Below are 144,179 nucleotides of genomic sequence, written 5' to 3'. Positions count from 1 at the left end.
CAAACCCACCCCCTCCCCCCACCAGAAACTATTCATCCTCCACGGGATGATGACACAACTCCACCGCAGGATTCCATTTTGACCCATTTGGGTTAGTTGATTGATGTTTTTCGGTGTGCATATTACTGCAGTTTGAAGCCAGTGTTACATTTTATATATTCACCCAGTTGTTATTCAGATGTGATTTTACTGTTAATCACAGATTTCTACATTGTTACTATATAAAAAATTTAATTTACTACTATAAAATGTATTGTCTCCACATCATTGCAAATACTGAATGCACGTAAACATTTGAAAAGTTTTATTGAAATACAAAATCCAGAAAACAGGAATGGTAAACAAAAATCAATGCAGCAAAGCGTCAATATTTGCAACTATGGCTGTCCTCATCTGCTCAGCTGTGGCTGAACGTTCACCGTTGTAAGAGTCACAGTCAGGTACGGGATAGGACGACATGTCCACATTGGCCCACTCAGGAAGGAATTCCTCCCTCTTGAACTCACACAAATTGTGTAGGATACAGCAGGCCGCAACGATTTGTGGGATATTTTCAAGGGTAACATCATTACGCTTCATGAGACAGCGCCATCGTCCTTTCAGCCGTCCAAACGCATTCTCCACTACCATTTGCGCTGAGCTCAGGGTGTGAGAATACTCAATTTGGGTTTGGGTCAATGTAGCATGTTGGGTGTAGCCCTTCATGAGCCATCGTCTTAAGGGGTAGGCTGCATCTCCAATTATATGCACTGGAATTTCGATCCCATCGACAAATTTTGACTTCTAAAGGAAAGAAAAAAAGGGACATTATAGGTAATTTGGAAAATGCACAGCATCACACTTTTCCGTAAGGGACAGTGGCATGGTATGTATATACACTGTCCGTTACGGCAATTGCTGTTGCCTTCCGGGTTGGTGTGTGATGTTGAGTTTCTAGCACAGGTCACAGTTGCATTTCATTGCTCATATACAGACAAGACTGTGCTAGATCCAATACAGCAAACAGCGAGCCTTAACATAGGCAAGTGCTTGGACACGTTAAGATGACTTATGTGATAAGGAACATTAATGATTGCCATCACCTGTTTTGAAACTCATTTCAATTCAATGCGCAGGTCGTGAAAAATGTATGTCAACCTAATTACTGGCAACCAAGTAGCTGTTGACTAAGCCCCGCCCCCTCATGCCCTACATTATTGTCATTAGCTGTGTGTAAAACTACGAACAAAGAAGAACAAACACACGGCTGAGGACAATAATACTGCGGCGCACTTTGAACCTGAAACTCTATATATATATATATATATATATATATATATATTCATGGTATTCCCCTTCACAGAGAAACGACATCTGCACACCAATAAGAAAGGTTCGAAAATATATTTCAAAAGTCCAATTTTTAGACAGTTCTTAAAACACATGGCAACATATTTGCAAGAGAATAGTATAAAGCAGTGGGTCACTTATCCTTAGCGGGACATCAGCATGCTGCCCGTGGACCTCCACGCTGGTCTCATGACCAATCGGCTCGACAGCCTGTTTCGGTGTGTTACCACCTTCTTCAAGAGCACTTGTGCTCTTGAAGAAGGTGGTAACACACCGAAACAGGCTGTCGAGCCGATTGGTCATGAGACCAGCGTGGAGGTCCACGGGCAGCATGCTGATGTCCCGCTAAGGATAAGTGACCCACTGCTTTATACTATTCTCTTGCAAATATGTTGCCATGTGTTTTAAGAACTGTCTAAAAATTGGACTTTTGAAATATATTTTCGAACCTTTCTTATTGGTGTGCAGATGTCGTTTCTCTGTGAAGGGGAATACCATGAATATCTACTTATTATGAGATCTGGCACCCAGCCTATCTGTTTGAAAGTGGAGTGCGGTTTCTCTCTGTGCATCTGTATATATATATATATATATATATATATATATATATATTCCGGAACAGCCTTTGCCTTTCTTCTTTGCAGTGTACAAGTTTACTTACCTCTCTAGGAAAAAGCCATCCGCCTTGTTTCTCCTCAGCAACACAATATATGTCCGAGTTGGCTAGAACACGGGCATCATGTGATCGTCCGGGCCACCCAATGAATACATCAGTGAAGCTATAAAGAAACAACGATTTATTGTAAATTTAAACATGTTTGGAATGCTTGGCGAACTACACTCTCCTTCCAGATGAATATTCACATTTGCGTCACTTCCCTGGTAATGGATAATTGCCATCACCTGTGTGGAAACATTATGAAATACTTTGCTCCACACAGGTGAGTGCAATCAAGCATTACCAGTGACCTCCACCAACAGAGCAAATTCATCCCGAAGGAGAGGATCCATAGGCAAGTCAGACAGTCAGCAGAGGCCAAAAACATTTCACCCCTTCCACAACCACCGAAACACCCAAAAACATTCTTACCAATACTTATGATCAACGACTGCCTGTAATATTATGGAATGCCAGCCCTTGCGATTATGGTAATCCGCCGCACTATCATGAGGCGCAATTATCGGGATGTGGGTCCCATCTATAGCTCCGGCACATTGGGGATATCCACGAGAGACAAAGCCATTAATGGTCTCATCCAACCGTTCACCTTGAGGTAGGTGAATAAACCTAGCATACAGGATGTCCAGCAATGCACGGGTGACTTCATGGACAATATTGCACACTGTAGAGAGGCCTACTCCAAATAAACACGATATTGATCGATATTCGCCAGGAGTGGCGTACCACCACAGTGCTATTGCAAGCCTCCTGCTTGGCTCTATCGGTCGCCGAAAATTGGTTGCAGATCGACGTAGGGATGGTGTCAGCAGGTCCAGAAGATATATGAATGTGTCACACGACATTCTGAAGTGCGCCTTCCACTGCACATCTTCAAAGTTCATCACACTTCGCATAAAGACTTCACCGCTTGGACGTTGATGCGACCATAAACTTCGATTGGTCGACACACTGACCCGTATGATGGTCTGCATCATCGCAGCTAAATAAGACCGCCTCCTGCGGTGGTGTTCTCGCTGCGATAGGTTTGTATCGTGCAAATAATTCTGCAAGTTCCTCTGACTCTCTGTCAAGTAATGCAGTCTCCTCCTCCTCCTCAATCTGCGGTTAAGCAAGCAGCACAATGTCAGGAGCTGCAACAGCCTCTCACAGGCTGAATCAAGCAGCAGTACAGCAGATGTTATCACAAATACAGCAGAGACATGTGCTCTGTCCACCATGATTGCTGCACTGATCAGAGCAGCCCCCACCCCCTCCTTTTTATGCTGTTAAAACGTCATAGGTGTGGGCCAGTATGCACTGAACAAAAGGGCCATTTTTAATGACAGGCAATGGTCACAGTCTGCCTTGAAACGTGTTCTGAATGAAACGTTTCAACTGCAATGTGAATGACACTTAACCGGTATTTAAAACGGTAATCTGAGGCACTATTAAGGCTCTGACCCGTTTTAATTACCGTTTTAAAATACCGGTTTTTAAAATGTGTCTGCGATGTGAAAGTGGTATAATTTGCAGCATTCAATATCATGTTGATTTTAAATTTTGTCAATGGAAACATTTATTGTACTTCTGCTAAAAAAGGTGTGTGTGTGTATATATACATTTTTGAAAATAAATAGTTTTAAAGTAAATTTTGTCACTTACGTCATTAATACTTCAAAAAATATTATTGGGAACATTACTTTTCAGGGTCTTGGATATATAATTATTAGTCTACTTGTGCTGCTTTCCCACAGCAGAGCCGGTTAAAGTACCGGTATTTTTAAACAGTTTTTAAAACGGAATTAGCATTCACATTGCACTAGATTACCGTTTTAAATACTGTTTAAGTGCTATTCCCACTGCAGTGTACCGTTTAAAAAAGAGTGCCTGTCTTTCCTGCCCTGCACCCCCCCTCCCCTGGTACCTGCCCTGCACCCCCCTCCCTCCCCTGGTACCTGGCCTACAAACTACAAACCCCGTACCTGTCTTGAACCCCCCCCCCCTGGTACTTGCCAGTGCGTCAGATCGTACTCCGTTCATTGAATTCCGGTGGGTGACAGCTCCTGACTCTTGCAGTGCCGGCTGGTGACAGCTCCTGACTCCGCAGCACACTCTGCTTTGGATGATGTGGAGGCTCCGGCTGTATCACCCCCCATGCTTGCACCATCGTGTATGCTGGCAGCAGGATCTGATAGTTGGTGGGGGGGGGGCTCCACACAGAGGGGGGGGGGCTCCACACAGCAGGGGGTGCCGGGTATTGCGGCGGCTACGGCCAGCCCTTATCCCCGCTACTGCGGGAGGTCATACATGGCAGGGGGTCACTGGGTCACGGGGGGCGGGTTGCCCAAGACAGCCCTGACTGCAAGCAGAGATCAGTCAGGAGCTGTCACCCACAGGGATTCAATGAACGGACCCCGCTGCATGATCCGGCGAGCTGGCAAGTACCAGGGGAGGGGGGGTGCAGGATGGACAGGTACGGGGGTTGTAAGCCAGGTACCAGGGGAGGGGGTTGACTGGTGTTGGGGTCCTAAATACCGTTTCAGACTCGTTCCCACTGCCAAAAACACAGGTCTGAAACGTGTAGGACTCTGCTTTTTAAACGTGTTGAAATAACGGTTATCTTTAACCGGTAAATAAACTCTGGCACTTTCCCACTGCAGCCTTAAACGGTAAATAGTGGGGAAAAAACAGCAATTTACCGTTTAAGACATGCAGTGGGAAAGGGGCATAAGAAATTCCTATGTACTGTGTGTGTATATGTTTTAAAAAAAAGGTGTAAAAGGTCACTTTGGCCCTTATTCTGATCGGTGCGGATGTTTTGTGTCTGCGCATGTGCAGAGGCATCTCTGCGCATGTGCGAGCGGGGCGTACGGCCAAATCCCGCATGATATGTGAACACTCCGAACAGGGGGTGGAGAGGGGCGTGAAGGGCTATTTGGGCTCATTACCATATGCATACGCCCCGCGTTTCATGGGCGTTCCCATGAAAACGCTGGGCGTACGTATGGTAATGCGGCCGTGACGCACGTGTAGGGGGCGGATATATGACATCGCCGGATGTCAGCTGCCCGCCCAGATCCCTGCTTTTGCACGGAAAAATGTCCGTGTGGTCTGAGGTTGCGGGTGCTGGTGGAGCACTCGGTCCTGCATTCGATGGTCTGCGACCATCGAATGATGGGGGAGGTTCCCTTAGATGGAGGAGGCGTATTCCGTGAAAAATACACGTGCGGTCCGTTCGGCCAGCTTCTTACCGCATACGGACGGAGTTGGCGATCCGTATGGAAGGCGGGGTTTCGCACGCACGGTCCTGGCCGCACCGATCAGAATAAGGGCCTTTATCATTTCCCTCTCCAGCAGTGTACATCAACCACAAACACACCTATTATTCAGCTCAATTGACCACACCCCCTAACATATTTGGACTCCACCCCCTCCTCTCCCCCAAACATTTATGGTGCCCCCCCTGTCATTTTGGTCTGGATCCGCCCCTGAATACATTAGTTAAGAAATTGAAGGGTCAAGTTGTTTATCTTCCTATTCCATTGCAAGAAACATTTAGTACAGTTACACAAAATAGTAATTTCTGTGATAACCTGTTTATTCTGGTAAATGGAGTAGCAACCAAAAAGAAAGTTATCTGGCAAGAGTTAGTAGATTTTGGTAAAATTCTTTGTGCACTCCGGTATTTGAAGAACAACAATCCATTATATTGTGATGCTGATGTGGATTTAGAAACCCAATTTAACAACAGTTAATCTTATCTAGACAAATCTATTTTAAGAAAGGTAGATTTTGCACAAGATGATATTTATGAACAGTACACAATTCAACCTTTGCATAGTAAAGATCCTGTAGAAGATGCACTTGATTAATATCATATGAAACCTATTGTAGAAAAACCAGTTAGCGTGCAGGAAAAAACGTTGGAGATGAAATGTTTTCCAGATGTTTCCTTGTGGAGTTGGTGGTTTCTATGATAAACGTTACAAATGTTTTTCTAAAAATGAATATCGAAAGGCGAGGATGAGTAGTGCTGATTCTCGTTTTAGACTAAACCATCAATATTTATTTCAGATGTTTTGGGAAAGTGAATTGAGTGCTTTGTCTTATAGTATTGCTCACACTTTGAATGTAGTAGATGAATTTGGAGATATTAATGCTGAAAAAATGCTTGAGCTTATAAGGACTAAAGATACAGTGTTACAAGCAAACTTACAATGCATTTTATCAAATATGCATGGTACAAAAGATTACTGGTGCCGTAGACAGGGTGAGCTCTATTGTATGCTGCGTAATTTAGGCCCACCAACTTGGTTTGTAACTCTTAGTTGTGTAGAGTATGCTTGGGAAGAACTTGCTGAAATGGGTTAATAGTGGTGATTCGAAAGTGGATTCAAAATCAATTGGAGAGTTATATTCTTCTGATCCTGTTTCTGTATTTAGACACTCATCATCATTTCAAATTACTGTTGAAATTCATCTTGGCAAAAAAAAATTCCATTGGGCTTAGTGAAGCATTATTTTTGGCGAGTAGAATATCAGAGTTGTGGTGCACCGCATATCCATATGGTGCTCTGGGTTGAAGGTGCGCCTGTTCTTGGAAAGAATACTAATGATGAAGTTAAGGAATTCATTGCTCGTTTTGCGACATCTGCGGTTCCTAATAAAGTTTCCAGTCTTTTGTTGTTCAACCTTGTTGATGAGTTTCAAAGACATAACTGCAGAAAGAGTTGTCATAGAATTTTGAAGTCCAAAAATGTAAAATGTTATAGATGCTGCCGCTATGGATTTCCAAGAAAAGTGTGTGAAAAAACTGAAATTAATGATGTTTTTCTAGCATTCGACACCGTTTAAAAGGCAAATCTAGTAAGAGAACTTTACCACTGAACTCCTTGCTTTAGGACCAAGCCGTTAATAATCTTGTCATCACTAAGGAAGAATTTAAATGTTTGTTTAACCCTCACCCCACGGCACCTATTTATTGCCACCTCCCCAAAATTCACAAGAATCTCACTTCTCCACCGGGTCGCCCTATTATTTCTGGTGCCCACTCCCCACTTCCAACCTTTCACAATTCGTTGATTTTTATTTACAACCACTTCCACTTTATGTACTCACATTAAAGACACTACTCACTTCCTCAATTTACTCAAGAGAATCGAAAGGAAGGAGTCATATTCATTTCTTACTCTGGACGTGGAATATCCTCAAACATTCCACATGAGTTGGGCATCCAGAGTATCCAAAAAAGATTAACATCTGATGATGATCTTTCTGTGGAAATGTGTCACTTCCTCACGGACTCTATCACTTTTATTTTAAAGCACGATTATTTTCTTTTTTTGGACACTTTTTATTTACAGGTGATGGGTATGGCCATGGGGACCAGATTCGCGCCTAGTTATGCCAACCTATATATGGGTGAGGTGGAAGACCAACTAATTGGGGATCCCCTAACAGTGCAAATCTGTTCCTCTATGGCCGTTACATTGATGATTTGTTTATTATTTGGGATGGGGACATCACTTCCAGTCACTCTTGTTTAACACCTTAATTCCAATTCCTTTAATTTATCCTTCACTTCCACATTTCACACGCACATTATTAACTTTCTAGATATCACAGTGGAAGTTATTGATGGCAAGATTCAAACCTCTAATTATCAGAAATGGGTTAATACCAATTCATATCTCAACTTTGACAGTGCCCACCACCCTACGTGGATCAAAAACATCAGGGTCAGCTTCTCTGTCTTAGGGGGAACTGCTCTAACCTGGACACATTTGATTCAAAGGCTAAAAAATGATAGGGGCCTTTCAGAGCTGTGGATACCCAGAGGGACTTATTAGGGGGGGCTCTCAATAAGTGAATTAGACAGAGAAACTCTCTTGTGCAATAAAAATACCAACAGAAACAATGGACACAAGAGACACCACAGTTAGCCTTTATTTCCACATTCAATAGCCAATACCGGGAGATACAAAAAATTATTTAAAACAATTTTTGTATTCTAAAACAGGACAAACTACTCAAAGATTTATTACCTATAGTTCCACGGTTTATTTTTCGCAAAAACAAATCTTTAAAAAATATGTTGGCCCCCAGCTTTTTGAAAGCTGCTCACAAAGCTGGATCTATTTCTGAAACCATGGTGGGATGGCTCTCTAAAAAACCAGAGAGCTGTTTCAAATGTGGTAAAAGCAAATGTCTTACATGTAGCCACATATCTAATAGACTCACTATTATACAAATGGAGAATCAATTTGTTAATGTTTGTGGGTTTATCAATTGTGACACCCCGTATGTAATATATATGCTCTCTTGCAGTTGTATTCTTAGATACGTGGGCAGGAGAACCACACCACTAAGAACACGGTTTTTAGAACACAGAAGAAATGTTTTAAAAGGCTTCCAACTGCACAGTGTTTTAAGGCACTTTGAGGAGTGCCATAATAGTGATCCTAAACATCTACATCTGACTGGTCTAGAATCAATACCTCCCACAAAACATGGTGGTGATAGATTTCGGACCCTGTGCAGACAGGAAATATATTGGACTTTTAAATTTGATTGTCTATTCCATGGGTCTTCAAACTGCGGCCCACCAGATGTTGTGAAACTACAAATCGCAGCATGCCTTGCCACAGTTTTAAGACTCCCTTACAGCAAAACTGTGGCAAGGCATGCTGGGATTTGTAGTTTCACAACATCTGGAGGGCCGCAGTTTGAACGACCATGGTCTATTCCCTAAAGGTCTAAATGAGGCCATGGAACTCAACATAGTACTTTGATATATTTTTTAGTTACAAAAGCCCCTTAAAAGTTTCACAAATAATCTGTTAATATTATATACTGGAGATTATAGTGGCCAGATATGTATAACTTCATTCTAAATTATTAGTGTATTATTACCATCAATTGTTTGTTATAATAATCTTCGTCCACCAGAGGGCGTTGATTTAGATACCAACCCCATCAATTGAATATTTATGTTTATTAGATGAAAATGACACTCTCATATATATTTGTTTTTTTGTAATAAATGAAATAAGATTTAAGGTGCCCATAGACGGTCCGTTCCCGGACTGTCCGTTCTGTACTATGAGATGCGCGCTCCCGCGCATCTCATCGTACGGTACAAAAAGTATGTGCTGCACATACTTTTTGTACTAGGTACACATCGGATCGGATCACAGTGCATGCACACTGCATGCACTAGGGATCCGATCCGATGTGTGCTAATTAAGTCCCAAACGGATCCGTTAAACGGACCGTGTATGGGCACCTTAAGGGGGAAATTTACTAAAGGAAATTTGTAAAAAATAGGTGTATTTGTATCCAGAAATACACTTATGTTTGACATTTACTATCCCGATAATACGGCAATTCGTATTTGTATTGATGTGCTATGAATACGAATTGCCGTATTTTCGGGATAGTAAATGTCAAAAATAAGTGTATTTCTGGATACAAATACACCTATTTTTTTTTACAAATTTCCTTTAGTAAATTTCCCCCTAAATGTCTACTTAAATTAATCTCTACCATCTATAAAACTGACATGTATATTCTTGTTCATCCCAATGTTTCCATCTGCTTAGGTAGGAACCTATATTGCATATCGCTGTTTCCCCCATGCTATAGGAATCCTTAATTGGTGACCTGTCCCCTTCAAATGTTACCCCCGCCGGCTCAAAGGGCTCCAATAAATCTTGTGGAACCGGGATCTATGTGCGCAAACTTAGAAGGGAACACTTTTCCCTGCGAACAAAAAGTCTGCAACGTCACTTCCGCTAGGCCATGTCCGGCGGGAGAGTCACAAAGTAATTATAGGCAATGGCGGATTCAGGGGGGGGGGGGGGGCACCCGGGCCCGTCATTTATTTTGTAGCTGAGGACCAGGGCTTTCCAACGAGCCCAGCCCCGTGTCTCTAGCCCCCCGGGAACCGGAGATATCGCATGGCAAACCTGTAACGGTTTTTCCCCATAGAATAATATGGGACCCGTCAATTCCAACCCCCACCCGGTTCCGACGACTGCCAGTTCCCGCCCTGGCATCACAGAAGCTTGAGGTTGATTTCATTCAATTTCAAATCGCTGGGCCTTCAATATGATATCAGGCTGGTCCAAATCGGTCAATCGGTTCCAGAGATATTGCGTGTAAACCGATTTTTTATTTTTGAAATGTAATTTCATAGCTGTTCATGTTCTTTGAGGGCAGATTACTCTGGAACCAAGCGTTCCAGTTTCACTGGACCAAAATCATTCAAAGCCCGATCAAAAGTTCTTCAATATAATACTTGTCTCATGTAAATGGGTCAGTTGGTTCCGAAGATATAGCCGGTTAAATGAGATAACTGGTTAAAGGGGGGAGGGGTGGTTTTCTCTCCCCCCTCACACCAGAAAATGCAGGGACTAGGCTGGTGTAAAAGGGGCCAACCTGGGAATGCATTTTCTGGTGTGAAAGGGGTATTATTTCAAATAGCCAGGACCTGCAGTGCTCTGAATACAGCCAGGCTCTGCCACTGTCAGTGGCTATCACTTCTGCCTGGCGGCGGCTGTCCCCCATTTACCACGAGCATGTATTCCACCTTGGCACTGAGCATGTAATCCCACATGGAAACGAGCATGGAACCTCTGGCAATGAGCATGTAGAGAAGCAGCACTTATGTAGCATAATTTTTAATAGGCATTATAGTGTTTGGCATAACACATAATGGACATAATGGCGTGTAACTTAACTTGTAATGGACATTATGGTGTAAATGTTTAATGCGAGCCTTTGGTGGACAATGTCCCTGTTTATGAAGTGTATTGTGAATTATGGCTTAATCTGTGTGGCATTATGTGAATTCTGGCTCAATCCATGTGGCATTATGTGAATTTTGTCTCAATCCGTGTGGCATTATGTGAATTTTGGCTCAATCCATGTGGCATTATGTGAATTTTTTCCCATTCCGTGTGGCATTATGTGAATTTTGGCTCAATCCGTGTGGCATTATGTGATTTTTGGCTCAATCCATGTGGCATTATGTGAATTTTGGCTCAATCTGTATGGCATTTTATGCATTTGGCTCAATCCGTGTGGCATTATGTGAATTTTGACACAATCCATTTGGCATTATGTGAATTTTGGCTCAATCCGTGTGTGTTATTATGTAAATTTTGGCTCAATCCATGTGGCATTATGTCAATTTTGGCTCATTCCATTTGGCATCATGTGTAAGGGGCAAGTATAATGGGGTCTAGTATTTTGTTGCATAATGTGTAGAAGTTGTATATGGTGTTGACACGCCCCCTGTTGAGTGGCCACACACTCTTTTCCGGAGCGCGCCTTTGGCGCGCGCACAACTACATCCTTCACTTTTGTCGCCATGGTGGGCCTGCGTACTTTAAATGCCAGGGCCTATTTTTAATTCCATTCCCACCCTCTGCTGCCGCTCTCTTAGCATGTACACTGGCACCACTAACACCGCACCTCCCCCACCCAAACCCTTTTTTATCATGGTGCCCCCCTGTCATTTTATCCTGGATCCGCCCCTGATTATAGGACGTGTATAACACTACTCCCGGCGGACACAAGCCCGTTATGTCACTTCCGGCGGACAAAACCTACTGGGGATGCAACTGTGAGCCCGCCTATCATCATAGGCGGAAGTAGAGGAGTTTACAGTGTGTATTAAGCAGACCACCATATGTGAGCATCCCCAGTTAATACTGATATATAGTCCTCTCATCATACCTATGTATAAATTGGTCTGCTTATTTCTCTTGCCATTTGTTATATAAATTCGGTAATGTGATCCCGGCCGATCATGTGATCCGGACCCGGAAGTAATATCATTGTCTATGCTCATTATACTGTGTTTTTCCTTTTTCCTTTATAAAAATTGTAAATAAACCTTATGTAAATAATAGTTATTATATGTTTGTCTCCCAACCGCTACAACCATGCTGTTTTGTATAATAATATTGTTTATTGTATCTCTGATTGATTGCCCAGCCCAGAAATTGAGTGCTCATTGATAGGAGTATATATACACCATCAGTCCCCAGACTTCCCATCACCTTTGATAAAGTTACAGCCAGTAGTGAAACGCGTTAGTCCTGGATAGGACTGTTTGTTTCACTTTGGACTGTCCACACCATCTGGGTCACTTCAACTATTACCTCATGTGAGGGAACCAACCACAGGACTTGCAGTGCCCCTGACCTTCCCTTTGCCAATTGGATACTCCCGGGTCACCCCCCATTTGTACCATCGGAAATTATCCCACTTGGATTACCACCTTCCATTGTGCTGTCCCATTGCGTTTCCTCCAGCGGCCTGAGGGGGGCGTCGTACCACCAGAGAGGACCTTGGGACATTAGGGAGCTATAATTTGGACCCTGTGAATAGAGAGGATCTGTGTCTTATTCTTTCATCCCAAACACCCATGGACAGTGACCCAACATCAGTCCCTTTCATTTTACCCTAAAAGTCTTGAAATTTGCACTTTAATTCATTCCAGGATTGAGCAATTCAATCAGCCCATACTCTCAGGCGCCTTTGTCTCTGTCTCTAGCAGGACAAGACCTTTGACTTTTTAAATCTAGTAAGAGAGTTTATAATTTGCAAAAGAACAAGTTATATTAACCCCTTCCCGCCCGCGGACGTACCTGTACGTCACGGCAGCGGGGTAGTTCGCGCACCTTGCCGTACAGGTACGTCCCCGCTGTGTCATGTCGCCTTGTCAAGTGACAAGGCGACATAGTATAGATGGCTGCTGTCATCAACAGCAGCCGATCGTGTCAGTGCGCCCGCGGACCAATCAGAGTGGTCCCGCCCCGCCGATCGCTGTGATTGGTCAGTCAGTCCTGACTACACCAATCACAGCCTTTCTATTGTAAAAGGGGTGTTTTGCTTCTCTTCCCGGGCTCTAACCCTCTCACTGTGTTAGAGCCTTGGAAGGAGAAGCTGTGTCAGAGCTGTGGCAGAGTTTAGGCTGTGTTTAGGCTGTGTAAAATTGCGCTGATCACCACAATACCCCTGCCTATATCACCCTCCCTGTGGTCATCTGTGCAGGGATCACCCTCCCTGTGGTCACCCCTGCCTATATCACCCTCCCTGTGGTCATCTGTGCAGGGATCACCCTCCCTGTGGTCACCCCTGCCTATATCACCCTCCCTGTGGTCATCTGTGCAGGGATCACCCTCCCTGTGGTAACCCCTGCCTATATCACCCTCCCTGTGGTCATCTGTGCAGGGATCACCCTCCCTGTGGTCACCCCTGCCTATATCACCCTCCCTGTGGTCATCTGTGCTGGGATCACCCTCCCTGTGGTCACCCCTGCCTATATCACCCTCCCTGTGGTCATCTGTGCAGGGATCACCCTCCCTGTGGTCACCCCTGCCTATATCACCCTCCCTGTGGTCATCTGTGCAGGGATCACCCTCCCTGTGGTCACCCCTGCCTATATCACCCTCCCTGTGGTCATCTGTGCTGGGATCACCCTCCCTGTGGTCATCTGTGCTGTGATCACCCTCCCTGTAGTCACCACCTAATTTTGTGTGTTGTGATCCGTATAATTTTTCTGTACCTTATCCGTACCCCATAATTTTTCGGTGCATTTGTACCCCATAATTTTTTATGTGCGTTACTCGTACCCCATAATTTTTCTGTGCATTTGTACCCCATAATTTTTTCTGTGCGTTATTCGTACCCCATAATTTTTCGGTGCATTTGTACCCCATAATTTTTTCTGTGCGTTACTCGTACCCCATAATTTTTCGGTGCATTTGTACCCCATAATTTTTTCTGTGCGTTATTCGTACCCCATAATTTTTCGGTGCATTTGTACCCCATAATTTTTTCTGTGCGTTACTTGTACACCATAATTTTTCAGTGCATTTGTACCCCATAATTTTTCAGTGCATTCGCACACCATAATTTTTGCAGTGCATTTGCACATTGTCAGTGCTACAAAACCCCACACGTGTTGAAGCACCTCATAAATACATACACCAATAAAACTATGGCCCAACGAACATATACTGCCGAGGAGGCATACGCGTTTCTGGCCTCTGAAACTGAGTCTGCTAGCGAGGATGAGACAAATTTCCGTTTGTCATCCTCTTCATCATCTAGTGACTCTGATGAACCCCCGAGGAGGCAACGCAGGACTCCCACTGCAGTAGTCGAGTCCTCTGACCCCACATGGACAACCCCTGAAAACTACGTACCCCAGGTCCCTGAGTTCACAGGGAATCCAGGAATACAATTTAATTCAGCAGGGTTCAGAGAGCTGGACTTTTTTAAATTTTTTTTTAGTGATGATTTAGTTGATCTAATGGTCACCCAGACTAATGTTTATGCCCAACAATTTATTGAGCAAAACCCCACCTCTAATTATGCCCAGCCCCGCAAGTGGACCCCTGTACATAAAAATGAAATGGTTATATTTTGGGGCCTTGTACTGTGCATGGGGCTAGTGAAGAAGCCCACGATTAGGTCCTACTGGAGCACAGACATCTTATACAATACACCAATGTTCCGTGTGGCTATGTCAAGGACCCGCTTCGAAGCGATCCTTAGGTTTCTCCATTATAGGGATAATGCACAGTGCCCACCCCGGGATGACCCCAATTATGACCGGTTATATAAACTTAGACCCCTAATAGACCATTTTAGTACCAAGTTTGCCCAGGCATACATCCCCGAGAAGCACATTTCAATAGATGAGTCCCTGGTACATTTCAAAGGGAGGCTCCAATTCCGCCAGTACCTGCCAAGTAAGAGGGCAAGGTATGGCGTGAAGATGTACAAGCTGTGTGAGAGAACATCAGGGTACACACACAAATTTAGGATATATGAAGGTAGAGACACAAAAATAGACCCCCCACAATGCCCCCCCTTACTCGGAATTAGTGGGAAGATAGTGTGGGATTTGGTGCACCCACTGCTGGACCAGGGATACCACCTGTACCTGGATAATTTCTATACCAGCGTCCCACTATTCAAAAGCCTCGCTTCCAGAAGTACTGTGGCATGCGGCACTGCACGTAAAAATAATAGAAGCCTCCCTAGGTCGCTGCTTGGGCAAACACTTAGAAGGGGCGAGAGCAGGGCATTATGCAGCGACAATGTACTGTGTGTCAAGTATAGGGACAAGAGAGATGTCCTTATCTTGACAACAGTGCATGGCCATAGCAGCACCCCTGTCCCAGTGCGGGGCACAAGTACCGAAACTACAAAACACAACTGCATTTTGGATTATAATAGGTACATGGGGGGGGTCGACCTGTCAGATCAAGTGCTGAAGCCTTACAGTGCTATGAGAAAAACAAGGTTCTGGTATAAAAAATTAGCTGTACACATAGTACAAATGGCACTGTACAACGCATTTGTACTACATCGATGTGCAGGCCAAAGGGGGACATTCCTGGAGTACCAAGAGGCAGTAATAAAGGCCCTTATTTTTGGCAACCAGGAACAGGGGGGCCCTAGTACTTCTGGAAGCGAGGCCTCGCGAATTGTACCAGGGCAACATTTTCCGAGTGAAGTCCCCCACACTGGAAAGAAAGGAAGGTCCCAGAAACGATGTAGAGTATGCTACAAAAAGGGGATAAGAAAGGACACAACTTACCATTGTAAAACCTGCCCCACACAACCAGGCTTGTGTATCAAAGATTGTTTTAAGATATATCACACTTCCCTTGAATTTTAATGTACTCCACACAGCTTGTACAAAGAGCCGCATGCCATTACCTTCCCTTCTGAGTCTTGCCATGTGTCCAAACAGAAATTTACAAACACATATATGCTATTGCCATACTCAGGAGAAAAAGCACCCCATAATATGTTACACAATTTCTCCTATTAACCCTTGTGAAAATGGCACATTTTGATCTAAAGTTACATATTAATGGAAATTTTTTTTTTTTTTTTTTTATTTTCACAGCCCATAACAATTTGACAAAACACCAGTGGGGTCAAAATGCTCACTACGGCCGTAAGTGAGTTCCATGAGGGGGGCTAGTAACAAAAAGGTATCACTTGCTTGGGATTTCCACTGCACAGGTACAATATGGGCTCTGCAAATGCAAGATGGCGCCTGAAAACCATTCCAGCAAACTCTGTGATAAAATGGCACTCCTTCCCTTCTGAAGCCTGCTGTCTGCCCAAATAGCGTTTTACAACCATATATGGGGTATTGCCATACTCAGGAGAAATTGTGTAACAAATTTTGGGGTGCTTTTTCTACTATTGCCCTTTGTGGAAGTATAAAATTATGGGGTGAATCTACAAATTAATGGAAAAAATGACATTTTTCATTTTCAAGTATCGATGCCTAACAATTTGACAAAACACCAGTGGGGTCAAAGTACTCACTATACCCATAGATGAGTTCCTTGAGGGGTGTAGTTTACAAAATGGTATCACTTGTTGGGGTTTTTGACTGCTCTGATACAACAGGGGTTCTGCAAATGCAACATGGCGCATGAAAACCATTCCAGCAAAATCTGCGCCAAAAACGCCAAATGGTGCACCTTCCCTTCTGAAGCCTGCTGTCTGCCCAAATAGCATTTTACAACCATATATGGGGTATTGTCATACTCAGGAGAAATTGTGTAACAAATTTTGGGGTGCTTTTTCTACTATTGCCCTTTGTGGAAGTATAAAATTATGGGGTGAATCTACAAATTAATGGAAAAAATGACATTTTTCATTTTCAAGTATCGATGCCTAACAATTTGACAAAACACCAGTGGGGTCAAAGTACTCACTATACCCATAGATGAGTTCCTTGAGGGGTGTAGTTTACAAAATGGTATCACTTGTTGGGGTTTTTGACTGCTCTGATACAACAGGGGTTCTGCAAATGCAACATGGCGCATGAAAACCATTCCAGCAAAATCTGCGCCAAAAACACCAAATGGTGCACCTTCCCTTCTGAAGCCTGCTGTCTGCCCAAATAGCATTTTACAACCATATATGGGGTATTGCCATACTCAGGAGAAATTGTGTAACAAATTTTGGGGTGCTTTTTCTACTATTGCCCTTTGTGGAAGTATAAAATTATGGGGTGAATCTACAAATTAATGGAAAAAATTACATTTTTCATTTTCACGTATCGATGCCTAACAATTTGACAAAACACCAGTGGGGTCAAAGTACTCACTATACCCATAGATGAGTTCCTTGAGGGGTGTAGTTTACAAAATGGTATCACTTGTTGGGGTTTTTGACTGCTCTGATACAACAGGGGTTCTGCAAATGCAACATGGCGCATGAAAACCATTCCAGCAAAATCTGCGCCAAAAACGCCAAATGGTGCACCTTCCCTTCTGAAGCCTGCTGTCTGCCCAAATAGCGTTTTACAACCATATATGGGGTATTGCCATACTCAGGAGAAATTGTGTAACAAATTTTGGGGTGCTTTTTCTACTATTGCCCTTTGTGGAAGTATAAAATTATGGGGTGAATCTACAAATTAATGGAAAAAATGACATTTTTCATTTTCACGTATCGATGCCTAACAATTTGACAAAACACCAGTGGGGTCAAAGTACTCACTATACCCATAGATGAATTCCCTGAGGGGTGTAGTTTGCAAAATGGGGTCACTTGTGGGGGGGTTCCACTGTATTGGTGCTTCGGGGGTCTTGGTAATGCGACATAGCACCCACCAACATTCCACCAGAATCTGAGCTGCAAAATCCAAAAATCACTCCTTCCCTTCTGAGTCCTGCCATGCACCCAACTGGTATTTTTTGGTCACATGTGAGGCATTGCCGTACTCGGGAGAAATTGGGCCACAGATTTTGGGGTGCTTTTTCTCCTTCATTCCTTGTTAAAATGACACATTTTGAGCCAGAACTGCATTTTTGTGTAAAAAAATGTAATTTTTCATTTTCACTGCCCAGTTGTATCAAAATTGGTGAAACCCCTGGGGGTTTGAAATGTACACTATACCCCTAGATGAATTCCCTGAGGGGTGTAGTTTGCAAAATGGGGTCACTTGTGGGGGGGTTCCACTGTATTGGTGCTTTGGGGGTCTTGCTAATGCGACATAGCACCCACCAACATTCCACCACCAAAAATCACTCCTTCCCTTCTGAGTCCTGCCATGCACCCAACTGGTATTTTTTGGTCACATATGAGGCATTGCCATACTCTGGAGAAATTGGGGCACAGATTTTGGGGTGCTTTTTCTCCTTCATACCTTATGAAAATGAAACATTTTGAGCCAGAACTGCATTTTTGTGTAAAGAAATGTAATTTTTCATTTTCACTGCCCAGTTGTATCAAAATTGGTGAAACCCCTGGGGGTTTGAAATGTACACTATACCCCTAGTTGAATTCCCTGAGGGGTGTAGTTTGCAAAATGGGGTCACTTGTGGGGGGGTTCCACTGTATTGGTGCTTGGGGGGTCTTGGTAATGCGACATAGCACCCACCAAAATTCCACCAGAATCTGAGCTGCAAAATCCAAAAATCACTCCTTCCCTTCTGAGTCCTGCCATGCACCCAACTGGTATTTTTTGGTCACATGTGAGGCATTGCCGTACTCGGGAGAAGATGGGGCACAGATTTTGGGGTGCTTTTTCTCCTTCATACCTTCTGAAAATGAAAAATTTTGAGCCAGAACTGCATTTTTGTGTAAAAAATTTAATTTTTAATTTTCACTGCCCAGTTGTACCACAATTGGTGAAACCCCTGGGGGTTTGAAATGTACACTATACCCCTAGATGAATTCCCTGAGGGGTGTAGTTTGTAAAATGGGGTCACTTGTGGGGGGGTTCCTAAATTTTAGCATCTTATGGTGCCTAGAAACCTACATGGTGCCTAAAAAATAATCTCATAAAAAGGAGGCTCCAAAATCAAGTAGGTGCTCCTTCTATTATGAAGCCTGTGGTTTGGTCAACGTGCACACCAGGGCCACATATAGGATATTTATGAAAACAAAAGAATTGGGGGAATCAATTTTTAGTCACATTTCTCTAGTAAAATGTACTGTGTTCCTTAGAAAAATGTATTAAAATTGCAAATCTGCAAAAAAAATGAAATTTTGAAATTTCACCTACACTTTGTTTTAATTCCTGTGAAACACCTAAAGGGTTAACAAACTTCCAAAATGCTGTTTTGAATACTGTGAGGGGTGCAGTTTTTGAAATGGTATCATTTATGGGGGTGTCTCACATACAAGTCCCTCAAAGTCACATCAGAACTGAACTGGTCCCTAAAAAAATCAGTGTTTGAAATTTTCTTGAAAATTTGAGAATTTGCTATTCATATTGTAAGCCTCCTAGTGTCCAAAAATATTAAAAGGAAGTTGAAATAATGATGGAAACATAAAGTAGACATATGGTCTATGTTAGTTATTAACTATTTTGAGTGGTATGATTATTTGTCTCACAAGCAGAAAATTTAACATTTTGCAAATTGCTAAATTTTCCATTTTTTTCCGACATTTTGGTATTTTTCACAAAAAAACACAGACTGTATCGACCCAAATTTACCACTAATTTGAAGTACAATGTGTCACGAAAAAACAATCTCAAAATCACTGGGATAAGTAAAAGCAAAAAAAAGTTATCCCCACTTAAGTGATACATGTCAGATTTGAAAAAAAGGGCTCTGTCAGGAACGCAAAAACTGGCTCTGTCAGGAAGGGGTTAATGACTTGAATTCTGTGATTCTGTTGATGTGGAAAGCAAATATTGATGTGCAGTTTGTGACTGATAACTGTAATGCACTAGCTAGGTATGTCACAGCCTACATAACAAAACATGAAAAATCTGCCTTAGAGAGTATGGGATATTTCACACTGTCCGGGTGCTGTTGGACGGGGAAATACCGCACGGCTTAAAAGCCGTGCCATCCCTGCAGTGTGTAATGGACAGCTCTGTGTCCATTCACACAGGACGGTCACGGCATGGCTGCCGGGTAGCAGCCGGATCTTACCTCTGCAGTGTCCGGCTGCCGTGGCCATCCTGGCTGTTCAGTGTGGTGTGGAAAGCAATGGGCGCCTTCACACTCCACGGTAATACCCGGATAATTAAGCCCGCCCCCATGTGATGAGAGGGGCGGGCGTACAGCACGTCAGACTGGACATGCCAGTCAAACTGTTTTGACCTTCCCCCATTTGATGAGAGGGGCGGGGCAACAGGAAGTCTGGCTGCACATGCCAGTCAAACTGGTTTACCCGCCCCAATGTGATGAGAGGGGCGGGGCTACAGTAACGCAGGCTAGCGACACAGAAAAGTCACTTGTTTGCTTGACTGTACACAAGAGTGCCAACTTCTGTGACCAAAATGTGTGACATTTATGTGGATGTTGAGAAAATTATTTCTCTAGTTGGAGGCAGACCAGTGCTATGGGATAAATCCATTGAAATCTACAAGGATAGAAATGCCACTAGAAAAGCCTGGCAAGAAGTCTGCGTGAATTTAAAAAAAGATTTCAATGAGCTTGCAGACATAGATAAAGATGTGTTTGGTTAGTAAAACATTTTCTATATCTAGGATTTTGTGGCCCATAATGGTGGCAGCATTTGGTTCGCAACAAGGGCAGGGGGGTGGTATTCAACTCCTCACCCCCTCCTCTGCACTCGCCATTTACACCTTGCTTCGTTTTCCTAGCAAGGTGGTAATGGCGATTGCGGCTGTGAAAATGGCGAGGCTACCACTATTTGCAGTGGCTGCACTGCATTTTGGGCGAGCTTTGACGTTCTGGGGATTCCTAGCTGCACCAATGAGGGCGAGGATCCCCCCAAAACATAGTTTAGGAGAAGGGGGCAGGATGACGAGGCTATCTTTTCCACGCTATAAACAAGCCAAGCTCACCATCCTTGCCGGCCACACGACCCCGCATTGAATAACGAATGTTGAAGAATATACCCTGTGACCTATGTACACATTTGCCTATGGTTGCAGGCCTCTAAGTTATATTGCACATAATGGTGCCCATTTTTTAATTTGTGGCTAAATCTTCGGGGTTTACCCACAAACACACTAAGTATGTGCTGAAGGTATCTGGTGGGCCCACAGCAGGAATCTATGATCCCTCCTGCCCTGGAATACGCTCATTGCGTCACCAACAAGTAGGTCGACACCACTAGGTTGATATGAAGACATGTTGGCACGAGTTTAGGTTGACATGACTTCAGGTTGACAAGACTTTAGGTCAACATGGGTTAGGTAGACAGGGTGATTAGATTGACATTGGTTAGGTCGACATGGGTCATTAGGTGGACAGGGTCATTAGGTGGAAATGTGAATTTTTTACCGTTTCCTTGAGCCACACGTTGCGACAGGTGGTATTTCATGCCCTACCATCCTCTATGGTTTTGTGGTAGAATAGTGTGCCGAGCATGGCAAGCGAACAGAGCAATGCGAGGGGATGTCATGCTACATTTTGGTGTCTATGGCGACACAACATGTGCGACAAGTGTAATTTCATGCACTACCATCCACTAGGTCTTAACGTATAAAAACTATGTTGACTTATCACTGTTGACCTTACCCCTGTCAACCTTATGACCCTGTTGACCTAACACATGTGTTGACTTACACTTATGTTGACCTTCCTGCATGTCCACCTAGACATATGTCGAATATTGTAAACCTAATGACTGTTTAAAAATTGCTGGTGACCAAATGATCCGCAGCCCCTGCACCGCTGCCAGCCGCATTCACCATTGGTTAATATTGTGAGATGGTGGCACCGCAATCGGGGGGTGGGCAGTTGATAGGCTGATATGACCAGCAGCGGCTTGTACCTTATTGGGGACCGCCACTGCCTCCTCTCCCGTCCCGGCGCCTGTGATGAGTGTCATGCGCAGGAACTGGTGCATGTGCATCTGCCATTTTTGCACAGCAGCCCGCACAAGGAATCCCGGATGGGCCTGCCTATGTGACTGGCAGGTCGGACTTCCAATAGGAAGTTACTGCCAGTCACAGTGAAGCCAGAGCAGTCTCACAGACTGCATCTGGCTTCACTACAGTGGTGGGTTTTAACTGGGGGGCTGCAGGCCTGCAGCCCATAGGTAAAAACCGCCACTGGACATGACTGAAGAGACTGACATGTATGAAGGTCAAGATGGGGTTAGGTCGACAGGGTGTTAATGTCATCACCTCATTAAGTCGGCATGGGAAGGTTGACAGTCAAAAGATCTACATGTTTTTTTTTGGCTAGTTTAGATCGTAGACATAGTCGGTGTGGGCACCGAAAGGTAGTACTGCTCCCCCTCATATGGTTCGCCATGCTTTGAAGATGGAAACTTGCTACGCTTGGCACACTTTTACATTTTCCCACCAACCCCTACTGAATAATAGGGCATAAAAAAACGCCTGGCGACACATGTCCGCTCCAAACAAAAAGGGAAACACCCCATGTCAACATTTTGACTTTCCCCATGGTGACCTAATGCAGTGACGACCGTATGACAAGTTGAAATCCCAAAACGCAACGTATAGTGTAGATCAGTAAAAGAGCAACCACTTGCTAAATATCTGAAGGTAAAAATGCTAAAATTAGACTTTTATTAATTAGGTATTTCCTAAACCTTACAAAATGATAACTTTTCTAAATTTATTGTCACATTGTTTCAGGTAAAGAGGTAATACGACGATGGACAAACATCCGTGATTTTTCCCCGAAAAAAAGTCTAAAAAAATTAGAACAAAAAGATCTGGAGCAGGGGCATCTAAACCCAAAAAATGTGTTCCATGAGCAAATGCAATTCCTTAAAAAATTGTTCATTAATAGGGGCACAGCAGAAAATTTCCCACAGGGAGAAATTGAGGATCAACCAGGTGGAGAAGGTATACCAGACAACACCATTCCCGATAATCAGCAAGGAGATACAGACCAAAATCCCCCAACAACATCAGGGTGTACAACACCAACTCCAGCAACGCCATCAAGGAGTGCCAGAAATATTGGTTTCCGGCAAGCAGCAAGGCGTCGAGAGGCAGATGATGTGGAAGTTCACATTTTGAAAGGACTGCAAGCTGAGGCGCCAAACCGCCATTTCTCCTTTTTCAAGGGGATCCTGCCTGCTTTGGAGAGGTTTGATGAGGAGGAAATTCCAAATGGGGGTAATTCCAAATTGTGGCAAATATCAATCACCAAAGCCACCAACGGTTCAATACCAATATTATCCTGCGCAACAAACTGTAGGCCAAGGTTTGCCACTGGTCCCTGGGATTCCAATGGTACAAGGGATGCCAATGGTCCAAGGCATGCCCCAACAACAAAACTTTTCCCAAATTTCGAATCCTCAATCCCAACCTGTTTGTACCTCTCAATTATATCCTAGTTTTACAACCCAAAGCTCTTCCCTAGCACTAGCGGCTTCCCAGTACAGTACAGTTGATTACAGTTGGTTTGATGAGGAGGAAATCCTTCAATTCCAAATGGGGGTAAATCCAAATTGTGGCAAATATCAATCACCAAAGCCACCAACGGTTCAATACCAATATTATCCTGCGCAACAAACAGTTGGCCAAGGTTTGCCACTGGTCCCTGGGATTCCAATGGTACAAGGGATGCCAATGGTCCAAGGCATGCCCCAACAACAAAACTTTTCCCAAATTTCGAATCCTCAATCCAACCTGTTTGTACCTCTCAATTATATCCTAGTTTTACAACCCAAAGCTCTTCCCCAGCACTATCGGCTTCCCAGTACAGTACAGGTGATTTTCCTACAATGGAGACATTATAAACGTAATTGTACACAGATGTTATTTAAAATTCAAAAATGTATTTGTTTAAGTTGGTGAAATAAAGTTGGGTTTATTTACAGGGGATACACTCATTAGGTCAACATGCAGAAATGTCGACGTGTGCCGAGGTTTACATGGGTATTGGTCGACAGAAGCATTGGGACGACATGGGGAGCCTATGGCGCACCAGCTGTTGTAGCACTATACATCCGAGCATGCACTGCATCAGTTCTGCTATGTGGCCATGCTGGGATGTGTAGTTCATCAACAACTGGAGGTCCAATGGTTCCCCATCCCTGCACTGGAGCATGATGGGAGAGTCAATCGATGCTATGGTATAGTGTCCATGTGAAATTTCAGGGAAACAAACTATGAAAACCCCATGTTGACCTTTTGACTGTTGACTTGTCGTCCTAATGCTTGTGTCTATGTTAGACTTCTGTATGTTTATTATAGCAACCACTGTTCTCAACTGTGCTTATAGATAGATATTGTCAGTGTATGTCTGATAGTTGTTGATGAAGTTTTTCAGGTACTTCCTGTTTCTCACTCACTGATCTTTATGCAGTAGCTGGTGATGCAGCAAGTCCAGAGTGCAGCATGTCATCCAAGTTATATGTTCATCATTAAACGTTCTTCTTGCAAATCTTACAGCATCTACTTGTTCTAAATGCGTTCCTGCTAACAGGTTATGGGCCCAGGACTGCAGAAAGAGAAGTAACAAGAGTTAAAAGTACTCAAACAGAAAGGCGGAACCCAGAAGAGACATGGCTGCCATTAACAGTGCCTCAGCCAAATTCACAGTGATGAATCTGACTAACCAGAATTACCAGACATGGAAATTCAAAGTAAAGATGCTGCTTATAAGAGAAGGTACGTGGAAATGCATAAAAGAACCTAAACCTAACCCAGTCACAGAGGAATGGACTGAGAGAGATCAGAAAGCCCAGAGTACAATCTCTCTCAGTATAGATAATGATCAGATCGTGCATATATGTAACTGTGACAGTGCAAAAGATATGTGGGATGTGCTGCAGAAAGTGCAAGAGAGAGCAAATTTAAGCAATAAGCTATATTTAATCAGAAAGCTGTATCAGTCTAAACTGCTTAAAGGCCAGGACATGCAGGATTATATAAGATGTACTCTAGAAATGGTAGAGCGTCTGCGTTGCATAGGAGAAGAAATAAAAGACTTTCATATAGCAGCCCTGCTACTCAGTGGTCTCCCAGATAGTTATGAGACACTTGTAACTGCGCTAGATGCCAGACCAGACGATGAACTTACATTAGAGTATGTGAAAGGCAAACTTGTGGATGAATATAAGCGCAAGACTGAGAGCACAAATAAGGATGAAGGATCCTTAGCAGAATCGGCATTAAAGGTGCAGAACTGTTTTCAGAAATCCACTCAGAGACATGAAACACGTGAATGTTTTGTATGCAAGAGACCCGGTCACTTAAAGGCAGATTGTAGAGTTTGGAAAGCCAGAATGGATCAGTTAAAGAAACAAGATGCTAAGCAAGAAGCAAAATGTGCTATAAAAGAGCCAGGAAACACTTCTAATGCTGAATTTGCCTTTCATAGTAACAGCGATACATCAGTGATAAATGCGTGGTGCATTGACTCAGGAGCTACAAGTCATATGACTAATGATAAAAATTTCTTTACTCAGTTGGACCAAAGTAATTCAGAAAGAATAGCTACAGCTAATGGACAATACATGGTTTCAGGAGGAATAGGGGAAGGTTATCTTTACTGTCCAGTCTCTCCAACATTTACCAGAAAAATATTTATGAAGAATGTACTGTATGTGCCCAATCTTGACACTAACCTGCTATCAGTGAAAAAGCTCGCCAAGCAAGGACATATTGTGACATTTAAAGGTGACAAGTGTATTATTACAAATGGAAGCCACATTCTTGCAGAAGGAACTATCAAAGATGAGCTATATCAGTTAAAGTGCAGAGAAGTTGTTAATACCGCTAAGCAGGAGCATGTTAACTGCATCCATGTATGGCACCGTCGTCTAGGGCACAGAAATCCAGCAGCAATAAGAAAACTAGCCCAAGAACAACATGCAAATGGTATCAAAATTGATCCTTGCACACAAATGATGAAGTGTACCAGCTGCCTAAAAGGGAAAATGACAAGAAAACCTTTTCCAAAAGCAAGTAATAGTAGAGCTGAAAATTGTCTGGATATAATTCACACAGATGTATGTGGACCAATGAAAAATATGACCCCAGGACAGAAAAGATATTTTCTTACATTCATTGATGATTACTCCAAATTCACAACTCTTTACCTGCTGCAAAGTAAGGATGAAGTCTCAGAAAAACTTGAAGAATATCTTGCCCAAGTAAACAACAAGTTCGGAAGATTTCCAAAAATAATGCGTGCAGATAATGGCACAGAATACAAGAGTGGCAAAACACAAACCATTCTGAAAAGACATGGAGTTACATTCCAGACTACGGTACCATATAATCCAGAGCAAAATGGTGTCGCTGAAAGAATGAATCGGACACTATGTGAAAGTGGGCGGAGCATGCTCTATGATGCAGATTTGCCAGCAACTTACTGGGGAGAAGCAATCATGACAGCCTGTTATCTCCAAAATCGTTTATTAGGTAAAACAACTGAAAAGACTCCATATGAACTATGGAATGGAAAGAAGCCTGACCTGCATCATATTAAAATATTTGGAAGTAAAGCATTTGTACATGTTCCAAAGGAAAAGCGCTCAAAATGGGATGCTCGAGCAGAGGAAGGAGTGCTCGTAGGTTACAGTGAGTCTCAAAAGGGATACAGAATTCTACATAAAGAAACCAACCAGGTGACAATAAGTAGAAGCGTTATAATTGATGAAAACTCAGTGTATCTTACATTTGAAGAAATGACACAGGCAGTGCAGCTTGAAGAACAACCACCGTCAGTAGAAGAAAATAATATTGAAGTTGCTATAAGTGATCCTGTTACTGCTGAAGAGGAAAGATTACCTCTACCTCTAGTCAGGAGTTCTACAAGGTGTAATAAGAATATTCCACCAAAGCGACTATCTTATCTTGCACGAACAGCACCAGAACCTGAACCAGAATCCTGGAAAGACATGCAAAAACTGCCCACTAATAAAAAGGAAAAATGGATTAAAGCAGCTGATGAAGAAATGGAATCTCTTAAACAGCTCCAGACATGGGAACTTACAGAGTTACCTGTAGGAAAACATGCAGTTGGATGTAAATGGGTTTTTAAAACCAAATATGACTCTGAAGGTAAAGTCCACAGATTTAAAGCAAGATTAGTAGCAAAGGGCTATACTCAAAAATATGGTGAAGATTATGATGCAACTTTTGCACCAGTTGCGATACAGAGTACTTTCAGAACCTTGATGGCCATAGCTGCTTTAAGAAATATGGAAGTAAGGCATTTTGACATTAAAACTGCTTTTCTCAATGGTGATATTGAAGAAGAATTGTACATGGCTCAGCCTGAAGGTTATATAGTAGAGGGCAAAGAGCATCTTGTCTGCAAATTACAAAAATCTCTCTATGGTCTCAAACAATCAGCTAGAGCATGGAACAGTAAAATAAATGAAGTTTTACTAAATGAAATGTTCACAAGAAGTAAGGCAGACTCATGCCTATACTCCAAGTTTGAAGATGGGAAGTGGATGTATCTACTCTTGTATGTGGATGATTTGATTATTGCCCATGAAGAAAATGAAGAAATCAAAAAGTTAAGTGAAGTTCTGAATTCACACTTTGAAACTAAAGATCTGGGAGAGGTGACATACTATCTAGGAATCCAGATACAGCGGAAAGAAGATGGAAGTTTTCTGCTCAATCAATCTGCTAAAATTACTAAAATTCTCAATCAGTTTAAAATGTCAGAGGCTAAAGGTGTGACTACGCCAATGGACGCAGCTTATCTCAAACTGGAAGGAGAAGATGATCTCTTGCCCAATAATGAACAATACAGACAAGCAGTGGGGGCACTTATATATGTGGCAACCACTACAAGGCCAGATATTTCAGTTGCCATGTCTCATCTTTGCAGGCGTGTGAGTAAACCTCGTCAAAGAGATTGGAATGCAATCAAGAGAGTCATGCAGTACCTTAAACAAACACAGGACTTGAACCTGACATTGTCAGAAAAAGGAAATCTTGAATTGACAGGATATGTGGATTCAGATTGGGCAGGTGATTACAAGGATCGTAAGTCAACAAGTGGCTACCTATTCAAGGTTGGAGACAGCCTAATATCATGGTCCAGCAAAAAGCAAATGTCAGTTGCCTTATCATCAACAGAAGCGGAATACATCTCAGCAGCTTATGCCAGTCAAGAAGTTGTTTGGTTACGTCAGTTACTACAGGATTTTGGAGAGTCAGTAGCAAAACCAACGGTATTGTTTGAGGACAATCAGGGATGTATAAAACTTGCAAACAGTGAAAAGATAAATGCTAGAACCAAACATGTTGATGTGAAGCATCATTTTCTACGTGATCTAGTGGAGCAAAATGTAATTCTTCTTGAATATTGTGAGACTGACAATATGTTAGCTGATATTATGACAAAGCCAGTACCAAGGCCAAAGTTTGAGGATATCAGATCTAGAATGGGACTTGTTTGAGAAGCAGTAGTTGAGTGGGGGTGTTAGACTTCTGTATGTTTATTATAGCAACCACTGTTCTCAACTGTGCTTATAGATAGATATTGTCAGTGTATGTCTGATAGTTGTTGATAAAGTTTTTCAGGTACTTCCTGTTTCTCACTCACTGATCTTTATGCAGTAGCTGGTGATGCAGCAAGTCCAGAGTGCAGCATGTCATCCAAGTTATATGTTCATCATTAAACGTTCTTCTTGCAAATCTTACAGCATCTACTTGTTCTAAATGCGTTCCTGCTAACAGTCTACCAACACCTAATGATGTCAACCTTGGCACACGTCGATCTTTCTGCATGTTGACCTAATGGTGTCGACCCAATGCTTGTTGACCGTTGTCTTGGAGACCAAATGAAGCACACCCTGATTGTGCACATTTATGGCTTACAGTTGAGAAATTATTAGTTGTAAATATGTGCATTTATTTTCAAAAAAAGTTTGCCAAAAATAAAATCATTTGTGATTCAATCATTGTCCATTTACTTTTTTCAGCGTGACTGCTAACATTTGAAAAGGTGGTAGACAATTTCACATTTTAGTGTTCTCATGTTGATTAATAGCCGCATGTGTTTTTCATCAAAAGATGACAAGGACATAGGAAAAGCCCGGGTCGCACACAGCTTTTTGGACCCAGGATCAAGCCGGGTGCAACCCGGTGTTTTGTCCATTTTACACCGGCGCAGGCGGTTCCTGAGCCGCCGCTTGGAGATGACATCTCCAAGCGCCGTTTGCCGCCGCTGTGACCCGGACCGCTGCGCTGGGGGCAAGGCCAGCACTAAGGTAATCTACTGGCCTGCCCCCAGTCCCCGTGCACCTCCCAGCCGTCGTCCGGGAGGTAAATGGATTACACACACAGGCATCCATTCACCTCCTCCGCTGCCTGTGCACCCCCATTAAACCTGCGGACGCTGCGGTCCGCAGGTTGCACGTCCCCCATTGATGTAAATGGGAGCCGGGTTGGATGACCCGGCGTACCCATTTACACCGCCCTCTACCCAGGTCCTGGCCGTGTTCTACCCAGGTCAGGACCTGGGTAGAAGTCCCATGTAAAGGGACACGGCATGTCCCTTTTACACCGCCAATGATCCGGGTCTGACCAGCCGCTGACCCGGATTCTTTGGCGGCGTGAAAGTGGTATTATTGAAAAATGGATTTTCATCTGCACATAGCTGTTGAAATAGTATGTACAATAATTCCATTTCGTCTCTTCTCAAGTTTATTGGGAGGACCCAAAAAATATGATTTCTCTTCTTGGCTAGGTGGCGTCGATGCAAGAGCCACATTCCAATTATACGTTTGCGGTTCATGTTGTTACCAACACAGTGAGAAATGCTGCAGCATTTCCTTCATCCAGTTTAAGCATACGATTTATCCGGCAAAAAAAAAGAGCATGTGAAAGGTTATGCCATCCGTCTAAAAACCGGGAAAACTTTGTCCAGCTTTTTGCCGTCCGGTCAAAACCTGAGTGTGTATTTCTGCTGAAGAAAGTTTAGCTTCCCGACTATGGAGCTTTGGTATAAAAAGTTTGACTCATCGTGAATGTGGTGCATATGAAGCAGTTGATAGGCTTTCTGGTACTCCTTTGTATGGAAAATCAGATGCTATTCGATACCTTGAGGTCAATTTTAAAAGAAACCGAAAACGAATTGGAGAAATTGGCTGCAAATGGTCCTGAAAGGAAATTTAATTGATGTATATTACCCAAATTGTTCTGTACATTTAAAAAGAAAATGTTTGTACGAAATAGCTCAATGGTTCGACTATTGTCCTAAAGTAGTTGAGGAAAGTTTGGAGTTAGAACATATTTGTGGTGATGGGTCATCAGGATGCCTTGTAAAAAGAAAAAAAACCCTTTCTAAAGGCCAATACAGACACAAAGATCTGTAACGAACGACACATCGTTAACGACCATCGTTTACTATCTCCCTTGAAGGGGAAAGTGAACGACCAGGTAAATTCAAAAGAACGATGCTGGACGATGGGCGATGAGCGATGTTCAACGATCTGTGGTCATAGAAGTCCTAATTTTCTATCTGTCAATCATAGAAATGTCCAAAACAATGGGCAGGAATTTGGGCTGGATATGTACAGTGAATAAATAGGCTCAGCCATTTTCAAATCTCTGCATTTGATGCTCTGTGCTAGTTCTGTCAGGATTTATACCCTCTGAACGCTCCCGCAGTGCTATCTTTGTTGTGCTTTGAATCTTTCTGCGATGGTTCCTTATCGTTTCAAAGTGATGACAGCGTATGTTGGAGTCGCCTTGTTAGCGGCCACGGAGAGATCGCAGAGACGGAAAAGGTTTCGTTCATGCTGGTCAAAGAAGTGGCTCCAGAAGAGGGATTCACTCTCTCACATGGTGCTGCTTTCTGAGATACACGAGGACTGCCCAGATGATTTCCGAAATTTTCTCCGCATGGATGATGCCACGTTCACGGAGTTGTTGGGACTGGTGAGGCCCCACATCCAGAAGCAGGATGCGCAAGGCAATTCCTGCTGAGGAGAGGCTGATCGCCACTCTGCGATTCCTGGCGACCGGCAGGTCCTTGCAGGATATGAAGTTCGGAGCAATCATTTCACCACAGGCTTTAGGGCTCATTATCCCAGAGACCTGCAAGGCTATTTACACTGTCCTTCGTGAGCAGTACTTCAAGGTAAAAACAATTTACTTATTTTGTATGTTTTGACCCTTGAATGTGATATGCTGCACCCCCTTCTTTTGTTTGCTGATGCACTATTGTTAATTCATTTTTTTTAAATTACTGCATGTTATGGATCACTGCTGCAGCACTGTCTGTTTTCCCTCCAAATGTGAAAAGTGTTTTCCCTCCATCTGGTTATTGCCACATTGATTCAATAGTTTTTTTTTTCCAAAGTCTCTGTTTTGTACAACCCCCAAATAGATGATTTTTTTCAACACCTTTTAATACTTTCATTTTTTGCATGTTTTAACTGCAATGTTATTCAACTGTGTTTGTAGCCTGCCTGATGTGGTTTATAGTGCATTTACCTGGTGCAACTGTGTTTAGCGTGCCAGATGTGGTTTATAGTGCATTTACCCGGTGCAATTTTTTTTCCCTTCTAATAAATTCTTCTTCTATTGCAGTTACCCTCCTCAGAGACAGAGTGGCTCAAGGTTGCTGATGATTTTCGTGACAAGTGGAATTTCCCTAACTGTGGCGGTGCTATTGAAGGGAAACACGTGGAGATCTGGGTCCTTATTCTACAATTATAAGGGCTACTTCAGTATAGTGATGATGGCCATTGTGGATGCCAACTACAGGTTCCTCTATGTGGACGTGGGAAAGAATGGCCGTGCCTCGGATGGGGGGGTCCTTTAAGGACACCTTATTTTATAAGAGCCTAATTTCTGATAGCCTCCATCTGCCCACATCATCACAGTGCACAAATGGCATGAACTTTGTCTTTGTGGCTGACGAGGCATTTGCCTTACAATCGCACGTCATGAAGCCATATGCCAAAAGGGGGCTTACACATGAAAGACAGACTTTTAATTACAGACTATCGCGAGCACGCAGGACAGTGGAAAATGCATTTGGGATCCTCAGTAATCGCTTTAGAGTTTTCCACACAGCCATCAATTTAAGAATGGACAAGATAAACTGGGTGGTGTTGGCGTGCTGTGCCCTGCATAATCTCCTGCGTACAAAGAAAATGGCCCGCAACCCCCCATCTCGTACTGAACCTCCCGAACACCTTCAGCCACCAACCCAAAAACTTGCAGAGGGATTTACAGCACTGCAACGTACAGGCGCTACAGCAGTATCCACTTCTGAGGCCAAAAGAGTCAGGGAGCAGTATACTACATACTTTAATGGGGAGGGGGCAGTGCACTGGCAGGATGACGTAGTGTGATTTATTTTTTGAAAAATAACACCTCCACCTTTTCAACTTACCATGGTTCCAATTTTTTATGATATTGTTGTTTGTTATAAAGTTTATGCATTTGCTATTATGTGTTCCCATTACTTTTGCCATTTATTATTGTGTTTTCCAAGTACATGTACAACTATTACCTAGGTGTGGCATAGGGGTCCAACAGTCGGGATCCCGACAGTCATTAGCCCGATGTTGGGATCCCAACTGTCCGGACCCAGACAGCATGGTGAGCACAATAAAGCCCCTTGCGGGTTTGCTATGCTCGCCACGCTGCAGGCACGGTTATTCTTTACCTTCCCAACATATTCTATTCTCCACCTATTGGGGTCGTGGAACCAACTAGGGAGATTAGCCGGTATCCGTTGGGCAGTCGGCTGTCGGTGTCCTGACAGTAGGGATCCCAACTCAGGTAAATTACCCCGTCCGCCAGTCCTCTCACCTATCCCCTCACCCCATCCACTTAGCTACTCACCCTGTATGCCTTACCATAAATAAAAAATCAAAATGTTTTTTTATAAACTTTATAAAAAATTTAGAATTATTTTTCATACAATTTTTAACTGTAATTCTGTAGCAAAGAATATGTAAATAACTTAACAATCAGGCTCAAGTTTGGGATATTACATTTCCCAACCAGTGGGAAAAAAATACCCCACATAGTGTAAACTGGGTACATTCTGTAACATGGCCCACGTAGAGTCGAAAGCCATCGGCATACTAAAATGCTCCATTCCTGAACATCAAGGAAGAAAGTGCAACAGCATGAACATAATTTTTTGTAACAAAATAAAAATTCACATATGCAACAAATCTGGCTCTTCACCTTGTAGAGTGGCATGGGCACTCATCCAAGCTGAGCAGGTACTACTTGAGGCACTATAGGGAGCAGAGGATGGTGGGGAGTGGGCCCCCAACGCAAACTGGTGGTTTTGTGGAGAGGTATTTGGTGAAGGTGGATATGACGGATAATGCAGGTAATTTGTTGGAGGTGGGCGAGGTGGCCAATGCAAAGTCTGTGATGGTAATATGGGGCTCTCAGGTAATTTTCCATTTTGAGCACATATTAGCGCATCATAGACAATGCTTTTAAACCGTAAACGTTAGAACAGATCCAATGCCTGCAGTTCAGTGGCGATGTTCATGCCAAAATTTTCATGTTCATCTGGGGGCTTCTAAAGAACATGCTCCGCTCGTCTCAGAAACTGCTCAGCACACAATGGTACAGAGCTCATAGTCTGTGCAGCAACCCGACGTCTTCTAGGCGGTGGTGGCCGAGTTGGTGGAGGAGGAGATGGCTCCACGTCAACAATTTCGGGCTCTGTAGGCTCGTTGATGGAGAGTTCATGGTTGCTCTCTGGTGCAGGCTATAATAAAGGTATACAAAATTAATTAGACAGACTGTACATATGGTGTTGGACAGTAATGGCTAACCATGACACTCCAGCAATTGTTGAACTACACATTCCAGCATGCCCTGCATCAGTTTTTGCATGGCCAAATAGAAAAACTGTAGCAGTGCAAATTAACATGTGAACTAAACTACAGCTGGAGTGTCAAGTTGAGCCAAAACTTGTGTAGGATGTTGTCCTTTGTATATGTACTTAGCAGCTCATCTTTCTCCCCAACAACTACCTGGGGCATATCCCCCATCATCAAGCACGTAGACTGCGTCCTGGGCTCATCTTCAAGGGTGAACAGGAGTAGATTGTAGTACCACAGTGTGGGCCTTCGGACTTCATCAGCCCCTGCTCCCGAATGCTGTGACTCCTTCACTCTCTTGTGTTCCTTTAAAAACACTGTTCGGAAATTTTGGATCTTCTTTTTAACCCATTGCAAATCAGCTTGACTTTTACGAACTTTGCAGTATTCAATGAGCTGCTGGTATGCCTTCGCTTTTTTCTCCTTACTGGCATAGTCTTTGGAGGTTATTTTCCACAGACACTCATGGGACTGGTACAGTTCAAGGAATCCAGTCCAGTGGTCTTGTTCTGTGATTTCAGCTGACATGTCTGTAAAATAATGCCAAAATGATGAAATAAAAATAATTAATATCAAATAAAAAAACTTTTAAATATAGTAGAGAACATATAAACTGCACCAGGCGGCCATTAGCAGATTGCACCAGGCACTACATGCATAAACTGCACCAGGCGGCCATTAGCAGATTGCACCAGGCACTACATGCATAAACTGCACCAGGCGGCCATTAGCAGATTGCACCAGGCACTACATGCATAAACTGCACCAGGCGGCCATTAGCAGATTGCACCAGGCACTACATGCATAAACTGCACCAGGCGGCCATTAGCAGATTGCACCAGGCACTACATGCATAAACTGCACCAGGCGACCATTAGCAGATTGCACCAGGCACTACATGCATAAACTGCACCAGGCAGCCATTAGCAGATTGCACCAGGCACTACATGCATAAACTGCACCAGGCGGCCATTAGCTGATTGAACCAGGCACTACATGCATAAACTGCACCAGGCGGTCATTAGCAGTTTGCACCAGGCACTACATGCATAAACTGCACCAGGCAGGCGGCAGCAGTTTGCATCAGGCACTGCATGCATAAACTGCACCACAACCACAGCACACATATCATTCACATCAGTCTTGTAAAGCACCCTTCCCAGCACACATCATCCATCACTATACTCAGTCATGGTATATAATGTGGCACCAGCTCAGTCCTGGTATATAATGTGGCACCAGCTCAGTCCTGGTATATAATGTGACACAAAAAAACCCTTCTCTGCCAGCCATCCCCATCACATCCCTGAATATGCATATATCTCCAGAGCCAGCCAGCCACCCATATACACTATCCCCACTGAACAGGGCCTCAGCCCCCCCCCCCCCCCTTCAGAAACATAAAAAAAGGTACTTGTTTCCTATCTGGGCGCCCGCTACGTTAATTGCGCTCCTATGTATTCTCCGTATGAAATCGGATCGCATCGCATCGGATACCACAAATGCACATACACGATATTGAACGATGCGATTTCGTTCCCGCTTTTATGGTTGGCCCATAGGATGGCCCATCTGTATCACTACTGTGTTTATTTACCCTTGAAAGCCCTCCCCTTGTCACATCTGCACAGAAACACTGAAAATAATGTGTTTTCATATGTACATGCTAATCCTGCCCCCTTCAGTTTCTGCACAGTTACACATTACATCATCATTATCAGTGTCATGACACTGGTAAGCCGGCCCAAGCCACACTGGTAAGCCGGCCCAAGCCGGCCCCCTGTCACATCTGTACATTGAAATCTTTGTGGGTTTGTTGGTGATAAGAGAGGTTGATATTGTGAGAGCTGCTGATTATTGACAGATAATTTACGATTTATTGGAATTTGGACTGAGTTTCATTTCCCAGACTTCCTTTACTGCTTCCAGTATCCATCTGAATTCTATTGGTGAGTTACTGAATGATTAATAACATGGGTAATAATAGTGGATAAAATATATTACAGATAAAGTACTGATGGTGGATTTTTCATTTTATTTTAATAGTGTTTGCTTCTGAGATGGCATCTGCCACTAATTTGTTTACGCTGCCTAAATCGGAGGAGGATGCGATTACGTTTTTCCAACGCTGTAGTCTGATCCCTTCCGTCATGACATGTGAAAATGGGCATAATATGAAGATGTCTGTCAAAGAGATGAAGTGGCGCTGCCACGTTAAAGTGTGCCGCAAAAAAGTGAGCGTCCGTGCCACCTGCTGTTTCCCAGGAAGCCGCATGCCTCTTGTCATCATGGCGAGATTTATTTATTCCTGGACCAAGGAGCTCACTTCGATCCAATATTGTGCGGAAGAACTGACCATGTCCAAGAAGACTGCTGTCCTCTATAACCGCACTATGAGAGAGGCCTGCACTTGTGACCTCCTGTCGCAGCCACAGCGCAGAATTGGTGGTCCAGGAAGGATCGTGGAAGTAGATGAATCCTTATTTGTGAAGAGAAAATACAATGTTGGCAGGATGCTCCCACAGCAGTGGGTTTTTGGGGGCATCTGCCGTGAGACAGGCCAGTGTTTTTTATGTATGGTGGAGCGGAGGGATGCGGCCACATTGGTGGCCGCCATTATTGAAAACATTGAGCCTGGGACTGAAATCTACAGTGACTGCTGGAGGGGCTATACAACCCATGAACTGACGCAAGCAGGTTATTTTCATGCCCAAGTAAACCATAGATTTAATTTTGTGGACCCAAATACAGGCGTGCATACGCAAAACGTCGAACGTATGTGGGGTGCGTGCAAGTGGCGCAACAAACGCCACAGAGGAACAGCACGCCACATGCTAAAATCATATCTCCAGGAGTTCATTTGGAGACAGACATTGGCCAGGGATAATCTTTTCCAAAGGGCACTTTATGCATTAACCCTCCTCCCTAAGGATGAGTAATCCATTAATTGATCTGTCTGCCTTTAAAGTTGTATATTAATAACATAATAAAAAACCATTGTTAAAGCAGGTCATCTTTACTGTCTCAGATGTATGATATGATTGATACAGTATGATATGCTTGATAACAATGTTTCCCTCCACCCCTTTCCACCCCCCCCCCTTCCCACTGGCCTTGACTTCACGATGTGTGCTGAGTGCAGTTAAATAATTTGCGTCACCTTGCGCAGTCACGCTGCGCTTGCCACACTTCTGCAAAACATGTATAGTGGGGGGGCTAAAGGGGGGGTTGAATATGGTGGAGGATTGTGGATGGGGGGTTTTGATTGTGGTTGGGGTGAGCAGTGGGGGCTTGGGTATGGGGTGTGCTGGGGTATAGAGCACATTACAAATGTAGTGTAATATTAAATTGAGTGTGGTCGCATCTTATGCCAAAATCTTATGTCATAAGATGCGATGACACACGATTTATTATCGTTTCCCATAGGTTTAATATGTTAAGTCAGTCGTCTCAGCCAATACATTTAGCTATGAAATCGCGTCGCGTCGCATCGCATCGGCGACGCGATTTCCCGCCCTCTTGTCAATCACATTGTACAGGCGCCAAAACGTACATGAAACCAGGAAATCACACCACACACTGCACAGACAGATTCGGTGGCTGGCTCCCTGGCTGACTTACAATAAGTAAGTACTTAAAAGTGTAATCCAGCACATAGCAGGACATGGGGGAGATATGGGGGTGGGGGGATGGGGGTGGGGGAGGCATGCACAGGGTAGGGGGCATGTTTATGTGGCTGTGGGGAGGGGGGGTGTGTTTGTTGGGGGGTGAGGTGGGGCTGTGGGGGATACAGAATTGAAGGTCGACATGACTTCAAGCCAACATAGGCCAAGGTCGACATGGGTTTAGGTGAACAGGCATTAGGTTCACAAGAGTTTTGCACTGTATATTGAGCCGACATGTGCCAACAGGCAGTATTTCATGCCCTACCATGCACTAGGACGTTATTGTAGAAGAAAATAGTGTGTGCAGTTCAACTTCAACTGTGTCCATGTTGACTGTGTCAACATTTTCCCCAAAACACAGTTAAAAACTCCTGTCGACCTAATGCCTGTTGACCTAAACCCATGTCAACCTTGGCCTATGTTGGCCTTACGTCATGTCGGCATTCAACCCTGTCGACCTTACGGTGTCGACTTAATAAATGTAGACCTAAGTCTGGTATAAGGACCCAAAAAGTTGATTGCAATTTTTATTGGACTGATAATGGTAATTTCCCACACCATTACCAACGACACCCCCACTATCCACGCGCACCCGAAGCGTGGCGAGCGCAGCGAGCCCCGCGAGGGGCGGCGGTACGCGTCCTCCGACCTTTTCATGCCCTACTATCCACGTCGGCGTGGAGTTGAGAATATAATAGTGTGGCGAGCGCAGCGAGCCACTGAGGCCCGAAGCGTGGCGAGCGTGGCGACGCGGATACCTTCACAGTTATGCGCGTCCCTTCGCGGGCTTCACAGGTGTCTGCGTCGCCACGGACACCTGTGAAGCCCGCGAAGGGACGCGTTTAACTGTGAAGGTATCCGCGTCCCCTCGCGGGGCTCGCTGCGCTCGCCACGCTTCGGGCCTCGGTGGCTCGCCACACTATTATATTCTCAACTCCACGCCGACGTGGATAGTAGGGCATGAAAAGGTCGGAGGACGCGTACCGCCGCCGCTCGCCACGCTTCGGGTTGACGTGGATAGTGGGGGTGGATTTCTATGTCATTGAATTTTGATTAATGATGTTTTTTTTATTTTTTTGGGGAATTGAAGTTGCTGTTATCGGAGATTTTCTACTAATAGAAAAAGAGAAAGAATATTCGCTGTTTGACCCCTAATAAGGTAAGTCTTGCTTAAATTGTTCTTCTAATTAATTTGTAAATGTAACCCAAATGCATTTTTTTCACAGTGTACCACCCCCACTATCCATATGAACCCGAAGCGTGGCGAGCGCAGCGAGCCCCGCGAGGGTCGGCGGTACGCGTCCTCCGACCTTTTCATGCCCTACTATCCACGTTGGCGTGGAGTTGAGAATATAATAGTGTGGCGAGCGCAGCGAGCCACCGAGCCCGAAGCGTGGCGAGCGCAGCGAGCCCCGCGAGGGGACGCGGATACCTTCACAGTTATGCGCGTCCCTTCGCGGGCTTCACAGGTGTCCGCGTCGCCACGGACACCTGTGAAGCCCGCGAAGGGACGCGTTTAACTGTGAAGGTGCTCGCTGCGCTCGCCACGCTTCGGGCCTCGGTGGCTCGCTGCGCTCGCCACACTATTATATTCTCAACTCCACGCCGACGTGGATAGTAGGGCATGAAAAGGTCGGAGGACGCGTACCGCCGCCCCTCGCGGAGCTCGCTGCGCTCGCCACGCTTCGGGTTGACGTGGATAGTGGGGTGGCGTTAACAATTGTGGGGGCCATTTCAGAGTTCACAGTGACTATTTAACAGTGCATTCCATGATTAGATGAAGCAATGTTTTTGTTTTCTTTGCATTTTTTTTAGACATGCCACGCACATACAGCAATAAATTCTGGTCTGGATTCCTTGCAATCTACAAGGAGAACAGCTGCCTTTGGAATGTGGATAATCCGAACTATCGGAACCAGGGAATGCGGAATCGGGCATACAACAAATTAGTGGATTACAGCAAACGTAAAAACAGTGCTGCAGACTGTAAATGGGTTCGGCGTAAGCTGTCAAATATGAGGACTGTGCTAGTGAAGGAGCACAAAAAAGTATTGGATTCACAGCGTTCAGAAGATGAGACTGTTCCCTGTTACAAGCCAACATTGTGGTATTACGAAGAAATGAAGTTTGTCGTTGAACAGACACCAGGGAGAACACCAGAGGGAAGTTGTACAGAGGATGCCTCTCACTGCAGTGATTCTGAGAGTGCAGAATTAGTAAGTGTTTCATATGACATTTATTGTATGAGACCAACTGTAAATTTGAATGTTTATGTAATTATGTTTTTTTTTTTTACTAGCAATTTTCCCCTGAGCCACAAGAAGAAGCTGGTGAGTTGGCGGAAGCAGCGCCTCCTCCTCGGCGGGAGGCTTCAAGAACAACTGCTGCTCCGTCAAGGAGGCAAAGGAGTAGAGAAACCTCCCAGCCAACCAGCTCTCTTTGTAGTGGACAACAGTGTTGCTGTATATATGCGGAGGAAGCACGGAAAAATCCACCAGATGATTTCCAACATTTTGGAAATCACGTCATCGGTGAGATGCGGAAAATGGATCCACACCAGTTCCGCATCTTCAAGCGTCTACTGCATGTTGGTCTGATCCGCGCATCAGACAAGAGTTTGATTGATGCGTGTGATATCGTACCACATGCTAGTACCCCCAGTCAATTCCCCCCACCACCCCAATACCCACATCCACATCCTATGTACTATGCGCCGTTAATCCTCCGCCTCCCCCTTCTTTTTATGCGGCGGGACCCCATATTCCATCTACCTCTGCCACTGACCCCTCGACATTATCTGGGGTTGTGTATACATCTTTGGTGAGTACACAATCCCCTTCCTCAGATGATGCGCGTTTCTCTTAAATTCTCCCCAATTTGGCAGTTTTAGATTTTTCCTAAATTATCATACAGCAATGCTGTTGTTGTTCTCCCTGTGTTTGTTCCAAGGACATTATTTATTTCCTCTGTTGTACCACAATTTTGGCTTTTTCGGGACACAGTCCCGAAGTTCTGAACGTTGTGAATCCCTACTTTTTGTGCTCCTTCACGAAGCACTGTTACTCATATTTGTTGGTTATGCTGAACCCATGTGCAGTTTGCGGCACTGTTTGTATGCCCGATTCCAAATTCTCTGGTTACAGCTGTCTCTTCCCAAAAGGCAGCTGTTCTCTGCTTATTTTGCAAGGAATCCAGGCCAGGGCCTGAAATGGTTAGTTCAAAATAAAAAAAAAAATATTTAAATAAAAACATTTGAATGAAATAAATGTGTCGCCTGATTTTTTTATTTTAATTGTATTGTAAAAAATTAATAAAATTGTGAATTGAATTAATGGGTACCAAAGTGTCTTCCCTACAAAATGTAGTCGGATCGTATCGGATCGGACGGCATCGTACAGCATTGTGTACCGCATGCGATGCGATCCGATTTAGTATGAAATCGGATCGGATCGCATCGTATGCCATCGTACATCATCGGATGCAGAATCCGATGCGATGCGATCCGATTTCCTTACGGTGCCGTACGTAGGAAACCTGGGCGCCCAGATAGGAAACAAGTACCAAAAAAAACTATAAACAGGCAGCGATCACCCCATTAAAAAGTGTAGTACACTGCAGCCGCCCCCGTACCCCCACCACTGCACCACTCAACTCACCAAATTACTGTTGAAAACACCCCTGCCGTGTCCTGCTATGCCCGCTGTGCTCCTGATGCGAACAACAACGTGTGGGTTCATCAGTAAATGGTGCCTGGGAGTGGCTAGGTCGCTTGCCGTAATTGGTTGTCCGTCGTTGTGCCGTCATCCGTACTGGACGATGTAAACGACCATAGACAAATTGACCTGCATGCAAGGACGATGACTGTGATTATTAGCGATCCGCGGGTACGCGCAACATCGGAGATTGTCCGTCGTTTGAAGCTGAAAAGGTAAACGATGTCAAACGATTCACGGCCACACAAAATCGCTCAGGGTCGTTGAGGGAGGTGAAATACATGGAATCTTTTATAGTCGTCGACATGACATCTTTGTGTCTGTATGGGCCTTAATAAATCATCCTGTTTGTCTTAGAAAAATTCTGAAAAACTTGAACATTATTTCTTTTCAATGATGTTCCTATTTATGCCATGGCGTGATGAGTCACAATTATTAGGTGAATTTTCTAGTTATGAAGAAAATTTTAAGTCATCTATTAATGAAATGTGCAGTGTTTTTGAACATTATAAAGATTTGTTAGAACAAGAGTCTGCTTTGTAGAGTCATATAGAGACTGAAGTTGCTCAAGATTCTCAAGGCAGTGCTAATTCCAGTGAAAATGAACCACTGTTAGGTTACGGCGAAGAAGTTATTTCGACTGACATGCATATGGAAGATATTGGTAACATATTAAACCAGTAATGGAAAGGATGGCAATCAAGTATATATGTTGGGAATCTGGATTTATGATTCAGTCTGCTTTGGTTTTGCGTTCAGCATTTGACTTACTGGTGGCCTCCAGTGGCAGGTCTGTGCCACATCAGCTCAATATTCTGTGAGCAATTATTCACAAGGCTGTGAGGTAATCACAAGCCTGGGAGCTCCCTGGATCTTCAGGTGTAATTAATCACCTGAGCCCTTTATAGGTCAGGCTCTCCTGCAATACTCTGCCAGTGATAGCTTCCTGTGCAGGGAACTTCTGTCAGCTCTCAGCCACACTACCTGGTCCCTTGCCTCCATTCTCCTGTTTGGATCCCAGGATATATCCTCTGCAGCTCAGCTCCCAGTTCCTTCATCTCTTTCTGGGTCCCATTACGTTTGTGGCTTCTTCCGTGCCTGGCCCTGATCCCCTGTTACATCCTTTCCGTGGGTCACGTAAGTGCTCCTGTGGAGCCTGGTTATTTTCCATTTGTTCTTTTGGAGAGCTGCCAAGCTCTTTTTGTTAGTGGGCCATTCAGCCCGTTGTTTAGTTTGTTTGGGTTCAGGATTGTGCCCCGCCGTGGGCCAAGCCCATTTCCTCCCTCTGGTAGTTACCAGTTATTTACCTTTGTTTCCTTTTGCTTGCCCTTTCTATGTAGTTAATAGGCCGGGCCTCCCCTGTGCAGTCCTGGTTATATTTTGGGGATTCGCCTCTTAGCCTTGTCTCCTGTGTATGTGGAGATTCCCCGTCATTTGTCTCTTGTGCCTGCGACTGGGTCGCATTCCCGTCTTTGGCCCGGTGCCGGCAGACAGGGGTACATTACAGTCAGGCCCGTTAGTAAGACCATCCTCTTGAGTTACCCCTGATGATTGCTTACCCTTTGTCCCCACATAGACCTAGCTCCTTCGAACGCGGCGGCCACAGGTGAAGCCTAGTACCCGCAGGGGTTTGTCATCTGCCCGGGGTACTCAATAGAGTCAGAGTAGGGTTCGCTGTGGCCGTCCTAACCGGCAGTCCCGGCTACGGGCTCACGCCTGATCTCCAGCTTCCAGTAGTTACATACAGCGCCCAGGCGGCATCCGTAACAATATAAGTGCACACAAAACCTCTCATGCAGCCAGATGAAGTGATTACAGACAAATGACATCCAGCGTTTGAAATGAACAGAGTAGGACAAAATAGTAATACCACCAAGACGCTAAAGGATACCCATATGTAACGTGTAAATAAACAGTTAAAGGTACTATTCTTTTTAGGTTTCGGATGGAAATTGTTCCCAGACAGTGGCGGATTCAGGGGGGGGGGGCACCCGGGCACGTGCCCCCCCTGTCATTTATTTTGTAGCTGAGGACCAGGGCTTTCCAACGAGCCCAGCCCCATGTCTCTAGCCCCCCGGGAACCGGAGATATCGCCTGGCAAACCTGTAACGTTTTTTCCCCATAGGATAATATGGTACCCGTCAATTCCGACCCCCACCCGGTTCCGACAGCTGCCAGTTCCCGCCCTGGCATCACAGAAGCTTGTGGTTGATTTCATTCAATTCCAAATCGCTGGGCCTTCAATATAATACCAGGCTGGTCCAAATCGGTCAATCGGTTCCAGAGATATTGGGTGTAAACCGATTTTATTATTTTTGAAATGTAATTTCATGGCTGTTCATGTTCTTTGAGGGCAGATTACTCTGGAACCAAACGTTCCAGTTTCACTGGACCAAAATCATTCAAAGCCCACTCAAAAGTTCTTCAATATAATACTTGTCTCATGTAAATGGGTCAGTTGGTTCCGAAGATATAGCCAGTTAAATGAGATAACTGGTTAAAGGGGGGAGGGGTTGTTTTCTCTCCCCCTCACACCAGAAAATGCAGGGACTAGGCTGGTGTAAAAGGGGCCAACCTGGGAATGCATTTTCTGGTGTGAAAGGGGTTTTATTTTAAATAGCCGGGACCTGCAGTGCTCTGAATACAGCCAGGCTCTGCCACTGTCAGTGGCTATCACTTCTGCCTGGCGGCGGCTGTCCCCCATTTACCACGAGCATGTATTCCCACATGGCAACGAGCATGGAACCTCTGGCAATGAGCATGCAACCTCTGGCAATGAGCATGGAACCCTTGGCAATGAGCATGTAGAGAAGCAGCACTTATGTAGCATAATTTTTAATAGGCATTATGGTGTTTGGCATAACACATAATGGACATAATGGCGTGTAACTTAACGTGTAATGGACATTATGGTGTAAATGTTTAATGTGAGCCTTTGGTGGACAATGTCCCTGTTTATGTGTATTGTGAATTTTGGCTTAATCTGTGTGGCATTATGTGAATTCTGGCTCAATCCATGTGGCATTATGTGAATTTTGTCTCAATCTGTGTGGCATTATGGGAATTTTGGCTCAATCCATGTGGCATTATGGGAATTTTGTCTCAATCCGTGTGGCATTATGTGAATTTTTTCCCAATCTGTGTGGCATTATGTGAATTTTGGCTCAATCCTGGTGGCATTATGTGAATTTTGGCTCAATCCATATGGCATTTTATGCATTTGGCTCAATCCGTGTGCATTATGTGAATTTTGACACAATCCATTTGGCATTATGTGAATTTTGACACAATCCAAGTGGCATTATTTAAATTGACTCAATCCATGTGGCATTATGTCAATTTTGGCTCATTCCATTTGGCATCATGTGTAAGGGGCAAGTATAATGGGGTCTAGTATTTTGTTGCATAATGTGTAGAAGTTGTATATGGTGTTGACACGCCCCCTGTTGAGTGGCCACACACCCTTTTCCGGAGCGCGCCTTTGGCACGCGCACAACTACATCCTTCACTTTTGTCGCCATGGTGGGCCTGCGTACTTTAAATGCCAGGGCCTATTTTTAATTCCATTCCCACCATCTTCTACCGCTCTCTTAGCATGTACACTGGCACCACTAACACCGCCCCTCCCCCACCCAAACCCTTTTTTATCATGGTGCCCCCCCTGTCATTTTATCCTGGATCCGCCCCTGTTCCCAGATGATCAGTATCAAATGACTCCTTTGGCAGTCACAATCTAAAAAAAGACCCCACATTCATAGGAATGTGGAGATCAAAGGAAAATAAAAGCAATGGTGCAGATCATTTAAAGAACATGACTTGAATTTAATAAAATGCACTCACAAGATAAGACAAATATAACAGCATAAGAGAACAATGTAACCCAAGCAAAGCCGCTCACACGTCCAGTTTTCAGGCATGGAATAAGTCCTGCGGTTTCCGGACACAGCAATAAAGGACCTCCTGGTGCATTGGAGTGACAGCGGATCAAAGGGTTATGCACAGCATAGCCACGCTTAATGCATTTCGGATCCTGGTTGATCCTTCCTCTGAAGCGTGACTGTGGCTCTCCTAAACAGGGTTTTTAATCCCCTCTTCTCATCACACAGCTGTAGTGAGTCCATCAATTCACGGCAATCAGCGGCTACTGCGCATGCTACACCCGAGGAACAAAGATGGTGATGCGTTCCACCTTGCAGGAAGCACGTCATCAACATAAGAGGAACAGATTCCATGGCATATAGCCGCTAATATGCTCCAATACGAAATAAAGATGGCGGTGCGTTCCACCTTGCAGGAAGCACGCTCATCTTGCGTTCCACTGTGGGAAATTCATATTACAGGCAGTCCAGAAGTAGGTGAACAAGATGTTCGGAAGCACCCCATCATGCGTTCCATTGTAGAAAATTCATATCAACTGCAATTTAAATGGTGACCATATTTATTGCAGGTCATAATGCTAAAAATGAGAAGAGGGATATATAAAAATAAAAGGATCATACATATCTAATAAAAAGACATGTTAGTGATAGGTCCATATTGGATTCTACCCTCAGGGAAATAAAAAACTGTATATACATATAACACTACACAAAAATATATATGTATTACAGAACAAATATTATATTTAAAAGTATTACATTTTTTTTTAAATATAAAAGAATCCTTATGTACCAACCAACATGTGTACAATAATACATTCTTCCAAAAGTAAGGTTTCAAGACAGGAAGTGCTTCAACTCAAACTCAGCTTTGAGTCCCCTGGGTTCCAGGGTCCCCAAACGATGGATCCAAACTTCTGATGATTGTTTATTTGGAAACAAACATGTTTTAGTATTTGGAGATTTGTTGCAGCTGACACCTGTTAAAGGTCGTCATGTGTTTGAGAATTTAAGGCATTCTGAAGCCCGAAAGTCAATAGGTTGTATTGGTCATGTAAATTTATGGAGATTTTTCAAATACACTGAACTACAGATAAATATGCGACAATCTCATGATGAGTGTTATGCTAGTTTGTGGAATCACCTTAGGGTTGGCTCTTTGTCAAATGAGGAGATGAATATTTTACAGAGTAGACTAATTTGTAACAGTATGAAAACATTTCAAGATGGTTTATGAATTTTTAGATCTTTGATAAAAAATGAATCCTTTCCTGTTTGTCTTTTTTTTTTTTTTATTCAATAATTTTTATTGACATTTTTGAGATACAATAAACATACTTCCCCCCCTGCATGGATATTAAATGTAACAAGCACAAACATCAGATCCCGCATAATTGGAAAATCGATATATAAAGTAAAATACAGTCGATATGTTAATATCAATGAGGCATACAGAGACATGAGAAGTTTTGCATTACAGGATATGTGAACCACCAACGTCCAAAGGCGCCATCTGGACTGGCGGCAATAGGGGATATATAACTCAGAGATATATGGTAAAATGTCTCGCTAAAATATGACATCTACTAAGAACATGGTAAAGACAATCTAGGAAGGAATGCTGCAAGATCAGACGTTCAAGCAAACAGAGAATATAAGGAATAAAAAAAAAGTAGGGAGTAAAAATAAAACTTAATTACCACCAACTGAAATACTACACCCAAAGCAAACCCCCCCAAAAGAGCCCCAAATAAACCTCCCCAAAACCCCCCTCCCTGTATGACCTAACCCCAACCTAGGTATACTTGGATCCCTAACAGCCCACTACCCCCCCAGCTAACTATACTACCCATTACTAAAAAGGAGATAAATTAGTGGCCGTCAGCTATTTTAGCTAACCTAGCCTAAAACACCTAATTCACCCCTTCCTCCCACCCCCTACATTACCGTAACTACCTAAACACCCCCCCCCCCCCCCAATATATTAATCGGATGATAAACGGGTGGGTTAACTGGAGCCATGGCTTGATAAAATTCAAGGATTGTAATCGTCTATGGAGAAACCGTCTCTCCAGTCGACAACAGAATATCTTATTAACTAGTATAGAAATAACTGCACATAGAATTAAAAAAACTTATAGTTTCCATAAGAAAAACTGACCATGCTCTACTAAGGAAAAATAATAAACAAGATATGGCTGTCACACATGTACATAACAAGCACAAGAGTCATTATGCCAGCAGACATTGAAGGGCGCAAGAGAAAAAAAATATTAATCCGGCCAATCCTCCGCCAGTGACAGAGATGTATATAGAGCAACCCGGTTCATTTTAAGATAATCAGGAGAGTGTCCAGGGTATGTTCTCCAATATTTCAAGTAGCACATAGCCGGCTTCAGGGGCCATTGAGGGACATATGGAGAAGCCACAGCGGAAGCCAGATAGACAAAGATTGAAAAGTGAGGAGCCATGTATTTGGACGAAGTTCCAGTATAACAGTCGGCCAGGATGTGAGGGTATATAGGATTTGCAGACATTTCCAAGGCAACAGCCATAAGTGCAGTCCCCCCAGTCTCTCCAGCACGCCACTCAGGTGTAGAAGAAGGACCATGCCATTTGGGGCCATCATTGCTGGTAGGTGCACCATCCGAGGAGAACACATCTAGGACGTTGGCAATGGATATTCCCATGATCTTGCCGGACATATCAATCCAGGGTAACCCAACCAGGGTAGCAGCAAATGTAGGTGCTGCAGATGTAGCAGGATTATAGCACTGAGGTGGTTTCTTCCCAGCTTCAGGGTCACATTGATCAGGAGCAACATAGGTTGATAGGGCAGCCCCCTGCACCTCAGACAGTTTGGCAATAAGTCTGTCGGCAGAAGCGTGGATAGCCTGCAGTAGATGTTGAAGAGAGACTTCCATAGTCATGGGATTATTGTATGCAGCCAGTGTTCCAAAGTTTAGGGATGGCAATCTGACTGCCATAAAGGAGCCCCTATAAACAATGGTGGTGGCTAGCACACCACCAGATACAAGAGGATAGTGGCAGCAGAGGCGCAATTTTATAGAGGTGCTGTATATGAGGAGGCGCTGTATATGAGGCTACCAGGCACAGATGAATACAGGCAGACCAGTACCTCTGTCCCCAGGAAGGTCACCCGACCAGCAGGATGGAGCTGAGAATGGGCTGTATGCGAGGCTGTAGCAGGGATGTCCACGCCACCCCACAGCACGGCAGTCACACTCACCACAGGACAGGAGCCAGGTGCAGCGCGCAGCAGGGGGAAGGTGTCAGCGGCGCCTCTACAGCGTGTATCGCCGGTGCGGCAGCAGGCAGGAGCAGGCTGATGCTGCAGATCGGATCCAAGATGGCGCCCGCGTCCGGATGAAGGGGAGCACGGAGCGCAGCAGCCACCAAAGCTCCCTCAGGCTGTCCCGGAGACCTGCAGACGGCACAGGAGGTGCAGGAGAGGTTCCAGGGAGCGAGGAGGTAAAGGTGGCTTGCCAGGGGTCCCTGGGGCAGGATATTTTACAGGAGCATTCCCCACCAGCGTCCGCTCGCGTCCCAGGTCAAGCCACGCCCCCCTTTCCTGTTTGTCTTATGCCTACTTTAAAGTTATGTGAGAAATGTAATGTATTAATGATGTCTTCTGAAAAGGAAGCTATCATTGAAATTAAAGCAATTGACCATGTGGATAGTGTGCAATATTCCATACATAAAAAAGATGAGATATTGGAAAAACTAATCCAGTTGGATAAGAATATTTCAAGAACTGCTGGTTTGGAAAGTTGTTTGAAATTGTGTAAGAAGTCACGAGTTATGCTAAGACGTAACTTAAATATAGAAATATAGAAATGGGCCTCGTTAATGGAGCCATGGGTGAGGTGGTAGATTTCAAATATGACATTTATAATCAAACAGTGATTGAGATTTTTGTCAAATTTGATTCAGTAGAAGTAATACAGTGTATTGGTAGAATACAGGTCAAGTTTATGTTGTTGTTAAGAGATGTTTATATAGTGAGAAAACAATTTCCTCTCATTTCCTGTTATGCAATGTCCATTCACAAATCTCAAGGTCTTTCAATAAACAATATAATTGTAGATGTGGGTGAACAATTTTTCAGGATGGAATGATTTATGTAGCATTGTAAGAGTAAGAAAGTTGTCAGGTTTATATTTGCTGTGATAATAGATGCATTGATGAGTATAATCGGTTACGAAAGGTGTTCCAACCTCATATTTAATGACAGTAAAGAAAAAAGGTACTTGTGTATTATCACGGCGCCCAGATTTTCTACGTTAGCAAGCGTAGTGAAATCGCATTGCATCGAATGTCACATACGATGCGTCAGATGCGATGCGTTTCACACTCTCCCCGTAGGCTGGCCCATCTGTAACACTAGGGCTATATTTACCCACATAACCAAACATCTGCACAGTAACATAGTTTTGATATGTACATGGAAACTCTGCCTCTTGTCATTTCTGCTTAGTAACACATCACATCACCTGTGTCAATATTTACATTTCCTCTCTGACAACCCAGCCCCTTGTCTCATCTGGCCTGAGATTTCTTTGTGGGTTATTTGTTGAGAGAGAAAGGTGTATTTGAGAGGTGCTGAGTATTGGATTGGATTTGTTGCTGATTTTCCCTGTTTGCTGAGTTCCTGAGTTGCTGTTACTGCTGACTGCTCATTTGCTGTTACTGCTGACTTCCAGTGTCCGTCGAGCTCCAGAATTATCCGTGCGAGTTCCGGTTCCCGGTGAATCATACAGCTTAATTTGGTATCTATGATGACAGCTGACTTGAGTCTGTTCAGACTGCCTCAGTCGGAGGAGGGTGCCATTCTCTTCCTTTAGAAGGACTCTACTTCCTGCCACAATGCTGTGTGCCAATGGACAACCTTTGAAGATGTGTGTCCGTGAAATGATGTGGCGCTGCCATGTAAAAGTGTGCAGAAAGAAGGTGAGCATGCGATCGACCAACTGCTTTGTGGGAAGCCGCTTGCCTTTAATTATAATGTGCCGCTTTGTCTACTCTTGGAGCAAGGAGCTGACTGCTATCCAGTACTGCCAGGAGGAACTGGACATTTCCAACAAAACAGCTGTGCTCTTCAACCAGACCATGAGAGAGGCCTGCACATGCGACCTCCTGGCGCAGCCGCAGCGCAGGATTGGTGGACCTGGGCTGATTGTGGAGGTTGACGAGTCCTTATTTGTCCGGAGGAAATACAATGTTGGACGGTTGTTCCCACAGCAGTGGGTTTTTGGAGGCATCTGCTGGGAGATGGGACAATGCTTCCTCTGCATGGTGCCTCGGAGGGATGCTGCCACATTGCTGGGGTCCATTATCAAAAACATCAAACCTGGCACCAGTATATATAGTGACTGCTGGAGGGGCTACAGCACGGATGAACTGACCCGTGCTGGGTACTTTCGCGCTCAAGTGAACCACAGGTACAATTTTGTGGACCCGAGTACTAACGTGCAATCGCAAAACATTGAACGGATGTGGGGCGCATGCAAGTGGCCCCTGATGATTGCTTACCCCAAGCTTGACCTAGCTGCATCGGGGTTGGAGCGGGCCTAACTCGCTCCTTCGAACGCGGCGGCCACAGGTGAAGCCTAGTACCCGCAGGGGTTTGTCATCTGCCCGGGGTACTCAATAGAGTCAGAGTAGGGTTCGCTGTGGCCGTCCTAACCGGCGGTCCCGGCTACGGGCTCACGCTGATCTCCAGCTTCCAATAGTTACATCAAGCGCGCAGGCAGCATCCGTAACAATAAAAGTGCGCACAAAACCTCTCATGCAGCCAGGTGAAGTGATTACAGACAAATGACATCCAGCGTTTGAAATGGACAGAGTAGGAAAAAATAGTAATACCACCAAGACGCTAAAGGATACCAATATGCAACGTGTAAATAAACAGTTAAAGGTACTATTCTTTTTAAGTTTTGGATGGAAATTGTTCCCAGATGATCAGTATCAAATGACTCCTTTGGCAGTCACAATCTAAAAAAAGACCCCACATTCATAGGAATGTGGAGATCAAAGGAAAAGAAAAGCAATGGTGCAGATCATTTGAAGAACATGACTTGAATTTAATAAAATGCACTCACAAGATAAGACAAATATAACAGCATAAGAGAACAATGTAACCCAAGCAAAGCCGCTCACACGTCCAGTTTTCAGGGATGGAATAAGTCCTGTGGTTTCCGGACACAGCAATAAAGGACCTCCTGGTGCATTGGAGTGACAGCGGATCAAAGGGTTATGCACAGCATAGCCACGCTTAATGCATTTCGGATCCTGGTTGATCCTTTCTCTGAAGCGTGACTGTGGCTCTCCTAAACATGGTTTTTAATCCCCTCTTCTCATCACACAGCTGTAGTGAGTTTATCAATTCACGGCAATCAGCCGCTACTGCGCATGCTACACCCGAGGAACAAAGATGGTGATGCGTTCCACCTTGCAGGAAGCATGTCATCAACATAAGAGGAACGGATTCCATGGCATATAGCCGCTAATATGCTCCAATACGAAATAAAGATGGCGGTGCGTTCCACCTTGCAGGAAGCACGCTCATCTTGTGTTCCACTGTGGGAAATTCATATTACAGGCAGTCCAGAAGTAGGTGAACAAGATGTTCGGAAGCACCCCATCATGCGTTCCATTGTAGAAAATTCATATCAACTGCAATTTAAATGGTGACAATATTTATTGCAGGTCATAATGCTAAAAATGAGAAGAGGGATATATAAAAATAAAAGGATCATACATATCTAATAAAAAGACATGTTAGTGATAGGTCCATATTGGATTCTACCCTCAGGGAAATAAAAAACTGTATATACATATAACACTACACAAAAATATATATGTATTACAGAACAAATATTATATTTAAAAGTATTACATTTTTTTTTAAATATAAAAGAATCCTTATGTACCAACCAACATGTGTACAATAATACATTCTTCCAAAAGTAAGGTTTCAAGACAGGAAGTGCTTCAACTCAAACTCAGCTTTGAGTCCCCTGGGTTCCAGGGTCCCCAAACGATGGATCCAAACTTCTGATGATTGTTTATTTGGAAACAAACATGTTTTAGTATTTGGAGATTTGTTGCAGCTGACACCTGTTAAAGGTCGTCATGTGTTTGAGAATTTAAGGCATTCTGAAGCCCGAAAGTCAATAGGTTGTATTGGTCATGTAAATTTATGGAGATTTTTCAAATACACTGAACTACAGATAAATATGCAACAATCTCATGATGAGTGTTATGCTAGTTTGTGGAATCACCTTAGGGTTGGCTCTTTGTCAAATGAGGAGATGAATATTTTACAGAGTAGACTAATTTGTAACAGTATGGAAACATTTCAAGATGGTTTATGAATTTTTAGATCTTTGATAAAAAATGAATCCCTCCTGTTTGTCTTATGCCTACTTTAAAGTTATGTGAGAAATGTAATGTATTAATGATGTCTTCTGAAAAGGAAGCTATCATTGAAATTAAAGCAATTGACCATGTGGATAGTGTGCAATATTCCATACATAAAAAAGATGAGATATTGGAAAAACTAATCCAGTTGGATAAGAATATTTCAAGAACTGCTGGTTTGGAAAGTTGTTTGAAATTGTGTAAGAAGTCACGAGTTATGCTAAGACGTAACTTAAATATAGAAATGGGCCTCGTTAATGGAGCCATGGGTGAGGTGGTAGATTTCAAATATGACATTTATAATCAAACAGTGATTGAGATTTTTGTCAAATTTGATTCAGTAGAAGTAATACAGTGTATTGGTAGAATACAGGTCAAGTGTATGTTGTTAAGAGATGTTTATATAGTGAGGAAACAATTTCCTCTCATTTCCTGTTATGCAATGTCCATTCACAAATCTCAAGGTCTTTCTTTTAAAGATGTGGGTGAACAATTTTTCAGGATGGAATGATTTATGTAGCATTGTAAGAGTAAGAAAGTTGTCAGGTTTATATTTGCTGTGATAATAGATGCATTGATGAGTATAATCGGTTACGAAAGGTGTTCCAACCTCATATTTAATGACAGTAAAGAAAAAAGGTACTTGTGTATTATCACGGCGCCCAGATTTTCTACGTTCGCAAGCGTAGTGAAATCGCATTGCATCTAATGTCACATACGATGCGTCAGATGCGATGCGTTTCACACTCTCCCCGTAGGCTGGCCCATCTGTAACACTAGGGCTATATTTACCCACATAACCAAACATCTGCACAGTAACATAGTTTTGATATGTACATGGAAACTCTGCCTCTTGTCATTTCTGCTTAGTAACACATCACATCACCTGTGTCAATATTTACATTTCCTCTCTGACAACCCAGCCCCTTGTCTCATCTGGCCTGAGATTTCTTTGTGGGTTATTTGTTGAGAGAGAAAGGTGTATTTGAGAGGTGCTGAGTATTGGATTGGATTTGTTGCTGATTTTCCCTGTTTGCTGAGTTCCTGAGTTGCTGTTACTGCTGACTGCTCATTTGCTGTTACTGCTGACTTCCAGTGTCCTCTGAGCTCCAGAATTATACGTGCGAGTTCCGGTTCCCGGTGAATCATACAGCTTAATTTGGTATCTATGATGGCAGCTGACTTGAGTCTGTTCAGACTGCCTCAGTCGGAGGAGGGTGCCATTCTCTTCTTTCAGAAGGACTCTACTTCCTGCCACAATGCTGTGTGCCAATGGACAACCTTTGAAGATGTGTGTCCGTGAAATGATGTGGCGCTGCCATGTAAAAGTGTGCAGAAAGAAGGTGAGCATGCGATCGACCAACTGCTTTGTGGGAAGCCGCTTGCCTTTCGTTATAATGTGCCGCTTTGTCTACTCTTGGAGCAAGGAGCTGACTGCTATCCAGTACTGCCAGGAGGAACTGGACATTTCCAACAAAACAGCTGTGCTCTTCAACCAGACCATGAGAGAGGCCTGCACATGCGACCTCCTGGCGCAGCCGCAGCGCAGGATTGGTGGACCTGGGCTGATTGTGGAGGTTGACGAGTCCTTATTTGTCCGGAGGAAATACAATGTTGGACGGTTGTTCCCACAGCAGTGGGTTTTTGGAGGCATCTGCTGGGAGATGGGACAATGCTTCCTCTGCATGGTGCCTCGGAGGGATGCTGCCACATTGCTGGGGTCCATTATCAAAAACATCGAACCTGGCACCAGTATATATAGTGACTGCTGGAGGGGCTACAGCACGGATGAACTGACCCGTGCTGGGTACTTTCGCGCTCAAGTGAACCACAGGTACAATTTTGTGGACCCGAGTACTAACGTGCAATCGCAAAACATTGAACGGATGTGGGGCGCATGCAAGTGGCCCCTGATGATTGCTTACCCTAAGCTTGACCTAGCTGCATCGGGGTTGGAGCGGGCCTAACTCGCTCCTTCGAACGCGGCGGCCACAGGTGAAGCCTAGTACCCGCAGGGGTTTGTCATCTGCCCGGGGTACTCAATAGAGTCAGAGTAGGGTTCGCTGTGGCCGTCCTAACCGGCGGTCCCGGCTACGGGCTCACGCTGATCTCCAGCTTCCAGTAGTTACATCCAGCGCCCAGGCAGCATCCGTAACAATATAAGTGCGCACAAAACCTCTCATGCAGCCAGGTGAAGTGATTACAGACAAATGACATCCAGCGTTTGAAATGGACAGAGTAGGAAAAAATAGTAATACCACCAAGACGCTAAAGGATACCCATATGCAACGTGTAAATAAACAGTTAAAGGTACTATTCTTTTTAAGTTTTGGATGGAAATTGTTCCCAGATGATCAGTATCAAATGACTCCTTTGGCAATCACAATCTAAAAAAAGACCCCACATTCATGGGAATGTGGAGATCAAAGGAAAAGAAAAGCAATGGTGCAGATCATTTGAAGAACATGACTTGAATTTAATAAAATGCACTCACAAGATAAGACAAATATAACAGCATAAGAGAACAATGTAACCCAAGCAAAGCCGCTCACACGTCCAGTTTTCAGGGATGGAATAAGTCCTGTGGTTTCCGGACACAGCAATAAAGGACCTCCTGGTGCATTGGAGTGACAGCGGATCAAAGGGTTATGCACAGCATAGCCACGCTTAATGCATTTCGGATCCTGGTTGATCCTTTCTCTGAAGCGTGACTGTGGCTCTCCTAAACATGGTTTTTAATCCCCTCTTCTCATCACACAGCTGTAGTGAGTCCATCAATTCACGGCAATCAGCCGCTACTGCGCATGCTACACCCGAGGAACAAAGATGGTGATGCGTTCCACCTTGCAGGAAGCACGTCATCAACATAAGAGGAACGGATTCCATGGCATATAGCCGCTAATATGCTCCAATACGAAATAAAGATGGCGGTGCGTTCCACCTTGCAGGAAGCACGCTCATCTTGTGTTCCACGGTGGGAAATTCATATTACAGGCAGTCCAGAAGTAGGTGAACAAGATGTTCGGAAGCACCCCATCATGCGTTCCATTGTAGAAAATTCATATCAACTGCAATTTAAATGGTGACCATATTTATTGCAGGTCATAATGCTAAAAATGAGAAGAGGGATATATAAAAATAAAAGGATCATACATATCTAATAAAAAGACATGTTAGTGATAGGTCCATATTGGATTCTACCCTCAGGGAAATAAAAAACTGTATATACATATAACACTACACAAAAATATATATGTATTACAGAACAAATATTATATTTAAAAGTATTACATTTTTTTTTTAAATATAAAAGAATCCTTATGTACCAACCAACATGTGTACAATAATACATTCTTCCAAAAGTAAGGTTTCAAGACAGGAAGTGCTTCAACTCAAACTCAGCTTTGAGTCCCCTGGGTTCCAGGGTCCCCAAACGATGGATCCAAACTTCTGATGATTGTTTATTTGGAAACAAACATGTTTTAGTATTTGGAGATTTGTTGCAGCTGACACCTGTTAAAGGTCGTCATGTGTTCGAGAATTTAAGGCATTCTGAAGCCCGAAAGTCAATAGGTTGTATTGGTCATGTCAATTTATGGAGATTTTTCAAATACACTGAACTACAGATAAATATGCGACAATCTCATGATGAGTGTTATGCTAGTTTGTTGAATCACCTTAGGGTTGGCTCTTTGTCAAATGAGGAGGTGAATCTTTTACAGAGTAGACTAATTTGTAACAGTATGGAAACATTTCAAGATGGTTTATGAATTTTTAGATCTTTGATAAAAAATTAATCCTTTCCTGTTTGTCTTATGCCTACTTTAAAGTTATGTGAGAAATGTAATGTATTAAGGATGTCTTCTGAAAAGGAAGCTATTATTGAAATTAAAGCAATTGACCATGTGGATAGTGTGCAATATTCCATACATAAAAAAGATGAGATATTGGAAAAACTAATCCAGTTGGATAACAATATGTCAAGAACTGCTGGTTTGGAAAGTTGTTTGAAATTGTGTAAGAAGTCACGAGTTATGCTAAGACGTAACTTAAATATAGAAATGGGCCTCCTTAATGGAGCCATGGGTGAGGTGGTAGATTTCAAATATGACATTTATGATCAAACAGTGATTGAGATTTTTGTCAAATTTGATTCAGTAGAAGTAATACAGTGTATTGGTAGAATACAGGTCAAGTTTATGTTGTTAAGAGGTGTTTATATAGTGAGGAAACAATTTCCTCTCATTTCCTGTTATGCAATGTCCATTCACAAATCTCAAGGTCTTTCTTTTAACAATATAATTGTAGATGTGGGTGAACAATTTTTCAGGATGGAATGATTTATGTAGCATTGTCAAGAGTAAGAAAGTTGTCAGGTTTAAATTTGCTGTGATAATAGATGCATTGATGAGTATAATCGGTTACGAAAGGTGTTCCAACCTCATATTTAATGACAGTAAAGAAAAAAGGTACTTGTGTATTATCACGGCGCCCAGATTTTCTACGTTCGCAAGCGTAGTAAATACGCATTGCATCGAATGTCAAATACGATGCGTCAGATGCGATGCGTTTCACACTCTCCCCGTAGGCTGGCCCATCTGTAACACTAGGGCTATATTTACCCACATAACCAAACATCTGCACAGTAACATAGTTTTGATATGTACATGGAAACTCTGCCTCTTGTCATTTCTGCTTAGTAACACATCACATCACCTCATCTGTGTCAATATTTACATTTTCTCTCTGACAAACTAGCCCCTTGTCCTATCTGGCCTGAGATTTCTTTGTGGGTTATTTGTTGGGAGAGAAAGGTGTATTTGAGAGGTGCTGAGTATTGGATTGAATTTGTTGCTGATTTTCCCTGTTTGCTGAGTTCCTGAGTTGCTGTTACTGCTGACTGCTCATTTGCTGTTACTGCTGACTTCCAGTGTCCGTTGAGCTCCAGAATTATCCATGCGAGTTCCGGTTCCCGGTGAATCATACAGCTTAATTTGGTATCTATGATGGCAGCTGACTTGAGTCTGTTCAGACTGCCTCAGTCAGAGGAGGATGCCATTCTCTTCTTTCAGAAGGACTCTACTTCCTGCCACAATGCTGTGTGCCAATGGACAACCTTTGAAGATGTGTGTCCGTAAAAAGATGTGGGGCTGCCATGTAAAAGTGTGCAGAAAGAAGGTGAGCATGCGATCGACCAACTGCTTTGTGGGAAGCCGCTTGCCTTTCGTTATAATGTGCCACTTTGTCTACTCTTGGAGCAAGGAGCTGACCGCTATCCAGTACTGCTAGGAGGAACTGGACATTTCCAACCAAACAGCTGTGCTCTTCAACCGGACCATGAGAGAGGCCTGTACATGGAATCACCTTAGGGTTGGCTCTTTGTCAAATGAGGAGATGAATCTTTTACAGAGTAGACTAATTTGTAACAGTATGGAAACATTTCAAGATGGTTTATGATTTTTTAGATCTTTGATAAAAAATTAATCCTTTCCTGTTTGTCTTATGCCTACTTTAAAGTTATGTGAGAAATGTAATGTATTAAGGATGTCTTCTAAAAAGGAAGCTATCACTGAAATTAAAGCAATTGACCATGTGGATAGTGTGCAATATTCCATACATAAAAAAGATGAGATATTGGAAAAACTAATCCAGTTGGATAAGAATATTTCAAGAACTGCTGGTTTTGAAAGTTGTTTGAATGTTATGCGAAGGGGACCCCTGCCGGACCCTAACTCCGTTGCCTCAGACAGGAGTCAGCAGCTGTGTGCAGAGCTAGACTTCACCTGGGCCCGTCTCGGCTGGGGAGCGAGTTAGGCCCGCTCCGCTACAGGCAGGTCTTAAGGGTGGACAACACCAGCTGCTGAGGCCAGGAGAGCGCAAGGGCAAAGCTAACTACACCTACAGAAGGCAGGGGGACCCCGGACGCCTGGCGTGTACTAAACGTAACAATACGTGAAGATGGTACTAAATGTAAATGGTGAACAAGGAAGCAACAATGCTACAAAGATGGGATAATATCACAACAACTGAGGGCAACAATGCCGAAGATGGAATATAAAGATAAAAGATACAGCTGGCAGCAATGCTTCTAACCAGGTGGAATATGGAGCTAGAAAGCACTGACAACCAGGTCCTCTGATGACACTTATCTGTAGCCGGACACAGGTAAACGGGACACGGCACGAGGAACAGCACGAGGCACGACACAGAACGGGAAGGCACAGGACTGCAGAGTACTTCTGGAACCAGGAACACCAAGGCACACTAAGGTATGACCAAAGCTATAACCGGCGTCTGTTCCCAGCAGACGCCAGCTATTTATTTGAATCTGCCGCCTGTGATTGTGCTGACGTCAGCCGCGCTGACGCCGCACGCTGCTTGGAGACTCGAGAGCGTTGCCCAGCAACGCCCCGACGTCCAGCAGCCGGAACCACGGAGCCGGAAGCTCGGGGCGTTGCTAGGCAACGCCCCCGACGCTCCCCCGGCGCTCCATCTCCGCCGCCCGTCCCGGACGTGACATCACGCAGAGGCGCTCTGGGACGGCGGCGGCTGACAGTACCCCCCCCTTGAGGAGAGGTCAACCGACCTCCAAGTCCTGGCTTCAACGGATTTTGCTTATGAAATAATTGTTTTAAAGATGGAGCGTGAAGGTCCTTGTCCGGGACCCAGGACCTTTCCTCAGGTCCATAGCCCTTCCAATGGACTAGAAAGAACAAACGCCCGCGAGTGATTCTCGAATCCAGAATACTATCGATCACAAACTCCTTGATGCCTTGACGAATTACTGGGGCCGGCCTGTAAGCACGTGGCCGATGGGCAGGTTTAAGCAATGAGGCATGGAACGTGGGATTGACCTTCAGGGAGCGTGGAATCTGGAGTCGAAAGGCCACAGGATTGATCCTCCTAATGATCCTGTAGGGACCGATAAAGCGAGGACCCAACTTCTTGGATGCCTGATGGATATTAATATTCCTGGTGGATAGCCACACCCAGTCTCCGACTTTAAACGAACAAGGTCTCCTGTGACGGTCGGAGAAGCGCTTTGCGGCCGTGGTCGCAGAGAGGAGAGCCCTACGGACCATAGCCCAGATACTTCTCCTACTGGTCACCCACCTCGAATTACCTGTTCTGGCGGGAACAGGATCAAACGAATTGGCCCGAGGGTGGAAACCATAGTTACACAAAAATGGAGACATTTTGGTGGCAGAATGCCAGCCATTGTTGTAGGCAAACTCTGCGAATGGCAGATTTTCCACCCAATCCTGTTGGGACTTTGATACGTAACACCGCAGGAACTGCTCGAGTGTCTGATTCACACGTTCCGTCTGCCCATTAGATTGTGGATGATAGGCCGAAGATGGACTGAGCTTAATCTGTAACGCAGAACACATAGACTTCCAAAACTTGGCCACAAATTGAACGCCCCTATCTGAGACGATATCAGTAGGAAGACCATGCAAGCGAAAAATGTGGCATAAAAACAAAGAGGCCAACCTTTCCGCGGAAGGTAAACCAGTCAAGGGGACAAAATGTGCCATCTTACTGAATCGGTCTACCACCACCCAGATGGAATCACAACCCCTGGATAATGGTAAATCAGTTATAAAATCCATGGAAATGTGTGACCATGGCCTCCGGGATATTGACAAGGGAACCAACTGACCAATGGGCGAAGAACGGGGAGTCTTATTCCTGGCACAAACGTCGCAGGCAGCTACCCATACCTTGACATCCTTCCTCATGGTGGACCACCAGACAGCTCTTGATAACAAAGATAACGTTTTATCACTGCCGGGATGACCCGCTGATTTACATTGATGAAACTCCAAAAAAAATTTTTTGCGGAGCTCAAAAGGTACAAAGAGTCTACCTTCTGGCACGGCCTTCGGAGCCGAAGCTTGTGCCAACATGACTTGATCCATAAGGCTATGAGTAACCCCAGCAATAATACAAGAGGCAGGAATAATAGACTCTGGTTGTAAATGCGGTTCTTGGACAGCGGAAAAACTTCTAGAAAGAGCATCGGCAACGACATTTTTTGACCCTGGCCTATAAGTAATAATGAAATTAAATCGGGCAAAAAATAATGTCCACCTAGCCTGCCTCGCATTGACTCTCTTGGCTGATTGGAGATATGCCAGATTTTTATGATCTGTTATGATGGTAACCTGGAACCTGGCCCCCTCCAGCCAATGTCGCCATTCCTCTAAGGCTGCTTTGATGGCGAGAAGCTCCCGATTGCCGACATCATAATTACATTCCGCTGAGGAAAATTTCCGAGAAAAAAAAGCACAAGGATGTAAGAACCCATCCTGCCTATCCACCTGTGAGAGGACTGCCCCAATCCCTACTTCTGAGGCATCAACTTCCATGACAAAGGGTAATTCAGGATTGGGATGCCTCAGAACCCCGGCGGAAAGAAAGGCTGCCTTCAACTTACTAAAGGCGTTAACAGCGGCATCGGACCAGACTGAAGGATTGGCGTCCTTTTTGGTTAATGCAACAATGGGGGCTACAATATCAGAGAAGAATGGAATAAATCTCCTATAATAGTTAGCAAAGCCCAAGAACCTCTGAGTGGATTTGAGGTTAGATGGTTGAACCCAATCCTTAATGGCCTGAAGCTTTACTGGGTCCATTTGAAAACCCCGAGGGGAAATAATGTAACCCAGGAAAGAAATGCTCTCCACCTCGAACTCGCATTTCTCCAACTTGGCATACAAATTGTTCTCCCTCAATTTTTTTAGAACTGCGCATACATGCAAGCGGTGCTGCTCCAGTGATGGGGAGAAGATCAAAATATCATCCAGATATACTACGACAAAAACCCCCAAAAACTCCCTCAAGACGTCATTAATAAAATCCTGGAACACTGCAGGTGCATTAGCGAGACCAAAGGGCATAACCAAATACTCATAATGTCCCGAATGCGTATTAAACGCAGTTTTCCACTCATCACCGGCTTTAATGCGGATTAAATTGTACGCCCCTCTCAAATCAATTTTAGAAAAAATGGATGCCTTACGAAGCTGATCAAAGAGTACAGATATGAGTGGAAGAGGATACGAATTTTTTACTGTAATGGCATTGAGCTGTCTAAAATCAATGCACGGGCGAAGGGAGCCGTCCTTTTTCCCCACAAAAAAAAACCCGGCTCCGACGGGTGATTTTGAGGGCCTAATGAACCCTTTCTTCAGGTTTTCCTCAATATACTCCTCCATCGCCTTCTCCTCAGGAAGGGATAAGGAGTATAATCGCCCCTTGGGAAGTTTGGCCTCAGGAATGAGATTAATGGCACAATCATATGGTCTATGAGGGGGCAAGACGTCTGCTTCTTTTTTGGAAAACACATCGGAAAAAGACAAATAAGGTTCAGGTAACCCAGAAACTGAGGGAGTCACCATGCGGACTGGCAGGGCTAGACAATTATGAGAACATTGCTCACCCCAACTTACAAGTTCCCCTGACTGCCAATCAAAATGTGGGTTGTGTAGTTTAAGCCATGGTAATCCCAGCACTACGGGTGTAACCGGACTATGAAAAATAAAAAAGGATAAGAGCTCGGAATGGGTAACCCCAACCTGGACCTGTAGGGGAACGGTGCGCTGTGTAATAACTCCATTGGGCAATCGATTGCCATCTAAGCCATACACCGAAATCTCTGGAGATACTGGTATGAGGGAAATCCCCAGTTCTTTGGCTAACTGGGAGTCCAGAAAATTACCCGCAGCCCCACAATCAATAAATGCCTGGCCATCCCACCTATGAATCTCAGAACAAATACATATGGGGATTAATAAAGAATTACTGGGAGATATAAGAGATAGGCCTGACAGGATGTCTCCCCGCATCCTCAGGCCTTGGCGTTTCCCGGGCGCTCAGGACAAGCATTTACCAAGTGTCCCCGCACCCCGCAGTATAAACAGAGGCCCTGAGCACGCCGTCTGGCCTTCTCCTGCGGAGATAAGCGAGCTGCGCCCAACTGCATAGGTTCCCCAAGGTCAACAGCAGAATCCTCGGGGACACTGGGCAATGGCACCAACCCTGCCCCTCGCTCTGAGCGTCTCTCACGGAGCCGGCGATCCACCCTGATAACCAGCTGCATGAGATCGTCCAAGGACATTGGTGTGGGATACTGCACCAAGGAATCTTTTATTTGGTCAGACAGCCCAACCCTAAATTGGGAGCGTAAAGCTGGATCATTCCACCCTGAATCATTAGCGTATCGCCGGAATTCAGAGCAATAGGCCTCTGCCACCTGGCGACCTTGTTTGAGAGATCGAAGGTGAGCTTCTGCTGCGGCTGCCTTATCTGGGTCATCATATAAAATCCCCATTGCCTGGAAAAAAGACTCCACGGACCGGAGAGCCGGACTGTCTGACTTCAGCCCAAATGCCCACGTCTGTGGATCCCCCTGGAGGAGAGAAATAACCAACCCCACTCTCTGTATTTCAGACCCGGAGGACAGGGGCCGTAACCGAAAATATAATTTACAGCTCTCTTTAAAATTAAAGAACTGATGTCTATCCCCAGTGAACCGATCAGGAAGGCTCATTTTGGGTTCTTTAACAGACATAGCCGTTGCAGGAGCTGCTCTACGAACCTCCTCCTGAGACTCAACTCTGAGAGTGAGATCCTGCAACTGCTGAGTAAGGTGGTGTAACTGTTCAGCAAAAACCTGGGCCGGAACCCCCGCATTGGGATCCATGCTAAACCAAGAGATACACAACCACTGTAAAGGTAATATGGTTGTGTTACAATATTATCTGGCCGGTTATAATGTTATGCGAAGGGGACCCCTGCCGGACCCTAACTCCGTTGCCTCAGACAGGAGTCAGCAGCTGTGTGCAGAGCTAGACTTCACCTGGGCCCGTCTCGGCTGGGGAGCGAGTTAGGCCCGCTCCGCTACAGGCAGGTCTTAAGGGTGGACAACACCAGCTGCTGAGGCCAGGAGAGCGCAAGGGCAAAGCTAACTACACCTACAGAAGGCAGGGGGACCCCGGACGCCTGGCGTGTACTAAACGTAACAATACGTGAAGATGGTACTAAATGTAAATGGTGAACAAGGAAGCAACAATGCTACAAAGATGGGATAATATCACAACAACTGAGGGCAACAATGCCGAAGATGGAATATAAAGATAAAAGATACAGCTGGCAGCAATGCTTCTAACCAGGTGGAATATGGAGCTAGAAAGCACTGACAACCAGGTCCTCTGATGACACTTATCTGTAGCCGGACACAGGTAAACGGGACACGGCACGAGGAACAGCACGAGGCACGACACAGAACGGGAAGGCACAGGACTGCAGAGTACTTCTGGAACCAGGAACACCAAGGCACACTAAGGTATGACCAAAGCTATAACCGGCGTCTGTTCCCAGCAGACGCCAGCTATTTATTTGAATCTGCCGCCTGTGATTGTGCTGACGTCAGCCGCGCTGACGCCGCACGCTGCTTGGAGACTCGAGAGCGTTGCCCAGCAACGCCCCGACGTCCAGCAGCCGGAACCACGGAGCCGGAAGCTCGGGGCGTTGCTAGGCAACGCCCCCGACGCTCCCCCGGCGCTCCATCTCCGCCGCCCGTCCCGGACGTGACATCACGCAGAGGCGCTCTGGGACGGCGGCGGCTGACATTGAAATTGTGTAAGAAGTCACGAGTTATGCTAAGACGTAACTTAAATATAGAAATGGGCCTCCTTAATGGAGCCATGGGTGAGGTGGTAGATTTCAAATATGACATTTATGATCAAACAGTGATTGAGATTTTTGTCAAATTTGATTCAGTAGAAGTAATATAGTGTATTGGTAGAATACAGGTCAAGTTTATGTTGTTAAGAGGTGTTTATATAGTGAGGAAACAATTTCCTCTAATTTCCTGTTATGCAAAGTCCATTCACAAATCTCAAGGTCTTTCTTTTAACAATATAATTGTAGATGTGGGTGAACAATTTTTCAGGATGGAATGATTTATGTAGCATTGTCAAGAGTAAGAAAGTTGTCAGGTTTATATTTGCTGTGATAATAGATGCATTGATGAGTATAATCGGTTACGACAGGTGTTCCAACCTCATATTTAATGACAGTAAAGAAAAAAGGTACTTGTTTATTATCACGGTACCCAGATTTTCTACGTTCGCAAGCATAGTGAAATCGCATTGCATCGAATGTCACATACGATGCGTCAGATGCGATGCGTTTCACACTGTCCCCGTAGGCTGGCCCATCTGTAACACTAGGGCTATATTTACCCACATAACCAAACCTCTGCACAGTAACATAGTTTTGATATGTACATGGAAACTCTGCCTCTTGTCATTTCTGCTTAGTAACACATCACATCACCTCATCTGTGTCAATATTTACATTTTCTCTCTGACAACCCAGCCCCTTGTCCCATCTGGCCTGAGATTTCTTTGTGGGTTATTTGTTGAGAGAGAAAGGTGTATTTGAGAGGTGCTGAGTATTGGATTGGATTTGTTGCTGATTTTCCCTGTTTGCTGAGTTCCTGAGTTGCTGTTACTGCTGACTGCTCATTTGCTGCTACCGCTGACTTCCAGTGTCCGTCGAGCTCCAGAATTATCCGTGCAAGTTCCGGTTCCCCATGAATCATACAGCTTAATTTGGTATCTATGATGGCAGCTGACTTGAGTCTGTTCAGACTGCCTCAGTCGGAGGAGGATGCCATTCTCTTCTTTCAGAAGAAGACTCTACTTCCTGCCACAATGCTGTGTGCCAATGGACAACCTTTGAAGATGTGTGTCCGTGAAATGATGTGGCGCTGCCATGTAAAAGTGTGCAGAAAGAAGGTGAGCATGCGATCGACCAACTGCTTTGTGGGAAGCCGCTTGCCTTTCGTTATAATGTGCCGCTTTGTCTACTCATGGAGCAAGGAGCTGACTGCTATCCAGTACTGCCAGGAGGAACTGGACATGTCCAACAAAACAGCTGTGCAACCGGACCATGAGAGAGGCCTGCACATGCAACCTCCTGGCGCAGTCGCAGCGCAGGATTGGTGGACCTGGCCTGATTGTGGAGGTTGACGAGTCCTTATTTGTCCGGAGGAAATACAATGTTGGACGGTTGTTCCCACAGCAGTGGGTTTTTGGAGGCATCTGCCGGGAGACGGGACTATGCTTCCTCTGCATGGTGCCTCGGAGGGATGCTGCCACATTGCTGGGGTCCATTATCGAAAAACATCGAACCTGGCACCAGTATATATAGTGACTGCTGGAGGGGCTACAGCACGGATGAACTGACCCGTGCTGGGTACTTTCACTCTCAAGTGAACCACAGGTACAATTTTGTGGACCCGAGTACTAACGTGCAATCGCAAAACATTGAACGGATGTGGGGCGCATGCAAGTGGCGCAACAAGCGTCCCAGAGGCACGGCGCGCCACATGCTGCAGTCCTACCTGCAGGAATTCATTTGGAGGCAGACATTGGGGAGGGAAAATACATTTGATAGAGCGCTGTTGTGTTGAGCCTCCTCCCTAAGGAGGAGTAATGTTTTAAAAAAGTTTTTCCCATTCTGCAGTTTTCATAATGTTTGTTGTTCTTTTAATTTGGGATGGCGTGGCTAGTGGGGGGGTCACCCTAAATGGCATTTTTATGTCATTTAGTGGTATAGGCGACCAAATGATTGTATGTAATGTATTAAATGTGAACACCCATTTAATACATTGAAAACATAGGATACAATCATCTGGTCGCGTCGCATTGTATGGCATACAATGGGATGCAACGCGATGTCCGGCCCTCCTGTCAGTCAGAATGCAGAGGCGCCAAAACGGCCCAAAGGAGGTAAACAGCAGCCAATTCCTGCATGATAAAAAAAGCAGCAGATACTTTTCCTGGCTCCCTGTGATTGTCCAAAAAGTGTGTGGGTGTCAACTGATAATATGAAGGGGGGAAGGGGGGGTGGTGTTGCCGCAGGGGTGGGGGGGGGGGTGGGGGGTGGTGTCGCCGCAGGGGGGGGGGGGATCATGTGCAGGGTGTGGGTTTTGTGATTATGCTCAGGGATAGTGACCATGTGCATAGGGGTTTCATGTGCAGCGTGTGGTTAATGATAATTATGTGCAGGGTGTGGGTAATGGTGATGAAGTGCAGGGGTACTGTTGATGTCCAGGGAGATATGTGCAGGGTGTGGGTAATGGTGATTATTTGCAGGGTGTGGGAAATGATTATTAGGTGCAGGGATGCTGTTGATGTCCAGGGAGATATGTGCAGGGTGTGGGTAATAGTGCAGGGGTGCTCTTGATGTGCTGTGTCATGTTGTTATTAATGTACAAGTTGGTGTGTCATGGTATTGTACTGTTAAAGCTGACTTTGTTGTCATGTTCATATTGCAGTTTGCTGTGTTATGTTATTCTTAAGGTGTGTACACACGGGGGCGACTGCCAACTTGTGCACATTGGCGGAACATTAGGGTCGCAAGGCCTAAAAAAGAATGTGATTTGCATGTGAAATGGCTTTCGATGTTGACTATATCGCCAACATCGGAAGCCATATCTCACCATCTGTACACACCATTATTGTACTGTTAAAGCAGATTGCAGTTTTATGGTACTGTCAATAATGTGTTTTTTTTTTTTTTAATTAGCCAGCCTGTAAGATTTTCATTGTATTTTAAAAGCGTAGGTTGCTGTGTCGTGTTCTTATTATTTTATTGGTGTAGCATACTGTGTTGTCATGGTGTTATTGCTGATTGACGTGCATGTTTTTAATAATGTAATGCCACGGATCAGACGGCGGTCTAATGTTTTTAAAATGTCATGCCACTACAGATTGCTGTTGATTTTTATTTTACTGGTGGAGTAGCATGTGGTGCAATTTAATTAATATTTGTACTAGATTTTCAAAATTCTACAAGCATATTAATATTTCTTTTGTTTTTAACTTTCTTTTGTAGACGCTGTTAGCAGTCAATTTGACCCTTCTTGACCCTTCGAGTGATTTTTACACTTGTATTTGTAATATTAACCATTGCAGTTCATTGTATTTGAAATAAACCATAGGCTTCAATGTTTTTGTTTTCTTTCTATTTTTTAGACATGCCACGTACAATGGACAACCGATTCTGGTGTCATTTTATTGAACTGTACAAAGAGAACTGCTGCCTGTGGAAGACAAGCCACCGTGATTACCGTAACCAGGATAAAAGGAATTGGGCATACCAGCGATTGGTTGACTACAGTAAAGACCATTAACGTGCTGCAGACTCTCGCTGGGTTTGGAAGAAGATAGCAAATCTGAGAACAGTGCTGGTGAGAACAGTGCTGGTGAAGAAGCACAAACGGGTCTTGGAATCAGAATGTTCAGGAGCCGAGACTGATGACCAGTACAAGCCAACATTGTGGTACTATGAGCGGATGAAGTTTATCGTTGAACAAGACTCAGTGAATTGTTATGCTAATATTGTCATTCAAATTTTATTAGGCATAGATGTATTCATTGAAAGATTAACCCATGAAAGTAAGGGAAGTGTTGTTCAGTTACTTTTATCAATAAGTTAGTCAAGCCAAAAAGATAAAGATACTATTTTAAGTAGTACTCTGTTACGTGAAAGAGTTGAAAGTCATTTTACTGAAAATAGGTTTTCTCAATATGTACAACAAGATTGTACTGAGTTTTTAATGTCTCTTTTCAATTGTTTAAAAGATGAGGTTTGTGAACTTTCAGCATTTGAGGTGAGTTACCGTAGTTGTTTCACATGCAAAAAGTGTTGTCGGGGTTCTCAGAATCTATTTTCAAAATAATGGTTTCTAATATTGTATCCTACACCAATTTAATTTTGTGGACCTATTGTCAACAGAATTGCATAATGATGTGTGTGAATGTTGTAGAGGTCTATGTAGGAGGATATTAATACTTGAACAGGCACCTAGATATTTTTTGTATTAATTTCACCTTTTCATAATAAGACAATGCATAAAAGAGTAGTGAAAATTAATAAACAAATTCCGTTTCAATTTAATTACATTCCAACATACTGTATAAAGCATTTGGAATTATTTTGCATAAAGGAATAAGTATCTATTCTGGCCATTATACTGTTTGGTTGAAATATTCAGATGGTTGATTTGTATGCAATGATAAAAAAATTAGTACTAAAAAAAGATTACCCAACCAACTTTTAGAGGCATATGTTTTAGTTCTTGAGAAACTTAACTAAATAAAAGCAATAGTACTTTATGTTTTAAGTGATTTTAATGCTTTGGTCGGTACTATTTACCTAGAAGGGCGCCCACGATGCTCATCGCGATTGTCGGGTGTAAAATTGCGCTCATCGCGGTGATTGAGGCATCGCGGGTACTATTTGCAGGCCAAGATCACCGCGATGACCGCGATGCCTCAACTTTGTAATCGGCAGCATGTAAAATCGCGGTGATTGAGGCATCGCGGGTGTTATTTTGGTGGACAAGATGCCCGCGATGGCAGTGATTCCTCAACTTTTTCGTCGGCCCCATTGCAAAATCGCGGTGATTGAGGCATCGCGGGTGTTATTTTGGTGCACAAGATGCCCGCGATGCCCGCGATTTCGCAATTTCCCGCCACACTCACATCTGTAATGGGTTCAAATGACCCTTTAATGACCCTAATTCTGCATGGTAACATCTGTAATAGGTGGAATGGCCCTTAGTCTGCCTAGCTACATCTGCCCTAGGTCCGTCTGCCTAGTTACTCATGTTGACACCATCCTCCTGTCTGAGACCAACCCCCTGTGTCTGCATAGTGACAGATGTTTATAGGACAATAACAACAAAGGGTACATCCCACTGCCTCAGACCGCCCCCCTGTGACAGTTTAAAAGAGCTTCATTTTGTGGGGAATTTTGTTGGTTGAGAGGAGCTGTGGTTTGAGAGAGAGAGATTTGCGTTTTGATTGATTATTACTGATTCCTGAGAGCCTGCTGCTGTTTCCAGTGTTGCTGCTGCTGTTCATTCTGCTGCTGAGTCACCGTGATTTCAGAGACTGTGCTGCTGTTTCTATTGGTGACTGAGGCCCTGCTGCTAATTCGGCCTTCTGCTGTTTCTGCTGTTCCTGTCATGGCCATGGCATCTGGATCTGGAGTGAGCATGTACTCCCTGCCTCAGACGGAGGCGGAGGCTATCCGATTCCTCCAGGAGCATAACCTGTTGCCCAAGGAAGCTACCTGCGGCAATGGGCATGCCATGAAGCTGAGCGAGAAGGAGGCGATGTGGCGCTGCCACGTGAGAGCCTGCCGCCAGAAGATCAGTCTCCGCGCTGGCCTCTTCATTCCTGGGTGCCGGATGTTGTTTGTGAACATCATCAGGTTCATCTTTAACTGGTCCGAGGAGTTGACTTCCGGCGACTACTGTGAGCGGCACCTTGGCATCTCCCCCAAGACAACGGTACTGTACAATAAGTACATGAGGGAGGCGTGCCTCATGGACTTGATGGCTCAGCCCCAGCGCCGCATTGGAGGGCCCGACAAAATAGTCGAGGTCGACGAGACTCTGTTTGTCCGCCGCAAGTCCCATGTCGGCCGTGTGCTACCCCAACAGTGGGTGTTTGGGGGCATCTGCCGGGAAACTGGGCAGTGCTTTGCCACAAAAGTGGCCACCCGGGACGCCCCCACTTTATTGGCTGCCATTGTGGAGCACGTGGAGCCGGGCTCCACCATCTACAGCGATTGCTGGAGGGCCTATAACACAGAACAGCTGGAGGCGGCAGGCTTCCAGCATGCTCAAGTTAATCATAGGTATAACTTTGTTGACCCCACAACAGGGGTGCACACCCAGAACATTGAGCGCATGTGGGGGGCGGCGAAATGGCGCAATAAACGCCACCGGGGTACTGCCAGACATTTGCTGGAAGGCTATCTCCAAGAATTCATGTGGAGAAAGAGCATAGGTATGAACCAAACTTTTGAGCGTATTTTACACGCCTTAACATTGTTAGAGAAAGATGACTGAAAAACTATGGACTTTAAACTTGTAAAGCTGTTTTTTTATGCTACTGTTTGTTTGCATTTCAATGTTATCTATTTTTTATTCAAGTAAATTACTGCCTTTTATTCAAACTTGTCTTTACTGAGTCAGTTGAGTGACTTTACATGTATGAGTGAATTTGCACACACACCTGAATTAGGCCCATTTCCTGCTATCACCCCCAAAAAAGTAGTTAGATTCCCTGGTATCTTAAGCAGTGTTCACCCATAATGTTGCACCCCTTAGCCATATTTTGTCCCTGTAATTAATCATGTATCACCCCCTAGCCGTATTGGGTCCCAAAAATAGTTCATGTATCACCCCTAGCTGTATTGGGTCCCTGTAATTTTTTGCTAACTGTACATTTGGCCCAAATCATTTGCTGACACCTCTCACACTGCTTATGTGTGACAGAGGATCACAGCAATCTCATTTTAGTATATCACCCCTTGCCTTATAGTGGCCCTGTAATTATTGTCCTGTAATTATTGCCCCCCTGGAAATTACGCCTGCTGTCACCTCTCACACTGTTTCTGTGTGACAGAGGTTCACAGCAATGTGATTCCATCATCATTTTAGGCCAGTTAACATTGAAATCGCGGTCATCTCGGGCATTGAGCTGTGTAATGTACACCACAATGCCCGGGATGCCCGCGATGACCGCGATTTCATGCACTTTTAGCACTAGTAAAGTAACATTGAAATCGCGGTCATCGCGGGTATTGAGCTGTGCAATGTACACTTCAATGCCCGCGATTTCATCCAGTAATGTCACTCAAACTGAAAAAATGCATGTAGGGAAGGCAGGAAGTGTCCCAGCATGCATTTCACTCACTACAGAGCGCGCAATCGCTTCCACACCCTGCCCCTGAGCACATGTAAGTGGCCTGAGGCGTTTCTGGATAAATTTGGGGGGGGGGGGGGGGGGGGGGAGAGGGGGACAGGGGGGAGAGGGGGGAGGGGGGGAGAGGGGAGAGGGGGGAGAGGGGAGGGGGTGGGAGGGGGCAGATGGCTTGTGTGGAAGAAGGGTAGAAGGGGGTCCCAGTGGCAGTTGGAGGGGTGTGGATCATTGGAACTAATGTCATTTGGTCGACCCCAGTAGGTCGAATGTGTGAAAAGGTTGACATGGGTTTATGTCGACCTTCCGACTATGTCGACTGCCATTAGGTCGACTGGGGTTAGGTCGAATTGCTCTTTTTGGGGGTTTTTTGGCCGAAATGTCAACAGTGTTGACATGGACACTGTTGACATAGTGAATCGGACCCTCGCATCGCTCGCTTTGCTCGCCACATCTTTAATAACCTCCTCCACGCCCTAGTGGATGGTAGGGCATGAACCACCGCCTGTCGGCACATGTCAGCACCAAAAAAAAACAAAAAGAGCAATTCCACCTAAGCCCAGTCGACCTAATGGCAGTCGACATAAACCCATGTCAACCTTTTCACACATTCGACCTAGTGGGGTCGACCAAATGACATTCGAACTAATGTCATTCGATAAAATGACCGCATCCCATATTATCAGTGAGTGACTTATGTTGCTATATGGTATTGCACATAGCAACCAATGTAAGTCTGTTAAAATTACAATTTAAGTCGTGCTTAAATTGTTCTTCTAATTAATTTGTAAATGTAACCCAAATGCCATTTTTTCCCAGTGTACCACCCCCACTATCCACGCGCACCCGAAGCGTGGCGAGCGCAGCGAGGGGCGGCGGTACGCGTCCTCCGACCTTTTCATGCCCTACTATCCACGTCGGCGTGGAGTTGGGAATAGAATAGTGTGGCGAGCGCAGCGAGCCACCGAGGCCCAAAGCGTGGCGAGCGCAGCGAGCCCCGCGAGGGGACGCGGATACCTTCACAGGTAAGCGCGTCCCTTCGCGGGCTTCACTGCAATACGAGCACAGATACCAGTGAAGCCGTTGAAGGGACGTGCTTACCTGTGAAGGTATCCGCGTCCCCTCGCGGGGCTCGCTGCGCTCGCCACGCTTCGGGCCTCGGTGGCTCGCTGCGCTCGCCACACTATTATATTCTCAACTCCACGCCGACGTGGATAGTAGGGCATGAAAAGGTCGGAGGACGCGTACCGCCGCCGCTCGCCACGCTTCGGGTGCGCGTGGATAGTGGGGGGGGGGGGGATTTCTATGTCATTGAATTTTGATTAATGATGTTTTTTTTATTTTTTTGGGAAATTGAAGTTGCTGTTATCGGTGGATTTTAAGAAATTCAACAAAAGAAAAATAAACCCCGTTATCCCCCTAATAAGGTAAGTCGTGCTTAAATTGTTCTTCTAATTAATTTGTAAATGTAACCCAAATGCCTTTTTTTCCCAGTGTACCACCCCCACTATCCACGCGCACCCGAAGCGTGGCGAGCGGCGGCGGTACGCGTCCTCCGACCTTTTCATGCCCTACTATCCACGTCGGCGTGGAGTTGAGAATATAATAGTGTGGCGAGCGCAGCGAGCCACCGAGGCCCGAAGCGTGGCGAGCGCAGCGAGCCCCGCGAGGGGACGCGGATACCTTCACAGGTAAGCGCGTCCCTTCAACGGCTTCACTGGTAACTGTGCTTGTATTGCAGTGAAGCCCGCGAAGGGACGCGCTTACCTGTGAAGGTATCCGCGTCCCCTCGCGGGGCTCGCCACGCTTCGGGTGCGCGTGGATAGTGGGGGTGGTATACTAGCAAATGTGAATGATTTTTGGTGAAAATGGTATCACCTCACATCAGATGCCATGGGAGTTGTGCCATTTGATGTGATGCGATACCATTTTGACATACCGTATAGACATAAATTACTTATAGATGGTTTTGTTTGTGTTTTTGTTTTACAGCAATGTCTCAGCGAGAATTGACGAATGGTTTCATGGCGAAGGTCATTGATTTGTATAAGGAGAATAGGTGCCTCTGGGAGATGAAACATCCGGATTACTACAACAAGGCGAAGAGGAATGAGGCGTATAAGAAAATGGTGGCTCTTCTACGCAAACGGGTACCTAATGCAGACGTCGCCTGGGTACAGAAGAGGATGACGAATATGCGGACAGTTATGGTGAAGGAGTTGAAGCGAGTACGGCAGTCTCAGAGTTCCGGAGCCGATGCTGATGACGTCTACGTGCCGAAATTATGGTACTACGAGCGGATGAAGTTTATCTTGGAGCAGAGAGAAAAGAGTGGAACAGGGAGAACTGATACGGAGGACACCTCTTCGTCCGGTGCAGCGGAGAGTGTGGACGTTGTAAGTATTTCCTGAAAAATGTCTTGCATGTAAGTGACTGTGAAATGTCATGTTATTAACATTTTCCCTTTTTTTCCCCTTTCTAGGAAGTTCCCCCTGAGACAGAGCAGGAGCCTGTGGCAGTTGCAGATTAATGACGGAGAGCACTGCATCTGCTATCCCGAGGAGGCGTCCCAGAAGACAGCTGTCCAGCACTGCTCGTAATGTCCAAGGGCATTCTAGCACGTCGGCACCGGAGGCACCTCAAATTGACCTTGACGATTGCCAAATTTTTAGTAACAACCTTGCCGTGGAAATGCGGGGCATGGCGCCAGACCAGCTCCATGAGTGTAAGAGGTTGATATATGGCGTTATAATGCGTGCATCAGAGAGAAGTCTCTCTAGTGCATGCAATATAGAGCCATCTGCCAACGTCGTATGGCAAGCAGCCCAAATGCCCAATTACCCCTATCACTACCCTTCGTACAGTGCGTCGGGTTATGCTCCGCCTCCTCCTGCCCCTTTAATGTATGCGCCGAGGCCCCCTTTGCCACCAGTCACAGACCCTTCGTCTTTGCCTGGGACTATTTCAAGTGCTCTGTTGAGCACACAAAGTCCCCACCCAGGTGAAGAGCGCCATTAATTAGTGATTTGGTTTTAATTGGTTTCAAATTATTGTGCCTTGCAGCAATGCCCTTGTTCCACTCTGTTTGTTATTTGCTCCATGATGAACTTTGTTGCTCGTAGGCCATAATTTCGGTTACTGATGGTCGCAGTATCGGACTCCTGGACTTTGAGCTGTCCGTACTTGTTTTGCACCTTCACCATGGACTGTTCCGCATATTTGCATTTTCTTCTGTACCCAGTGCATGTTTGCATTAGGGTGCCTTTTTGCGTATTAAGCCCCATTTTTTGTATGCCTCATTCCGATTTGCCTTGTTGTAATCCAGTTCCTCCCAAGAGGCATCTATTCTCCTATACTTTCAATGACCTTCGCCCAGACCTTGCCCCCCCCCCCCCATTCTTAAAAAATAAAATAAAAAAAAAAATAAGTTATTTTATACTAAATTAAAAATATAAGATATTTTATTAAAAAATAAAAAAATAATTCATAATTTGAAATTCATAACCTGTGTCGTGTCTTATTTCATTGTCTTATAATTAAGGGATGCCAAGTAATTTGATGTGTTTTTTTATTGTATTTTGTTGTTTTTTTGCGCACCCATCGCGGTGATTGCAGGCACATGACGGCCGTGGTCACCCGTGATGCAACCGGACGCCATGTGCCCGCAATCACGGCGATATGTGCGCGGTTTGCCATGTAATTTGATGTGTTTTTTTATTGTATTTTTTTGCTTTTTGTGCACCCATCGCGGTGATTGCAGGCACGGTGATTGCGGCACATGACGGCCGTGGTCACCCGTGATGCAACCGGACGCCATGTGCCCGCAATCACGGCGATATGTGCGCGGTTTGCCATGTAATTTGATGTTTTTTTATTGTATTTTTTTGCTTTTTGCGCACCCATCGCGGTGATTGCAGGCACGGTGATTGCAGGCACATGACGGCCGTGGTCACCCGTGATGCAACCGGACGCCATGTGCCCGCAATCACGGCGATATGTGCGCGGTTTGCCATGTAATTTGATGTGTTTTTTTATTGTATTTTTTTGCTTTTTGCGCACCCATCGCGGTGATTGCAGGCACATGACGGCCATGGTCACCCATGATGCAACCAGCCGCCATGTGCCCGCAATCACCGCGATATCTGCGCGGTTTTAATGTTAAATCACCGCGATATGTGCGCGTTTTTACTGTAAAATCAACCGCAAGAGGTGTGCGGTTTGATTGTTATCTATGACATAAGTGTTCGGTGGAATTCTCATGTATTTTTGTATTTTTCACACTTTTTCAATTGAGGGATGACATGTCTTTTGCTGTGTTTTTCCTTTTTTTCACTTGTCTTTTTTCCACAGACAGAAATCGCGGTCATCGCGGGTACATTATTGTGCGCCCGCGATGCGAGCGACATCGCGATGGCCGCGATGATTGATCAATCGCGCCCATCGCGGTCGTCGCGGGTACATTGTTGGCCACCCGCGATGCTAGCGACATCGCGACCGACGCGATGATTGATCGCGTCGTTAGCATCGCGGGTGGCCACTAATGTACCCGCGATGTACCCGCGATGGGCGCCGTTCTAGGTAAAGAGTACCCTTTGGTCTGTATAGGATTTGCAAAATGTAAACAAATATGTATAGTAAATTATAATTCCATATCATTTCAATTCTTATAAGATACTTCATAGCAGCTTTACACATGGAATTGTATACCATTCCTTTTATTAGAAGTACTTTTGATTCCAGAAATCCTTTTTTCTGTAATCTATGAAAATCCTGTTGAAATTATATACAGGACCCAGATGTCTTGTATTGATTTATATTCAGCCTCCTTTTCTCCTTCATCAACCAGGTGCGCGCGCGTCCCCTTCCGACGGTGCTGCCCTCGGTCGCCCAGTGCCCACACCAGGCGACCGCACCCCCCCACAGTGGCCAGAGGTCCCCCCCCGCCCCCTCGAGCGGGAGGCGGACAGTATTGCGTCCACCTCGCCGCCTGGATACTGAGACGCGCATACGTGGGGGACGCACGCGCGTCTCAGTCAGATAGAGGCGCCGTGTTGCTGGCAATCCGCCAGCAACATGCTGCTAGCGGCTCGCCCGCAACAATAAGGCCCGATACATCTGTATGCATCACGGCTGCAAAATTGTCTGCCCTTTCCATATCAGCCCGTAGGGAACTATGGTTGAGGCAACGGCAGGCCAGCATGCTGCTGGCGGATTGCCAGCAACAATAAGGCCCGATACATCTGTATGCAGCACGGCTGCAAAATTGTCTGCCCTTTCCATATCAGCCCGTAGGGAACTATGGTTGAGGCAACGGCAGGCGGATGATGAGTCAAAAAGAGCAGTGGAAGCTCTTCCTTTTAATGGTGAAGTGCTGTTCGGGCCCACAGCTGCACAGTTTACCCACGCGCGCCTTCAACTCTTCACAGAGAGCTGGGAGCACTCGTGGCACGATGCTTGGTTGAAGGATTTGATAGCTTCCGGCTACAAGATCATCTTCCAACGTACTCCTCCTCAAAGGTTCTTCAAAACCGGTTTTCCAGTTTCTCCAGAAAAAAGCATTCTATTGATGCAAGCCATAGAGAATCTGGAAAACTTGGGTGTGGTGATTCAGGTGGCTCGGGACCTTCGGAACCAGGGATTCTACTCCAGCCTTTTCCTGGTGCCAAAACCGGACGGTTTGGCTCGTCGAATTTTGATCTGAGGGACTTGAACCCTTTCTTAAAACCTATAAAGTTCAAGATGGAGTCTCTCCAATCAGTGATGGTCTGATTGGAGAGGGAGGAGTTCTTCATGCCTCTCGACATCAGAGATGTCTGCGATTCGGGACCAACACTGGCAGTTTCAGGCTCTACCGTTTGGCCTCTCGTCTGCAACCAGAATTTTCACCAAGGTCATGACGGAAATTTTACGATTGCAGGGAGTCACAGTAATTCCATACCTGGACGACCTGCTTCTGAAGGCTCGATCACAGTAGGAGCTGTTGGACAGTTTCTTACTGACCCAGTCGACCCTGATAGAACATGGGTAATTGCTCAACTACAAGAAGTCGCAACTTCAGCCCACCCATTGATTGCTGTTCCTGGGTGTTGATGGACACTGTCCAGATGAAGATTTTTTTGCCAGAGGACAAAATACTATCTCTGCATAAGGGGAAGAGCTGCGGAATTTGGAATTGGACGATCCTCACTACAGACGCGAGTCTTCGGGGATGGGGAGCAGTCACCTTGGATTAACATTATCAGGGGATCACACAGGAGGCTCTCCTGCCAATCAATATATTAGAACTCAGGGCGATATATTACGCCCTAGTACAGGCTCAACATCTGTTGCAAAATCAGCCCATTCGTGTCTAGTCCGACAACTCCACGGCGGTGGCATTTATTAACAAGCAGGGTGGCACTCGAAGCTGCGTAGCCATGAGGGAAGTCAGTCGGATTCTCCTCTGGGCCCAGGACAACGCTCAAGCCATTTCCACAGTCTGGGAAATCTGGGAGGCCGACTTCTTAAGCTGACCATGCACCCAGGAGAATGGTGCCTGCATCCTCAGGTGTTCCACCAACTGGTGAGGAAGTGGGGTTTGCCTCAAATAGACCTGATGGCATCTCGACACAATCACCAGTCGCCCCTCTATGGACTCGAGATCCAGGGGCAGTAGGAGTAGATGCTCTGACGATGCCTTGGCCGTACCGGTTTGTGTACCTGTTTCCTCCATTCCCTCTGCTTCCCCGTCTACTACAATGCATTCTGAGGGAGACGGACACGGTTTTTCTGGTAGCACTGGATTGGTCGCGCAGGTCTTGGTACCCAAACCTCACGTCCATGTTCGTCGACGAACCATGGCCACTGCCTCTACAGGTGGACTTGCTCAGTCAAGGCCCTTTCTTCCATCCAGGCCTCGACCGTCTTCATTTGATGGCGTGGCTACTGAGAAGTCCATCCTGAGGAGGGCAGGAATTCCTGTGACAGTTATCCCTACGATGTTGAGAGCCATAACAGAGGTTACATCCCTCAACTAATACCGACTCTGGAGAGCTTACACCGCTTGGTGCGAGGTGTTTCGCCTAAAAAATTTAAAAAGGCCAGACTCCTGCTCTTTTTACAGGGGGGGTCTTTCCTCAGGCCTGAGGCTGGGCTCTCTGAAAGTACAGGTATCGGCTTTGTCCGTATATTTCCAGAGCCGCTTGGCTTTACTTCCAGAAGTACAGACCTTTTTCCAGGGGCTGCTTCGCATTCAGCCCCCCTACTGCCCCATGGGATTTGGTTTTAGGTTTTCTCCAATCCTCCCTGTTCGAACCCTCGGATTCTGTGGAATTGAAATATCTCACGTGGAAAACTGTGCTGCTTTTGGATTTGGCCTCCGCTAGGAGGGTCTCTGACCTAGGGGCTCTATCCTGTAAACCACCGTTCCTGATCTTTCACCTGGACAGAGCAGAGCTTCGCACCTGCAAGGCTTTTCTGCCAAAGGTTGTTTCCTCTACCTCCTCCCTGGCAGCCAATCACTGGGTTCCTCCCTTCTGGGCAGTATTCATGGAAAGGAAAAAAAAGACATCCTTCTTGTATATATACGCCCCCTTCTCCCTCATTCAGTGTCTTTTTTTCCTTTCCATGGGCAGTATAGGATTACCCCGTGAAGACTGGTGCTGTGAAAATTATGAATTCCCCCGCTGGTTTACCTGTGTGAGCGGGGAAGGGAGAGCACAGGCCGGCCTCCGGCGGGCATGGAGTCCGGGTGCTGGATGCCGTCAAAACGGCTGAACGGTGACGTCCTCAGGCGGCGTGGGTGCGCGCGGCAGCCTGGCCTCCGTTCATCCATGGGGAGAGGAGGCGGACGTCATCGGCGGGCGCCAGTGTCATTGGAAGGCGCCGGGACGCAGCAGTAGTGACGCGGCGGCAGGCGTATAAGGCGGAAGTGCCAGTGAGTGCGGCTGCTGTCGTTTGTTCCTGCCGGATAGCGTGGAGCTAAGCGGACGCAACCTGAGGGGAAGCAGCTACTAAAATCTCGAGTATTGGATTGTAGATATGTGTGTCAAGTGTGTTTCTCTTTTCCGTGGCTCATGATGGCATATGTATTTTAGAGATCACCTGCCCTGAATTAACCTTATCAGCTGGGCTCAGTATAGTATTAGAAGCGTCCGCCGATACCATGGACGAAGATAAACTGCCAAGCACTAAAAAGTCGGGGTAAGACCCTAATTTGGACTATTTTTTTTTTTTTTTTTTGCCTTAGAGGCTGCCTGTTGGTTTTTGTTGTCATGATACTCAGGGTGTCATATTATGTGCCTAGGTCCGAAGCAAGCAAGGACAGCACTAAAGCTAAACATAGAAGAGTTCACACTCCCAAATGTGCAATGTGTGACAAAAAACTGCCTGAAGGCTATAAAGAGGATGTTTGTGAAACATGCAAAACCCCTCAACTGTTTTCCCCTAGTCAAATGGCAGGATTAGTGGATATGCTGAGTAAAGCACTATCTGGAAAGTTTGTTACCAAGGAGGACTTGGCCAAACTGAGCACCAAAAGAAAGCATGCCGTGTTGTCAGACATCAACGGGTTTTCAAGATATTGATCCAGATGATGATCCGCAGGATAAGGCAGATATGGATTATAACCCAGTAATGGTGGAAAACCTACTGGAATTGATACATAAGTCCCTAAAAATTGAGGACCAACAGGAAGACCTCAATCTACAGGAACTCTTGTTCCAAGACAAAAAGTAAAAAGGGAAGAAATTCCCACTTTCAGTCTCCCTTAGGGGGATCATTGAGGAAGAATGGAAACACCCTGATAGGAGGGTGGCGGTTCCACCTAAGATTAATCCCTGACCCCTTTGATCAGGCTCATGTGTCGACATGGGAGGAGTAACCCAGAGTTGACGCAGCAATAGCCCGGATATCAAGAAAAACAACGCTTCCTCTTGAAGAGGCAAACGTGTTCAAGGACCCGATGGAAAGGCGCATTGAGTTGGGCCTTAGGAAGCAGCACCTAATCTCGGGGGCAGCTCTGAAACCAACTGCAGCAATGGCAGTAACATCTAGGGTCCTCAGAAGTTGTTGTCAGCAACTGGAGGGCGATATGCTAGATGGCATACGAAGATTGGACTTAATAAAGTCCATCCAGGATACACAGCTAGCGGTAGAGTTTCTGTGTGAGGCTTCGGTGGACGCCGTAAAACTAGCAGCCAGGTCTACGGCAATGGCTGCAGTAATAAGGAGAGCTCTTTGGCTTAAACCTTGGGCGGCAGATGTCCAATCGAAAAATAAACTTATGTCCCTGCCCTTCCAAGGCAGCTACTTATTTGGCAAACAACTAGACGATATTATATCAAAAATATCGGGTGGAAAGTCGGTCTGGCTGCCACAAGAGAAGGCCTCAAAAAAGGCAGCATCAGCCAGGCCATTCAGATACCAAGCACAGGACTTCAAGGATGCCAGAGCGTACAGGCCAGGAAGGAGTTACAGGAGAACTCCCTGGCAATCGAGAGGGAATTTTCTTGCCCAAAGGGGCAGAGAAGGAAGATTCCCCTCAAAGAGAGAGCAGCAATGACAGCGAGCCAATTGCTGTGGGAGCCAGGTTGTTGCAGTATTACCACGCCTGGGAAGAGACTACCACAGACAGATGGGTACTAGAAGTAATACAAACAGGATATAAGATCGAGTTTTTAAGAAAACCAGGGTCATTCTTCATAGAATCCCCCGTTCCCCACAACCAGGAAGAAAGGATAGCCCTAATGGCAAGCCTAGAGGAGATGCGAAGGCAAAAAGTAGTGGTGAAGGTGCAGGAAGATCAAAGAGGGACAGGATGGTATTCGAGGTTCTTCATAGTCAGAAAAGCATACGGAGGATTTCGAACCGCCCTAGACACTCAGAAGGTTGAACAAGTTTGTAGAAACAAAACCATTCAAGATGGAGTCGGTAAAGACCATTTTACCGGACATCAGAAGAGGATCTTTTATGATGTCAGTGGATCTAAAGGAGGCATACCTACATGTACCGATCTTCCTGGGGCACCAAAAATTCCTGAGATTCTCAATAGGAGGGTCAGACTACCAGTTCGTAGCCCTTCCGTTCAGCCTATCAACATCTCCCAGGACTTTTTCAAAGGTACTTATAGTAATAATTGCGAAGCTAAGGCAGGAAGGTATCGCAATATGGCCGTACCTCGACGACCTGCTGATTGTGGCAAACTCAGAGCAGGAGGCAGAGCGACATACAGGAAAAGTTCTAAGGTGCCTAGAACAGCACGGATGGTTGGTCAACAAGAAAAAGAGTCAGCTGAAACCAACCAAGGTAATAAAGTATCTGGGGGCGTCGATAGACTCACACAAGATGAAGGTAGTGTTAACGTCGGAACGAAGGATGAAAATAGTAGAGAAGGCAGCGGCGCTGATTCCAAGGACTGTAGTATCAGCAGGACAATGTATGGAGATGCTGGGGCTAATGTCGGCAGCACTGGAAATGGTACCTTGGGGCCGCTTCAACCTAAGAAAGCTGCAAGGATGTTTCCTATCCCAGTGGAATGGGGATGGAAAAAACTTATCACAAAGGATCCTGCTATCAAGGCGGGCCAAGGAGGATCTGCAATGGTGGCAGAACAGCGACAGGTTGGCCGAAGGCAAGTCATTCGACCAGGTCAAGCAGGTTGTAATTACGACCAATGCCAGCAGTACCGGTTGGGGAGCAGATACGGCTCAAGGCGAGTGGTCAGAGTACTGGAGAGGAAAACACTCGAACCTAAGGGAAATGCGCGCGGTGGTCTTGGCGTGCAGGTACTTTCAGGACAAACTCACGGATACAGAAGTGATCGTCCGGACGGACAATCAAGCTGTAGTATCATACATCAATCATCAGGGAGGAACAAGGAGCCGAACAATGATGAAAGAGGTGTCAGAACTGCTAAGCTGGGCCGAGCTAAGGGTAGTAAACTTACTGGCGGTGCATCTAGCAGGAAGAGAGAATGTGCAAGCAGACAGGCTAAGCAGGCACATATGCAGACCAGGAGAATGGGGACTCAACAAGGAAGTATTCCAAACCCTGGTAAACAGATGGGGCACACCGCAAGTGGACCTCATGGCAACTTCGCAGAACAACCAAGTACCGGTGTTTTTTTCCAGATTCAGGGACCCACAAGCAGCACAGACGGACGCACTAACATCCAGATGGGACATGGAAATAGCCTACGTATTCCCACCAATTCCAATAATTGCCCGGGTCCTAAGGAAAATACAGAGGGAGGAAGCGAGAGTGATAACAGTACTTCCTTTCTGGCCACGCAGGGCGTGGTTTGCGAAGCTATTGCAGCTAGCAGTAGACGGTCCAGTAAGGCTCCCGGACAGGGCAGACCTACTGTCGCAAGGGGAGATAAGTCAGCGACAGCCACCATCATGGCACTTGACGGCGTGGCTGCTGAGTCTGAGACACTGAGGAGCAAGGGGTTCTCACGAAAAACCATAACAACCCTACTCAAAGCAAGAAAGCAGTCCACGTCTAACACCTACTATAAGACCTGGAAGAAATTCAGGATCTGGTGTATAGAGAACGATAGCTTTTATGCAGGCTGGACTGGAGAAAGGTTTGGCTACTAATTCATTGAAAGTACAGATTGCAGCATTAGGGGCTATGCTGGACATGAAGGTAGCCAACAATAAATATGTCAAAAGATTTGTTCAAGCGGCAGGCAAGATCAGGCCAAGGATTAGGCCACCCATAGCCCCTTGGGATCTCAACTTAGTCTTGGGTGCGCTGATGGAACCTCCATTCGAGCCTCTACAAGATATTTCGGTGAAACTACTCTCGTGGAAGGTTGCTTTCCTCGTTGCAATCACCTCCGCAAGGAGGGTATCAGAGATACAAGCATTATGGGCAGAAGAGCCATATATGAATTTCTTTGAGGATAAGGTGGTGCTTCGCACTAATCCTCTGTTCCTTCCTAAGATGGTATCAGACTTCCATGTCAATAGAGAAATTATATTGCCTTCTTAATGCGCAAAACCGAGTAATGCGAAAGAAGAGAAATTGAACAAGTTGGACTTGGTCAGAGCACTAAAAATATATGTGCAAAGATCGGAAACCTGGCGGAAGACAAAGAACTTGTTCGTTCTTACTGAAGGAAGTAGAATAGGACAGAGAGCCTCCAAGGACACAATTGTGAGGTGGATTAAAAGCTGCATCCAAAAGGCGGAGCCACGGCGGTGAGGGAGTGAGGAGTTGGTGTTAGAGCTCCCCAGCAGTAGCAAACATCCGTGCTGAATCCCCGCTGAACGCGAATACAGAGCCGAAGGTGACTCACTGCGATACGGCCGCTGTCTGTACCAGACTCTCGGTCAGGCAGCTGGAACCTGGACCTGCGAGATCCCGGAGCTCCCCACTGTGCGTCATCGCCGAGAGGATACACATCCGGATCACGGGCAGTCTCTTCCGGGTGGAATAGGAAGACGCTGTGGTACAGTGAGAAGGAGTGAGGCTGGGGTATTGCCGTTAAGCGCTGCCGAGCTAAACGGATCCGTCAGTCACAACGGGGCATTGGAGCTGCCGGTGGAGACAGTGATCCCCGCGAGCTGCATCATCAGCTAAAACGTTGCACACATATAAACGGTGCCGGAGAGGGGTGAGAGGCGCTAGTGGGTCGGAGAGCTGGAGCCCTGAGGGAGCCGAGGGAATAAACGCCGGGACCTGTCCCCTGCCAGGTGGACAGCCAATACAGGAGGGATTACTCGGCAGCCCTACGAGAACTGGTGCAGTATAAGACTTTTTTTCTCTGCTATTATATAAATGCTGCCGTGTGAGTTGAAGCACTAGGTGGGGGAAAAAAAAAAAAAACAAAAAAAAAAAACCCTGCCTGTACTATGCTGAAAACCCCGCTGACTGCATATTAATTGAATTGAGCCTCCTGTACATCACCACACAAGTCCAGACTGCCTCTATAACTGAATAGACACTCGCTCTTAAAGGAAATCTCTCTCCTTTGCATATTGCTGAATCCCCTCAACTCTAGCTGGGAAGATACGGCGAGACTAGGCCAGGACACTCATTCAATTACACCGACACCTCTACAGAACCTAGGAATAGGGTGTAAATACCCCCTGATACCTACAATGGGTAAAACTACTGCAGCAGCTGCAGCTGCAGCTAAGCTCGAGAAGTACGCCCGTTCTCAAGCAAGCACATCTCAATCCGCTTCCACCACCCCGCACTCGACTCCATCAAAGGAAAAAAATTCCAGTGCCACTGAAACAAGTCTTCAGCAAGTCCTCGAGGCAATCACAAATAGTGAGCAGCGCCTCTCAGACAAAATTAGTAGTGTCCAGTCGGAAGTAATGTCAATTAAAACTGAGATTACATCGCTGCATAACCGTGTTAGCCAGGTTGAGACTAGGATTTCAGCAATGGAAGATTCTAACAAACAGTGGTCTACCAAGGTGGACTTGCTCGTTAATCAGCTGGCCGATGCAAGATTTAAACTCCTCGACATCGAGGGGAGACTCAGGAGGAATAACCTGCGTTTCGTAGGTTTTCCTGAACATGCTGAAGGCACAGACGCAGTAAAATTTGTTGAGAACTGGCTACTGAATGTCTTTGGTAAAACTGCCTTTTCCGGTCAGTTTGCAGTGGAGAGGGCCCATCGGGTCCCGACAAGGCCTCTTCCACCTGGTACCCCTCCGCGCACTTTAATAGTCAAATTCCTAAATTTTCGAGACAGGGATGGAATCCTGAAAATGGCACGTACTAAAGAACAGCTATTGTACGATGGCAGTAAAATTGCCATCTTTCCAGACTTCGCCCTGGAAACCCAGAAAGAACGAGCAAAATACATCGATGTCAAGAAGCGTTTGAGACAGTGTAACATTAAATATTCGATGGTTTTCCCTGCTAAATTAAGGATCATATACAATGGAGAGACATCATTCTTTTCCAGTCCTGATGAGGCCGCTAAGTGGATGGACAGATGGGTCCCCGGTGCTCATCAGATGGCTCTTAGACAAGAAGCTTGATATACCTAAATCCTTTTTTCTTTTTTTGCTGCTGGGGTGCCGACCTCGCATTGGTGGCTTTAGGTATCTTTTTTTTTTTTTTCCAATCAGCCCCATAAAATAACCCTTTTTTTTTTTTTTTCTCTTTCGGGGGGGGGGGGGGGGGGGGTGGGTTGGTAGTTAGAGTATGCCGTCAAGGGGAAGGTATACAGGGTGGGGGGTGGGGAGGGGGGTGGGCTGGAGGGATTTAATGGATGTGTATGCATTGTATTATGTTGTATTTGCATGTAAAGGTCTGGAGGTGAACCTGGGAGGCCAAGGGGGCAGGGGAGACAGTCGAACGGTATTCATAAACAGTGACGTTCTCGTAGCTGAGGACAGTGGTAATATTATTGGTGATAATAACTTTATAATGCAGAATGGTTAAAACCCTGATGTGGAACGTTAGGGGAATTAACGATAAAATTAAGCGGTCTTTAGTTATGGAGCAAGTGAGGAAGTCTAAGGCAGATATAGTCGGCCTGGTGGAAACCCATCTAGTTGGAAACAAGATACGTGCTCTGAATAAGTCATGGGTTGGCAAAAGTTATCACGCCCCTTTCACGTCTTCTTCACGTGGAATCACTGTCCTAATTAGGAAAACTATTTTCTTTCATTGTAATAGGTCCCAGATCGATCCCGCAGGACGTTTTGTATTTTTGGAATGCAGAGTTAATGATCTGCACATGGTGCTTCTTTTCGTATACATACCCCCTCCCTTCAATCTTGAGGTATTGGTAAAAGCGGCTGAGTTCGCAGCATTGGCCCCCCAGGCCATAATTATATGCATGGGGGATTTCAACAGTGTCCTGGATGCAACGGTCGATAGATGGAGCCCCAATGCAGGTGCAACATTGAGAAATAATAACAGCTTTCTCCGTTTTGTCCAGGACATTGGTTGGATTGACATATGGAGGGCCCGGAACCCTACGGCCACACAGTTTTCTTGCTACTCGGCCTCTTACCATGCCTTCTCAAGGATAGATATGGCGCTGGTATCAAAGAATGCTATTACGTACATGGAAGGGGTCGAGTACATGGCCCGGGGCATTTCTGATCACTCCCCCCTGCTCCTCAAAATTTGCGAGAGCAATGAGAAGGGACAGGGATTTTGGAGATTTAATGCCAGTTGGTTACAGAGTCTTGGTAAAGAGGGAAAATTGGTGGAACAGTGGGAGGAATATTGGGAAAATAATCGGGGGTCCTCTACTCCACCTATGGAGTGGGACGCATTTAAAGCGTATATTAGAGGGACTCTAAAAAAAAGAATTAATGAACTCCAAAAGGAAAGTAAGGAAAAAATCCAGAGGTTGGAAAAAAAAAGCATAGACTTAGAAATTAAATATCTAAGGGAAGGTGGCGATACAGCAAGGCAGGAGTGGATGGCTGCACAGGCAGAGTGGATGGGGGTTTTAAAAGAGCAGAACGACCGCCTAATGGCTCGCCAAACTAGAAGTAATTACCAATACTCAGATCGGCCAGGGAAGTATTTGGCCTATTTAGCTCGATCAGAAGCTCCCTCCAACAGTATTGTATGTATAAAGAAAGATGACGGCACTCTACTTAGATCTACCGTACAGATTGGGCAGGCTGTAATGGACTACTTTAGTCAATTATACACATCCCGGATCACATATACTCAGCTAGAACTTGGGTCATATATTTCAAAGATTAAAATCCCTCACCTAGGTGACTTGGAGAGGGACGAGCTGGAGGCCCCTCTGAGCCTGGAGGAAGTGAAAAATGCAATCAAAAATTTGCCAGGCGGAAAAGCTCCGGGCTTAGACGGACTCCCGGCCGAGTTCTATAAGAACTATATAGAGAAACTTTCCCCATTACTCTTGGACACCTTAGAGTCATGCTATGAAGGGAAGAGTCTGCCACCCTCCTTATTAGAAGCAAGGATAACGATTATCCTCAAACAAGGGAAAGATCCTACTGCTATCGATTCGTATAGGCCCATATCCCTACTGGCTGTGGAAGCGAAAATTCTGGCCAAGATCTTGGCGGCCAGGTTAAATAAATATATCTTGAAGGTTATTCATCCCGATCAATCGGGATTTATGCCGACTAAATCAACAAGTATTAACCTACGCCGACTCCAGAGTCACCTTCAGCTCCCGCAGGCCAGGAACGAGCATCCTGTTGTGGCATCATTAGATGCATCAAAGGCCTTTGACGTTGTTGAATGGCCGTACCTGTGGGCAGTGTTAGGGGCCTTTGGAATCGGACCAAGGTTTTTAAAATGGCTGCAACTTATATATGCCGAGCCGAGGGCCCGGGTTTCAATCAACGGGTGGACATCAACACCTTTCCCCCTGACCAGAGGGACAAGGCAGGGGTGTCCCCTGTCACCGGTACTCTTCGCCTTGGCAATCGAGCCCTTGGCTTGCAAATTAAGAGCACAGTTCGCCAACAAGGGCCTACAAGTGGGGAAAGAGAGAGAAATACTCTCGCTATATGCGGATGACCTACTGATTTACTTGGCCGATTATACATCTGACCTCCCTCGGATTCTCGAGGTAATCGACGAGTTCGGCGATTATTCCGGAATCCGAATTAATTGGAGTAAGTCCCACATCCTTTCGATCGCAGCAGGGGGGGCCCCCCTTCCAGATTTACCATCTCCCCTTCAATGGGTGGCGGCTTTCAAATATTTAGGGATTTGGATCTCTAAAGACCCAAAAGAGTTCATTACTTTAAACATTAATCCACTTATAGAACAATTGACTAAAAAATGTAGAACTTGGAGCCGCTTGCCATTGACAGTGGTCGGACGTGTAAATCTCTTAAAGATGGTAGCATTACCAAAAATCTTATACATTATCCAACACTCGCCCATTTTTCTCCCTAAATCAATTTTCCGTAAAATTAACAGTATTATGGTTTCTTTTATTTGGAACAATGCGAGGTCCAAAGTCCAGTTAAAAGTGTTAACGATGGGAAGGGAGGAAGGTGGAATGGGAGCACCGGATGTTAGGAGATATTACATAGCAGCACAACTTGCCCAAATGAAGTCCTGGGTAGTTCAAGACGAGGGGAGTAAAATGGCTAAGGCGCTGGTGAATGTGTCTATTCCTGGTGTGGACCCCCTACCAAGGCTCCTACAAGGTCACACCCAAGTTAAAGATCCCCCACTGGTAGTTCAAGCAATTAAGATATGGAGGGAGGGGTGCGGAGTTGGTGGGCCCCACTTGCTGGATCCCGAATATCCCCTAGTAGATAACTGGAAAGTCCCAGACAGATTGCAGTTAGATGCCACATGGGGACTATATTCAATCAGATACCTCAGTCAACTGTACACGGGTGGCACGCTGAAGTCCTTCCCACAATTGAGGGAGGAATTCGGGGTGCCCCAATCTTATTTCTTCCGGTACTTGCAGGTGAGAAGTAAGTTGGAGGAGCGATTTCATAATACTCCACCATGCTTCTCCGAATCTCCTATGAAAAAAATTATAAAAAAGGGTGGAAGAGATAGCTCAACCTCTAAGATATATAACCACTTAGGCAAGAGCATTTTGAATAACCATATGGTAGTAATGAGAAGGAAATGGGAGTCCGATATAGGACATCTAGAGGATGAAGAATGGCAGATGGCAACATCAACAGTGTTTAAAGTCACAAATGCAATTAGGATCCAACAGGTGTCCTTCTATATCCTACACCGCGCGTATCTGACCACCTCACGTATGGCTAAATTTAATCATACATTTTCCCTAGCTTGTCCAAAGTGTAAAACAACTGAGGGTACATTTCTACATCTGATTTGGGAGTGCCAATTAGTGGCTGAGTTCTGGGCAAAGGTAACGAATATTATTGTTGAAACCGGGATAGCAAGGGAAATAATTACGCCAAAAAGCAGCTTGCTAAATGTAATAACAGACAGGGGCATAGGTTCATCTGACAGGGAATACATTTTAGGTTTGACCACAACAGCGAAGGTACATATAGCCAGAACTTGGATGGCCACAACAGGGCCTGACGTGTACGAATGGATCGAGAGGGTAAATTTCCTGGTGGATCAAGAAAAATATGTGTACCTGAAAAGAAACGCTTTAGCTAAATACTATAAGATATGGAATAGATGGTTAGCTGCAAGATATTGGAAAAATAGGAAAGGCCAACGTATGTAGAAATCTGGGTGAGATAGATTGTAAAATATTACTTGAAGTTAGATAAGAAACACATACATGGTGTATAGTGTAAATGTATTTAGAATGTGAGAGGTGGTAAAAAAGAGAGAAAAGGAGGGAAAGAAAGAGAGAAGGAAACAAACAAAAAAAAAAAAAAAAAAAAAAAAAAACACGAGGGTAATTCCCCAGAATTTCGTAGCACATTTTTAAGTAAACAATATTTAAGAAAAATGATTGAATGTAATTCACAATTTATCTATAAAAAGCAATTGTATGTAATTCACAATTTATTTATAAAAGGTAATGTTAGAGAATAACACAATGATGATGAAAAACGGTACACAGCTACGGATAGGGCCGACACCCCATGAAGGCCAATCGGCTTTACACTTCCCTATTTTCCAAAGGCCCTCTTCTCCTCCCCCTTTCCCTCTCCTTTATTTACTGTATATAGATTCACGTTTATTTTATTTTATTTATCTATTCACTTACTTATTTATTGATCTTCCTTTTTTTTTTTTCTTCTTTCCCTTTTTTTATAATATAGTAAAAAAAAAAAGAAAAAAAAAAAAAAAAAAAAAAAAAAAAAAAAAGCTGCATCCAAAAGGCCTACGAGGTGAAAGGGCAAACACTTCCGCCAGGGTTGAAAGCCCACTCTACCAGGGCCATTGCAACGTCGTGGGCAGAGAAAGGATCTGCCTCGATAGAAGACTTATGCAAAGCAGCGGGTGGGCAGAGAAAGGATCTGCCTCGACAGAAGACTTATGCAAAGCAGCGGGTTGGGCTTCTGCCCACACTTTCTCCAAGCATTACAGAGTGGACATCTGGTCCTCAGCGGATGCAAAATTTGGGAGAAAAGTGCTCAGTGCTGCGGTGGCATGAGCAAGAAAATTATAAAAAACTCCTTTCTTCGTTATGAAAGGACAGACAGGCGGAAGCCTAATACTTTGAGTTATGGTTTGTATCCCTCCCGTGAGTATGCACTGCTGGGACATTACCCAGTGATTGGCTGCCAGGGAGGAGGTAGAGGAAATATCAGATTTTTACCTGATAATGTGTTTTCCTCTACTCCTCCATGGCAGCATATATTCCCTCCCCTCGCGTTAAATGCATGATTAATGATCTGTGTTTTGTATTGAAGCTTAAGAAAATGAAGATACTGAATGAGGGAGAAGGGGGCGTATATATAGAAGGAGGTGTTTTTTTCCTTTCCATGAATACTGCCCAAAAGGGAGGAACCCAGTGATTGGCTGCCATGGAGGAGTAGAGGAAAACACATTATCAGGTAAAAATCTGATATTTCAGCCTTCCACATAAACCAGCACATTGTAGTCCCTGTGTTTACAGGGATTCTTTGGCTGACAAGTTTCTGGATGTGGTACGGACTCTCCATATCTATGTGGAAAGGACGGCCTCCGTTAGAAAGACGGATGCTTTGTTCGTGGTCTACGATCCAGTTAAACAAGGTTGGCCGGCAACTAAACAGATGCTATCTAGATGGATTCGTCTGACCATCAGACAGGTGTACATCGCAGAGGCTCGTCCTCCTCCTTCTACAATATCAGGGCACTCAACGTGCTCGGTAGGTCCATCTTGGGTGACTGCCAGAGGGGTTTCCATTCAGCAGCTCTGCCGGGCTGCTACCTGGTCTGGTAGATAAACCTTTGTCAGGTTTTATCAATTTGATACCATTGTGGACCCTGCTTCTCAGTTTGGTCACGGGGTTTTGAGGGGATCTCAGCGCTGTCTTGCCCGTGTTGGGAGCTCTGGGACCTCCCCATTGTTACTCCAGTGACACCTGGTGGATGAAGCAGAAAATGGGATTTTGTACTTACCGCTAAATCCTTTTCTCCGATTCCACAGGTGTCACTGGACGCCCGCCTCTGCGCTGTAGTTCATGTTTTCTTCGGTTTTCTACAGCACCATAGGTCTGTTAAAGTTAGGTAAGAGTTTCCATCAGACCGGTTTGTTGAAACTCTCCAAAGTTGTATGTGTGGTCAAGGTTGTTCTTTCTACCTAAATGTCAAAGTGCTTTATAATCACCTTTATTAGTGGTGAGTATAGGGAACCCATCTTTAATGCTCTAGTATGCGCTATATTGCGCTGCCATGCCGTGAAGTTAATTCTATTGAGCAAAGCACCTGGGAGCTAAAGATAGCTTCCTCAGCCGGTGACAAGTATTCTGTCCAGCGCTATGAGACGCGCAGCTGCAATGCTCCCTCCTTTCACTTATGGTGCTGAATATTATAAAGGTGCCTCAGTTATCCCGAATTATATGGTGCGCTGTTGAACAGAGCATGCTGCACTGTATTCAATTAGTTGGACCCATGTCACATTTAATGCAATCTGTCAAATACACAGTTGATTGCACCTAAGATAGAGGTTGTGTACACACCATCCAATTTATTACTAGTCCCACATATAGTGTAACCAAACTTGTTGTTTTGCGGTTATTGACCGCAAAGCAGATTAGTATATCAGCCGGTAATTGGTATATACACCATCGGGCGCTCTGTATTGCGCTGCTGTAGCGGTGTCACCTTTTAATTATAATATTTGATGTTTTAAAGGTGCATCTGTCAAGTGTCCTTGTAATCAAAGGATATACAGTGCGCTATTTCACAGAGCCTCCCGCGCTATGTTTAGTTAGTTAGACACGTGTCAGATTTATATCCAATCTGTCAGACATGCAATTTTTGCCACCTAAGGATAGATCTTTGTACACACACCATGCAATTTCATGCTATTCCCACGTGTAGTGGAATCAAACTTGTTATGAGTCATCTATGTCAAACATTGATTGTTTAGCGTCTAACCAGCACCACAGATTAATATGACATAATTTACATAGTATTCGGGTAATCCCACACATTCACAGTGCAATTTTCTTAAATTTTCTTAAAATAAGAACTTCTTTAGATAGTGGAGTGAGCTTTATGCCAATGCGCATTTCGCGTTAGCTTTTTCCAAGGCAAAAACAAAAAAAAAGGCCTGCATCAGCTATGTGTATGTTACCGACTCATTTATTTACATTGGTGGGCAGTGGATCCACTAAATTATACAACGCTGGCGCAGGCCAGCGATCTATACGTTACTAGTGCCACTGCCCACCAATGTAAAAAATAAGGGGATTTTTGTAAGAACTTACCATTCAAACCCCTTTCTCTGAGTCCAGTCCGGTGACACAGCTAACCTTGGGATGTAGGAGTGGTCCGCAGGAGCCAGTCACCTATGCTGAAAGTCTTTTGGGTGCAGGCTCCTCCCTGCTGCATCCCACAATGCTTCAGTTCAACTTCAAGAGCACACTAGTATACAAAACTCAGTACAATGCCTGAACATCTTATATGCAAACTCATAGAACTATAACATGACAACACATGAACGGTATGACTTACTGAGCGTCAGGGAGGGATCGCTGTGTCACCGGACTGGACTCGGAGAAAGGGGTTCGAACGGTAAGTTCTCACAAAAATCCCCTTTTCTCTTTCGTCCAGTCTGGTGACACAGCTAACCTTGGGACGCTCACGAGCCGGTCCTTTGGGAGGGTAAGCTCAGAATGATAGATCTCATTACTGCCCTTCCAAATGAAGCGTTCTCTGACACGAACTCATGAAACCTGTAAAATTTGGTAAAGGTGTGAACAGAGGACCAGGTGGCAGCCCTACACAACTGCTCCTCCACTGTAGCCCCATGGCGTACCGCTCACGAGGAAGCAGCTGACCTGGTGGTATGTGCATTTATCCGTGAAATTATTGACCTCAACCAACGGGCAATGGTCTGCTTAGAAGCGGGCCACCCAATCTTATGCACATCATACAATACCAAAAGCAAATTCGATTTGCGAATGTCCCTTACCCTATCCACCTAAATTTGCAAGGCGCGAACCACGTCCAATTTCCTTAATTTGGCACTATTTCTTACCCCTTCGGGGGGGGGGGGGGGGGGGGGGGCACACTGGAAGAACAATGTCCTGGTTTAAATGAAATGAAGACACTACCTTAGGTAGGGACTTAGGTACTGTTCAAAGCACAGCCCTATCATCATGAAAAATCAAAAAGGGTGACTTGCAGGACAAGGCACCCCACTTTGACACACGCCTAGCCGAGGCAATGGCCAACAAAAAAGTCAGTTTTTAAGAAACCTATTTGAGATCAGCCGATCTTAACGGTTCAAAAGGAGGATTTTGCAAAACAGACAGAACTAGAGACAAACCCCAAGGTGCCCCAGGCTGTCTGTATGGAGGTTTAAGTTTGGTTTCACCCTGTAAGGTCTGAACCTCGGGTAACAGAGCTACCCTCATTTGAAAGAAAATTGACAATGCAGATATCTGCACCTTTAAAGACTGTAGACTAAGTCCGGCAGAGAAACCATCCTGCAGGAATTCCAAAAGTTTTGAAACTTTGAACCTAGATGTGTGAACTCTCTGACTTTCACACCACCTGATGTAGATCTGCCAGACCCGATGGTAATTGGCAGCTGACACAGGCTTACAAGCCCTGAACATGGTCTGTATAACTCAGGGGTCTTCAACCCATGGCCCGCGGGCCACGAGTGGCCCGCGGAGCTGATCTCAGTGGCCCCCTGCCCGCCATGCACAGGATTTTTTTTTTAAAGTAAAAGAAAATGCTGCCGAGGGAGGCAGCGTAATGGAGTCCCCCCCGGGTGCCGCCTACCCGATTTTCATTGGCTGCAGGCAGGGCAGAGGAGTGGATCCAGCGTGGCTGAGGGAGGAGGAGGCACTTCTAGTGGGAGCTGGGACCCGGAAAAGCTGCAGGAGGAGGCAACGCAGCTGGCGGGAGCAGGGGACCTGGCGCAGGAACTGCAGGAGGAGGAGGCACAGCTGGCGGAGGGGACCCGGCGAAACTGCAGGAGGAGGCATGGATGGTGGAAGCAGGTGACCCGGCAAAGCTGCAGGTTGAGGAGGTACAGCTGGCGGGAGCAGGGGACCTGGCAAAGCTGCAGGCATTACTGGGGGCATTGTATGTGGGGCACTTCTGGGGCATTGTGTGAGGGGCACTTCTGGGGCATCATATGTATAAGCAGGAGTACTGCTGGCATTATGGTCTGTGGCATAATGGGCATTAGTGTGGGGCATAATGTGCAATGGGCATAATTTTGTGTGGATTAATGTGTAATGGGCATCACGTGTGTGGCATAATGTGTAATGGGCATTACGGTGTATGACATAAAGTACAACAGGTATTATGGTGTGTGGCATAATGTCTAATGGACACTATGGTGTGATGCACAATGTGTAATGGGCATTACGGATAAACAGTGTAACAGTGTATATTGATTTAAGTAGCCTTTCATTGTTTGGGTTTGATCTGTGAGGCATACTAGTTCACTGTGTGGGCCTTCATGTTTATATGTCACTGTGCAGCCTTCAGTCAACTTAAGCGTGTCAGGACAAAGACCATTCCTGCGGTAACCAATGTCTGGTCATGCAGGTTGCAAAAGAGGTGTCAGGTAATTGTTTTCCTGCTAGTTGACACACTTTATAATTAGACCACGCCCCTTATAATAGGGCCACACCCCTCTTTGGGAGCGCGCCTACGGCGCGTGCAATTTATTAAATATCAAATTATATATGGGAGGGGGCACATATTTTACTGTTTGCACTGGAACCCAAATTGGCTGCTGATGACTATTGGGGTATGTGTGTGTGGGGGGGTTATGTGCTGAGTATGGGCGGCTGTGCCAACTATCTATGAAGGACTGTGCTGACGTTATAGGGGAGCTGTGATTCTATGGGGCTGTCCGAAATACTGCAGTAGAGTTTAGTGGCCCTCGGGCTTCACTGGATTTTTTTAGGTGGCCCACGCTGTCTTAAAGGTTGAAGACCCCTGGTATAACTGCATCAGAAACCCCCTTCTTCTTTAATAAGGTTTCATATGCCACGCCGTCAAATTGAGACGAGCTAGGTCCAGGTGTAGAAACGGTCCTTGCTTTAGCAAATCCAGTTGAAGAGGAAAACGCCAAGATTCCGTCGACAATCTCAGTATGTCGAAGTACTACGACCTCCTGGGCCTCCACTGCCCCAGCTGTCGGGTCCCTTGACTGGGAACAAAACCTCGATACCTGACAGTTGCTCCTTGACGCCATTAGGTCTATCTCTGGTAGACCCTAGCTTTCCACAATCTCCTGAAAAACTTCCTGATGAAGTGCCCATTCTCCCTCCAGCAGATCCGCCCTGCTGAGGAAATCCGCTTCCACATTCCGGATCCCCGGAATGAACACAGCCGACAATCCTGGAATATTGATTTCCGCCCAGGTGAAAATCCTGGTACTTGTGTAATATCTGGGCGCCCAATTTTTTTCATATAGTGGCATACAATTCATACGATGCGATTTTTCATTGTAAAGACCCAATTTTTAATTATATAGTCAGTCAGCCATGGGTGATTTCATACCCCCACTATCCAACTACGCATGAGTTGATTTCATATAGTGTGGCGAGCGCAGCGAGGCCGAAGCGTGGCAAGCAGACGCAGAATACATGTAAAGTAATCCGCGTCCCCTCGCTGCGCTCGCCACGCTTCGGGCTCGGTGGCTCGCCACACTATATAAAATCAACTCCATGCGTAGTTGGATAGTGGGGGTATGAAATCACCCATGGGTGAGTATACAATTAAAAATCTGGTCTTTACAATGAAAAATCGCATCGCATGCCTTAAGTAGTGGCATGCAATGATAACATCGGGCACCCAGATAATACACAAGTTCCAAAATCCTCAAAAATGTACTCTGCAGCACATCTCAACTTTTCAGTCAATGTAAAAGCTTCTGAATCATGGTGGAGCTGACTGCTCAGATTCTCCGCCCACTTGATCATTGCTTTAGCAACCCAAGCAGAAACAATAATGGGACGCAGCGTGAAACCCATGCCTTCAATAATTGCCGTAAGACAACTTCCACTTTTTTATCCACTGGATTTTTAAAGGCCGCACCCCCTTGCACTGGCAAGGCTGTGGATTTAGATAATCTGGCCACGGATGCATCTACCAATGGAACCTTTTCCCATAACTTTACATGTTCCCCAGCATGGGGTACATATTAGTATATTTCTTAGACATTAATAATCTCTTGTCAGGGGTTTCCCCTGCTTCATCAAGCAAGGAAGTCATACCTTCATCAGAAGGAAAATAAACAGGGTCCTCCTCAATACCAGGAACGGAAGCATCAGTTTCTTCACTCTGGATCCAACCCAAATCCTCCTCACATACACCATCAGAATCTAAGTTCAAAAGAGAGGGTGTAGAAAAAGGGTGCCTATAAGCAATACCCTCAGAGGATTTGGTAAACTGCTCCATAAGAGATGTCATTTTATGCACACCCTGAGCAGTATCCTGCATAGTTTGCAGTAATAATAGGGTCTCCTTGCGCTGGGGTAACAGACCGCCCGGAAGTCTGAGATGAATGTATATGGCCAGGAGATCCTAACAAGGAATCCTTTTGCCTGTTTAAAGCCTCTGTTAAGGCATTCATGGACCTTCCTAAAACAGCAGCCCTTGCTGGTTCAGTCACAGGAAGGGCACAATTCCCCCTGGTACCCTTGTTCACATGTTAATTTAGCATTAGTTTTTGCAATAATTGAACATGTCCTGCACTCCCTCCTCCACAGCAACAGAAGTGCACTCATCAGTCATGTTAAAAAACACATTGCAAAATGCCAGGCAAAGCACAGAGTAATTTATTTACAGTTTCTTATATAGCGCATACATATTCCGCAGCGCTTTAGAGAGTATAGTTGAACATTCACATCAGTCCCTACCCCAGTGGAGCTTACAATCTATATTCCCTACCACATGTACACACACAGACATTCTACGGTTAATTTTGTTGGGAGCCAATTAACCTACCAGTATATTTTTGGATTGTGGGAGGAAACCGGAGTCCTCGGAGGAAACTCACACAAGTACAGGGAGAATATACAAACTCCGCACAGTTAGAGCCATGGTGGGAATCGAACCCATGACCTCAGCGCTGTGAGGCAGTAATGCTAACCATTACACCATCTGTACTGTAATGTATCAGTCTATGACCTCAGCGCTGTGAGGCAGTAATGCTAACCATTACACCATCTGTACTGTAATGTATCAGTCAACTTATCTGTGTGATGTCTTCTGTTGCCAGCGATCAGCGGGGGAAGCGCTTTTCAGGAGAGACCTCTGTGTCCAGAAATTCACCCAGTTTCAGCTCCGCAGCATGGAGAGAAATGGCGCCAGAGCACAGAGCAGGAAGAGACCAAGGGCCTTATTCTGGTTGGAGCGGCCGGGCCGTACGCCCCGGGATTTTTTATGATCTGCGCATGCGTACATTCGCTAATGCGCAGGCGCGACCACTCACCAACGCTTACGGACGGGTCTCTACGTGCGAAAAAAACTGTACGCGAGTGTACGGGTATTGGGGGCGGCATAGGGGCGTGAAGAGGGGAGCGGCCGAAATAATGAGGGAAAATTGGTGTAAATATGGGCGTACACGGGGGTGTGCACCAAAAATGAGCGGTGCTACTACCGCACGATCGACTAAGGCACCGTTCATTTCGGACACAAAACAGGCGGCTGCCAACCGCCATCTCAAACCACCCCTACAGATACCGCATGCCAGCGTGCGCCTGAGTTTGCTAATTAACGCTGATTCCTACTCAAACACATACACCTGAATGTAATAAGCAATGCTGCAGTCTATTAAGTCCAAACCATGATTTCACTACCTGCAAGCCACACACAGCACTCAAACACATTGGAAGCTTATCTTTCTATACTTCTCGACATTTAAAGGTTTGTTTAATTTAAGGTAAGAATCTTTTGAAGACCTGCTTATATATGCTAAGGTAGCTATTTGCTAAACAGTTAGACACATTCACTACGTGCTTTCATAGACTTTACACAGTAGCACACTCAATCTACACAAGTCGACATGTGTCAACGTGTTCACTCTAATACAAACATAGGTTTTGTATTTAGGATACAATAACATAAACCACATCTAACACCTACAAAGGATATTTCAGCAATGTTTTAAGCCCATGACCACTATTTTGCACACAATCTTTGTATAGTACCCAAAATACAGAACTGTACCACTATCTCATCTGCTATGAATTGGATTTGACTACACTCTGGATGTAAGATGCCACCAATAACATTATTGCACTCACATCTCTCTAACAAAGGATTCCTACATCTGCTTATGATACTGTCAAATCATATATATTTAAAAACTTATACATGTTTGTTCACAAGCAATTTTATCATGTTTGGCCCATTCACACATCTTTTTTTAGGGAGGACACATATGCATTCCTACACAAATTTACCTTTTCACCCTTGTTTGTCTGCCTCACCCACTCCATGAGGAAAGCATTGTTCTGGACCTGCTTTTACCTACTACTGTAGGAGCTACCTCACCTGCACACAAACTGCTTTCTCACCTATTAAGTTGCTCTGCACATGTGCTGACACAAACTAATTAGCAGGGAAAAGTTGGATAGGAACATGGGAATGGCCATGGAGAGGGTTACACATGGGAAACTTCGACCACACTTCAACAAATGTTCAAAAATACCCTGGTCAGTAAGTACACATAAATCTAGTATTTGTTTCGCACAAGAAATTACACATACAACAATTTTGATTTAATTGGTAAAATAAATTTATTTGCTGTTCAGCATCACAGCTTATTTCACACTTTAATGTCAGAAATCAAATAAACAAATAAAATAGACACAAAAATAAAAAAACTGCCAGAACAAGAGGTTGCATATCTCCAAACATGTGTTACCCTGCAAATGCAATGGTGAAAGAAATGGGGACACCAGAATACGTACTGCAACAACCAGGGTGAATACTAAGCAAGATACACACCACCAAAAATGTATCCTGCATTTGTAGAGGTCAAAATAAGAACTTTAATGCCCATGGCACGCAAATGGATAGATGGCCAACTCAGGAAGTGGATGTCCAGTGCAATTTAAACATTTGGGGTCCAACCACAGAGGAAGTGAACCAGGTCTCATTATTTGGGCCCTTTTTTCCCCCTTTTAGATTGGGCCTTGGGGACAGGGGCCTTTGGCTCAGCTGGCTTGCGGCGTCTTCCCCTAGTGGACACAGGAGGGTCAGCAGAGGTGGAAGGTTGGGGAGCAGCTTGGGGTGGGCCAGCAGATGGGGGATTGTCCCTTAGGGACCTGGCGGTGGTCAGCTGCTCCGCAAGAAGTTCATTCTGGCGGCTGAGGTGTTGGCAAATGCTTAGCATGCCAGCCGCCAGAGTGTCATTAATGCGGTTCAAGGCCTCACACTGCAGCCTGTTTGTGGCCTTCCACTCCGCCAGAAATTCCGCCACCTGCTGTTGACGGATCGCAGCATCCACCCCTTGCTGCTCGATCCTCTCCAGCATCACCAACACGCTCTCATCCCATGTCTCCTGTGGCTGGGGCTGGGGGCGACGTCTTGGTGGAGGCTGGACCACTTGCTCCACCTGTGGCTCTGCAGAGGAAGATGCTGCCGGTACATCCTGGCTTTCTGCTTCTGCTAGGATAATAATTGAAAACAATGTCACCATCACATACGCACTAAAAAATCTCTTTCAAAATACAATGCATTACTGTGACTTACCATCAAAAGCAGCATCAAAGACCTCCGCCGGGAGCTCACTGTCCATATTGGAGATCCCCCTGACCTCGCCCACATCAATGACGTCCAAGGCGTCCTGCTCCAGGGGGGTATACTCCAAAGTATCGGGCATAGGACCTCTCCCGGTGGACATGCTGTGGTTGTACCGGTCAGTCATCTTCCTCTTCAGTGTACTTTTGAAGTCGGTCCACCTACAAGTTTAAAAATACAAATATCCCCATGAGATATGTGCACCACTGTGCTAGTGAACATCATGACTACGTTACATTTCCTAGTGTGGGTGATCTTATGTTTTTTATCCATATGTGTCCCACACACACATTAATGTCTCCATTAGGAGGCATTTCAGTGTTTCATCTCATTCATTAGGCCACTAAATGCACATACATAGATCACTATGCAGAAATGACATCATCCCTGGCCAAATTAGGCACCTCCACCTGTTGTGAAACTACACATTCCACCATAGCTTGACAGTGTGGTTATTATGGAGTCATTTAACTATGGGATGGCATACTGGGATGTGTAGTTTCTCACCAGCTACATGTGCACAGTTTGCTCATTCTTGTTTCAGTTGCATCATATGGAACATGTAAAGGTGGCCATACACGTTACAATTATTGTATACAATATTGTATACAATAATTGTAACATGTATGGGCACCTTTACAACAACTCTTTCCAAAACACACTTTCTCTTGTCCCATCACATACTTCACATGAGCAGAACTGTGCCCATAACCTCACATCACACCAATGGTGCATGTTTCATATATCAATGTGGGTTATTAGACATGGTTGTGTTCACATGTGACATTGAAGTGTAGCACTATCTACAAACACACCTTTCTATTATTCTCAAAACATACATGTAACATATGTACACACATATGACATTATCAGGGGGACAAACACACTTGCCTTTTCTTCACCGATAGCCAATCTCTGACCACTGGTGACACCTGGTTCACTTCCTCTGTTATCTTGTCCCAAAGGTTTCTCCTTGCACTGGCACCCGGCTTCCTGATTGGCAATTCTATCCATTCACGTGCTCTGGGCACTAAAATTCTTAATTCGGCCTCTACAAATGCAGGGTTTCTCTTTCTGGTGGTGGTATCCTGCTCAGTCCTCACCCTCGATGTTGCAGCTTGTTTTCTGGTGGCCCCAGTTCTCTCACCATGCACCTGCTGGGTCACACCTGTTTGGAGAGATGCAACCTCTTGTTCTGGCTGGTTGCTTGGCCCTTGTGGAGCTGGTGGAGGTTGAACAGGGCCTGTTACTGAGGGGCCCGCTTGGTCTTGGGTCCTCCTTAGCCTCTCCTGCTCCCTCTGCCTCAACCTTTCAAGCAAGGATTCTGCTCTTGCTCTCTGGAGAGCGTCCTCAGCTGCGGAATCGTCTGAACTAGACATGTTTGCAGCAATTGTGGCCTGCATCTGACTGAATATTTATATGTTAATCTCCCGCCATGAACAAGGGGGCGTATATTTTTCCCCGCAATGTACTTGCTAATTTACGCCGATATTTCCCGCCGATAATTGCCGCTTAAATTACGCAGGTCTCCACGCACCTGATCAATCACCTGTATATGCACATACACAGGTTGTGGAGCATTGTGTTCTGCAGCGTGAAATGTGTGCACCTGTCATTCCAATGATGAGTGTTGTCAGCTGGTATCTGTTGGAGTTCGTGTATGCTTTGTGAGTCACATTTCAAAACATCACGTTATAATGCTTTCCTTACATATGTAATGAGTATGAAATTGTCATACACCAACATGTTGCATTGTGCCCCCTTTAAGCAGCTCATTTATAAGTAGACGGTTGCGTGTATTATTTTCCGCACACTGTATATACAGTTCCTCTCTATACATTGAATGCTTGCTGTTGGTTTTGGTCTGTGTATATCGGAACGGTCCGCGTAAGTTTCTATTCGCATCCAGTTTGTTAATGTAAGAAGGATTAATAAAGTTAATACCAAACAAACAATTTTTTAGACCAATCAGCAAGCACCAAAAGTGATATATGTACCTGCAATTATTAACTGCGCCATTGGCACTATGACTTCAACCAGGGCTAGGCCGTTTTCGACCCAGGAGTTGTTGGCCTTGGTTGAGGTCATGGACCGTCACCTGGGGCCCAGGGGCCCATATGTCAGCAATATGGACAAGCGGCGGGCGTATACTGCTGCCCGCCGCCTAATATACTCCACGACCGGCGTCCGCAGAAGCCTGGGGCAAGTTGAGCGGCGCTGGTCTGACCTGCGCCGGCGGCAGCCAGTTTTGCTCTGCACACTTCGCCGCCATATTGCCCGATGTAAGTTTTTATTACTAGTATGTCTGCGTTTTTTTGCAAATGTTTTCTGTACTTTTTATAAATATGTTCCTGAGTATGTGGGTGTATATGGGGTGTATAGGGGGTGTATATGGGGTGTATATGGGTGTATAGGGGGTGTAAAGGGGGTGTATATGGGTGTATAGGGGGTGTATAGGGGGTGTATATGGGTGTATAGGGGGTGTATAGGGGGGGGTTTAAGTAGTTGCTCAGTTTTTGGGTGTAGCATATCAATTAGTTTGCATGATAAATGTCTGAAATATAACAGCAATGATAATTTGGAAGGTTATGAGCATGACTAATGTGAATTTTTCTTTCCCCCTTTTTTATGAAACCCAATCTTCGATTTCTATGCCATCAACATGAACATTTCAGCACGGGCAAGGGCACGCATGGAAGCCCGGGAGCAGGCAGCCCGGGAGCAGGCAGCCCTGGAGCAGCCAGACGAGGAGGAGGAAGAGGAGGAGGAAGAAGAGGAGGAAGAAGAGGAGGAAGAAGAGGAGGAGGAAGAGGAGGAGGAGGAAGAGGAGGAGGAAGAAGAGGAGGAGGAAGAAGAGGAGGAGGAAGAAGAGGAGGAAACAATGGGTCAAGCTGGGGCCCACCCAATTTCGCCATCCCCTTCCCCCACCCCACCCCATTTCCAACCCCCCTACACCTCTCCACCACCCACCCCCAAACCTCTCCAATCCCCACTCACACCCACTACCTCTATCCAAATTCCCATCCCATCCCCCTTGCTCCTGACCCCCCCAACCACCGCACAGCCAACCAGCGGCGACCAGGATGGCTCAAGTAGCCGTAAGTAAATAATGTGTCTAATGTTTACCTACACATTTCTACACATAAACAATCACAACAACCACATATGTGTATCCAACATCAACATTAGTTGCAACATATCACTGCAGGGCGACCATGAGGTGTGTCCTGTCCTTCTCCAGGAACAAGGGTCCCCTTGGTGGGTTTTTTGAGTGTGGCCATGCCTCACCCCTTGAATAATTGACATAACAGTACATCCAATGAGATATCCGACATTAGTGGTGTGGTAGTTATGTGGCTCCAGGTGTTGGGTAACTCCAGTTCCCAGCATGATGTGCAACATAAATGTAGAGATTGTTTTGTTAATAGTGTGTGAGGCCATGCGGATGCATGCTTTACAAACATAGCTGTAGGCCTATAATTTGTACAGCAATGTCCTACATTTAAAATAGTAAGGAGTGCTTAAGCCACAACAATGTCATAACCCTTAAATAGCACAGCCTAATTGTGAGGTTAGAGGACAGTCCCCCAAAACCAAACTACCAATTGGGATACAGCATACATTCATCCAAGAAGGAGTAATTGAATTAATGTTATTTACTATGTACAGTATGTGTGTGTTAACATATTATTTTTTAGTACTGTGTTTACAGCAGACCCATCTTCAATGTAGTTTAAAAATGTATGTGGCCTTCACACATAACTCTGAACTTTTTGTTATGTACAAATACAACAAACATTTGTGTATGTTATATATTAATTTTTTTTTTTATCCCTTCACTACAGACACTGAACAGCAGCAGGAGGAGGTGGCAGCCCTCATGCGGGAGATCGTCCTGACCCTCCTGTATTTACAAATTCTTTTTGGCCTTCTGGAGGCCCGCATTTAATTTATTTTTATCCCCCCCCCCCCTTATTATTTTTGTTCTAAATAAACGTTTCTATTGTCTTATTAATTGCCTGTGTTTTTAATAATAAATATGTTAGAGGGCTTGTAAGGGTAGGTACATACAGATGTGTAATGTAAGTTATATTTGTAATTTGAGGTGAGGGGTAATGATTGATGTGTGAATGTGTGTGTTTTTGAGTAAAATAACACATAGTGAAAATGCATGAATGTTTAATGTTGTTCGATTAAAACATCACACATAACATCAGGGTAGGTATACATGTTACACATTGTGGACAAAGTAATTATGGACATAATTTAGTACATATACAGAAACACCAACATTACTTGATTTAAAAGTAACAGCAATATGGGGACACATAGATAGTGATTAAAATGCCACATTAGAACATAACAAATATACATGTAATGAGGGTTAAAATGTTGTTTTATTAGGTCTTTATTAAGGTAGACAATTGAGTTAATAGAAAACAATAATTGAATAACAAATAGATTAATTAATCAATTGTCAGAATTCTAGTTGAAAGGCAAGATTTGCAAGTCCATATATGTGAAGGGTATGCCAGCGTACACGGACGTACGCTCACTCTCACGAGCGGTGACATAAGCTGAGTTTTCTTTTTTTTTTTAATATGATCTTTATTGAGGTTTTCATATCAACACAACAACAAGACAAGACAACATACATATACAGTTCTGTGCGTACAGAGTGAGTTACAGTCGTAAACTAGTCATTTCTATTGCAGAATATTATAGACTGGTTATATACTTCTTCCAGGAAGGTACATTGACGGGGAGTACAAGAACAGCTTATAATCTATTATATTAAAGGCAGGGGCGCTACTCCAGGAACTCTACGATGACCCTTATTGGTCAGTGCTCGTATATGTTACCTCTAACTCGAGAGAAAGTGGGAGGGGAGAACCAAAAAAAAAAAAAAAAAAAAGTCAAAAGACATAAGATAAGTACGAGAATGGAAAAATGTGTAAAAAATGTGTATGTGTCGGCACTTGATTGGGTATAGTACCCCGATTGCGACCCCCAAGGTGTCAACATTTGTGCCAGTTAAGGTTTCAAATCTTTTTATTACTATGCTATTGTTGGTGCCTCACGGTCATTAAGTACCGGTGATTGTGCTCATTGTGGTTTCAAGTCTTTTATTACTCTCACGTTGCTAACAACTCAATAGTGCACTCTACCTACGTGTTGGATAAACAGGAAACTTATTTGTGCATGTGACGCGTGTCCTATGCGTGTAAATAGGGTATTGAGAGAACCAGCGGTTATGCCACTTAGTAATACAAATCTATTATTGCCGTGCTTTGCTGGTGACTCCCTAGTGCCGGCTACTAACTGAAAAGGGAATATTACTCGTGCCTGTTGCATATCCTGTCTGTGTTAATGTGTTTGCAAAAAGAAAAAAGACAAAAAAAGATAACTAAAACAATAAAAAAAGACGCAATTAGATATTAAAAATTCAATAATTATTGGTGCTATTATACTCCGAATAGTACCATTTCTCCCATACTGCAAAAAACCTATCAATCGAGTTCCTGGAGAAGTGCACATACCTCTCGTGGATCAAGTTGGTATTTACCAGGGCAATCCACTCCCGGGTGTATGGGGCCTTCTTAGCCATCCAGCCTCGGGCAATAATGACCTTGGCAATAGCACAAAGGTTAATAAGAAGTTGCTTTAAATCCGCCGAGATGTCACTAGGCCACACCCCCAATATCGCTCCCAAGGGAGAAAAGTTTTGGGCTCTCAGCCCTATGTTGACTAATACATCCCTTACTCCTTGCCAGAATTTCTGTAGGGTCTCACAATTCCAAATTAGGTGCCAAAAATCACACCCCTGTAGCTGGCATCTTGGACATCGGCTGCAGTTATCCCGCGAAAACCTGCAGATTTTATCGGGAGTTAGATATGTTTGATAAAGGATATTTAATTGGATCTGCTGAATTCTCAGAGAGTTAGTAGCTAGTCGCGGGACACCTACAGCCGACCTCCAGTTCTCAGTTGTAAGTTCTGGGATGTTGATCACCCACTTTTCCATACGCGCTTCCGTGTCGTCAATTTGGGTGTTTAGCATAAGATATTTATAACACTTTGACAACCGTTTGTGCTCAGACAATGTTTTCATAAACTTTTTCAAGGGGGATTCTATTAATGAAATGCGATTTTGGCTGTTCTGCTGGTGTAAAGCACTCCTCAGTTGTAGGTACCTAAAAAACATGCCCTTTGGGAGTGTAAATTCCATTTGGAGCTGTGAATATTGCTTCACCTCACCATCATTAAAGATTTGCCCAATAGACGTGACCCCATATTGTCCCCATATTCTCCCACCCTGGCACGAGTTTAGGCCAGCCAAGGCAGGCATAGTGAAAATAAATGTATCGGGGTCCGTACCTATGTAACCAATCCTGCTGCTAACCCATCTCCAAACCGAGCGGAGCTGTTTAAAGAATGGAGGTAACTTGGGATTTCCTCCCTGCATGAGAATAACCTGCAACGGGGTACTGCCAGGGAGCATGTTACTAATATATCCTTTTAATTCCTCATAATATTCATCTTCGCGCAACCAGGATGAGAGGTGGACCATCTGGGCTGCATAATAGTACATTTTAAAATTGGGCATGGCAAGACCCCCAGTGCTACACTCTCTACACAGAGTTGCCATTTTAATGCGCGGGGCTTTGTTCCTCCAAACAAAGGACGAAATCTGTTGGTTAATTCTACGAAAACTAACTTCAGTAATTAGGATAGGGGAATGTATAAATATGTAGAGCAGTTTGGGAAGAATTACCATTTTTACTAAGTTAACCCTTCCCAATAAGGTTAGTGGAAGACTCTGCCAATTTTTGCATCTAGTCCAAATTTCCTCAATAACTGGGTCTAAATTAAGTCTAACAAACTCCGCAGGGTCACTTGATACGACTATGCCCAGGTATTTAAACCTTTCAACCTGGGGAAGGCTATAGCTATCCTCCAGACTACCCATGTTTGCCTTGCTAGTGAATAGCAATTGTGATTTATTATAGTTGATCGTCAGTCCGGAATACTCCCCAAATTCTCTCATGTTATCAATAACCATCGGAAGTTGACCATGGTGATCAGTCATCCCTACCAATAAGTCGTCCGCGTATAAAGATATAATATTCTTAAGCCGCCCTCGTGTCCCTCCCTCTATTCCCAACACAGCTCTCAACTTACATGCTATTGGTTCGATCGCCATGGCGAACAGTAGGGGAGAGAGGGGACAGCCTTGACGCGTACCCCTAAAGAGTGGAAATGGATCCGACAGAAAGCCATTGACTAAAACCCTAGCTTTAGGAGACTGATATAGTAAAAAAACCCATTTAATGAACCTAGGGCCTATACCGAAAGCCATCAGTACTCTTCTTAAATATGGCCATTCGATCGAATCGAACGCCTTATTGGCGTCGAATGACGCCACGGCTACATTAAGTCCATATGCATCTGCTGTTTGCATAAACATAAGTCTTCTAAGATTAATGACAGTGGATTTCCCGCTCATAAATCCGACCTGATCTGGGTGGATAATTTTCCTGATCACGGTGTTCAATCTGCCAACAAGAATCTTAGCAAAGATTTTAGCGTCTGTCGTGATCAGGGAAATTGGGCGATACGAGTCTACCAACCCCAGGTCCTTTCCACTCTTAGGGATGACAGTAATAATGGCCTCTGTCATAGAGCTAGATAGTCTACCTTCCTGTTCCATTTCCGCAAAAAATTGTAAAAGCTTTGGGGCAAGGGTTTCAGCAAACTGTTTGTAAAACTCGCTGGGTAACCCGTCTACTCCGGGAGCTTTATCCCTTCGGGAGGGACTTGATTGCTGCTACCACTTCTTCGGCTGAGACAGGCGCATCCAATAAGCACCTATCGTCGTCGGAGAGAGTTGGAAGAGTGATGTCATTTAGGTACCTTTCAATATCACTGTCATCATGGACCAACTTAGAGTTGTATACCTGAGAGAAATGGTCACGGAATGTTGCTGTTATTTCTGGAGCAGAGGTGACTATAGCTCCAGTATCCAGTTTTATTTTGGTGACAGTAGTTGAGGGCCGATCTACCCTAGATAAATAAGCCATATATTTACCGGCTTTGTCAGCATTCATATAAAATTTATGTGACTCAATTAACACCTTGTGAGCCATCATGGTCTGCAGATGCTCAACCCAGAGACGCTGCGCCTCTAGCCATTCCACTTTTGCGAAATCTGTATAGTCACTAAGATATTGCTGTTCCTTAACTATTAATTGATTTTCTAACATCGACGCAGTGTTGCGTAGCTTCCTTTTGGCCTGCCCTATCTTTTTTAAACACATCCCCCGCATAAAGGCCTTGGAACAGTCCCACACTATAGAGGGATTGGCGGTGGCATAATTGATGCTAAAGAAGCTGTCAACCACTTGCTGGAACTCCTCACAGTCGTTTATTTGCGAGAGCCATGACGGGTGGAGTTTCCATAATTTTGCACCTGTACCGCAGGCTGGCTCAATCTGGATCCTGACTGGTGAGTGATCTGAGATTCCCCGGGGCATATATTCTATGCCTGAAACTTTCACAAGCAAGTTTCTAGATACCAGAATATTATCTATTCGTGAGAACGTGTTATGCGAGGGAGAATAGCAGGAATATTGCTTTACTCTGGGATTCTTTTCCCGACAAACATCCCACCAGTCAAACTCGGAAACAAACTGAGCCAACCTAGTCTTGGTACTAGAGCCACCCACTCTGTCACCTGACCTATCCTCCTCAATATTCATTACAGCATTAAAGTCTCCAAGGCATATAGTGTAGGAGTCCGGGCGAGCAGCAGCGAAGTTGACCGCCTGTCGCAAAACCTCTAATGAAAAAGGGGGGGGTATGTAAACAGCCAGGATACAAAACCTAACAGACTCAATTAGCCCATCTAGAAACACATATCGCCCCCTTGGATCAATCTCAGACGCTAGGAGTTCGAAAACAGTATTTTTCTTGAATATAACAGACACTCCCCGGGCAGATGAAGAGAACTGCGAATGAAAAGCCCTTCCCATCCACGGTCGTCGGAGAGATGCCACCTTGTCCCCAGAGATATGTGTTTCCTGGAGACAGATGACATCTGCCGAGGCGACCCGGCACTGGTTAAGCACCAAGGAGCGCTTAATTTTATCCCCGAGGCCCCTAACATTCCAGGACATAAACCCAACCATTGCGAATCTTGAGTATTTTTTTCCCACTGAGCCTGACCTCCAGGGATACCATCTTGCTGAGCGATGAGCCTAACCTGAGGGAGCAAATTGTCACCAACCCTGTTCTTGCATCTAGAGCCGGGGAGAACATCATCACCAGTCATACAATAGAAATGCCACTTAAGTACCTTTAGTACGCACAGACATATAACACATAACATCAACCCCGCCCTCCCCCACCCCGTATCACCTACCCTCCTAGGCATACCTATTTAATCCCACCCCCCACTTGCGAATAAACTAAACCCTTGATTTTTTTTTTTTTTTAAATAGTATGGGGCCTAACTCTGTCTAGGTACCCTCACAGGCGTGTTCGTCTCTCCAACGCCTCTGAGCTTGAATGATATTTCTCAAACTTTTCCCCAGCTATAACCCAGCCGCCCCCTAAATAGAAATATAAATAAACAAGGGGAGAGAGAGGAAAAAAAAAACAAGACAGAATTATGACAGAGTCATTTGAGCACATAAACGCATCTCCTTAGCTGAAATCGACTAGGAAGGGACCAAACCCTTTCCAGATCACTACAGAGAAAACGTCATTGGTCTACATTAAATTCAATCCTGTGCAAGTTGTGTTCTCCTAGGATGCATTTTATCCAGCCAGACCGCGGCTTCGTTCGGGGAGAAAAAAAATTTAGTCTCATCCTCAACAACAACCCGAAGTTTAGTGGGGTAGACCATAGAGTATTTGAAGTTTAGTTCTCTCAGTCTTGCTTTCACATCTCTATAGCGGGCACGCTCCTTCTGAACATCATATGGAAGGTCAGGAAATACCGAGACCTTCTTACCATTGTATTTTAAGTCCCCCATATTTCTGGCAAGTCGTAAAACATTATCACGGTCTTTTGAAAGTAAAATTCTGGCGATAAACGTACGGGGGAGACCCCCCGGGACTGGGGCTCGAGCTGGAATCCGGTGCGCCCTCTCTACTGAAAACTGGGGGGAGAGGGCTTCGCCTCCAAAGACTTGCCTAAGCCACTTTTCTATGAATAGTTCAGGCGAGCCCCTCTCCACCCCTTCCTCAAGCCCAACAAATCGTATATTGTTCCGACGCAGTCGGCCTTCCATGTCAGATACTTTAGAGCGCAACTCAGTCAGTTTCTCTGACATGGACTTGATCTGAACCTGCACGGGGGCAATGATGTCTTCAATACCGGAGATACGTGCCTCGGCCTCTGTCATTCTAGCCCGTGTTTTCTGTAAATCATCCGGAAGCAACATAATGTCGGACTGCACTTTATTTATTTGTACCGACAAACGGGATTCAGATGAATTAACTGCCTCGAGCACTTGCGCAAGTGTAACCTCACTTTGCTGAGGGTTGGGACTTGGCTTGGTAGGGGTGCTATGCGGAGTGGCGTCTCGTGATGGCGGCGGGCCCTGAACTTGGGTGCGCGCATACTTTTCCAGCCGCGCCGCAGCAGCACTTTGGCCGGATTTGCCCATAGAGACGGATGATGTGCTTAATCAAAAAAAAAAAAATAGCGAGCAGTCTGCAGATAGTTCTATCCAATTGGTATTCCAACTTGGTATTATAGGGGGAAACCGACCCGATGTTATTGGCTTGGAGCCGGTAGTTCAGCTGATGCGTCTTCACCACACACACTAATATAATTAACCGGCTACCTGCTGGGTTCCATAACAACACTCTCAATTATATTGTCAGTCTTTTCCCAACAACAGCATATGGACAAGATATTAACTGTCAGTGCAGTTCGTCACTGGCAAACAGTGGCACGGCTTATTAACAGTGTGTGTGGACTTACCCAGCCCGATGCTCAGGATGCCTCCTTCTATGTTGCTTATGCTCCACCAGGGCAATGAAACAGTCAGTCCGTTTGTGAAGAGCTGTACTAGCAATGCTCTTGTGGCTTTCGCCCAGCACGTTGCTGTGAAGGGGAGTGCTGTCTAGGCACAGGCGGCAGGACCATCCACTACACAGCGGCACACGTGTAGCAGCGTCCCGGCTCTCCTCACACAGGAAGCGCACGGCGATGCGGCAGGCGCCGGGACAGACGTCACCACTGCTGCGCCGCTCGGGAGCACCGCAGACCACTCAGACGGGCAGGAAGGAGAACAGGCGCCGCTTCACGAACCCTCGCGGGCCCCCTCTTCACCGCCGGCAAACACTGCAGCTCTCTCCTCCAGGTAATCACCTCACATTTCACGCGGGCATTCGGTTAGGGCGGCTGGGGAAGCTCGGGAAGGCTCACCGGATGGAACAAAGGCGCCGGAGAGCACAAACGTCCTCCCTCACTCACACGCCGTCGTGGCCCCGCCCCCCCATAAGCTGAGTTTTCCATTGAAAACAATAGGGACCCGTCCGTGCAAGCTGGCGTATGCTCTTTATTCATAAATATACATGTAATGAGGGTTAAAATGTTGTTTTATTAGGTCTTTATTAAGGTAGACAATTGAGTTAATAGAAAACAATAATTGAATAACAAATAGATTAATTAATCAATTGTCAGAATTCTAGTTGAAAGGCAAGATTTGCAGGTCCATATATGTGAAGGGTATGCCAGCGTACACGGACGTACGCTCACTCTCACGAGCGGTGACATAAGCTGAGTTTTCCATTGAAAACAATAGGGACCCGTCCGTGCAAGCTGGCGTATGCTCAGATCTCCGCAAGAAGTCGGTGGGAAGACGGACGAAAGACGTCCGTAAACGGCGCCGTACGCTCAGTTGTACGCCAGTTGTCGGAGTGTAAGGGCTGGCCCGTCCGCGTACGTTGCCGTACGCTTATTTGTACGCCACTCCCCTTCTACGTTGTTTCTGCCCGTACGTAAGCGGCTGATTTGTGGGTGGACTTAACACCAACGGCCGCGTACGGCTAGCGTACGTTAATAGTGAACGTACGCACGTTTGGCCGCACCGATCAGAATAACCTCCCAAGTCCCTGCTTCAGCGGGGAGGGAAGCCTTTTTTGGCGCCTTTGCCTTTAGCCACTCCCACAAGTGCCACTCCTTACCTCCAGTAACTCCCTTCACTATGGGACCACTTGGAGTTGTCCAGCAGCGCTGAACTCCTGTAAAATAAATCAACTCCATAGAGGGATTTGTCTTTAAGCTCTTCCAAGATGGCGGGCGCCATTGAGGGGGGTCTTTCCCCCAAGATCCCCTTCTAAGCAAGGAGCTGGTTAGGACACCCCCGGAGCCCAGGAAAACCTCTTTTAGGCAGAGGTTAAGCGCTGTGCAGAGGGAGCAGCAGCTTCCCTCTGCACACAGAGAGCTGACAATGACGCGCTTCTGTCAGCCTCTGCTGAGCTCTCAGTGTATGTGTATGAAGTAACACACTAGAAAACCTGCTCTAACTATTTAGTTAATAAAATAATAAAAAACCTAGCTAAGCTAGCAAAAAATTCAAAAGAAAAAGTGCAGCTGCAGCGCAGCACCCACTCCTGTGGGCACCTAAAACAAACTGAAGCATTGTAGGATGCAGCAGGGAGGAGCCTGCTCCGAAAGACTTTAAGCATAGGTGTCTGGCTCCTGCGGACCCCTCCTACATCCCAAGGTTAGCTGTGTCACCGGACTGGACGAAAGAGAAATGTATATGTCACCGACACATTTATTTACATTGGTGGGCAGTGGATCCACTAACTTATGCAACGCTGGTGCAGGCCAACAATGTATATATTAGCAGTACCACTGCCCACCAATTTTAAAAAATGTTTCACTAATGCATACATTGCTGGCGCAGGCCACAAATGTCCACTGAGCACCATTGTGTTTATTGTAATAGTATCCTAACAACCTATATATGTTGCTACTGTATATCTTTATTCATGTTTTTGGTGCTTTATATTTTTAATTTCAGAAATGCCACAATGCCGTGAAAAAAACTTCTGGTCTAAATTCATAGAAGTGTACCGCGATAATGAATGCCTGTGGCGAACAAAAAGCAGAGAATATTTTGACCGAAACAAGAAGTTAAGTGCATTCTAGCAATTGGTGGACTTAAGCAAAAAGGAGTATAGCGATGAGGCCAACATTATTTGGGTGAAGAAGATACAAAATTTGAGAACCATCTTCAAAAAAACACAATCGGGTTAAAGATTCACAGCGTTCAGGTGCAGGAACAAGTGAAGTCCATATACCATCCTTATGGTATTATGATCTTATGCTTTTCACCCTGGAGGAAGAAGCTGTGACCGAATCCTGGAGTTGCCATATCCTTCTGCACAGATGGCAGAGGCCAATCCTGAGAATACCGAGAGTGTGGACTCGGTAAGTAAATAAACTTCCCATAGCATGTTCTTCAAGTACGAAAGGGGCCAAATCATACCTGCTTGCACAGGTCTGATTTTTGGCCGATGGTGGAACAAATGTGCATGTGCAAGGCCTGCAGCGAGCGCCGTTGGATAATTTTGCGTTTGACACCCTTAATGACAGGCTGTGGCCTCGCCTGGGTAGATCATCAGCGTTTTCTGAGCATACCCAAGAAACAGTGGGCACACCCATAGATACGCTGTGAGTGTCCGACACAACACAGGCACTCCTCTGCCTGATAGGAGCGGCCACATAACACCCCAGAAATCGCTAAAATTCTTGCAGCCGCTTAGTAACTACACAGAAGCTAAGAGCACCTGGGACAGGTGGGGAAATCTTTTGATGGTACGTAAACATCCTCTGTGCTTGCACTTGCGAACAGCTGTGTACCTGTACACATCCATTCGTATCCCCGCATAGGGCATTTGGCCATGCAGCGTTGCACACCCTGGGCTCCAAACACATGCAGCGCAGCGAGCAAGTCAAAATTGGGCACAAAGTATATTACATGTGCTTATTTTTTATCTAATTTCAGCCAACTCCGGTTTTCGAAATGGAGGCCACAGGCGTGCAAGAAGCTGCCACACTAGAGATTGAGCCGGCACAGCTAACTACAACTTACCATCCAATATCAAGGAGGAGAAGGGTTGCAGCATCGAGTACGACAGCTGCAACACCATCACTGTCAGAAATAATTCTGCAATTTCTTCAAAAGTGACAAATTTGACATTTTTGGAATGCATGTGGCTGCCGAAATGAGAGAAATGTCTGAAGATCAAGCACTTCGGTTCAAGGAAGTGATATGTGCTACTGCGATAATGGGCCAAAAAAAAACAATTGCCTGAGATTTGCCCTATCTCATCAGCAAATACCAATTCTCAGCCTCATTCCCAACTATCCACCTGTGTCCAAACCCACCATCCACCCCCCACCTTTTCCGCATGGGCAATTCATCTGCCAATCACCCCATTTTGTTCGTTGGTTGCCCCTCCAACAACAAACAGCCACCCTTCCCAGCACCGCATCATCATCTGCCAGTGGAATTTATTCAGCTATGCTGAGTGTAGAATCCATTGAAGATGACGATCCTGATTTGTGAGTTTTTTTATTTTTCTAATTTGTTTTCTAATTAAAGGTTTCTCAAAATTAGTTCTGACATTCGCATGGCTTTGTGATCCATGGTGTTTTGCAGTTGGTCATTTGAACCATAAAATGTGTTTGAAAATGTGACAGTAATGACTACTCCTGTGCACCAGTTAGGTAATTTCGAAAACGTGGACCGTTGGTAGATCACAAGAACCAATTTAGCCACCTCTGGTATAGGTCAAAGCAAATAGTGTTGGATGGGGAGAGGGGGCAGGAAGGTCGGTAGCAATTACTATAAAAAAATTATGCTAAGGTATGGCGGGGAGAAGACATTTTGCACTGTGTTGTTTAGTTATAAACATGACAGACAGGCTTTCTGCTGGGTCGGGGGCGCTGGCTTTATCTTGCTGCAAAATGTGTGAGCTTGATTTAACACCAGAGCAGATGACCAAAGGGGATATATGCCCTGTTTGCGAGGCTGGAACCAGTGCAGCATTTGCTAAAAGAAGAGAACAGCCAGAACCAGCGTGGGCCTCGGCCCTGGGCAGGTCTGTAACTGCTTTAGTGCAGGTATTAAACAGGCAGAGAGATGAGTTGGTGTTATCTCCCAGACTTTCATCTCCCTCACAACATTCCTTTGGTTCCATTCCCTTAACACAGGGGAAACCAGCTTTGGTGCAGGTCATGCAGGATACTGCACAGAGCATTCAAAAATTTAATGCTCTTATTGAACAGTTTTCTGGCCATGAGACTACTTCTGCGGATTTTCTCCCTAGCCAAAATGTAGATACTGAGGAGGAGGAAGAATGTGAACAAGGACAATATGGCGTTCAGTCAGAAGACATTAATAACTCAGCGCCTGGTATTGAGGATTTAATATTGGCAGTAAAACAGGCATTAAATTTATCTCTTTCGGATAAGTTACCTGCTCAAGGGGTTTTCAAAAGCAACGTAGAGATGCAGTCACTTTACCCTCTGATGAGGAAATGCAGGATTTATTAAGCGGAGCTTGGAAGACTCCTGACAAGAAACTTCTGATGCCCAAAAGGTTTTTGGGTTTATACCCCATGCCAGAGGACCACGTTAAGTTGTGGGAAAAAGTTCCCTTACTGGATGCTTCCATAGCTAGACTTTCCAAAGCCACGCTTTTACCTGTTCTGGTTGAACGGCTTTTAAGAATCCAGTTGATAAAAAAACTGCAGGGCTGTTTAAAATTCACTTTTGAAGGTGTAGGTTATGCTCTCAGGTCGGTCAATGCTTCTGCATGGGTTTCCAGAGCTATGATTGTGTGGGCAAGTGCACTTTGTGGCTGTTTACAAAATGACACAGAGGCTATGGCTTTGGCTGAAAAGCTTAAAGCAGCAGTGGAATATACGTGTGAGGATGGTGAAGACGCAGTAAAGATGCTTTTGAATATTTCTGCTGTGTCTGTGTATGCCAGGAGAGTTCTATGGCTCTCTCACAGTCTTGCCGCTTTCACCTACGCAACATCTCACGCATCAGACCATTCCTCTCCACTGACGCGACCAAAATTCTCATTCACTCTCTTGTCATCTCCCGCCTTGACTACTGCAACATCCTTCTCTCTGGGCTACCTCTCACCCGCCTCTCACCTCTCCAAACCATTCTTAACGCTGCTGCTAGGCTCATCTTCCTCTCCCGCCGTTCTACCTCCGCCTCCCCCCTCTGTCTATCTCTTCCCTGGCTCCCCATTCCTTTCCGAGTTCTCTTTAAACTCCTCACCACCACCTACAAGGCTCTCTCCTCCTCCAACGCTCCTTACCTCTCTTCACTGATCTCTATCCACACTCCCTCCCGTCCTCTTCGCTCCATCGCTGACCGCCGACTGACCTCTCACCTAATCACCTCCTCCCACTCCCGTGTCCAAGACTTCACTCGTGCTGCCCCCCTGCACTGGAACAACCTCCCGCCACCCATCAGGCTTTCTGATTCCCTTACCTCCTTCAAGCGCTCCCTCAAAACCCACTTTTTTCGACTAGCCTATCCCTCCTCCTAACCTCTTTTGATCCTCCTATCCTGCCTCCGTTCCCCTCCGGTCCTACTTATCCTGTTGTTTTTCGTTCGTCCACCCACCTATTTTTAGTATGTTAACTCATATGAGTAGGGTCCTCCTGCCTCACGTACTCATTCTACCTCTTTACCTCACCTGTCCTCCTCTTCCCTTCCTCTACTTCATCTTCAGTCTCCTGGACAATTTTGACACCTACTTCTGAACTGATGCTGATTTTATTTCTACCAGCTATATCCCTATTTATACTGTATTTTTCAACACACCCTGTACGTTACCTTGTCATTTGTTTTTTGTTTGCTATGTACGGCGCTGCGGACACTTTGCGGCGCCTTATAAATAAACGTACTACTACTACTTCTATGGCTAAAAGCATGGGAGGCGGACAGGGAATCCAAAAAATCCTTAGAGGCTCTGGTCTTTAAGGGAGAGTTATTATTTGGCTCAGAATTGGAAGCTACATCAGGGACAAAACATACCGCTTTCCGGCCTTTTTTTCGGCCATCATCTAGAGGAGGTTTGTCCTCCACAGGTAATTCTGCCAGGTTGTTTTAATGCAGGAAGAGGAAAATCTACAAAGTCCCGTTTTGGAGCCTTTTCAAAGAAACAGGCTTTAAAGAGGGAAGAGAAGTCAAAACAATGACGGGGCGGAAACACTCCACTCTGTAATCAGCGTGGGGGGGGGTCGCCTCTTGCAGTATCAGAACGTTTGTGCCCTGTTGGACCAGGATCCTTGGGTCTTAACATAGTGTCCCAGGGCTACAGGATCAATTTGAAGGGTCCCCCTCCAAGAAGATTTTTACATACTCCATTGCCCAGGAAAGCTCGCCTCAGAACTGCCCTTTTGGGGGTGGCGAACTCTCTCTTGGAAATGGGCATGTGGTTCTGGTACCTAAGGAGGAGAAAAAGTTTGGGTTCTACTCCATCCTTTTCTTAGTGCCCAAACCAGACAAATCTTTCTGTCCTATTTTATATCTGAAGTCTTTAAATCAGCACCTGTGGGTGGACCATTTCAAGATGGAATCCCTAAACAAGGGGAGTTTTTAGCATCCATGGACATCCAGGACGCATATTTGCACGTCTCAATTTGCAAAGAACATCAATCACTGCTGCGTTTTGCAATAAAAATGTTCATCTAAAATTTCAGGCTCTGCCTTTTGGGCTGGCTACAGCCCCAAGGGTGTTCACAAAAATGATGGCAGTGATGGCCGCGGCCCTGAGGTTACAGGGCATAGTGGTCATTCCATACTTGGACGATCTGCTGTTCAAGGCAGAATCGGCAAAAAAACTGCAACAAAACTTGACGGTGGCCATTCAGTTCTTTCAGATTCATGGGTGGATCCTAAATCTGCAGAAGTCACATTTGTGTCCTACTCAGACTCTTCAGTTTCTGGGAGTCAGAATGGATACTCATGTGCATCGGGTGTTCCTTCAGGAAACAAAAGCGGCCGACATTTGTCGGTTGGTAGAGAGCATACGAAGATCTCCAGCACCTAAAACTTCTGGGCAAGATGGTTGCAACTTTCGAAACCCTACAATTTGCCCCGTACCATTCTCGGACATCCCAGTGGAATGTTCTGGCTTGTTGATCAGGGGATCCCAAGACCATGAAGTTGGAGAAGGTAATATTATCTCCAGAAACTAAGACATCACTACTTTGGTGAACAGAAATGGACTCTCTTCAGTGGTGTCGCTCTCTCCAATCGTGGGAGTGGCTAGTGGTGACCACAGACGCCAGTCTACAGTGTTGGGGGGTGGTTGTTCTGGACCTGAGGCTTCAGTGCTTGTGGTCCAGAGTAGAATCTCTGTTACCGATCAATGTATTGGAATTGAGGGCGGTGTGGCAAACACTGTCACAGGCAGAGGACAGACTGAAGGGATTCCCTCTCCGCATACTGTAGCTTATTTAAATCATCAAGGGGGGATGCGCAGCAAAATGGCAATGGCGGAAGTTTCCAGGATTCTCCAATGGGCAGAGAAGAATGTTCCGGCCATTTTGGCAGTGTTCATTCCAGGAATCCAGAATGTCGAGGCGGATTTCCTGAGCAGAGAAAAACTTCTGGAAGGGGAATGGGCTTTACATCCCCAAGTTTTTTTAACAGATTGTAGCTCATTGGGGACTGCCAGAATTGGACCTGATGGCGTCCAGACACAACTGCCAGGTACCCAGATTTTGCGCAAGGACAGGGATCCTCTGGCGTGGGCGGTGGATGCCATAACAGTGCATTGGAATTTCAAACTGGCTTACATCTTCCCACCATTCCCGATTATTGCCAGAGTACTAAAGAGAGTGAAAACAGGGAATACCGGTAATATTGATAGTACCGGATTGGCCAAAGAGGTCCTGGTTCTCCAGCATTCAGAAGTTGTCAAAACAGTCGTAGCGTCTTCCTCTGAGACCAGATTTACTGCAGCAAGGTCCATTTTATCCTCAGGAGGCAGTTATTTCTACTATGATTAATGCTAGGAAACCAGTTTCTTCAAAAAATTACTAGTTTGGAAGATTCATATTTGGTGGTGTGAATGGCAGAAGGTCTACACTTACAGGTTTAAAGTTTCCAGATTTCTGGAATTTTTACAGGATGTTTTTTCGTCCGGACTGAGTCTTCAGTCTTTAAAAGTCCAAATTTCGGCTTTATCCATTTATTTTCAGAAAAGAATAGCATTGCTACCAGAGGTACAGACTTTTCTTCAGGGAGTTTCGGCTGAAGCCTCCCTATAAGCATCCTGTAGCACAATGGGATTTGTCTTTGGTGCTGGCAGTTTTGCAAAACCCTCCTTTTGAGCCTTTAAGATTGGCGGATTTAAAATTCCTTAATTGGAAGTTGATCTTTTTGTTGGCCATTGCATAGGCGAGGCGGGTTTCTTAATTGGGAGCATTATCTTGAAAGACTCCATTTTTTGTTTGTTTTTCATGATGATAGGGCTGTGCTTAGAACAGTCCCCAAGTTTTTGCCTAAGGTGGTTTCTTCATTTCATTTAAACCAGGAGATTGTGATTCCAGTGTTTAATCCTCTGGAAGAGACCAAGAGAAGGGACAAATTAAAAAATTTGGATGCGGTACGCGCCTTGCACATATATGTGGACAGAGTTAAAGATCTCCATAAGACAGATTCTTTACTTGTGTTATACAATGTTCGGACAGTTAAAGATCTCCATTAAACGGATTCTTTGCTTGTGTTATACAATGATTATATGGTGGGGACGGGGGTGAGGGTGGAAAGATAGAAAAATGTTAGAGTGGTAGTTGTAATATCCTTTCTTTTGGGTAGTTATAGTCCTGATCTGTCTTTGTGAAGCTGCTTACCAGATGTTGTTGGATGTTTTTCGCTTTCCTGTAGATAATTTTGGGTTTTGGTGGTAGTAACGGTAGGAGGGTTTCGTCTAATCTGAGTACATGCCAGTGTTTCTGGATCATGGTTTCTATTGTTTTGACATTACTGTTATACTGTGTGAAAAAGGCAAAGTTGCAATCTACAGGAAAGCGAAAAACATCCAACAACATCTGTTGGTTCCACAAAACCAGAAAGGAAGAGGGTGTTGAGCTGCGCTAGGTATAACTATAAAAAATGAGGTAATGAAACCTGTGGAGTAGGGTGAAAAAAGATGAAGGATTGGTTGATCTAGTACAAAAAGATTTAATGTCTAAAATACATATAGCCAGAATACAATGGTAATATTCTAAAATCACATAAAATTCATATCTCACCAAACCAAACTGAGGAAAAATGTATGGCCCGGAAAGTCCCAAGAGTCCTGTATAGGGCTGAGATGTAAATCGTCCTGTATGGAGCTGCAATAAAGTGCCCAATTGGAGCAGTAGGGAGGGAGGACCAGATGTGAGGATAAGGAGCGGCTTTAGTTGACCCGGATTGCCGACTCCCTCCGCTGGATGGACTGGAGCGGGATGGGTCCTCTACCTTACTGTAGGAATTTGTAATCCAAATGGAACCAATGGAAGGTGGTATTACCGGACTGGGATCTGTGAGTGGCCCAAAGGGACCCCCAGGTCCTGGTGAGGCGTAATGGATGTCTCCAATGTAGCAGATGGTGGGGAGGACTTGAAGATGTTGATCAGGAGCGGCCCAGGATGGCACAAATAACCGACTCCCTCCGCTGGAGGGAATAAAGCGGGGTACAGTCCTCCACCTCAACCTTGCTGCTGGGACTTGGTGGTCCAATTGGACAAAAGATGGTAAATGTGTGCACAAATAAGCACTTCCGGGTTCTTTAGGGGTACCAGTTTGGTATTCTGGAAGGAGATAGTGAGTCCTGACCGGTTTCGCTGCTCCAGGCAGCTTTTGCCACAAAACCAGTTACAGAATTCATATCAAATCAAACGGGAAAAAAATATAAAATTAAAGAACATTTCTCATGTAACACAGAGGGAGTAATTTACCTTTTAGAATGTCAATGCGGATTGCAGTACATTGGACAAACAAAAAGAAAAGCAAAAACTAGATTCGCAGAACACATATATAATATCATCAAAGGTCTGACTACCCACAGCGTTTCCAATCATTTCCTCAAGACACACAATAAAAACCCTGCCGGTCTCAAATGCACAGCAATTCAGAAAATCTCAAAAAACTGGAGAGGAGGTGATCTTGTGAAAGAATTTTAAAAAAGCAGAAACAAAATGGATTTACAACATGAAAACCCTAGAACCATCGGGGCTAAACATTGACATTGAACTTAATGCTTTTTTATGAGTGGTACCTAAAGTATTTATTTTTCCTAATTTTTTCTTCTTTTTTCTAAATTTCCCTTTTTAACCAAACCTCAACATGGTTGCCATATAGCAACATGTGCTTCCCACCATTTTTATTTTCACTTCCGGAAATTCACTTCCGTTTCTACTAATAAAGTTCTCCTATAAAAACCCACAAAGCTGGCACACCTAACATCCTTGAAAAAGTGCGCTAGTCGCATGAAACGCGTTGGACACAAGCAAGAGGACCAGCATGCTGACCCAACACCCGCTTCATAACATCATCCCGCGGCATCACATCCAGCAACTTCCGAGCTGAAGCCGGGGACCACAGACGGCGAGTAACATCTAGCGGCTATCTCTGCAAGTGACGCCCGGCCTCGCAGCAGCAAACCACCACAAACAGCTGCCCCTGCAAGAGACGCCGCCTCCATACAACAACAAAAGGAGGTAACCTTTTGTTTCGATAGGGACAGCAAGCTGGTCACTTTTAAACATTCACACTAAATATTCCCCAAAAGGGTGTAAACATTTTAACTAACTTGTTTATTTTACAGGTACCACTCTAACATTTTTCTATCTTTCCACCCTCCCCCCCGTCCCCACCATATAATAATTTTCACAATCAGCGCTCTTCAACAACCTTCTGCTAACCTAACCTTAAAAAGAGGAGCTCCTATTTGTAGCGCAGAAACCGTAATCCACCATCCATGTGTTATACAATGTTCACAAGATAGGTTGGCCTGCTTCTAAATAAACTATTGCGAGATTTTTGAAGTCCGTTATTGCTTTTGTTTATACTAAGGTGGGCAGACCAGTGCCTTCAAGAATCAATGCTCATACCACCAGGTCTGTTGGTGCTTCTTGGGCAGTGCGGCAAGGGGCTACAGCGGAGCAAATTTGCAGGGCAGCCACTTTTTCATCTGTTCACACATTTAACAAATTTTATAGGTTCCATGAGTTCGCGTCGGAGTAAGCATCATTCGGGCGAGCAGTGATAAGAACTGCAAACCTGAGCATCCCCCCCCCCCCAAAGGACCAGCTCTTGAACGTCCCAAGGTGAAGCTGCGTCACCAGGACAGATGAAAGAGAAAAGGGGATTTTTGTAAGAACTTATCGTTCTAATCACTTTCTCTGATTCTGTCCTGGTGATGCAGCGATCCCTCCCTTACACTCAGTAAGTATTGCCGTTGTTCATGATTGTCATGAAAACATGGTTATGTTAAAATAAAATGTGCATATAATATGTTCAGGCGTTGTACTGAGTTTTGTATCCTAGTGAGCTCTAAAAGTTGAACTTAGGATTCAGAGATGCAGAAGGGAGGAGCCTGTCTTTTAGAAAGTTTAGCATAGGTGCCTGACTCCATTGGACCCCTCCTACATCCCAAGGTGAAGCTGCGTCACCAGGACAGAATCAAAGAAAGGGATTCAAACGGTAAGTTCTTACAAAAATCCCTTTTTCTTCCTCAGGAGAAGGCGTGGGCCATTCAGACTCTCGTCTCCGAGATTTTGACCAAGCCTCAGTTATCAATACACCAGTGTCTTCAACTTCTGGGATAAATGGTGCCTACCTTCGAGGCGATCCTGTTTGGTCAATTCCACTCCAAAGTGTTCCAGCTGGATTTGCTGTCAAAGTGGTCAAGGTCGCATCTCCTGATGCACATGTAAAGTGGTATTACAATGTGTATTAAGTGTAGCTCTATAATTGTATTGGAATAACTACAGTATATTTGTGTTAAGGTTAATATGCTAATATGCTGATCACATGACCAGGAGTGTAGCATGAGATGCAGAGTAACTGCCACTGACAGAGAAACTGACACTTCAACGGCTGGAGGAGTGATGAGCTGGATACTTGCTATGGACACCTTTCCTCTATTGAACTGCCCAGAAAAATAGGGAGCTGTTCAGTAAATATTGCCAGCAAGACACCTGCAGGAACGCACTAAGAGGTGCTGGCTTCACAGATTGGGATGTAGCTGATCGCAGCAAACGACAGAGCTGGGGGAGCTGCAAAAGGCCCGTGACAGGGGTCCACATCAGTGCCCCGTAAAGCTGCAGGTTTGTGCGCATCAGCCCTGTGGTGGAGGAGCAGCAGCCGGCGGTAATTTGCCAGAATCAATCACTGAAAACATCCAGAGTGGTAGATATATTGAGCCTACACCAAACGCAGCACCAACCACACTATCTTTAAAGGGAGATAGCTTCATGTATGGCCATACTGTGTACTTGACATTTAATTTATTCATAAGTATGGAGTGGACTTCATTGTAGGAATACAACAGAATACAACCCTTGGCCTACTTATTGGCCTGTCCTATGCAGCTTAAAGGAACAGTTAAATCTGCTAGCGCTATCCCTAGCCAGAAGCTTCTATACGCTTTCATCTATGTTAAATGCATTTAACCATAAACTGCCAACAATTGCTTCTAACTACTGGGGAGTCCAGTGAGCTAAAGAGACAAAACTGAATATGACCCCCAGTTCTCTACTGTTTACGTTATTGTACCGAAAAGCTGTGTCAATAAGTGTATTTAAATGTAAGCAACTTTATTGCATAATAAGGCATAGATGTATTGCTAAGGGTATATGGTATACTGCATGTCTAAGGTATGCTGAACTGGGCGGTGTATTGATAACACCCTGTCAAAGTGACAGTTGTTAATACCACCCAGCCTGATTACCCATATAGGGGGCTAAGTTATTATAGTGAAACTTAATGTTAGGAATATGTAAACTATTATTGCCGTTTGTTTATCTGTAAAGTAAGCAGCCTATATGGGCTATAAGTAAACAATCATTGGTAGAAGCACTACATTCTCTGATAGTATATATTAGCAGAGGGTATTCCCGAGCCTACCCTGTACTACTCATTAGGGTGGTTCCAACAGTTCGGGTGGAGGCACTGTGTATAACAGACATATTACCCCAAAGGGGTGACACTAAGGAGTAAAAAGGGGTTACACACAGGAACATATTCCTGTCAAATAAGGCCCAACAATCTCTCCTGTGGTGGACCCATGCTCCAGACCTGCTGGCAAGAAGGAGATTCGGGATTCAGGATTGGATCCTCCCAATAACGGACGCAAGGCTGTTAGGATGAGGAGAGGTGACTCAGGGCAGGTCCTTTCAGGGCCAATGGACATTGTGGGAGTCAAAGCTGCACATCAATGTCCTAGAGTTGAGAGCCGTGTACTATGCGATCCTGCAGGCTCAATCACTCCTTCAAGGTCAGGTGGTTCAGCTGCAATCAGACAATACAACGACAGTGGCGTATGTCAACCGCCAGGGAGGAACAAAGAGCATGTCATGCATGAGGGAGGCTTCCGAAATCCTGTCTTGGGCAGAAATGCTTGTGATGGCGCTCTCAGCCATCTTTAACCGAGGGGTGGACAACTGGGAGGTGGAATTTTTCAGTCGCCACAACCTCCACCCCAGGAAGTGGAGCTTAAATCCTCATGTGTTTGTGTCCATTGTGGGGCAAAAAAAGAATATAAAGTCAGGGAGTGGAGGCCATTCTAGTGGCACCAGATTGGCCAAGAAGGGTGTGGTACGTGGATCTTCAGAGCCTGTTGGTGGAGGAGCCTTGGCGTCTACCTCTCAGAAGTGATCTGCTCACTCAAGGACCCTGCTTCTACCAGGACTTACAGATGTAGAAGGCGCCTCCTTTCCCGGCACCTGCCAGATCCCTTTTACTGGCGAGCGCCAGCGATAGGGACTGGGACGCTTCAGGGAGAAGCTGGCCAGTTCAAGGGTGATGGTGTTTGGTGTCGGGCAGCGAGGGGGATCGACAAGCTCCGTTGCCACGGGGCGCACGAGCGTCTCGTGCACGCGTGCTCCAACGGTAGCCGGCCGTTGGCGATAGAATCGCCAGACCCTGCGTAGACGTGGCCAGCTACGTCTGTAGGGCAGCTTAATTTATCGGCCTGGAGGTTGAGCGGCAGATTCTAGCTCATAAGGGCCTGCACAGGTCACTCATATCTATGATGACTCAGGCCAGGAAACCGGTTACCGTGGCCCACTACCACCATATTTGGAGAAAATATGCAGAATGGTGTGAGAAAAGTTTTCCACCAGCAGAATTTAACGTAAACAGGTTCCTGAGTTTTCTGCAGACGGGCTTAGATTTGGGCATACGCTTAGGATCGCTAAAGGTTCAGATTTCTGCCTTATCTTTTTCCAGAAGAAATTGGCTGGTTTGCCAGAAGGGCAGACTTTCCTCCAAGGAGTGCTTCATATTCAGCCTCCTTTTGTCCCGCCTACACCGCCGTGGAATCTAGATGTGGTCCTGACTTTCCTGCAATACTCCTGGTTTGAACCTTTATCATCAGTGGAATTGAAGTACCTCACCTGGAAGACGGTGGTACTTTTGGCATTGGCCTCAGCTCGTAGAGTCTTGGAGTTAGGGGCTCTTAGAACAGAGCCCCTACTTGATTTTTCATGAGGACAGAGCGGAATTGAGAATAAACCAGCAGTTCCTGCCTAAGGTGATCTCTGCATTTCATCTCAATCAACCTCTTGTGGTTCGGTCTGCTTCTGACTTTTCTAAGGGATGGTATCCAGGATTATTTAGACCATCACCATCTAATCAGCACTAACCAGCATGGGTTCGTGAAAAATCGTTCATGCCAAACTAATCTACTAGGGTTCTACAAGGAGGCTAGCAAAAACCTAGAGAATGGAAACGCTGTAGATATGATTTTCCTAGATTTTGCTAAAGCCTTTTATAATTGTCCCACACAAGAGGTTGATAAATAAAATGGAGGACCTGGGATTGGGTGAAAATATCTGCAGATGGGTAGGGAATTGGCTGTGTAATAGAGAACAGAGAGTGGTTGTGAACATTGCCGTATCAGATACAATAACTGTACTAAGCGTAGTGCCACAGGGTTTGGTTTTGAGGCCCATTTTGTTTAACATTTTTATTAATGATATTGGGCAGTGTGCGAGTTATAACCTTAGTGGAGAGGAATTGGGTAATTTAATACTCGAAAAGGATCTAGGAGTCCAAATAGACAGCAAACCGGGATGTAGTGCCGAATGTAATGTTGCAGCAAAAAATGCCAACAGAGTTTTAGCATGCATTAAAAGGGGCATGGAAACTAGAAACTCAAGGGTGATTATGCCATTGTACAAAGCATAAGTAGGACCTCACCTCGAATACGGAGTACAGTTCTGGGCATCACACTATAAAGGGACATCATAGAATTGGAAAAAATCCAAAAACAAGCAACAAAGCTTATTAGGGGAATGGAGAATTTAAGATACGAGGAGAGATTAAGCAAATTGGGACTATTTACATTAGAAAAGAGACGTCTAAGGGGGGACATGCTCAACATGTACAAATATATCAGGGACCAATATAAGGAACTGTCAAACACCCTTTTTTCTACTAGAAAGGAATCTAGGACATGAGGGCATGAGTATAGATTACAAGAAAAAAGATTTTGTTTAGCTAGAAGAAAAAATGTATTTACGATTAGAACAGTCAAACTCTGGGACTCTTCCTGGTGAGGTTGTGTCGGCCAACACAATGAATGTGTTCAAAATAAGGTTGACAAACACTTATTGGTTAAAAACATCCATGGGTACAAATAAGAATTATAATATGTCTCTAAAATATCAGAAAATAGAATTATTGGCATCAAGCCTCTAGTTGTATGTTGATTGAGTCCTCACTACTTACATTTAAGCTGTAATGTGTATTGATCTGTGGCGCTCTTTATTTGTAATGTATTTTTTTTATTTCAAATCTTTTTTCAGCCTTACCTACTATGTAACTACAGTATGGCATGTATTCAATGCTCCTATGTTGCCGTAAATAACGGTGAGTGTGCATGTTTTTTGGAGAGTAGTGAACTTTTCTCTCATATTTTGTGCTTCCCTGTATTCAGCTTTGTTGCTTCTCCAAAAATATTTTGCGAAGCTAACTCAGTTCACCCTGCACTTCTCCCCATGTCTGTTCAATGGGGATTTTAGTGTCTCTCTCAAAAAGTGTATTCAATGCACAAATTGCGAGTCCTGCTGGTTTCTTTTTTTAGAGATGTTCTCCATTTTTCCCTCGGAGTCTTTTTTAGGTGAACTGTAGGGTTATCTTTGTTAAAGTTGTTATTTTTTTGTTTTTTTATGGCTTATAAATCTAAAAAAATGTACTCTAATGTATATATTGCAAGTGCCATAATGCTGTACTTCTATATTAATTTATTTGGAATTTAATAAGTTATTTTAATGGTAACCAATAAGAAATCATTTTGGAATGCTCCTAGTAATTTCCCATGCTTCCTCTCTTCTTCCTCACCTAACCCCCAAACAGGCTTTTAAACACGCTAACAATTATAAAATAAATTCAATAAAAACACAGGGCAAAAGCACAACACAAGGATAAAGGCCAAACAGAACAAAATACACCCGTCTGCACAAACCCAATTGAAATAGTCACACAGCCATTTGTTGTAAAATAAATACTGAACAAAACATTAACCTTTCTAAACCTTTGTAAAAAAAATACAAGTCCACAAATGCGAGGAACACGCTGCTGAGATGAACACCCTGCTCAGGAATATCCCAGTCTGACCAGCTCATGTGGAGAGCAGGAGAAAACAGATCTCTCCAGTTACAGCACTCCCATTTGAACTCGCATAATTATGCTAAGTTTGCAAAAGGGGCCGGCGAGCTGGCCACACGTTGAATACTGAGGAAGTCAGAAATGAGGAGATAAGAAAAAGTGCCGAGCACTTTAGCGAGATCACAGGGACACAGAACAGTGAGCGGTGAGCCAGACTCTCAAAAAACATTGAATACTCCTCTATGACTCACCAGATACTTCAATATCCTTAGATGTAGTGCGCACTCTGCGTGTCTACGTTCAGAGGACGGCAAGAATTAGAAAGACGGACTGTCTTTTTGTTCTGTATGATGCACAGAAGAAAGGTCGTCCTGCATCAAAACAATCCATTGCACTGTAGATTCGGGCAATGGTACAACAGGCCTATGTTGTGGCAGGCTTGCCAGCACCTTCAGGACTGAAGGCGCATTCCACTAGGTTTGTGGGCGCATCCTGGGCAGCTGCTCGGGGGTTTTCTTCCCTACAGCTCTGTAGAGCTGCTACTTGGTCAGGGCAGCATACTTTTGTTAAATTTTATAAATTTGACGCCTTGGCCAAAGACACCCTGAAAGTCTTAAGACGATTCCCAGTATCCCATAGGACGTTAGTGGAAATAGGAATTTAATACCTACCGGTAATTCCTTTTCATGTAGTCCTTATGGGGTCTCGTTGCAGATAGTTATCTGTTGTTTCAAGGGTCCAGCTTGTTTTTGGTGGCCTTATTGTTCAGTTTGTTATTTTGGTTGAATGAGGGTGTGTTGGTATAAAACTCACCACTACTTTCACACATATGTATTACATAAGTGACATACAGTATATTATTCCTCTCATATGTTCATCCTTCTTCGGGCACAGTTTTACCTTAAGTCCCATAAGGACTACTATTTTTTATGCTATTATAATAAATTAGATATTTGTACAGGCAATCCCATGCAATTAATTTAATTATTTCATTCTCCTAGCGCTGCTTTTTTCTTTATACTGTTTTCTTCTGGAGTGGTTTACTATATAACCACCGCTAAGAAGCAGCTTCATTTTAGTGTATTTTTTTCTTATTGAAAATTAGAGGCACCTCATACCAGCACCTGGCTCTCTTATCATTGGCAAAAACCTTCCTTCTAGATTGGGATGTAGAAGGGAGCATGAAGGGGAAGAGATTAACGTTCATTCATATGTTGCAACAAGGCCTCAACAGTGCATGACAATACAGATATAAGATTTAATTTTAGAAATCAATGAATGACTATACAAATTCTACTTACGTAGTTCTAGTGCATGGTAAATAAGAAACAGTTGCATAAGTGGATAACTAATGCTTTATTTAGAGTTGCAAAGATTAACAGTATTTTAAGAGATGCACATGAGGAGAGGTAAACCATTATTCCAAAAAAACTAAACCCCTAAATACTTTAGAGAAATTCCAGAAAATCCATTAACACTTTTTGAAAAAATAAATAAATAAACATTACACTTATGATACTTATGCGGAGGAGGAGGAGAGGTAAGGGATGGAAGGTGGACACACTGGGGATTCATAGCACAAAAAGAGAAAAGTATGTCACTATGTGATGCACGTGAGAACGATTTTATCAAAATTTAACTTTTAATGGTTAAATCTAAAAGTAGCGAAGTATAGACACACAGTAGACAATTGACACACGTGAAACACAAATGTGAATTAAAAAGGATAATATACCCTAACTCAGTGTGAACCCAACTAGTCTCCGTCTTATAATGGATGCAGTCGGTAAGTGCCGCTAGTGCAGTTGATATTGCACTAATGGGGATGAATGAACATAAATATGCCCCAAAAAGATTGTAGTGTTATAACACTTTACATGGCCCGCATAAATATTAGCGGCAGGTCCAGGGTTAATCGCAGCCTCGCTGGTGTCCCTCAGTGTGGACCTTCTTGAATCAGTCAGCACGGCACAAACTGAATTATTTGTAATATTGATCTAATACTGAAAATCTGGCAACTGAACCGGTTAGCCCTACCTATTTTTTCACCACCATGTCTTTTCCACCTAAAAGTCTATCGACTCCAGTCACCTTTAGTTTGGGCCAGGAGCTCACGAATAGGCAGACTAATTACAAAAAAATGTCTGGAAACCATGCTTGAGAAAGACATAACCCATATAGACACCTCACAAAAGGATTGGCTCAATGATCTCTACAGTCTCAAAATAGCCTAGGCTAAACAAACCAGAATGTTCTGGAACAAAGCCACCTTTGAGAGTTATATAAAACAACACATAACTCCCAGGGGCCTGAGACAAGAGTGTTTCCGTAATTTGAAATGGCCAATGAGTCACTCAAGACAGAGTGGGAAAAAACTCTTTACCACCTGCTCATTGAACCTGATGAATATATTAATAAAACATGATGAACTAATGTTACAAAAGTAGTAATAAATGTAAAAATGTTGAGTCTTTAGAAAAATTCCAAAAAACATACCATAAGATTAAACAAGAACTTGACAATATGGAAAAAGAGATAGTCAGCAGAAAGAAAAACAAATTACAAAGAGATTAAAATGACTTTAAGACCAACAGAGTCAATAGGTGGAGTTTTAACAATAGAAAAAAGACTGCCAACAGGAGTTACACAAGGTAAACAACAAGGTATACAACCTCAGAGATAGACTCCTCTGAAGGTGAGCAATCAGTCATCTCATACCACTAGAGCTAAACAAGATTTTTTTAGGGGTCAGTCCAAGGGATCTGAGAGAGAACTTGGGAAAAGATATAGGAGGACAATGACGGGAAAAAAGAGGATACAGGGAGTGGAAAGAGGACCACAGGGAAGTCAGAAGATACAAGAAATAACATCTAATGATTCCCTTAGAATTTTAAATTAGACTGACCATGTCCTCAGTGAGGCACAAATTTCAATCCTATACAAAGGCCTCAGCTTCTCACCCTCCAAACCCCTTAATCGATTTGAATATGAGAAAGATCTAAACCTGTATGTAAGGCTTAAAAAATTCTTTCAAAAAAGAACAGAAAATCTTGTTGGCACACAGGAATCTTTTGTCCAAGACCTGTTGAACACAGACCCTCTTAAACCTTGCATAGACCAATTTTTTTGACAGGATAAAAATCTGAAACTTCTACTACACAGATACCGAATACCTCTGCCCAGAAATTAAAAAAGAAACCTACATTCATACCCGATTTCTCAATATGCCCGCAGGCCAAAGTATTTCTGGAGTTGGTCACCAAAGATTTGGACATATTGGAGCAGAATAAGCACATGCATCATTTTGAAGATAACCTTGACATCAAGGAGAGGAAGGCTTTCAGGGAGATCAGAGAATGGAAAGACACCGTAGTCAAGCCCTCTGATAAGGTGGGGAAATGTGGTGTTATGGGTCAGGGAAAAATATAAAAAATAACTGGCACACCAGTAAGGGGATACAGCCTGTTACAGAAGATTTAACCTTCAATCCCACCAATGACTTTCTAGAATGCTATCAAAAATGTATAGAACAAGCATGCAGGGAGGATATTTATCAACAAATCCCAATATGAATTTCTAAAGGTCAGAAATGTCAAAATCCCCACCCTGTATCTATTGCCCAGGATCCACAAATGTGAAGAAAACCTACCAGGCAGGCCAATCGTGTCTGGAATGGGGGGACTTATGGAAAAGGCCTCACAATTTGTGGATCACTCATGTGAGGGATACCATGGACGTCTTGAATAAGATACAAGGTATCACACTCAATTCTGACTCCTGTTTGATCACATGAGATGTGGAAAGCCTGTATTCCATTATTATCCACACCAATGGTATACAGTATTCAAAGTACTTCCTGAGTATGGACAGAGATAGTCCATTCAACGATTTTATCATCAAACTGCTCCACGTTATCCTGTAAAAAAAAATATTTTGTGTGTGAGGACCACTTTTACCTCCAGGTACAGATGGGGAGCACTTGTGCCCCCACGTATGCAAACCTGTACCTGGGGTGGTGGGAACGCGAACACGTTTTCACGGAGAACAATGAAACATATACCGAGCACATTTTATTGTGGCTACAGTATATAGATGATTTGTTAATAGTGTGGGAAAAAGAAATTTAACTGTTCAGGGAGTTCATGATGAAGCTCAATGATAATCATCTTAAATTAAACTCACCTTCCACACCAGCCAAAAAGATGTGGAATATCTTGATCTCCGTATTAGTATTGAGACAGATGGGTCCCTAACTACTGACATTTTCCGTAAGAATAATTCTGTTACACAGCAGTAGTGCACATTTCCCCCCTGTCATCAGAGGCCTTCCTAAAGGGGAGTACTTAAGAACGGAACGCAATTGCTCCAAACAGACCACTTATGATGAGAGAGCTAACCAACTTGACAGCAGACTTGTCAATAGAGGGTATAGCAAAAGAGCAATTCACAAAGCCCATAAGGAGTTCTGTGGATACAGCAGAGAAAATCTTCTTGTCCCAGGAAAGAATAAAGACGATTAATCGGAAAAGATCCGATTCATTGGGACTTTCTGACAAGAATGGCAGGAAATTCTGAGCATATTGAAGACAGACAAAGATTTGGAGAAATTTCTGGGCAACAAGGTAGACATCAGTTGGAGACGAAGTGACAGTCTGAGAGACATCTTAGTTCACAGTCATTTTGAGAAAGACAACAAGGTCACCATCTCCAAGAAAGAATCCTTTAGATGCGGAACATGCCAAAACTGTCCACTAATGGTTCCACGAGATTCCTATACTGATAAGTATGGAAAAATGTGGAAAATTCGCCACTATATTACATGTGACACCGCAGGGGTTATTTACAACCTAGAATGCCCCTACAGGAAACACTATATAGGCAAAACTGGTCGACCACTAAAAAAGAGAGTGGCAGAGCACCATTTGAGCATAAGAAATGCCACAAAAGACCAATCCAAATCCCTCACGCCAGTTGCGAGGCATTTTCTTATACATCATGGGGGTAACCTCAATGGACTGAAGGCCTACGGGATGATGATGGAGATGGTCATACGAAGAGGAGATTGGGATCATGAACTCCTAAAACAAGAGTCCAGACTAATATTCTTGATGGACACCATGTCCCCCCGAGGTATGAATGAGGAGAATAATAATTATACAGTGTTTCTTTAAACCATCCTTTATTAAATCCCAATAAAATCCTCTTCTTCCTCCTCCTTCCCCTTCAGGTGCTCCTCCACACTACTCTGTTTTCTGCTTTTCAATTAATCAAATCAACTTTATTCTATGTTATCATCTTTCCCATTGTTATGAATATTTCTGCTTCTTTAAAAATTTCTTGATGCGAAGGCACCTCATACCAGGATGTATTCAACAATTCCCATACCTCCAAATTCAATAATAAAGTGTATTCCAGACAACAAGCTATATATGTTCATATCATGTGTGTCAGGCAATCTTCTTTCACGAAAATTCAGTCAGTGCAACGATTGGTGATATACTGTGTCTGCTGGAGTGTGAACAGTTGCAAAGTGTTAGTAGTTGAGGGAGACTGAGTTACATTTGTATAAAGCACCCCATCTTGTAATCCCCGTTTAGGCCCATCGGAGTGCCAGTCGGTGTATCCAAGATAGTTCCCTTTGGAGAAGTTTATCACTATCTCCACCCCTGCATAATGGAGCAATGCGATCCATAATAAAACATTTGAGCTGTCCAACATGGTGATTAAAGTCTTTGTAGTGTTAAGCATTTTTTGATCGCTGAGCCATGTTGTCCAATTCGCTCTTTGAGCATTCTGGAATGGATGTCTTGCCGACATATAGTAGTTTACAGGGACTCTTTAGTATGTAGATGACAAATCTTGAGTTACAATCAAGTCGATGTCTGACTGTACTGTATATGATTTGCCATCTTGCGAATTGGTGAAGGTCTTCCCGTTTAGTAGGAACTGGCAGTTGGTGCATCCTGCACATTTGTATACTCCATTTCTTGGTGTGAGCCAGCCCGACGCTGCTTTAGCCGCAGTAGGAAGTTCATTTTTAACCTGCGATAGGCAAATCGGTTTGTTTCTGATTTCAGGTGGTAGGGTCCGAGGAGAGTAGGTGCCAATGTTGGTTATTGATGTTTCTAATGTGTTTTGGGGCCAAGGTAAAGGTGCTGCAAAAGTTTAGTTTTAGTTCATCTGCGTCAGGTTTGGTCTTGTGTCCTTTCAGTAGATTGGAGCAATCAATGTATTCTAGTATTAAGCAGGCCTCCTCGATATCTTTTCTGGGGTAGCCTCTTTCAAGAAAGCGATTGCTCATATTCGTGAGTGCTGTTTTTAGATCTTCGGGATCTGAAGTTATCCGGGCCAATCTCAGAATTTGCGAATATGGTTATCCTTTTGTGAGGGGTGCAGGGTGGAAACTTGAGGCATGAAGCAGGGTATTTTTATCAGAGGTTTTAGCGTAGATCTTGGCTTTTAATTTTCCACTGTTGATGGATATATTGACATTCAGGAATTTGATATTGTTCTTGCTGAAGTTGCTGCTGAAACATATGGTACCTGGTAAGCTGTTTAGATGGTCAACAAATTCTAGCCGTTGGGCTTCACTCCCCTGCCCCAGGAAGAACAGGTTGTCTATGCAGCATACATACGACGTGATATGTTTGCTATACAAGCTGTTGCCAGTGATAAACTCTTCCTCATAGACCGCAATGAATATATTGGCATAAGCCGGCGCCATGTTACTGCCCATGGCGGTCCCTTGCTTTTGTAAGTAAAACTGGTTTTCAAATAAAAAGTAATTTTTGATGAGTATCACTTCCATCATGAGCAGTAAGTATTCAATGGGTGGTTCTGTGTATAGGGGGTTGTTGGAGAGTTTGTATCTGCAGGCCCGTAGCCCTTCTGAAAAAACACAGTACTGCACTAAAACTTGTGATTCCTCTCATAAAAATAACAGACAGATATGTGTTAAATCACACCACTAGGGGTCACTCTTTGTTCATTAGATATATAAAATCCACATTTTAAAAAGAAAAAATGTCTTTAATTCTAACTAATAAAAATTGGATAAATTAAATATACAAATCATATAAAATCCACAAAATAATTATACAACTAATATATAAGGATATAAAAAAAAAACGGATATGTATTTTCCAGCCAGGTGAGTCCTTATACAATCGGTGTTAATGCCTTAAATATATAGCGTATAGCAATGTAGAGTCACTATGCATTAAGCGGCAACAAATTGGTAGTAGTGGTTAGTAGATGCAGGAAGCATGAAGCAATGTAAAAGTCATTAACTGGTGAGGCAGACGACACAATGGAGCAGAGCGTTTATTCTATGTTATTTAGTAATAGAGTATTGATAATTCTCATGCAGACAATCGGAATTTTATAATTACCACTCCTTTTTCGCTGAACATATAGGGCTATTTCACACGCTCCGGCTCCTGCCGGGCGGCAAAACCCCGCACAGAAAAAAGCCATGCCGCACACCATAGTTAATAATGGACACAATTGTGTCCATTCAAACGGGACGGTCACGGCCCGGCTGCAGCCGGATCCCACCACTGGAAGGGACGGCTGCCGGGCTGTGGCCATCACCACCATTCTAAACTCCAGAGTGCGGCACGGCTTCTTGGCCATGTGGGATTTCGCCGCCCGGCATGAGCCGGAGCATGTGAAATAGCCCATAAATGATGATTTGTGTACATCATACATTAATGCTCTCTCACCAAGAGAACATTAATGTCCCAGGCCGGGTTAGCACTTCCAATTCAGCTGTGTGGGGTGAGCAGTGGTGGTTAGGAGTCCGTCCATAAACAAAGATGATGGTACCAGATCCTTTTCCCCTAATGCGTTTCTCCGCCTGGATGCAGTCGGCGGCTTCCTCAGAGAGTGTATGATCGTCTGTAACAGATGATCGTCTGTAACAGTCACCCATTATAAGGAGCACGGATGCCCATAATTCCTCGTGTCAAACTTCATCCATTCGCGTCTGTGTTGCAAGCCTCTCTCCAGATCAGATTCTCTATTGGTCACCATTTGTCATGTGACCAGGGATATGTCTGTAAACTGTTTCCTTAGATTCACACATGCGTAACAAGCCTCTCTCTGATTCGTGTTACCAATTGGTCGCCTTTATCATGTGACTCGGAAGATTCTTAAGACATTAAGACACATATGCTGCGCTCTTTACTTAGATTGCATGAACAGGGAATATTATATCACTTTCCTGGCTGGAGCATTAAGATAATACTATATAATCCAAACAGTCATTAATTAAATATTGCATATATCTCTCATGCATATTATTATTATTATTATTATCAAATTAAATAAAAAATAGACATTCTATCGATTCACACACTCCCTCCTCATTTCTTATCTAGTAAAAAAAGTTTTAATGAATTTCATATTAAAACCTGTGTATACAAAATTATAATATAAAATAAATCGTAATAATGTTATGAACATTGCTGCATTTTTGTACTCTATACTGACATCTTGTGGATGTAAATTAATATTACATCACTCATTTAGAATTCTTGATAGAGAGCACTTTCGGCATTCATCTAGTCACCAAAATTGATGCCATTAGTTGGAATTTTGATATATATATATAGTTAGCTATAGATTCTCGTCTATTGGAGATTTCATAGATTCAGCTTAGTTTAAAAAAAAAAAAAAAAAAAAAATTGGGTTGAATAAGAGCCATTTAATGATAAAACCTTGATCTGTTCTAATACTTGAGAGAAATATATATATATTTGAAAAGAATATATGTAGACTCAAATCTAGTGATATTAGATTAATTTCTTTACATATAAGATCTACATATGGTATAAAATAACTCTACTGTGTCTATGTCAGGACTGTCATTAATGTCTTGTTTGGTCTGCAGTGCATCTGGTTATACAGAGTTGATGCTGTTATGTTCACCTTCACCTTGCAGTACCTCTGCTTGGCCAGAGGTGCTGCTGTCATTGTTTGGTCTGCGGTGCCTCTGGTTACACAGAGGTGCTGCTGCTGTTGTTATATTCACCTTGCAGTACCTCTATGTGGCCAGAGGTGCTGCTGTAATTTCTTGGTCTGCAGTACCTATGGGTGGCCAGAGGTGCTGCTGTTGGGTTCTGCCTGCAGAACTGTGGTTTCTGAGAGCAGTTCCAGCTGGTGTAATCAGCTGGTCTGGGCTGTTCTCAGAATGTCATTGCCAGCTGCAGCACATATTGATAATTGAGGGGCCTGTCTCTGTGTGCTGCACCGATTGGTCTGTGCTGGTTTAAAGACTGCATTTGCCCTGAGCTCAGGGCCAGTGATAGCTTTCTCAGCCGTGTCTGTATTGTTATAGCTTTCTGATGCCATGTCTGTACTGCTATAGCTTGCCTAATACCTGTTCTGATACCTGTTCCCGTTCCTGTTCTGATACCTGTTCCTGATTTATGATCCTGCTAATACAGTGAGTTTCATCCATCCTGCCTCCATTTGTCTGTTCCTCCAGCAAGTATATTTCAATCAGTCTTGCAGTCCACTGGGACTCCTAACAGTCTACCCACTAAGGGGATGTTATTGTCCATTAATGATAGGGCTACCTAGAGGGGGTGGCCCAATTGGTCCATTGATCCCACCCATCAGAGGTAAGGCAGCCCCACAAACGAACAAAATATCATCCCAGTAAAAAATCATTTCAGAAAAAAGTATGATCTAAAGCAAAAATACGTAGCCCTTCTACATGGGGAATATTAGTGTAGAGGCTTGATACATCAAGTGTCACCAGGAAGGTGTCAGTTCCCACATCGTTGTTACCTCCCAGTTTGTTCAAAAAATCCGTAGTGTCAGCAATAAAGCTCTTGACACTTTTCACCACCGGTTGTAGATGTAGATCAACAAATTGTGATAGTGGTTGGCAGATGGATCCCCTGGTTGAAATAATTGGTCTGCCAGGGGGCCTAGTCAGAAATTTGTGGATTTATACAGTGTGTGTGTTCATCAACCTTTCTGCAAGGAGGGTGAGTGTGAATTTATTACTGAAATACAGGACTGTGCACCGCAACCGAATAACATTATTTGTTGTACTGGAAACTGAGTGCTGTCTTCCATGATCTATAAATATATAAATATATATATATATACTGTTCCAATCCTGCCGGCACTCGAACAGTTAAATGGACAACGGGCCCCGGTGCCCCAAAGGCATAGCATACATTACTCCAAGAAATAATTGGCACTCGGGAGGCAAAGTCAGCAAATAAAAAGTTCTGTATTGCTAAGCTTTCAGGGTATGACCCCCTTCTTCAGAGCACAATTCTACAGCCTACGGTCATACCCCGAAAGCTTAGCAATACAGATCCTTTTTATTTGCTGACTTTGCCTCCCGAGTGCCAATTATTTCTTGGAGTTATATATATATATATATATATATATATATATATATATATATATAATATGACCCTTGATGAAGTCCCAAACATAGAAAAACGGGATGGAAGGCGTTGGTCACTCTGGACACTAACCTCCACTCTTCATTGTGCATGAGGCACACACCAGATAAGCTTTTTTATTGTGTTAAATTGTATGTGATTCCATTACCTATTTTATTTCTTCATTAAAATCCCTTTTTAAACATTATTACACTATCTATTTCTTACCCACCTTGGTAGGAGGTTTTCTCTATTTAAGGTACCCTAACTTTAAAAGGTCACAGGTGTCCTTGTCGGCATTGGATCCCTGTCAAATGTGTCATTCATTTTCTTATCTGGGTGCAATATAAATTTTGACCACACGGTGGTAGCAAACCACCACTTATCACCAGTCACTTTAAGCAATTTTTGCTTTTAACAAAGTATATCCTCTCCTCTTGGGCCCCTATGTTCCATCTGTGTTTTACATCTGTGGATGAGGAGGACCAATCAGGAGACGGACACAAGAAAGATATCGCTACATCTTTCTCCTTATTTCCGGTATGCATATCACTTCACTGTTTAAGGATATTCACTATTTACGTTTTACACTGAAGGTGCAGCTGTCTACCATTGACTATATATTTATATATATATATATATATATATGAATGAATCTCCTTCTGGCTTACATTGAATGTTAACTCTATGTTCTGCTGATTGTTATTTAAATGTCTGTTTTTAACACCACAACAAATATACAGTATATCATCTAGGTAGCGGGTTCATAGTGCCAAGCTGGCAACCCAGGCATGCCCTTCTCACACTTCACCATCATCTTTACAGTGGGACATAAAAAAAATTGCATACCCAGGTGCCAGCTTGGCACCCATAGCTGTCCCTGCTGCCTATAAAATAGTCACCTGCATACCAGAAGAGAGTTTTATTGAGGACCAAATTGATAACCGCCAGTATAAAGTTTTTCTCTTTATCATTAGTGTAGATTTTGTTTAAAAGATACTCAAAAGCATCCAAACCATCTTTGTTCTATGATGGTATACAAAGCTTTTACCAGAAAGTAATGTGGCTCCCATTTTAATTCAGTTATTTTATTAATTACTGAGACCTTTAGCATATGATTTAGTGTTATTAACAATGAGCTGAATTTTGTTATCCAGATAGAAGGAAAGATTCGAGGTAACTGAGCCAATACTGGCAACAATGGGTCTTCCCGGCGGGTTACTGGTGGATTTACTGAACCTTTGGTAGTACATAAATAACTGGCAATGAAGGATTATCAACAGAAAGATATTCTGCTTCATCTTCAGTAATTACCTGCAGAGTTAGATAGAACTGGATAAATGTTTCCATTTTTTCTGTACCTTCAAAGTAGGATCCCCACCTAGTTCCTTATATCACCTAATTGTTGCATAATTTCCTGGTGATACTCGTCTATATTTAAGACGACTATGCCGCTTTCTGGCTATTTTCATTTAAATCAAAACCTCATTCTTTCATCTGAGGATCATAGCCAGAATCAAACACTTAATCCCATCTGAAGATCTGCCAAAAATCATACATGCATTTTTATCATCTCGTTTGGGTTACTGCAATGCCCTTTACCTTGGTCTACCAGCAAAAAAACTGCACAGATTACAGCTGGTACAAAACACAGCTGCCAGGCTGTTAACTAACCAGCCCCGTTCTAGCTACCTTACTCCCATTCTCTACCCCCTTCACTGGCTGACAATAAAATGGCAAATCATTTTCAAGATCATTCTACTGAGTTTCAAAGCCCTACATGACCAAGGCCCAAGGTACCTGAAGCAGCTTCTGATTCTATACTGTCCCACCCGGTTAATGCGGTCTGTAGATAAAGGACTTTTAGTAGTACCTAGGATCTCCCGTAATTCATCTGGGGGTCAAGCTTTTAGCCATTCAGCTCCGACTTTATGGAACTCACTTCCCTGCACAGTTCAAGAGACCCCCACTCTAGAATGCTTCAAAAACAAACTCAAGACTTTCCTATTTACTCAAGCGTTTCCTTCAGTCCCTTAAGTATTGTTTATGAAAAGCTTTTCTGTACTTCATTGTTTCTGTACTGTATTACATCTGTTAAGCGCCTTGAGTCCTATTGGAGAAAGAGTGCTATATAAATAAAATTATTATTATTATAATAGCTTGTTTTTGTGCATAGGTGACAAATTGATCTGGGATTTTCTTAAACTTAGTTTTTTCAAAGTCCTCTTTCAAATACGTCAATGAAGTTACTTTTTTGTGATGTGGGTAGAAGGTAGATTTTCTCTTAAAAACCTTCACCTCTGGTAGTGTTTGTAAAGGATTATCCATGTTATCTTTTTCAGCAAAAACTTTTTTAAGTTAGTTTTCTGATAAATCTTTGTAAAGTAGGTCGACGAATATTTCAAACTCGTTGACCCTACTTGATGGTGAAAATGTTAATCCTTTCTCAAGCACACTCTCTTCCTCTGCGGTGAGATTATAGTCACTCAAATTTAATATTTTGGGGAATTTGTTGTTAAAATTAATGGATGCTTCGTTAGAGGGCCCATTAATAATAGGAACTTGATGATCTGAAGCTTTGTCAACTTTCAATTAAGATCTTATCTTTTTTGACATATTAAGATCTTTCCCTGCACGTTTGCCTCTTTTAGTTATATTTAGTTGTGGTTGTTTAGTGGCCATCTCCTCTCTAAAAAATAGACCCCATTTGTTCTCTTTGGGTATCTCTCTGTGGGTTTGTGTATCTAGATCATGGGTCTTCAAACTTTGGCCCTCCAGATGTTGTGAAACTACAAATCCCAGCATGCCTTGCCACAGTTTTAACACTCCCCTATAGCAAAACTGTGGCAAGGCATGCTGGTATTTGTAGTTTAACAACATCTGGAGGGCCGCAGTTTGAAGACCCATGATCTAGATGGTAATATTCTCTCTTCCCTAGAATTCACATGGTGAACATCATCATACTTTCTATGCGGAGTTCTTTTGGAAAATGTATGTGGAGGATTTCTCCAGTGATGGACATATTCTCTCTTTGAAGGTGTTTGAGTGTGTGTGTGACTTTTGTTAACATGTTGAGTTTTAAGAGGTTTTTAGGGACCCAAGGTCTTTTTTTTTATAATCATGGGAGGGTTTTAACTCTTCCTGTGATGTGGGTATTATTTTAATGGAGACATCTGCATCCTTCCATTTATATTGTTCACCTGTTTTATAATCATTTTTATCCCTTTTGATATTTTTTATATTTTAAGTCTTTCTCATTTTTCTGCAATTTGATGTTTACGGCTTTTTCTAGTTCTTTATATTCCCCTGATTTTACATAATGTTTAATAAGGGTAATAAGCTCCATAAGGGAGCTGAAGTATTGATCCAAAATGCATAGCCATTCAGTTTTAAATTCCTCAGTTTCCGTCTAAAAATATGGTAATTTTTCTACTCTAAGTCCCCTGGGTGTAATCTTATCCTTTAAATATCCTTCTAAAGTGGCAGTTTTCCTTTTTAATAAGAAATTTTTACATTTTAAACATTGCACTATCCAAATTTTTATCCATTAATAACAGTTTCCTCATTATTATCAAATACATCTTAGATACATTGTGTGCGTGTTTTCCTATGTTTAAACATGATCAAGCAGGCAGCTGATCTTTAATGAGATGGTAGAAATACAGATACAGCAAACAAAATACTTAAGGTGCCCATACACGTACCGATTTCTGCCGTGCGTTTTGTGCTAAATTAGCATCGCATTGCATGCGTTGTGCATGCGATGCAATAAAAGGACAGTACAAAAAGTATGTGCAGCACATACTTTTTGTATTGTGCGATGAGATGCTGGAGAGCGCATCTCATAGCAAACATCGCATCGGCAGAATCGGTACGTGTATGGGCACCTTTAGAGTAGTGCCGGTGGGGTTAATTAAATAACGAGCAGCTGGTAGATTTCTGCAGAGATCATCTACACTCTTGATGAACAATGTAACTAGAAAGAGCTGATTAAGAAAAAAAGAGTGACTGTAATGTTTTTCATTTTTTGATTGTAGATGATCTAATAAGTGGTTAAATCTCTTGGTACCACACGTACTTATAAGTTCACCCAAGCGTGCATATAATGGTTTATTTTATGTTCCAGATAACTGTGACTTACTTTATAATTCTGCCCCGCATTCACATAAAAAGTATTATATGCACGCGTGGGTAAACTTATAAGTATGTGTGGCACTGATTAGATTTTGATTAGATCACCTACAATCAAAAAGAGAACATTCCAAATGCTGTTTTTTTTTTTTCTTAATCACCTCTTTCTATTAATATGGTATATGCTTGGAAGACCTACTCTGCAAAACTTTGTCACAGATTTGATTCACCTTTTTTTCTTTAAATAAAGGATCCTGTACTAAATGCAGGCAGGTCTGTAATACCATGTTCTCACTGCGAGTGAGAAATACATGGTTTTTACATGGCATTAAAATGCAGGGGACTGCAGGGACGGACCTCCGTTCTCACGGCAAGGCAAATTCCTGGGTGAAGAAGTTCTACCCAGTAATTTGCCTTTTAACACAGGTTTTTATGCAGTGAGAACTGGTCAACCCGTGTCTGCATACCCGGATCACAAACACGGGTAAAAAGAAGGGTTTTACCCGTGTATGAGATCCGGGTATGCGACCCGTTCACACTGCAAAAAAAAACCTGTGTTAAAATGCAAATTTCTGGGTCGACATGCTAGACCCAGGAATTTGTCTGCAGTGAGAACGGGGTATTAGCCAACTGCCTCTCTTAGAAAATTAAGGTTTCCACAATTTCTTTTCTCTTTAGTCATTGTCATTACAGCCTTTGGACTTTACACATTGGTTTGCTTATGTAGAAGACATTCTTCATGCTGGCTATGGGCCCGTAAGTGTCACTCCCAGTAACAGTTTTTTCACTTGAAAAGGGAAGGAGAGGGGATATTAAAAAATGATGGGAATATATACAATATGTAGAATGACTCCAACAGGTATGTGCCTCTAAAGGGCAAAACATTGCTAGAATTATAAAGATACGTTAAATAATTTCTGATTATTATTTAATGTAAATCAGTAACTATAAAGTATCTTGTTCATGTAAAAAGAGCAATATAAATTTATGTAAATGAGGCAATATTGATATTACAATGTTTAAATGTTTTAAAGATTTGAAAAATGTAATTGTATTATCTTTAATTAATATACAGTAGGTATACACAGTTAAATAGTGTTCTCAATTTTATCGTAAATACGATGAAAAAATACTTAATATTTTGAAGAATCAACCAGGTATTTTGTAAGGAGAGGCCTCTGGGAAGGTGTGATTACCAAAAAAAGAACACGAATACCTGTGGGTGGAGAACGCAAAAATCTCAACACTATCTCTACTCCCCAAGGTATACAAAAATCCATCGACACCACCTGGTAGACCTATCGTTTCAGGCATTGGTTGCCTATCAGAGAAAGCAAGCATCTTTTTAGACCTGCATTTAAGAAAATATGTACTGGAATTGCCTTCATACACACGTGACACTACAGATCAAAAAAATCAATGTTATCACGCTAAATGAAGGACAGTTACTTTTTTGATTGGATGTTGAATCCCTATATACCAGCATAGACCACAACAACGGTATTCACGCAGTCAGATATTTTCTCAATATGGAAGATTTCCTGCTGGAACTTATGAACTTTGTCCTTAATTTAAATTTTTTTTACATTTGACGATAAATTCTACCTCCAGACCAGGGGCACCGCAATGGGGGCAGCCTGTGCAACGACGTATGCTAACTTGTACTTAGGCTGGTGGGAAAAGGAGATGTTTTTTTTCTGAAGCAAACAAAAAAT

General features: G+C 44.3%; 1 protein-coding gene across 1 annotated transcript; it reads right to left on the bottom strand.

The window, feature by feature from the left end:
• Positions 1-32,939: 32,939 nt before the first annotated feature.
• Positions 32,940-34,978, bottom strand: LOC146026795 (uncharacterized). The gene is made up of 2 exons (XM_083157773.1): positions 33,896-34,978; positions 32,940-33,627 (listed from the first exon to the last, which is right to left on the bottom strand). The coding sequence occupies exons 1-2, from the start codon at positions 34,268-34,270 to the stop codon at positions 33,436-33,438; spliced, it is 567 nt and encodes a 188-aa protein (XP_083013899.1). The 5' UTR covers positions 34,271-34,978; the 3' UTR covers positions 32,940-33,435.
• Positions 34,979-144,179: the final 109,201 nt, after the last annotated feature.

Source organism: Crinia signifera, chromosome 1, assembly GCF_055691185.1.
Source record: "Crinia signifera chromosome 1, ASM5569118v1, whole genome shotgun sequence".
Taxonomy (NCBI): Eukaryota; Metazoa; Chordata; class Amphibia; order Anura; family Myobatrachidae; genus Crinia; species Crinia signifera.
Note: the sequence above shows the minus strand (reverse complement) of the source record. Positions and strands in the feature narration are given on the sequence as shown.

Bases quoted from the DNA above. Each gene is read 5' to 3' on its own strand.
- LOC146026795 (XM_083157773.1), bottom strand. From the start codon at position 34,270: ATGTCAGCTGAAATCACAGAACAAGACCACTGGACTGGATTCCTTGAA. The intron at 33,628-33,895 runs GTAGTTGTTGGG...CCTTTATTATAG, and splicing joins TGATGGGGGATATGCCCCAG to CCTGCACCAGAGAGCAACCA.